The sequence below is a fragment of the Coregonus lavaretus genome (genome assembly GCF_964263955.1).
Source record: "Coregonus lavaretus genome assembly, chromosome: 3".
In the NCBI taxonomy this organism is placed as follows: domain Eukaryota; kingdom Metazoa; phylum Chordata; class Actinopteri; order Salmoniformes; family Salmonidae; genus Coregonus; species Coregonus lavaretus.
Window position 1 is genome coordinate 29,549,175 of NC_139990.1, and position 144,179 is coordinate 29,693,353.

The 144,179-nt window shown below is 43.5% G+C and overlaps 1 protein-coding gene across 1 annotated transcript; it reads left to right on the forward strand.

Moving 5' to 3' along the window:
• Window positions 1-29,591: 29,591 nt before the first annotated feature.
• angpt1 (angiopoietin 1) lies at window positions 29,592-116,019 on the forward strand (the record flags this gene model as incomplete). Its single annotated transcript, XM_084151604.1, has 9 exons — window positions 29,592-30,008; window positions 68,237-68,392; window positions 69,697-69,818; window positions 71,098-71,330; window positions 79,039-79,166; window positions 80,173-80,274; window positions 82,470-82,636; window positions 102,913-103,043; window positions 115,856-116,019. 9 exons carry the CDS (start codon window positions 29,592-29,594, stop codon window positions 116,017-116,019), a joined length of 1,620 nt encoding a protein of 539 aa, XP_084007730.1.
• Between the last annotated feature and the right edge of the window lie 28,160 nt (window positions 116,020-144,179).

A 144,179-nucleotide genomic window follows, 5' to 3' on the forward strand; every position in this document is an offset into this window, starting at 1 on the left:
AAGAAAATGCACATCAGTCTGACCTCATTTTTACCAGCATTTTTACCAGTATTCCAGCAGCACTCCTAGTGGACAGTGATTTTAATGCAGGGAAACTGAAATCTGTCTGACCTCATTTTTACCAGAATGTCACCTGTGCAACTAGAGGTGAAAAAACTCTACATCACCTTTACTCCACACACATAAACACATACAAAGCTCTGCCTTGCCCTCCATTTGACAAATCTGATAACTCCTGAGTCCTTACAAGCAAAAACTCCAACAGGAAGTACCAGTGATGCGCTCAATTTAGAAGTGGTCCAGTGAAGCGGATGCTAACCTACAGGACTGTTTCGCTAGCACAGAGTGGAAAATGTTCTGGGATTCATCCGATAACATTGAGGAGTTTAACACATCAGTTATCAGCTTCACTGATAAGTGCATCGACGACGTCGTCCCCACGGTGACCTTATGTACATATCCCAGCCAGAAGCCATGGATTACAGGCAACATCCGCACTGAGCTAAAGTCTATAGCTGCCGCTTTCAACGAGTGGGACACTAGTCCGGTCGCTTATAAGAAATCCCCCTATGACCTCCGACGAGCCATCAAACAATCAAAACATCAATACAGGACTAAGATCGAATCCTACTATGTCGGCGCCAATGCTCGCCGGATGTGGCAGGGCTTGCAAACTATCATGGATTACAAAGGCAAACCTAGCCACGAGCTGCCTGGTGACGCGAGCCTACCAGATGAGCTAAATACCTTCTATGCTCACTTCGAGGCAAGCAACAACGAACCATGCAGGAGAGCACCAGCTGTTCCGGATGACTGTGTAATCTCGCTCTCTGTAGCCGATGTGAGTAAGACCTTTAAACAGGTTAACATCCATAAGGCTGCAGGGCCAGATGGATTACCAGGACGTGTACTCAGAGCATGCGCTGACCAGCTGGCAAGTGTCTTCACTGACATGTTCAAACTCTACCTGACCCAGTCTGTAATACCTATATTTTTCAAGCAGACCACCATAATCCCTGTGCCAAAGAACGCCAAGGTAACCTGTCCAAATGACTATCGCCCCGTAGCACTCGCATCTGTAGCCATAAAATGCTTTGAAAGGCTGGTCATGTCTCACAACAACATCATCCCAGACACCCTGGACCCACTCCAATTACAAAGTTTTTTCTGTGTCCACGTTTTCCAAACACTAAATATCTGCTCAGAATTAAGATACAATGATGTCTGCAGAAAGAATGGGGTGTCAGCTATGATATGACACATTGACTTTGAAAACATCTATTTTAGTTATCGAACTGCAGTAAGTGAAGTGGATTTACACACGGTAACGGAATTTCATCATGGCTCCCCGATCTTTACTACACAGAAATGCATAATTATGGATATGAATGTCATTCTCTTCATGGTGATGTATCCTAAATAGGTATACAAAGGTATAAATATGCATTATGCTCCTTTGCATATTTAGGTATTATTCTACACACTGGCTATTATTGTCATGAGCTCTGCCTCCAAACGACCAAATTTGGTTGGTCCGGACCTGACCAAATCTGAACCAATCATAGACGTCTATGTTTCACAAGTTTGGACATCAAAGTACAGCACAGTACAGCTCAGAAGAGCACAGCAGAGCACAGAACAGTAGAGTACAGTATAATATAGTTCATTACAGTAGAATTCAGTACAGTACAGCAGAGTACAGTACAATACAGTACATTATAGTGTACTCAACTCTAGTGTGCTCACCTCGGATATCATGAAGAGTTTTCGTGAGGCTGGTCATGGCCCACATCAAGGCCAGCATGTCAGGCACACTGGACCCACTCCAATTTACCTACCGCTCCAACAGATCCACAGAAGATGTCATTTCCATCACTATTCACACGGCCGTAACACATCTGGACAAGAGGAACGCCTATGTGATAAAGCTGTTCATTGATTACAGTTCAGCGTTCAACACTATTGTTCACTATTGTTCCCTCCAAGCTCGACACCAAGCTCAGAGTCCTAGCGGAGCATGAGGTCTGATACAAACAGGCTCAGAGACAGTTTTTATCTACAAGCCATCAGACTGCTGAACACTTGTACTGGACTGCTCACTTGCTCTGATTCGCCGTACCTTAGCACACATCACAACTGCTGCTACCAGATTCTTATTATACTGCTCAATTTATACACTTTACTGTACTCTACTTTTCTTTACTCTACTGTGCTGTATGTATTGTGCTGTCAAAACTTGTGAACCCAACTGTGGTTTGTGACTACTATTATTTCCATTGTAGCCAATTCAATTGCAGAAATTCAGTTACAAATTTTGGGGAAATTTGGTAACTGAATTTTGAATTTTAATCACTTAATAATTCATAAACAAAATTGATATCAGTAAAAACACTAACTACAGTAATTGATAGGTCTACCTTTACTTGTTACTTCTGTGAACTTTCATTATCCTCCCTCATGAGAGAGAGAAATGATAAAATATCTTAAAGATACACGACATGGTCAAAAGTATGTGGACACCCCTTCAAATTAGCCCTGACCTCAACCCCATGAATTGGAACGCCGACTGCGAGCCAGGCCTAATCGGCCAACATCAGTGCCCGACCTCACTAATACTCTTGTGTCTGAATGGAAGCAAGTCCCTGCAGCAAGATTCCAACATCTAGTGGAAAGCAAAGGGGGGACCAACTCCATATTAATGCCCATGATTTTGGAATGAGATGTTCGACGAGCAGGTGTCCACATATTCTTGGCCATGTAGTGTATGTGGTTTTTTTTTGTAACGGAATATCAAGGCACAAGGCAATGTTTCTTAAACTTACAGAAGGCAGAAACATTTTTCCAAAACTAAATACAAGAGTTTATATTAGTTGGTAGGTGTCTTTACTTCAAAACTATTGTGTTTTGATGCATTTTTAATACCTTTTAAGACTTTTTCTGGTAGATGTGTTCTAAGACCCCTTTTCCATCTGTTTGACCAGAAATCAAAGCCTTTGCTTATTCTTAATTTTTAGGATGGAAAATGGTTGGAAAGTGTATATTTCAACAAAATATAGACTCATAGCTTTCATTTGACACCCAATTTGACATGCTCCTATGAACTTCACATGCTTATGGGTCTTTTTGCATGGAAATGACCTGAACTTAAAATATCTAACCGCAAAATATGATTATTCAAAGTCCTCGTCCTTAAATCTGAATCTCCTGACGTACATTTTAGAACTGCCCTCAAACCTAGTTTAATGTCAAGCTTGAGTATCAAGCTCTCTAACAACTCAAATATGACCATCCCATTTGTTGTTCTACAAATCAAATCCACAGCAATCATCCATTTTCGGGGATACACCTAACATCACAACACAGAGACATTGAATCGAGGAGATAAAATTCAAAATTAAAAACACATAGAGAGGAATGTATTCTGGGTGTATGTTGTCAGAGCAGAGACCAGAGAGGCATTCCTTCACATACAGTAGGTTTTAACGACAAAACAAACAGAGAGTCTTCTACAGTCAACCATCCTTTATCAGGCGCTCTCCGCGACATTCTTTATGTGTTGCCGCATAAATGGAACCCTACAGGTTTCTAGTGGTGGCCGAGCCCCTGCAAGATGAACCGGTGAACCCCACTATCTGCCTGCACATTCCTTTCAATTGGCTGAGTGGGAGCTAAGTCCTTAGTTTAGCATGGCCATAAAGGGCTGGTGTGGCTGATATAGGTCTCCCCTCAACTAGCATGCGCTAGTGAAAGGCTTAATCAGAGAGGATGGTGATTACTGCAGCTATGAGGCGATGGGAGAATGGGAGAGAGCCTAGTCATGAGGCTGTACAGCTGAGCTAATGGTGTTACTTTATGGATAACGTGCTACTGATGGCTGTGTGTACATTCACACAAACAAACCTACTTATATGGATTAGTCATATACACAAATACTAACGTGTACACATAAACACACATACAACCAGTACATATTTCTGCCCTCAAGGCACAGCTGGCCTCAGAGCAAGGTTGATCAAGGAAAAGTCCAATCTGCATATTGTATATAAAGCCCACTGGGTCCAAGCACTCACACATGTTTTTACAACAATTACTGTAAATAGCTACTCTGCACACATACCAAACACAGGAATAAATTACCAAGGAGAAAATGGACCCCGATTTCTCCTAATAATTCTGTCTGAATCTGAGCTGAAAGGGGGACCATCCATAACCCAATGATAGTGTTTGGTAATACATTCCAGGGCTCTTTCAATAGTGCGTGTGTGCTCACTGTTGAGAGGGCCAAATATGAGTACAGAGGTGAAAATGGATGAGATTGTTGCTGCCTCAGTTCAACTGCCAATGCTGAGAGAAAGGTTACAGAAGTTTATTCCTCGCTGAAAGCTGAATTCAGAGTGTAAATTAAGAAAATGACTGATGAGGCTTCATTCAGGCATATTCATTCACTCACCGTAGACGTGGAATCTCAAAGGCTGTTTATAAATCACTTAAAAGGAAAGGAAACCTTTAGTTTCCTCACCAAATTATCATCAATTTCCAAGTCTAACCAAAACACTGTTGTGTCATTTGGAACTCTTTTCAACACTGGCAGGCTGAGCTATTTTTCAAAAAGATGTCCAAACTACCAAACATCCATAAAATATCCCCCCTTAAAATCACACATGTTCACAAATCACCTTTTCTTTTCTTTTTTCGGCACAAGTCTGGAACCCATTTCTGCCAGTTTTCAGATAACAACATGAGTAGCACTTCAATGACACTCCACAGAGCACAGGTTAGCGGTGCACACACAATGACTCCATTCATTAACTGGGCCTGAAATACAATTTCACCGCAGATGCCATCTTTCTACCCGCACACTAGACATTGAGGAGAGACACGGCAATAATATGCCTGAATTTTTTTGGGCAGCTTTCATCCATAAATGTCTCAGGTATGTGTGTTTAAGACGGGACAAAAAATACAATAGTGAAATGAAGCAGCAGTTGGTCTGAACTACGAAATTGAGGTCAGATATATTAAGTCGCTCGAGGGACCTTGTGTCGGTTTTTAGATGAATCGTGTTCTTCATACCGGATTACAGTATATACAGACACACTCCATCCTGGCAATGCTACGGCAAACCATCGCAATTAGAAAGAAAACCTTTCATAGAACTCCTTTTCATCGATCACGCCTAGTCAATAGCGCTAATGGCTAGTTTTCAGGAATTCTCATATTAGAGATGTCAAAAAGACAGTTGTGTGCAGAGTGACGACAACCCAAACACACCATTACCCAGGTGGACCCATGGCACTGTCCGATGGCCTCGGCTAGGAGCGTGTCCAACGAATTGACTATAATACACTGCAGCTGCGAAAGCGATTACATAATTACAAATAAATGAAGACATCATATATCCTGGATTTCCACAATGATACCCTGAGGAAGAGGTCTGTTAGCATAAAGTCCCAGATTAATTGGTATAAATTGGTAATTTACTTTGTGTTTGGAAAAGGGAGGATGCCCATCTTACTCAGTAGTTACTCAGTACGGTATCGGCTGTGAGTTCTGCAATAACCAATGAGCGATGTGAACAATCCCATGGGCGTCATCCAAACTGATGAGGAACTTGAGAAGGAACGTCACGGGTGATATAAGGCATTAAACCCAGACTATCATTATTTGAGAATAATTTAACATGCGAGTCGGGATTACATTGGATGGGCCTTGCATCCGATTGTTCCAACTTCCACCCTGTTTGGAAAAGGTTCCATGTGCAGATCTACTACTCTATGCAGCTGTCAAGGGGGTAAAAATAGAGGGTGTAAGAGAAAGGGCCCCTGCCAAAATGAAAAAGGACCTAGCCACAGGCCTCTCATCCAACACCTTTCAGCAGATATGCCACACTCACAATTAATCGAGCGGTTCGTCCATAAAGGAATTAACTTTTGAGAGGCAAGGCGTGGTGTGTGTCTAATTTCACCACACCTCTGTGACACCAGGCTTCAAAGTGGGACTTTTCAACAATATGGGTGAGCCATCTCTGGTCTATCCCCTCTTCATTCGATTTATCTTATCCAACACACACACTTGCGCATGAACATCTAAACACACCCACTCTCACACACATACATACGTGCACGAAGGCACACACACACACATGCACACACACACTTAGCCTATCTACAGTAAGGCATGTACACACCCGCACACATTCAATCTAGTGGCTGCTGAATGAGCTTATACAGAACAGTACATTGTTCTGCAGATACTGTTCTTTGACATAAACATTTTCTCTATAAACCTCACTTTGTGGTAAAACTGGATGATACTGTACCACAGCCACTAAAGTTGTATATACTTACCACACCAAAGATCGCCAAATAGTTGTCAGGGGCATCGCTGGATCACAGTTCAGTGTTTCCAGTCAGAAGTTGGATTTCATTGGGGTGTTTATCTAGTTGTAGAGGGTGACAGGAAATCTGTGGTGATATCACAAGAGGGTGTTATCCACAATGCTAATGCAGTCTTAGAAAGCCTTCCATGTGATCCTCTGGCAAAAACATTGCCGTCAACACCTCAACACAGATACAGTATGATTGGTACCATAACAATAAATCAATTACTATAGTATTTCAACATGTAATTTAGGGTATATATTAAATGTACTAAGATCTCTTCTTCTAGCCATGGTAGCAAAAATTATTGGCAACTGGAAATGTTTATACATCAGGAACCATACCTGTGAGGAAGCACCTTCTTTCAATATATAGTGTTTCCTTTATTTTTGCAGTTACCTGTATGTCAACGTAAATAGCTAATGTCTTCAGCATCATCAATTCCTCTATTTAAAGAGTGAGGAGGAGAGAGAGTGTTTGTGTAGTAGAACGCAGCTTGGTCTTCAGTGCTCATCCTCACGTCTTTCAGTCATCCTCCGGCCCCGTTGCCAATTAAAATAAGGCTAATTTATTAAGGCTCATTTGGCCCCCTCCTCAACACATATATACGCACAAACGCAGCGCACACACACACACACACACACACACACACACACACACACACACACATTACAACCCCCAAGCTCTACTACTGAGAATAAACTCCTATGAGTTTAGTCTCTTTGTCTCCTTAACCTGCTGGGGTTTACAGAAACAAACACACTACTGGTTTATAGGAAAATCTTGTTTGCGTTCTCTCAACCAGACACATAAACAGACATACTCTGCCAATGTAACAAACTCCTGAGCAGCAATACTGTTCGTTTGTTAACGATGGGGGTTTTGACGTCAGAAGAAAGGGACCCACAGTACCATGACCATTTATAGTAGAGAAATGGCACATATACAGGATTATTTTTGTAATGAACAATTGAACTTAATTAAATGAAAATTATGCATGGAATAATATTTTTGTCATATATATATTTTTTGAATATAGCTTTCTCTTCCTACTTCTTGGAGAACCACCTGGTGAACACGCTTCCTTTCTTTCCCTTGCTTTCCATCTCAACACTGGACAGCATGATGGAGGCCTCAGGGGCAGAGTTACTGTCTTTACTGGTTTTTGTCTTTCTCCTGCACTTTATCACCACTGCCCACCTCTCCCCTCAGCCTCTTTTCCTCCATCTCTCCATTCCTCCTATTCTCCTCCCTCACTCTTTCCTCCATCTTCCTCCTCTCCATCCCTCTCCCTCTCCTCTGGCATGCTATTCTCTTCATCCTCACGCCGTTCCTGCCCTCCAGGTCAAAACATGTCATGTCTGTCTCACTTTTGTCCAGGTTCATATCTCTTCTCAGTTCTGCCCTCACTCGAATCCCCCTCTCTTTCGCCTTCCTCATCTCCTCCCTCTCTCTCCGTACTGCCTCAGTGAGCTTCGCTTCCATACTCAGCCCCAGCCTCTCTCCCTCTCTTAACATCTTCTCCTCCATCGTCCTTTTCTCTAGCTCCATCTTTTCTTTCTTCAGACTGCCATGCATTTCTTTCTCCATCTTCTTCCGGAGCACCTTTACCTGTCTCTCTATTTCTCTCTGCATTTCCTCCTCCCTCTTTCTGTTCTCTCTCTCCATCGTCTTATCGAGGTTCTCCAGTTTGTTCCTCCTCTCTTCCTCAATGGATTTCTCTCTATCCTCCAGACACTTCCTGTGTGTGTCCAGCTCTTTTACGAGTTCTGCCACCTCCCTCTTTTCTGCTTCCAATGTTCCTTCTTTCTTGCTCACTTTGCTTTCTCTCTCCTCCATCCTTGTCTGATTTCCTGAAAACTCCTTTCTCAACTCCTCTCTCATCTGTCGCTTCCACACCTCCTCCTCTCGCATTCTCTCCGCTCCAGACAGCCACATCTTCTCCTTGTCTTTCATCACATCTGTCCGTCCTCCCCGTTCAGACCCACTTCTTCTCTTCTCCTGCTGTGTCCAATCCAGTTGGAAGTCTTTGATTTTGATCTCAACATCTTTTCTGTTGGAGTGCTGAATGACATCTAGCCTCTCGTTTAACCAGTTCCTCTCCTCCATCTGAAACATCCTCATCCTTTCATCCACATACATCCTCCACTCCTTCATCTTATCCAAATCCCACATCTCGACTCTGGCCTACAAGATAGAGAGATAATTTACCATTACTTAATTACAGTACCAAATACTTATAGGTCTCTAATCCTGTAATAATTGCCACTATACTTACTATCAGTCACTCTTATCTCCTTAGATGTATTTGCATCTGGGGAATCACCCAAGTGCAGCAAGAAAATGCATTCTACCTCTGTGAAAGAAATCCAATGGATTTGAATCACAACCATAGAATTAGAATTCAGAATTAATTATTATATTATATATTATATTTTATATATATATATATATATAATATATAGATTTAGTATTCTATTTCTATTTATATACAAATAGAGTCTCTCCATTGCTCAGCCTGACCTACTCTTGGTGTACTTGTGGTTATATTTCACACTTGATTAAATTACCAAACACACACACACACACACACACACACACACCTGGCCTGGCTGTTCCCTTTCTCTCTCACACCCTCACAGCTGGTAATCTTGTAGTCAGGGTTATTATTAGGGCTGTGGCCCTTGGCTAGCCTTTTATATATTGGTGCTGCTTTCATCAGCCCCATCCTCCCTATTGCTCTTTATCCGTTTGCCCTTAACCTTTTCTCCCATGGGTCCGTTGGCCAATTTTACGCTACTGGAGTATAAAGAAAGGGAATTAAAGCTTTCATCTACGGTCTCATAGTGCAGTATTATGCCATGATTAGCACATTGGTGCCCTAGATCTATAGCTGCTATTTTACAGATCTATTAGATGTACCTTAACCCCCCTATAGTCGATTGCCGCACCAGTGTAGTAATATAATAAAAAAAATCCCCAACAAAATCCGTCAGTTCATGCTAGAGATATCTGTTGCATTGGATGCGTCTCAACCCACTGCATCTGCCTATGTCGCACTTCCGTATCTGCGGTGAAAGGTGGCAGAGCAAGAGCGGTATTTGTCAGACCATGAGACAGCCCAAAAATCGGTCATCTAAGAAAACGTCTGTAGTGTCCGAATGGTTTGACCTACAAACTATTATGACCCCTTTATGGAAAGGGAAGACAAGTGTCACAGGACTCATCTGAAGGTAAGCTGTACCGGTTTTAAAAAGTATGAAGGTAGTTGTGTACCTTCCCCCAAAAAATATATACAGTATATATTTCCTGAGCTTTCTTATATCTCCTAGATATAGGACAGACACTTCAAAACCTTGTTTCTTATTATATATATTTTTTACTGTCTTTTTTGCCATTTATGAATGTGTTATTCAATGCGTTTCATTGGGTGGTAAAGGTCAAATTCTATATTTTATCAAATAATTGTTGTATATATTTTGATACCTAAAGGAATACTACAATTCGAAATCAAATAGCTAAATGATCCATAATATGACCATCTTAAAACAATTCCATAAGTCAGCTTAGAACCCCCTGCCCCCGGCTTAGACTTTTAAAAATTAACCTGAAAGGTTGAGCGCAGACATCAATGACTCAACATTGTTCTTCTGCATGTGGCAATCAGTAGTTATGTGTGGCATGAAGAGTTATTCTCTATGAAGTCCCTCAGGAAATGCCAGTGAGCACAGCATGGAAGACGTGATAATACATCCATAAGGTTAAACTGGGTTAATGGTTGGACCTGGTGCCCAAACATAACCAACTGTAAGAAATACAAATAACCACTGGAGAGAGATATAAATACTGTACATGTTCAATGAAAGCTGAAAAATAACATCAAAATATGATTTTAAACAGTTTTGCACAATTCTTAGCTTTTCACCTCTTTCTGTCAGCTGGATGCTTAACCTTCCACTTGTATTCTTAAGTCATTTGTACAGCTAGATGTTCAACTTGCACAATACTAACCAAGCATGCCAATTTCACACTAATGAATGTGGATTCATAATGCAAGACCTGGAATCTGAGATGTGGAAGGCTTTCCTTTTGTTTGCCACATATTTCAGTTTTGGCGCTTTCCAAACACTTATCATGATCATGTTCTCAATACAAAGGTCAAAAGCCATTTTGGTGATCAGCCAACAAAGTAGAATCCAATGTACTGTATGTCTCAGAGTCAGATCCCACCTGACCAACTGAGCTAATTGATCAGTTCAGTGATTGACTAAATTCAACACGCCTGGTATTCCAGGTCGGTTCAATCAAAAACATGAAGTGCCTGCGGTACTCCAGGACCAGTGTTGCCTACCCCTGACGTAGAGATTAAGTCGGCCATTGAGACCCTTTTAGATACCACTGACAGTTTATTCTGACCTGGATTTATAGCTATTTAGTGTTGTAATCCCCTCAAGAGCACTTTATTACCGTAATCAAAAACATATCGCTTTGGCGGGAAGGACAGTGGTAAAAGGACGGCAGATTTATCATCTGCTGTGATGTCCCCTATGTTGCATTGCCAAGGAGAGGGTCAGCTTACTCTCTGAGTCTGTTGATCTGCCTACCCGTCTCGCCGCAGTTCATGTCTTACAGAGACCTCGATGGAGCCACTCTGTCATACAGGCAGGTGGCAGGTGGCTATCATCCTCCTCTTCAGTGCTAACGGGAGAAGGTGCATCACCCTACAAAGTGGCAGTGACAGACAAACCCGGACCCTGGTCCAGAGGAGCTCATCGCTCCAGGCTATTCTCCATGTGTTAAGAGCTTTCTTGGCAACGGGTGCACAGCATATGAAGGTGCTTAGCACAAGACCTCTCCCACTCTCCCTCACCGTGGCAGGACAGGAAGAAAAAAGAGCTAGCATGTTAAAGGCAGCAGGAGTTGGATGTAGTGTTGAAAGGCTGGCGAGTGTCCAACAGAGTATGACATGCTCAATATGGTGTGATGTGAGAGACAAGCTATAGATGATATACAAGTTTTCATTTTGCGCACATCCGCTGTTCATTATCAGTTTGGAGGGTCCGGATGCATACATATTCAATTTGGGCAATAGTATCTCTGGCACAAAATAGTATCTCTGGCACGAAATAGTATCTCTGGAACGATTGCATCATTAGAAAGAAGTATGATAAGTGTTGCGTTGTGTGGTTGGATAAATAATTATTTTAATATTATATGGACCTTGATCAGTAAACTACAGGTTTCTGCACAATGTTTCATCAAATATCATCGTTTCAACAGCTTGTGATGGGTTCACAAAATAGTCTTGGTTCATATAGTTGGTAACAATGTGTGCAGGTATGTTGTTTTAACAGACAAGACCAACAAACTTGGCACAGAGTGAGCTTCGACATTACCTTCAACCTTCTCAATACTGTCACCTTGCTTCACGAACCATGGACATTCAGTAGCATTTTTTACATTCCAGGAGAAGTGTTGCCTTCACATCAAAGACAACTTTTTGGTTTTAAACCCAACTCAAACTTGGAAGTGATACACAGATAAACTCAGTAGTGACGACCTTTCAACCCTTTTATAATCATTGTATTTTGGGAGACATTACATGTGGCCCGACAGGCCAAAACTCAGTTTCAGCACAACAATTTCCATTACTATTTAAAAACAAACAAGGAAGTTGGAGGTTTGAGATTATCTCTTGTTGTAGTTAACGTATCAACTGTTCCTTTTTTTCATAACGTTGACATCCTTAGTCCTCCATTTCAGCATCTACATTATCTAACTATCTCTGACATGCCTCAATCCTCTTCCCAAAAACATGACCCCATTCTGTTGATAGTGAAAACAAAATGTCTGCCATGTTCCATTACGGTGAGTCATATTCCATGGCAACAATGTCTTTGAGTAAAAGTTGTTTCAGTTTACCATTTAATTTTCCTTTAAGGGCACCACAACACCACCTTTACACACAGGAGAAGACTGTTTCCGAACATGGAGACATATGTTTGTAATGGTAACACACACGGCCAGATTCTGTTTTTGGCTGAATTTATGAAATCCTCTGTGTTAGTTTTATTTATCATAATACTGCTAATGCTATATATTTTTTGCCTTTCCACAACCTGAGGTTTAGCATGCCAAAGCCTTCAGCAGGAAAAAAATGACAAAACATTGTCCACAAAACCACACCCAGTCTATGGCTGCATTTCTAATATAGTATTTTCCTCTCAATCATCTTATTTCCCTCTGAAACTGATTGACATGTTTTCCATCAAGTTTTCTGGTTTCTAACCATATCCTTGAAAAGGAAGTCTGACAAAGTCAAGAGAAAGTATACGGTGAATGGAAATGATCTGTTTTGAATTTTTTGAATAACTTTACTTATTACTACAACTCACCTGCATCATCAATATTCACAAATCCACACAACCATATGTTGCCTACTGCTATATTACTTCAACTAAAAAGGATCTTGAAATTGACTTCACATGGGAATAGAATGCCAGTTGTAAAGTGTCACTGAATATATTATTAATGGATAGCTGTCTTCATTTTCAACAAAGGAGGGATACGATCATTATGACAGACTTATTACAACAACCCAGGATAATTACACATAAAGAACATATTAGAGTTGGAATCCACACTTCTAGCTTTGTCAGCTGTTTTCCTTGTTAACTACACATGGGCTTCACTCTGTACAGAGCGTCGGGTGGCTGTCACTGAGACACGGATGAACAAGCAGAGAATGTGCGCTAGCCGTGCTCGCTGTCTGCCCATCTGTGAAAACGGGGAAACGACACTGCATAACCAGTCCCCAGTTCTGTAAACTGTTAGAATATTAGGATCAACAAACAGAACCAGTGCGGTCGGCAAGCTGGTCAAACCCTGGGGCAGAAAGGTCGTACACCATGTGCTGGTGCTTTCGCTCCCCTTCATGGAAATCAGTTCTCATTTATTTGTACGAGCTAATAGTGAATTCAGTGCGTGACAAGTACATAGACATACACTCAAAGAACTGCTGAAGCCTTACTCGCCTATCCTGAGGCACAGAGCGAGAGGGAGCTCCATTGATTGTGTTTATTGTTGGCCTCCTGACCCATACAACAAAGTGACGTGATGTAAACCATTGGAGTACTTCCGGTTTTATTTGATGTGACAGTCTCACGGTAAACATATACATAGCGTGACCAAGCATATTATTTTCCTTCACCTTCCACCCTAATGACTTGACATGAAATTGATTAGGGCGAATTAGCAGCCATGAAAACAGAAATTACATAGATTAAAGGCAACCATGAATATACTTTGATGGTGAAATTGGTGTATAAATCTTTAGTCAGTATGTGAAGAATCTAAAACCATAAAATTTCCTTTTTCCATTTACTACAGTTACTTCACATCGTAAAGCAAAGTGTGGAGGAGGATAGCAAGGTCTGGTTTGTACCACGGTGAGTGTTCCTGAAAGGTGATCGCTGTTACTTATCCCCTCAAATCACACAGAGAATAACTTGCTGTTGGCTGAAGACACGTCGAGCTGACTGTTTTATTATTTGCCTTTTTAATATTCAGCTAATGGCCCTACTTCTGCGAGGTGTTTAAGGTCCTCGCTAAACTCTGTCACTCACATCCCTGACCTCACTGTGTTGCAGATCAGTGAGGCAATCGCCGCCAACCATGACGCAATGATCCTTTACAGACCCTTTCCATATTCAGGGAATAAGAGAAAGCAGCTCTGACTTTCCTATGTGGAAATACTGTACTTATGGTACACCTGGGCTTAATGTCCGCCATCTTCTTCTCATCATTTTAGTTGTGTTCCATAAATTCCTTCCATAATCCAAAAAGTATTGTCAACCTGCTGCTGTCATCATTGTGTTACAGTATTTATTTATATCGCTTTGACATTACAGAACGCATACAATCTTAAAGAAGCCTAAACTTAACCTCGCAACAAGAGACAAAAATAATTACTTTGGCTTCTTGTCAAAGAGCTTTACGAGTACACGTAGGGATGTGGTCATCCTGTATCTAGGCTTTTTTCATGGAGGTCTTATCATAAGAATAAGCTCATGCCATATCTCTCCTAAATGCATTTGAAAACATTACAGTTTGGCATAGTCCCAAGCATGGCAGAGTTTCTCAGACCACCAGTGTTGTACTATCAGAGCTTCAATGGGTGGTCACCTCTTCACATGCGCACAAGAAGATAATTCGGTGCAAGAGAGCTTAATTTGAATTTTGCTGTACGCAATTTATCTGAGCAATTTAATGTTCCTGTCTTGGGTTGCTTTAAGACTCTTTGTGTGTTTTTCTAAGAAGTAAATGTCGTTTTTGAGGCAGATCAGCTTTTGCTTGTACATATCCAGTGTGCTTCGAGCAGCTTGAGGGTCAGAGCGAGGGTTGTATCCATTGTTATACTGTAGCTTCAGATTTCAGAACAGTCTTTCTGCAGTTCCTCTTCAATATGGCTGTGTTCCAGGTTCAATACAAAACCTGTGGCCCTCAAGACACTATAGTTCGAAGCTATCACTTACCTACTCAACATGGTCAAAAGGTTAGGCATTGAAATACATTGGCTGAACCTGAGCTTTCCACACATCTCTCCAAGGGCCCAACACAGAGAGAGACAAATCAATTGCTTATTTGGCAAAAACACTAGAGCTAAAATGATTTCATTTGGCGAAACATGGGCAGGTCTATTACAGAAAGGGTCATCGATCTGGTGAACGGAGAGAGAAAACACAAGTAAAACAATTGAATCACTCCGAGTTACTACAAGAATGCACAATAGAATTGAAGAGATGTGGAGGAGATGTCAAAACAGCATGAGGGAGTGTCAATGATAGCTCACATTGACCGGTTCATGTTTGTCGGGTTACACTTGGAGATTGGTTCAATGTTACATCGACCACAAACACAGCCAATGCAAGGAAACTTTCGGAGATAAAAATTCTACACCCGTAAATAAAAACATTGTAACTCACTAAGTGGTAAACTCAGCCCTTAATGAACCTGGGATGATAACAGTAGTTCTTGCACACAGACACACACACACATGCATGCACGCACACACACACACACACACACACACACACACACCCACACCCACACTCAGGTGTAGGTTGAGTGTCCTGACATCACAGTGTGACACTAATCATCAGTGGTAGTGTACTTAAGTACTTTACATTACTATTTATATTTTTGCCAACTTTTACTTTTACTTCACTACATTCCTAAAGAAAATAATGTACTTTTTACTCCATACATTTTCCCTGACACCCAAAAGTAGTCATTACATGTTGACAGGAAAATGGTCCAATTCACACACTTATCAAGAGAACATCCCTGGTCATCCCTACTGCCGCTGATCTGGCGGACTCACTAAACATAAATGCTTAGTTTGTAAATTATGGCTGAGTGTTGGAGTGTTCCCCTGGCTATCCGTCAATAAAAACAAAACAAGTAAATTGTGCCGTCTGGTGTGCTTAATATAAGGAATTTGAAATGGTTTATACTTTTACTTTTGATAGTTAAGTACATTTGAGCACTTTCATTTACTTTTGATACTTAAGTATATTTAAAACCAAATACTTTTAGATTTTTACTCATGTAGTATTTTACTGGGTGACTTTCACTTTTACTTGAGTCATTTTCTATTAAGGTATCTTTACTTTTACTCAAGTATGACAACTTAGTACTTTTTCCACCACTGCTAATCATTGCCTACAAGGCATCAAGAAAGGCATGCCATTGAAACGATCTGACGTGTCAGCCAGTCAACCTCATAGTGCCTACTCCACCTGTCCCCCTGTACATGGCTATCTAACTGGGTATTCTTTTTTTTTACCAGTAACTAGCTCTACTATCACACAGGAATTCACAGGTCTGGTGACAGTGAATGGCTAAGGTCAGGCCAGGGGGAATAGGAGATTGCAAGGCCACAGTGTCTGCATGTGCTTCTATGGATTTTGATCTAGATACGGGAAGAGAAACACCAAAATAGACTATTGTGGTGATGACATCTTGGTAGTTACATGTATATAATGTGTTGCACATGTTCTCAACTCATCCATAAATCTTATGAATAAGTAATTTGTGCATCTCATAACCAAAAGTATAGTAATAGAGCCAAGGGATTCTTTATTGTGGCTGTGTGACAGTGAGCAGATGTGAGCACAAGCCCAATATGTTTCCCCCCTTTAGTGAAGCCAATTTTAAATAGTTATTGTGGAAGTTATAGCAACTACTTATTATATTATAACAATGGGTTCCACTTTAAAATAAGTGTTCCTAATACCTATGTATTAATTTGCATGGTAAATTCATAGGCAGGTACAGTGTAATTAGAGCCTAATTTCTCTTTTGGCTTGTTTTACCTGATGCCTGCATTATCTCAGCCAATCATGGCTAGCGGGAGGGTTCCTGTCTTTTTTCCGTGGCTAAACCAACTAGGCTCGTAATTTAACAATTGTATTCGTATTTATGGATGGAATAAAAGTTTGTTATTAAGGCACATGAAAGTTCACGTTCCTGAAGGCATTTCTGCCAAATAACGCATTTTGATAAAATAAAGTATGTTTACGTTCAAATGTCGCTCCTGTGAAGTAGTGACGTGCGACATATGCCTAGTTTCCTGAAACGAGTCACATATGTGCCTGTATTTCCCTCTAATTTCCAACAAAAACGTTAAACAACTACTTACATTTCCCTCAAAACCAGCCTATTACTTCACTTTTTCAATTTTTCTACAGTGAGCCATTCAAAAGGAGGTGGGGTGTCTCAATACTACGGAGGCCTTATACAGTAAGCCAACTGTAAATGGATACAAAATTCACAAATGTTTCATCATCCCACTGTTTGTGTCTGAAAACATGAAAGACAGGCTGGCTTGGCTGCCATACATGTGCGGTTGCCATTTTTTCCAGAGAGCAAATATGTACATTTTCAGCACATACAACATGACATAAAACAGTAGGTTGTGGTCAGCATTTATCTAGATGGATTACAAGTCTCTCCACAGGTGTTTGTGTTTCAAATGGCCTTTCATAAGGGATTTTTTGTTCATTAGTGAAAATGGTTTGTTTTATGAAATTTTTCTCAAGTGTTTATGTAAAATTGTCTAAATGGCCCTCATTTCTTCTTTTTCTTATTTTTTACATGTAATTGTGTTAAACAATACACGAGACATGTACACAGATGTGAGCTATGTTTTCAGAAATGAGGGGCTTTGTAAATGAATTATTTTTCTGGAAGCCTTAACTCGCGGCTTTTCAAATACACGTTTATTGATGAACAACATAAATACTCCAGAAGATGGATAGGATGGATATCATAGCCCTTTAGAAACTTTTAATCACATGACAAGAACAAGGCTGGAACATCTTGCATATTAACTTTATAACTTCTTTGGCCTTGCTACAAGAAGTACATTATCAAAGTAGCAGATATGTTTTCATCAGATCCAAACAGATCTACAGCAACATAACCTGTATAGTTGTTACATCAACCACAGTAAGTAAGATTAATCTGTTGTACATGAGTCCTCATATTATACGTTTCCTGACAAGCTAAATACATTGTGAACAATTCTGGACTCCCATTCCCTCCATTAAACGATTACAATGGTGACAGAACCGAGAAAAACCCATGCTCTGTCTGGTGTTGGCTGCATCATACCTCATGATATCTGCAAACAGCCACCAATAGGTGATGGCTGGAGCAGACAGAGAAACAGACAGACTCTGCCTTGCTCAAGGCCTTATCAGATTTTCTACCGCCATCATTCATGTGTTGGGAGCCAGAGAACGGGAGTGTTCTGTAAGTAAACCTGAGATTTACCCATCCCTATCCCCATTCATCTCAGGGGGTTGATAGACCACCATGTATCATCCTGCTTCTCTGAGTGTGTTACGAAAACACAGGCATGCACTGCCAAGAAAACCAAGGCGAGGGAGAACTAGAAGAGGATGAACACGCACGTGAACTCTATCTCTGGCTAATTGTGTGTGACTTCCATGTTTCAGCACCACTTCAGTGCTTTTATATCCCAGTAAGTGAATCTGATAGGGAACTACATTTGAGTCAGGAATGGATGGATACTGATTGAATAGACAAAAGGCAAAATGCCATAGGTGGACACATTTATTGCTCTCAAGTGGGTGATCTCATCCACACTCACACACACACTCTTTGACTTGATATGTGTTGTTGATTCCATAGGCAGTGTGAGTCCAGAAAATTACCACGCGATGATGTCATGCTCTTTTCCCATGTTAGAACGACCAGTCCCATTACTGCAGAAGAAAATACAACATGACAAATGGCAGCATGCTGGCTGCATTAGAGATTAAGAGTGCAAACAGAGCTTGCCAATGGGGAAATTAGGAGAGTAAGTAGAAAGATAGCTGGGCTTGCTACGTTCATCTGATGAACACGTTGGTCAATGCATCAGATGGCCAATGCATCAGAGGCTGACGATGGCAAAAAGCTTCTCGACAGTGACTTTGGGGCACATACATCATGCCTTGTGTCAAACAGTGGTCCAAGTAGCCAGCTAAATGAGTTGGGGCTAATTACGGCTGCATTGCTATTTATTCCCCATAGTGGATCAGGTTGCAGGGTTGATAATGTTGTGGAAGGCTGACAAACACCAGGGACAAAGAGTAGTAGGCTATATAGACAATCACACAGAAGAATATCAGTGTATTGATGGATGATGTATTTATTCAGAGAAAATAATTTATGTTGAAGGGGCACTGAATGAAATACTAAAATTAAGGGGCTAGAATTAAGATTTCTTTGTTAGAACATGTCAACATGTATCAGATTTCAGCAGGTGGCAGTTGCACTTTGTGCATGCAGTCCATTGCTATAATCTTGGAGATGTCTTACCCAAAATGTCACTTAAATGGGACGTTAACTCAATGCAGAGGTATGGGGTGGGGTCCTCTTGAAGCAGACCTAGACTATTGGAGTGTATGAGATAGGTCTGCATTGGTTTAGGCCTTGCCCACTGGGCACAGACGTCAGTTCAACGTCTAGTTTTGATTTACATTTGGTTGAGTTGTCAACTAACGTGAATCCCCCCCAGAAATCCCCCTGTCAAAAAGTTGGGTGAAAAAAAGCCGACGTTCCCTTACGTTGATGACTTTTTGCAAATCCAATCAGTTTTCCACGTTGATTCAACGTCATCACATTGAATTTTGGGGATAAAATGACGTGGAAACAACGTTGATTTAACCAGTTTTTGCCCAGTGGGTGGAACTGGAAGTAAACTTTAGGGGGACATTAGTTGCCTTGTTTGGGAGAATGGAGGAGTATGATCTTCTGTAAACACCTCTGAAGGGTCCCTCCACCCTTTGCCGAGATAACAGCATAGCAGCACCGGCCACTTGTTTAAGTACAAGTCAGATCAAGCAGATTACAGAAGCTAACGGCCTATGGGGGATCTAAACAAGTTTGCTCTGGAAAGCCAATTACCCTGGAAATGCAGTGATTGTCCACACTTCAGTGAACCACCTGGAACCCTAACCTGCAGACACACATTGTTTATTGTTGACTCTGCTTTTCAAATTATGGAGCAAAGGAAAGAGTAGCTGTATGACATGGCAGATATCTCTAAGTAGCGCCAAATTCCGCTTGCCTCGCAACAAGCAGCGAAGATCATATTCTTTGTTTACGCGTTTGTTTGCGCACAGGGTCAGTCAACCTGTTGATTACAAATTAAAAGCCAGGCTCGTGTTACATAATGTAAACTGCTATGTGACAAACCTGATCAAATTGATTTGTAAAGAGTCCTATGAATGCTGCAGAAGTCTAAGTATTCAGAGATAGGCTTTAGTGTGCTACAGTATGTACAGTACTTGCTCTGTATTGTGAGGGTACAGAGCACATTACAGAGTGTTGAAGGTGTTGTGTACAGGTGCTGTAACAAGCAATTGGCAGAATTATAGTTGAATTATAGTTGTTAGCATTAGCATGCAAAATACTGTAGGCTTTTGTAACTTGCTGTAGGGGCAAGTACCCAGGAGGTCTAAACCACAAAAGCTTTTAGAGGCCACACAATTATATATGTGTCAAACAGACTTGTCTTTTTCGCTGTCTGATCACTCTCTTGCTCTTTAATTGTGTCAGTTTCCTGGTTTATGAATGTTTTGTTTTCTATTTTGAAACACTACAATGTCGCTAAGCCGCAGCTAATCGAGCTACGGGTGGGTTTCCCCGTCAACTGTTATTCTCTCATACCTTACATTCCTCCTGTGACACTGCCACGTCTGGGTACCGCCAATGACGACGAGAGGAACTAAGGTCTCAATCAAGAATTACAATAAAAGAGTGCTTCGTGAAAATTGACAGGCAGGGACTTTTTTACCTTTCCGTAAACTTGACCTGAACTTTGCCATCAGTGGAGGATAGGGGAGAACCGGCTGCTTTGACAGCGGACAGAGCCCAGTGCCGGTGTTGAGTTCGGCCTCAGGAGTGGAGGGGATAACTAGGAATGGCAGCCCGCTCGAGTTAATGGCTTGGGGAAGTCACTCTTCGAGTCGTCTCACCCTGATGACATCATCCCTCCAGGCAAGTGCCACGTTGGGCTGTTTAAAGAATCAATCAAGTCATCTACTGCAGCAGGAATTAGTCCAAGGTGCTAGGAGGCAGACTAAACATGTCTGTCTGTCTGTCTGTCTGTCACTCTCATCCGGGGACATGTTATCCATGGTGTAGGCCAACCTGTGACAAGACACCCGCTTTGTCTCTCGGATGTTATTTTCTTTCTGGTGTGTTGAGTAAACGATTTCTATCCTTAAGTCGTTTATATGCATTCCCTTGCAAGTAAATCCATGAGAGATTTAGTCGCTTAATTTGTTGCCTCGAGGATTTTGGTAAGTGAGCTTACATTGTGAGCTCATTGTAATGTAGGCCTTGTTGAAGTACACTTATGGATGTAGTTGTAGTTGAACAGCTCTCCTCTCTCAGCATACCACCCTGCATCCCACTGCTGGCTTGCCTCTGAAGCTAAGTCCCTGGATGGGAGACCGGATGCTGCTGGAAGTGGTGTTGGAGGGCATTCTTCCCTCTGGTCTTAAGATTGAATCCCAATGCCCCAGGACAGTGAAGGGGACATTGCCCTGCACAGGGTGGCATCTTTAAGATGTGACGTTAAACTGGTGTCCTGACTCTCTGTCATTAAAAATCTCATGGCACTTATCACAAGAGTATAGGGGTGTTAACCCCGTTGTCCTGGTTAAATTCTCAACCTGGACCCATTTCCATTATGGACACTTAATAATAATAATAATAATTATTATTATTATTATTATTATTATTATTATTATTATTATTATTGTTGTTATTATTATTATTATTATTATTATTATTATTATTATTATTATTATTATTATTATTATATACTCAAACATATAGCTACTCACATTCACACCAAGTCACACACACACACACACATATTCATTCCCTAATTCTCACCTCTCAACTGTCAAGTGTGAAAAGTGTAGTCTTCACGCTGAGTCATGTTAACACAGCCATTGTGTGTATGCTTTACGGCCTCCTGAGACCACGGTGGGACTCGACTGTGGGTCTTTCAGTAGGAGGTCAGAATATGTAGAGCTCACAGGTCTGCCCTGGACTCAGAACTCCAAACAGGAGAATAATACACTGTTATGACCCGCATTAGCACTTGCAATGAATGGTATGGAGGCTGGCGCAGGTTCAGCATTGCCATGACAAACCTGAGGATTAGGGGCTAAAGCCTCTTCTATGTCCTCATAGTGTCAGCACCACAGTGAATGGATTGCACAACTATGTAATTAATTCAAATGTGCCTCGTTAAAGGAGCAAGTAAGTACGAAGGGTCTTAAGCTATTGAAGTGGGTCTGAATGAGTTGCTTGAGTCTCTATTGGGCGATAACTCTGGGTTAAGTTAAAATCTTTCTTCTGTAATATGAAAAGAAAACAATGTGCTATTCATGTAGGAGGCAAATGTGATTTACAGTTGTCATCTGGAGACAATGTAATAATTTTATGACAATTGAAACTTGTCTTTCATGTATAACCATACTTTTTTTATGATATTTTATATTTTTAAATCTGAATATTTATAGACAATTCAGTAGTCTCCATTTGAATTGTCTTGCATTTATATGTGTCTTGTATATGTACACATACATTGATAAAAGCAACTGACAACCAAATAAATGTTGCTCATTTCTTTTTCAAAAGCACAACATGAGCCAGATACTGATTTAGAACAGCTGTATTCGGCCTTGAAAAACTGACACAATCCATGCCGTGCTTGATTGTCACAAGTTAGCCATTTTGTCAAAGTTAAAAAAATGACGGTAGTCCCGTAGCTTTGAAACTGTGTTTGTTTTCTCAATAATGTTCAGTGTTTACATTCCTATGAGAATTAAGATCTGAGATTACACAATTCAATTATGATGATGTAAATATGAACAGCTTGTGTGTAATGAAAAGGCAGACTATGCCAATACAAGCTGGAATAAAAGGAAGTTGTTTCTGATATGACAATTTCTGCATCGTAATTTTATAGAGTACACATGTATTGGCACGTAGGCCCATGACTGTGTGGCCGTGCACGACTCCAACACCATCACTAAAGGTGTTACACAGGACTTTTGAGCATTTTTGCGCATTGTAATTTCAGAAAATGTCCATAATATATCTGCAGTAATAGTGGAATGATATTGTTTCACAGTATTACAGTATTACTACTTATTCACCTACTGATTTCTCCTGCCGGAGTGGGATCTGTTGTCAAAATGGGAAAGCTGTTCTGACTTTGTGGCTGTGTTATCTAGTGGAAATTGCTGTGTAATTTCCTGGTTGCACAAATTCTACACGGTTTGCTCAATTTCAGTTTATGTGACAAAACAATATTGTAGGGAATCATTGTACCATCTAAATCGCTGTGAAATATATTTTCAATAACAAAACATTTTGTTTTTACAGCTGTTTGAAGCTGGTGGACCAAAACCGCTGTTTGAAACTGGTGGACCAAAACAAAGTCAGAACAGCTTTCCCATTTTGACAACAGATGACTCTCCGGCAGGAAAAACCATTAGGCGAATATCACACCCAATCCCAAAACTGTAATACTATGAAACACTATCATTCCACTATTAGCGCCAGATATATTATGGACATTTTCTGAAATTACAATGCAAAATGTCCCCAAAATTCTATGTGTAGCACCTTTAAGTTTGCTGATGACACAATGGTGGTTGGCCAGATCACCAACGACGATGAGACAGCCTATAGGGAAGAGGTCAGTGACCTGGCAGTGTGGCACACTCCCATCCATATTGACAGGGCTGTAGTGGAGAGTGTCGAGAGCTTCAAGTTCCTCGGTGTACACATCATTAAGGAATTATCATGGTCCCCACACACCATCACGACAACGCCTCTTCCCCATCAGAAGGCTGAAAAGATTCAGCATGGGCCCTCAGATCCTCAAAAAGTGCTACAACTGCAACATTGAGAGCATCTTAACTGGCTACATCACTGCTTGGTATGGCAATTGCTTGGCATCTGGACCCAAGGCACTACAGAGGGTAGTGCGTACGGCCCAGTACATCACTGGGGCCGAACTCCCTGCCATCCAGGACCTATATACCAGGCGGTGTCAGAGGATGGCCCTAAAACTTGCCACCCAAGTCATAGACTGTTCACTCTGCTACCGCACAGCAAGCATTACTCATGCACCAAGTCTGGAAGCAACAGGACCCTGAATAGTTTCTACTCCCAAGCCATAAGACTGCTAAATAGTTAGTTAAATAGTTAAACCAAATAGCTACCCAGACTATTTGACCCTTTTTGCACTGTCTTTTGACTCATCATGTACGCTGCTGCTACTGTTTATTATCTATCCTGTTGCCTAGTCACTTTATCCCTACCTACTGTATATGTACATACAGTGGGGAGAACAAGTATTTGATACACTGACGATTTTGCAGGTTTTCCTACTTACAAAGCATGTAGAGGTCTGTAATTTTTATCATAGGTACACTTCAACTGTGAGAGACGGAATCTAAAACAAAAATCCAGAAAATCACATTGTATGATTTTTAAGTAATTAATTTGCATTTTATTGCATGACATAAGTATTTGATCACCTACCAACCAGTAAGAATTCCGGCTCTCACAGACCTGTTAGTTTTTCTTTAAGAAGCCCTCCTGTTCTCCCCTCATTACCTGTATTAACTGCACCTGTTTGAACTCGTTACCTGTATAAAAGACACCTGTCCACACACTCAATCAAACAGACTCCAACCTCTCCAGACCAGAGAGCTGTGTAAGGACATCAGGGATAAAATTGTAGACCTGCACAAGGCTGGGATGGGCTACAGGACAATAGGCAAGCAGCTTGGTGAGAAGGCAACAACTGTTGGCGCAATTATTAGAAAATGGAAGAAGTTCAAGATGACGGTCAATCATCCTCGGTCTGGGGCTCCATGCAAGATCTCACCTCGTGGGGCATCAATGATCATGAGGAAGGTGAGGGATCAGCCCAGAACTACACTGCAGGACCTGGTCAATGACCTGAAGAGCGCTGGGACCACAGTCTCAAAGAAAACATTAGTAACACACTACGCCGTCATGGATTAAAATCCTGCAGCGCACGCAAGGTCCCCCTGCTCAAGCCAGCGCATGTCCAGGCCCATCTGAAGTTTGCCAATGACCATCTGGATGATCCAGAGGAGGAATGGGAGAAGGTCATGTGGTCTGATGAGACAAAAATAGAGCTTTTTGGTCTAAACTCCACTCGCCGTGTTTGGAGGAAGAAGAAGGATGAGTACAACCCCAAGAACACCATCCCAACTGTGAAGCATGGAGGTGGAAACATCATTCTTTGGGGATGCTTTTCTGCAAAGGGGACAGGACGACTGCACCGTATTGAGGGGAGGATGGATGGGGCCATGTATCGCGAGATCTTGGCCAACAACCTCCTTCCCTCAGTAAAAGCATTGAAGATGGGTCGTGGCTGGGTCTACCAGCATGACAACGACCCGAAACACACAGCCAGGGCAACTAAGGAGTGGCTCCGTAAGAAGCATCTCAAGGTCCTGGAGTGGCCTAGCCAGTCTCCAGACCTGAACCCAATAGAAAATCTTTGGAGGGAGCTGAAAGTCCGTATTGCCCAGCGACAGCCACGAAACCTGAAGGATCTGGAGAAGGTCTGTATAGAGGAGTGGGCCAAAATCCCTGCTGCAGTGTGTGCAAACCTGGTCAAGACCTACAGGAAACATATGATCTCTGTAATTGCAAACAAAGGTTTCTGTACCAAATATTAAGTTCTGCTTTTCTGATGTATCAAATACTTATGTCATGCAATAAAATGCAAATGAATTACTTAAAAATCATACAATGTGATTTTCTGGATTTTTGTCTCTCACAGTTGAAGTGTACCTATGATAAAATTTACAGACCTCTACATGCTTTGTAAGTAGGAAAACCTGCAAAATCGGCAGTGTATCAAATACTTGTTCTCCCCACTGTATCTACCTCAATTACCTCGTACCCCTGCACATCAACTCGGTGCTGGTACCGTGTATATAGCCAATTATCGTTACTCATTGTGTATTTATACCTCATGTTATTCTTTTTCTATTATTTCAATTTTTCTCTCTGTATTGTTGGGAAGAGCCCGTAAGTAAGCATTTCACTGTTAGTCTACACCTGTTGTTTATGAAACTTGACAAATACATATGATTTGAGATTTATGCCTAGATATGTACAGTGGGGAAAAAAAGTATTTAGTCAGCCACCAATTGTGCAAGTTCTCCCACTTAAAAAGAAGAGAGAGGCCTGTAATTTTCATCATAGGTACACGTCAACTATGACAGACAAAATGAGATTTTTTTTCTCCAAAAATCACATTGTAGGATTTTTTATGAATTTATTTGCAAATTATGGTGGAAAATAAGTATCTGGTCAATAACAAAAGTTTCTCAATACTTTGTTATATACCCTTTGTTGGCAATGACACAGGTCAAACGTTTTCTGTAAGTCTTCACAAGGTTTTCACACACTGTTGCTGGTATTTTGGCCCATTCCTCCATGCAGATCTCCTCTAGAGCAGTGATGTTTTGGGGCTGTCGCTGGGCAACATGGACTTTCAACTCCCTCCAAATATTTTCTATGGGGTTGAGATCTGGAGACTGGCTAGGCCACTCCAGGACCTTGAAATGCTTCTTACTCCTTCGTTGCCCGGGCGGTGTGCTTGGGATCATTGTCATGCTGAAAGACCCAGCCACGTTTCATCTTCAATGCCCTTGCTAATGGAAGGAGGTTTTCACTCAAAATCTCACGATACATGGCCCCATTCATTCTTTCCTTTACACGGATCAGTCGTCCTGGTCCCTTTGCAGAAAAACAGCCCCAAAGCATGATGTTTCCACCCCCATGCTTCACAGTAGGTATGGTGTTCTTTGGATGCAACTCAGCATTCTTTGTCCTCCAAACACGACGAGTTGAGTTTTTACCAAAAAGTTATATTTTGGTTTCATCTGACCGTATGACATTCTCCCAATCCTCTTCTGGATCATCCAAATGCACTCTAGCAAACTTCAGACGGGCCTGGACATGTACTGGCTTAAGCAGGGGGACAGGTCTGGCACTGCAGGATTTGAGTCCCTGGCGGCGTAGTGTGTTACTGATGGTAGGCTTTGTTACTTTGGTCCCAGCTCTCTGCAGGTCATTCACTAGGTCCCCCCGTGTGGTTCTGGGATTTTTGCTCACCGTTCTTGTGATCATTTTGACCCCACGGGGTGAGATCTTGCGTGGAGCCCCAGATCGAGGGAGATTATCAGTGGACTTGTATGTCTTCCATTTCCTAATAATTGCTCCCACAGTTGATTTCTTCAAACCAAGCTGCTTACCTATTGCAGATTCAGTCTTCCCAGCCTGGTGCAGGTCTACAATTTTGTTTCTGGTGTCCTTTGACAGCTCTTTGGTCTTGGCCATAGTGAAGTTTGGAGTGTGACTGTTTGAGGTTGTGGACAGGTGTCTTTTATACTGATAACAAGTTCAAACAGGTGCCATTAATACAGGTAACGAGTGGAGGACAGAGGAGCCTCTTAAAGAAGTTGTTACAGGTCTGTGAGAGCCAGAAATCTTGCTTGTTTGTAGGTGACCAAATACTTATTTTCTAATTTGCAAATAAATTCATTAAAAATCCTACATTGTGATTTTCTGGGATTCTTTTTCTCAATTTGTCTGTCATAGTTGACGTGTACCTATGATGAAAATTACAGGCCTCTCTCTTCTTTTTAAGTGGGAGAACTTGCACAATTGGTGGCTGACTAAATACTTTTTTTCCCCACTGTATTGTATCAGGGTTGGGCTCAATTCAAATTGAAGTCAGTCAATTCAGGAAGTGATTTGAAGTGAAAATTCAAAAAATGCAGCAAATTTAGCAGGCGCTCTTATCCAGAGCAACTTACAGTTAGTGAGTGCATACATTTTCATACTGGCCCCCCCGTGGGAAACAAACCCACAACCCTGGCGTTGGAAGCACCATGCTCTACCAATTGAGCTACAGGGGACTGTTTGATAGTATATCTTATTTGACAGCATGGCATTTAAGCTAATGTTTATGGCAGTGCAAGTAGATTTGATTTAATACACTCAAGGACTCTCTGGTTCATTTGGACTTCCTAACAGGCGCCCATATTTTAGGACACCAGCGAAGTACGTCAACTGTACCCAGTTTTCCCAGATATGTTTGCACATGCTTTGTGTCTTGGGTAGCTTGGGTTTGTTATCTTGGTTCTCCTACATGTATTAATTCACACACCCCTCCTCTCCCACACTGTCAGCCCGACATCATGTTGTCCCCGCTATCACAGAATACACACACTTTATCACACGCACATCGGGGTGGTTTGGACCACAGTGAAGTGATGAGGGTCTTCTCTATCTGTTGATAGCCTGCCCTGAATCATAGGGATGTCAGGGCACTGTCCATTATAGGGACTTGACCTTTGACCCTGGGCCTTTCACCACAGTATTCCCTTGGCTTCCCTCGCTGGCTGCCGATGAAGACATTCCTCTACCTACTCTTGGATTTCGGTTTTGTTCTACTTAAAACACGGAGAGCTCTCCCAGATTGGTATTTTGACAGCTTTCGCAGAGTTTCGCACCATGTTGTGGCTATTTTTGGTGAGAAAAATAACATTAGATATGATATCACTTCACTCAATATGATAAAGTATGTAAACATTGAATTCTTTTACCACATAAATGGGATAAAACTAGATTTACTAAAAACCAGGGAAATACAACCTTCTACATGTGTGAGTAGAATTGTGAACCCCTGTGTTATATAGTTGAGTGTTGGACAGTGAGAATCCTGTAGTGTCTGCTGTGTACTGTAGTGCAGGGGAGACGGGAACAGACTGAATGTGTACAGGGGCAGGGCTACCACACAAGCCTCAGGTCAGAGAGCGTGTAAACCAATCCTCGCAGTCTGAGCACATCCTCTGTGCTGGGGTCCCTCTCTGCCTTACACATACACACACAGAGAGAGACAGAGAAAGAGTGAGAGCGAGAGAGAGAGAGAGAGAGAGACTCGTCCATACACACATTCCTCTGCAGTCTCTGTGAGGGGCAGGCTCAGAGTGTGTTGGAAGCCTGGTGCTGTTCTCCAGTGAGCCTCGCTCCAGTCGTTTAGTCACACAGAAACCAGAGCAGAGACGGAGGAGGAAGAGCAGAGCAGGGACACAAGAGGAGGTCTGAGGACACTATCCGTATGCACTGACCCTTGTATTTAACACATGTAGACATACATGCACACGCGCATGCTGCGTTGATAGAGTTTAAAGAAGGACCATCTATATAAACATACAAGCTGTCACGGTGCAACACGTGTATGCAGCGAGCCCTGGACGACTGGACTTCTGTCTGACTTCTGACCGGACACATAGCACTCCAGCAGCCCATTACACGAGTGTGTGTGTAAGTGTGTGTGATCACACCGGAGATGCCCTCCAGACGTTCTCCCAGTAGGAGGTCCAGCATGGGGATGGATGACACATGTTCTACATCGACTGTGATCCTTACAGCATTCTGATCCACCAAAGGAAATACTGGCCCAAGACTGACCGCTAAACAGAAGAAAAGTCGTCCCGAAGCCAACGATAAAAGGACTTTACTTTTCAACCTTTCCCCCAGGCTGGTATGATGTTGTGGAACAAGTTTGCCTACCACTTGCTTTCGTTGGCAGCCCTACTGGTGGCAGTGGGCTGCAGCGGGGGGGAGCAGAGAAAAGGGGCAGATAGCAGTGCCAGCAGCGCAGGACAGGGCAGTACAGGTGGCAGCACGGGTAGCAGTAGCAGCAGTAGTAGTAGTGAAAGTAGTAGTAGCAGTAATCTGAGGTACCACAGAGTCCAGCATGGACAGTGCACCTACACCTTTATCCTACCTGAGGGCGATGGCAGCGGAGGGAATTCATGCCGACAAGGGAAAACAGCGACCCAGTTTAACAGCGCCAATGCGCTGCAGAGAGACGCTCCACCACTGGAACAGGACTTCGCTTCCCAGAAGATCCAACACCTGGAGCATGTCATGGAAAACTACACTCAGTGGCTGCAGAAGGTAAGGGAGAAGTGGTCAAACTGTCGTAAGCAATGCAATGCGGTGACTGGAGTCATAGTTGAAAGCTTGTGCAGGTGTTCTTTTATGTTTACTTTCTGAGTATGCATTGAAGCTGTTTGTGTTTATGTAAGGGCTACGTTGTTGTGTCTGGCTCTTGTGTTTTTTTTTTTGAATGATGTTCTCTGGCTTTCAATTTGAGGTTGTCTTAATCAAAGTCCTTACAGTATTGTCACGGATACATTTGTGTGCTCTATGGCTGGAGCTGTGGTCTACAACTCTTTTATTAATGGTTTAAGATCTTGGCGAGGATCTTGAATTGATGAATGATTATTATGACAAATGTACGGCTGTCACATACCCACAAATAACCAACATCCATATATAATTTACATCCACAAAGCTGTTTCATTACGTAACTGTATATATTAACCATTGATCTATTTGTGTAAGTACCTATCCAAAAAACTCTGTGCTCCCTGAGCAAATTCCACCGATGTCAAGTTACGTTCAACACTGCAGAGGTAGTAATATGTCAGTCATCCAGAGTTCTCCAGTGTGCTGTCTTTTTAATGACAGGAAGTCTATAAGGACCCCTGTGAGAGTGCGAGGGAAAAATGCTCCCTCTATGTACTGCTACTCAGAACTTGCCATTAGTCCAGATTAGCTTTAGAATATAAAGAAAGCAAGTTAATAGAATCATCAGATATTTTCGAAGTACAGGATTTACTAACATGAAAGGCATTTAAAAAAAAAACTTTTAGAAAACATACTCATTGTTGGGAATAGACTTGTTATAGGGAATGCATCTTCAATTTTCTGTTCTGTATCTATTGCCGTGCATAGTTGTGTATAAATCTTTATTTCAAAGCTCTGTATATTTTTTAAGGGTAACCTTCAAATTAGATTTTCAACAGGCAAGGGCAGTTAAAGTTTTAATACTTAATATGACTTTACAATTGGGTAATGTACAGTATTGCGGGAAACATAAATAATAATTTTGTAATGCAGTGCTCAGTGAATTCAACTGGGAAAACAATCAACCAACAAATATACTTCTCGTTAGGCTTGCCAAGAATTGTAGACAAGGGAACTAAGCAAATTTACTCTCTGTTAGGGGTTTAAGAGACGGATGCTTGTGGTGCATAAGACTCCGTCACATCCTTTTCCTGCAACAAATGAGGACCTGTTTTGTATTAGATATGGCGAATAATGAGTATTTTCATGGTGAGGTGTCAAGTTCCTTTGCCTCAGTATGAATAATAATTTGTTTGTAAAGCCAGTCAGGTGTTTAGGACCAAGAATATGGTTTCACTGTGACATTAATTAATTGTGAGGTCATCACTGATACAACTGAATTGCTTATCTTAGCTTTGAGACTCCTTGTCGCTGAAAAGAGAGACTATCTCTCTGAAATGAATGCTTTAATAAAATAAACAAACTCTAAATTTGGAAAAGAAGCTCTGCTGTACTTTTCACAATATTGTAACTTTACGATGAGATTAGGAGGGCCAATCTATGATGAATTGCTTAAACACACAATAGTTTATTTTTGTCTGTAAAATGTTGACGCAAAGCAAACAAATAATTGCACAGAATGCACAATGGATTTGATAGTTTACTCTGGAATTGTGGGATTAATTTAACTGAACATCATTAATACCTGTTAGCATGCTATGCTCTCTGCTCACTAGTAATTAGAGCACCTTCTTAAAAGCTATTGGGGCAAGTTTCTCAACAGTATTATTGCTTTTCATCTACCTTCGAAATGTTATCTTTTCACTCCTCAGGTTGTGAGAAATGGTCGTTCTTTATAAATGACCCAACATTTCATTCCAATGAACTGTTGATTGAGTTTGTAGTTAGGAAAGTAGTATAGATGTTATTCCTTCTTACTGTATGTTGTATCTCACACTAGTAAAGCACAAACATACAGGTATGTACATATCAATTCCCAAATAAATGTTTGGCTTTTGCTCAGAAACCACACATATCACTATACATCACTCGGTTTATCTTGTGTCTTGGAAGAGGAATTTCAATGGTAAAAACTGCTTTAAAACTTGAGATAAGCTGTGGGCTGTAAATGGTTGTGTGAATGATGACCTATATAAATGAAGAAAAACTATTGGAATGCAAAAGATTGTTCAGTGGAGAAAATTACATCACATAATGAGGACCATGACTGTACATTGAAAAAAAAAAGAAAAAAAAAAGATGTTGATTCAACGTACAATTGTAAAGCAGCTGCAATAAGATTGTGAGTTTGCTCAACAAAATAGGATTGAAGTTAATTCAACGAACAATTATAAGTCAGCCAGCTGCATTAGGATTGTGAGTTTGCTCAACATTTGGGCACATTTGGGCATATAGCTGAACCAACTTTGACCAGAGTTTGTTGAGTAAACACACTTTAACACATACAGTTGAAGTTGGAAGTTTACATACACTTAGGTTGGAGTCATTAAAACTTGTTTTTTAACCACTCCACAAATGTATTGTTAACAAACTATAGTTTTGGCAAGTCGTTTAGGACATCTACTTTGTGCATGACACAAGTAATTTTTCCAACAATTGTTTACAGACAGATTATTTCACTTATAATTCACTGTATCACAATTCCAGTGGGTCAGAAGTTTACATACACTAAGTTGACTGTGGCTTTAAACAGCTTGGAAAATTCCAGAAAATTATGTCATGGCTTTAGAAGCTTCTAAAAGGCTAATTGACATAATTTGAGTGAATTGGTGGTGTACCTGTGGATGTATTTCAAGGCCTACCTTCAAACTCAGTGCCTCTTTGCTTGACATCATGGGAAAATGGCTTGCAAGCCGAAGAACACCATCCCAACCGTGAAGCACGGGGTGGCGGCATCATGCTGTGGGGGTGCTTTGCAGCAGGAGGGACTGGTGCACTTCACAAAATAGATGGCAAGGAAGGAATATGTGGATATATTGAAGCAGCATCTCAAGACATCAGTCAGGAAGTTAAAGCTTGGTCGCAAATGGGTCTTCCAAATGGACAATGACCCCAAGCATACTTCCATAGTTGTGGCAAAATGGCTTAAGGACAACAAAGTCAAGGTATTGGAGTGGACATCACAAAGCCCTGACCTCAATCCTATAGAAAATGTGTGGGCGAGCAAGGAGGCCTACAAACCTGACTCAGTTACACCAGCTCTGTCAGGAGGAATGGGCCAAAATTAACTCAACTTATTGTGGGAAGCTTGTGGAAGAATACCCGAAATGTTTGACCCATGTTAAACAATTTAAAGGCAATGCTACCAAATACTAATTGAGTGTGTGTAAACTTCTGACCCACTGGGAATGTGAAATAAAAGCTGAAATAAATCATTCTCTCTACTATTATTCTGACATTTCACATTCTTAAAATAAATTGGTGATCCTAACTGACCAAAGACAGGGAATGTTTACCAGGATTAAATGTCAGGAATTGTGAAAAACTGAGTTTAAATGTATTTGGCTAAGGTGTATGTAAACTTCCGACTTCAACTGTAGCTCAAATTCTTGTCCTTTTGAAGTACAATCAACTCACAGAATAATGCTGATTTTCCCCTTGCCTGGAAAACACTCCTTTAGTAAAACTCGGTGGCAATCACAGAGGTCAGACTAGGGGCGGGGCACGCGTAGACAAGATGGCGTATTGAATAGAAAGCGGTACAAAACACCTCAAGATAAAAACATAATATTCAAAATCAGTAAGTTAGACTAAATATTAGCATTTCATATATTTGTAGTTAATATAATTCAATCTGGATAATAACACAAAACAGATTATAAGGCTAGAGAAATATATCGACAAATATTACAACAACACGCAACACCCAAACATGGCTGAAGATAAGCGTGGAGAGCCGATCCCCAAAAGGAAACGCGACTCATCGACTGATACAGATGATATATGCTTTTCACCACTGGGTATGGTAAGTGTGGAAAGCGACCTGTTGAAGTCGATAAATGACAAATTGGGCATACTAGAATTGGTCAGTAAAGACGTAAAAGAGTTGAAAACGAGTCTTCAAATGAGTGACGAAAAAGCTTTGGTAATGGAGAAAGAAACCAAAAACTTAAAAGTGACAGTCTCTAAAATGGAAACGGACGTTAGGGAACTAAAAAAGGAGAACAACCTTCTGAGAGAAGCCTTACTAGACATCCAAACTAGATCGATGAGAGAAAATCTAGTACTTACGGGTATTCAGGAAAAGGAGGGAGAAATAACAGAGAATATTATGAAGGACTTCCTGCATACAGCGCTACAAATCCCACTCGAGGCTGTCGATAAAATCCAACTCGAACGTGTACACCGTTTCGGAAAAAGAGGACAGAAATATGAGCGCCCAATCGTTGCCAAATTTGCTTTTTTTAAAGATAAAGCTATGGTGAAAAGCCTAGGAAAAAGACTTGCTGGCACGAAAATAGGCATGAATGATCAGTTCCCGAGGGAGATTGTAGAAAGGCGCAAAGTTCTGTATCCAATCTTCAAGGAAAACAGATTAAAAGGGAAACGTGTTGCACTCGTGGTGGATAAACTATATATTGACAACCAAATGTTCAGAGACACAAAGACTACTCCATGGCTATTCTAAAAGTTGTAATAGAGGAGTCGAATATTGGAGCACCCGATACTAGCAATGATAGGGATTGTAATATTAAATAACATTTATAGTAAGTATAGTATTTTATAAAAGGATAAAATGACATAACAAGCAGAATAATACATCTTTAAATACAAATAATTAGAACATGGCTTTTTTGGCGGGAGGTTGTTGTTTTGGCGGATGGTTGTTGTGGTTGGTCCTGTGTTCTCTCTGGCGTCCTTTCCCCCTTGCGGCAGATGTGGATGCGGGTGCGTTTGCACGCTCGGCCCATTTCTTCCGCAGTCAACCATGTGTTGTGCATTTTTGTGTTTGAAAAGGTGCGGCGTTAAGTGAGTGAGAGGGGAAATGGTTGCATATCCCAGAGCCGACCGGGGGTCTATGAGCAGGGGTAGTGAGAGAGAGCTTTCAATTTTGTGTAGATGAGGGATATACATTTTTAAATATAGTATACATCTAATCTAATTTTTCATTGTCCTATCATGATGGGAAGATCCCTAACCCTATAACCTGGACACCCACCTGAGCGACCCATACACCAAAGAGAAGTTCCCATCTCTTTTATGGACCTGCTGTGAGTATGCAGCCTAAACAGAGAAATAAATGCGGTCAGAGACCTACTTGAGCAGCACCGCCCCCTCAAGATTCTGAGCCTGCCTGGCAGGGTTGGTCCTACAAAGCCAGAGCCCCCTGATGGGAGAGCATAATATACAAGGAAATTCTCAAAGCTGCTAATGAGAACCTTGACGACCTTTTACCTAGCCGGTGGGGATTCCGGTGGGGTACGCCCACCCAGGTAGTGGCAGTGCTGGCAACACTGGCTGCAGTAACCCATGGGGAGGGGGTCACACTCGGACGATCAGAGAGGGGGTTTATCATTGTGGCCCAGGTGGCACAAAATAATCAAAGGTCTGACCGCACGGAAATGCTTGGGAAAATGGTTACAACAGGGGATCAGAGTGTTTGTGTCTCAGGTGAAGAGGGTGGATCTGATCTCCATCACCCAGGACTTGACATAGATTAAGTAGATTAATCAAATCTCACATTGTTATCAATTTCTGCTCAATCTGCATGCTTTCTCAATCAGCTTTAACTGTATGTGCACTCGTAAATCAGGTTATTTCTCGAGTTGGGCTCTGGGATATAACAGCCGTTGAGTATCTGATTTTATGGTGGATTGTGGAGGAGGGGGGTTGAGTGTGTTGGAATATGTGATATGTGCGTGTGTGCTTGTCTGGCATCTGTTGTGGGGGGGTGGGGATATTGGGGGGGAGGGGGGGTATGGGATGGACCACGGGAATTATTTGCTAGGATAATAATTGCTTGTCAATGAATGAAATGTAATACAATGGCAATCCGGGTTATATGTTAGAATCCTACGCGTGAACTGCCAACATTATTACGCATATTAATTGATAATGATGGAAAATAGGATATGCATAATTTTTTTAAAATAGTTATATAGATATATATATAGAGAGGTGAAAGCATTGGAAATGCTTTTGGCGGTTAATCTGCTTCTGTTTTGTGGGTGGCACTGTGTGCTGTTTTCGATGGATGGGTCCTGGCCTCTCGGGGCCTTAGGGATCCGGAGGGATGTGGGTGGGATGCTGATCACTGGGATGACGGCTCAACTTGGGATGGGGATGGGCTTTAGCGGGGGAATTAGTGGAGAACAATTGAAGGGTTACTCCGTAGCAATGCAAACATCACGGTACAGCTATATGGACACTCAATTATTATGGTATTTTTTATTGGTAAATTTACAAAAATATATATAATGATAAATAGACTTGAAACTTGTATCTCATTATGGTGTATGGTGAAATAAGTATAGCCAGTTATAATTGTAATGGCTTAGCTGATAATAACAAAAGAAGAACAATATTTACATGGCTCAAAGAGAAGGAATATAATATATATTGTATACAGGAAACTCATTCAACAATTCGAGATGAAGTAGCGTGGAAAAAAGAATGGGGGGGGGGGGGGGGGGAAATATACTTCTCCCATGGGAAAATAAATTCAAAAGGGGTGATGATATTAATTAATAGTAATTTCGATCCGAATGTGCAAATTGTCCAAATAGATACGCAAGGTAGATGGATTATTTTAAATATGTTATTGGACCATAAACAGATATGGCTCATTAACCTTTACGGACCAAATAATGATGATCCACAATTCTTTGACAATATATATAATAAATTATCAACCCTGCAAGCAATTCAAGACAATATTATTATGGTGGGGGATTATAATACTGTTTTAAATAGCTCAATGGACCGTAAAGGAAATCACACCACAAACAATCACCCACATGCTCTTAAGGAAATTGTGAATGTCATGGATACATTAGAACTAGTAGATATACAGTGAGGGAAAAAAGTATTTGATCCCCTGCTGATTTTGTACGTTTGCCCACTGACAAAGAAATGATCAGTCTATAATTTTAATGGTAGATTTATTTGAACAGTGAGAGACAAAATAACAACAAAAAAATCCAGAAAAACGCATGTCAAAAATTATATAAATTGATTTGCATTTTAATGAGGGAAATAAGTATTTGACCCCCTCTCAATCAGAAAGATTTCTGGCTCCCAGGTGTCTTTTATACAGGTAACGAGCTGAGATTAGGAGCACACTCTTAAAGGGAGTGCTCCTAATCTCAGTTTGTTACCTGTATAAAAGACACCTGTCCACAGAAGCAATCAATCAATCAGATTCCAAACTCTCCACCATGGCCAAGACCAAAGAGCTCTCCAAGGATGTCAGGGGCAAGATTGTAGACCTACACCAGGCTGGAATGGGCTACAAGACCATCGCCAAGCAGCTTGGTGAGAAGGTGACAACAGTTGGTGCGATTATTCGCAAATGGAAGAAACACAAAAGAACTGTCAATCTCCCTCAGCCTGGGGCAAGATCTCACCTCGTGGAGTTGCAATGATAATGAGAACGGTGAAGAATCAGCCCAGAACTACACGGGAGGATCTTGTCAATGATCTCAAAGCAACTGGGACCATAGTCACCAAGAAAACAATTGGTAACACACTACGCCGTGAAGGATTGAAATTCTGCAGCGCCTGCAAGGTCCCCCTGCTCAAGAAAGCACATATACAGGGCCGTCTGAAGTTTGCCAATGAACATCTGAATGATTCAGAGGAGAACTGGGTGAAAGTGTTGTGGTCAGATGAGACCAAAATGGAGCTCTTTGGCATCAACTCAACTCGCCATGTTTGGAGGAGGAGGAATGCTGTCTATGACCTCAAGAACACCATCCCCACCGTCAAACATGGAGGTGGAAACATTAAGCTTTGGGGGTGTTTTTCTGCTAAGGGGACAGGACAACTTTATCATCAAAGGGACGATGGACGGGGCCATGTACCGTCAAATCTTGGGTGAGAACCTCCTTCCCTCAGCCAGGGCATTGAAAATGGGTCGTGGATGGGTATTCCAGCATGACAATGACCCAAAACACACGGCCAAGGCAACAAAGGAGTGGCTCAAGAAGAAGCACATTAAGGTCCTGGAGTGGCCTAGCCAGTCTCCAGACCTTAATCCCATAGAAAATCTGTGGAGGGAGCTGAAGGTTTGAGTTGCCAGACGTCAGCCTCGAAACCTTAATGACTTGGAGAAGATCTGCAAAGAGGAGTGGAACAAAATCCCTCCTGAGATGTGTGAAAACCTGGTGACCAACTACAAGAAACGTCTGACCTCTGTGATTGCCAACAAGGGTTTTGCCACCAAGTACTAAGTCATGTTTTGCAGAGGGGTCAAATACTCATTTCCCTCATTAAAATGCAAATCAATTTATAAAATTTTTGACATGCATTTTTCTGGATTTTTTTGTTGTTATTCTGTCTCTCACTGTTCAAATAAACCTACCATTAAAATTATAGACTGATCATGTCTTTGTCAGTGGGCAAACTTACAAAATCAGCAGGGGATCAAATACTTTTTTCACTCACTGTATGGAGGCTTAAATATACTGATCTAGTGAGATATACATGGCGGAGACTGAATCAAGCTAGTCGTCTTGACTTCTTTCTTATCTCATTCTCGTTGGCACCAAAAGTTAAAAAAAAGTGTTAATAGGGGACAGAATGCGGTCGGACCATCATATAATAGGCATATACATTACTCTTACTGAATTTCCATGTGGGCGAGGATATTGGAAATGTAATCAAAGCCTATTGGATGATAATTTATTCATAATTAGAACAAAGGAATTTATAACTGACTTTTTCCAACATAACATAGGTACAGCGAATCCCCTTATTGTATGTGCCTTTAGAGGCCATGCAATTCAGTACTCATCTCGAAAACAAAAGCAATTTAGGTCAAAAGAGTTTATACTAAGAAAGGAAATAGAAAGTCTAACAGAACAGATAGATGACAATAAAAACTGTAACATAGAGGCTCAGAATAAATTAGAGGAAAAACAAAAAGAAATGGAGAAACTTATTCAAGAAAGATCAAGTGTAATATATTATAAAAATAAAGCAAACTGGATGGAAAATGGGGAAAAATGCACAAAATTATTTTTTAATCTTCAACATAGAAATGCTACCAAAAATAACTTAATGAAACTGGTTACAATTGACGGAGTCACCCATAATTCACCAAATTATATTTTGAAGGAAGAAACAAAGTACTTTAAGCATATGTTTTCTTTTCAGTCGCCTCCATCTCCTCTAACTGAAGCTAATTGTAGAGATTTGTTTTCTATTGATAATGTCAAATTAACAGCCACACAGAAAGACTCATGTGAAGGTGAAATTACAGAGGAGGGACTTCTGGATGCAATTAAAGACTAAGTCTGGGAAAACTCCAGGGTTGGATGGCATACCAGTCGAGGTATACCAAACCTTTTTTGATATACTAAGAGGACCGTTATTAGCATGTTTTAACCACTCCTATGTAAATGGTAGATTATCTGACACTCAAGAAGAAGATCTCATTATTACTGAAACAGGATACAAGTGGAAAATATAAAGATCCAGTCCATTTACAAAATTGGAGGCCCCTTACACTTCAATGTTGTGATGCTAAAATTCTAGCAAAATGTGTAGCGCATAGAATTAAAAAGGTATTGTCGGATATTATTAATTCTAATCAGACAGGTTTTTTACATGGAAGATACATTGGAGATAATATAAAGCAAGTATTGGAAACAATAGAACACTATGGAAAATATGGGAAACCAGGCCTGCTATTCATAGCAGACTTCGAAAAGGCATTTGATAAAGTTCGACTGGGGTTTATATATAAATGCCTGGAGCATTTCAATTTTGGAGAATCTCTTATAAAATGGGTCAAAATCATGTATAGTAACCCTAGGTGTAAAATAGTAAATAATGGCTATTTCTCAGAAAGTTTTAAACTGTCAAGAGGAGTGAAACAAGGTTGTCCACTATCGGCATATCTATTTATTGTGGCCAAAATCAGATCCAATAATAATATCAGAGGATTAGAAATCCAGGGCTTAAAAACAAAGGTGTCATTGTACGCTGATGATTCATGTTTTCTTTTAAATCCACAACTAGAATCCCTCCACAGCCTCATAGAGGATCTAGATACATTTTCTAACCCCTCTGGATTACAACCAAATTATGAGAAATGTACTATATTACGTATTGGATCACTAAAAAATAAAAAAATTACATTACCATGTAGTTTACAAATAAAATGGTCTGATGGTGATGTGGATATACTCAGAATACATATCCCAAAGGAAATAAATGATCTCACTTCAATAAATTTTAATAGAAAGTTAGCAAAAATAGATAAGATCTTACTACCATGGAAAGGAAAATACCTGTCAATTTGTGGAAAAATCACCCTGATTAACTATTTAGTATTATCCCAGTTTACCTATTTGCTTATGGTCTTGCCTACGCCTAGCGAACAGTTTTTTAAATTATATGAGAAAAAAATATTCTATTTTATTTGGAACGGCAAGCCAGACAAAATTAAAAGGGCATATTTATATAATGAATATGAATTCGGAGGACAGACATTATTAAATATTAAAGCATTAGACCTATCACTAAAAGCTTCAGTCATACAAAAGTTATACTTAAATCCGAACTGGTTCTCAAGCAAATTAGTAAGATTGTCTCACCCAATGTTCAAGAAAGGCCTTTTTCCCTTTATTCAGATTACAACAACTCATTTGCAGTTATTTGAAAAGGAAATAATCTCCCAAATATCACTATTTCTAAAACAAGCCATAGAAAGTTGGTTGCAATTTCAATTTAATCCTCCAGAAATGACAGAACAAATAATGCAACAAATATTGTGGTTAAATTCAAATATACTAATTGACAAAAAACCTTTATTTTTTGACAGAATGTTTAAAAAAGGTATAATCTTCGTAAATGATATCATCGGTAGGACTGGTGGAGTTATGTCGCACATGCAGCTAACAAAAACATATGGAAATGTCTGCTCTACCCAAAATTACAACCAAATAATTGCAGCCTTACCGCAAAAGTGGAAGAGGAAAGTGGAAGGGGGAGAAAGTAAGGAACTTGTCTGTCGGCCTTGCATTAAAGAACATAATTGGTTAAGGAAAACTGTGATAAATAAAAAAGTATATCAGTTTCACTTAAGGACCAAAGGATTGACAGCCGTCCCATATAGATTGCAAAATAGTTGGGAAGAGATTTTTGACGTACCAATCCCATGGCATAGTGTTTATGAACTGACACGCAAAACGACACCGGATTCAAAAATTTGAATCTTTCAATTTAAATTATTATATAAAATTCTTGCTACCAATAGAATGTTATTTATATGGGCGATACAATCTTCCCAGCTCTGCAGATTTTGCTGTGAAGAGACAGAATCATTAGATCATTTGTTTTGGTTCTGTCCATTTGTAGCTTGTTTTTGGACACAGGTCCAGGAATGGCTAAAGGATTGCAATATTTACCTGGAGCTAACCTTGCAGATAGCATTACTGGGTGATCTGAAAAGTCATAGTCAATCGATCAATAATATAATAATACTTTTAGCACAATCTGTAGAAGCAATGAGAATAGAAAGGTTCAGAACTTTTGTTAAAACATCACAGTACGGTTGAAATATATATGGCAAATAGAAATCCTATATGGATGGTGTTAAGAGATAGATGGGAGGTATTGAATAGAGTTGAAGGATGGGACTAATAACAAATAACAACAAATAATAACAAAGATAGCTAATAATGTAAGCATACTGTGTCCATAATAAGTATATAGGTTGTATGTTGGGAGCTTTTGGGAAAGAGCACAGTTAGAAAGATATGGCATATAGAAGCAAACCGGATGGACATCATGAAAATGATCGGAGAGGTTGAGAGTAGAAGAAGTTCAGGAGCAAAAAAATAAATATATATATATATATAATATAATTATTGTAAAATTAACTGTGTCCATAAGGTGTAGATAGTAAGTATAGACCGGAAGTAGAGGCCTGGGCATTGTTGTTCACTAATTTACTCCAAGTAGGGAAAGGATGACGGGGTTGAAAAGTAATAAAGGGGAGTATAAATATAAAAAACATGGGGGATTGGAAGTGATGCAGACAATTACATTGATAGAAGATACAATCTATCTGCAATATTAAGCTGATCCATCCCCCCAATAAAAAATAAATAAAATAAAATGCTGATTAAGCAATTGGTTAAATAGGCTTTTTTTTTCTTTCTTTTTTTACAGTGTAGGCCTACTGTAAGGCCACCCTGTGTAAAAAGGAGTCTGAGATGAAATCACACTGACATTGAATCTCACTGGTTTTGTCTTTGTTCAGTAGACTTCAACAGTCCATGATGATACTATATAAACAGTACAGCAGCAATTGTAGACTGAATTCTAGAATAATGAGACCGTTGGAATCACTTTTCCTTAAACGTAAAAATGGGATTGTGCGAAAGCATCTGCCATCACCACTAATACCATCATGTTTCTTCCCTGACACGTTTGTATTCTCGGCAGTCCTCCGACATTTTTTATCTCAAGCGAGAAAGACGAGGAAAAAACAAAGGAAAAAAATCCTGCATCCAGCATGTCTTCAATATTCTGAAAGAACAATAAATCAATGAAGTTGATTTATAATAGAAGTTACAGTAACCAGTTGACACCAATATAATAAGAATTAGAGGAGATGTTTTAAGAGGCAGCACACAGTGATAATTCAGCCCAATTATGGAGGTACAGGAGCATCAGGATGCAGTTAACATATTTCATAGGGCAGAAGATTAAGTGTCCCAGCCAGTCTATCTATCTTAATCACGTAAACCTTGACTGCTTGTCGAGAGGAGAGCTGGCCCTAATGCTACTCCAGCCACCCCTGATGAAAGAATACACAAAGGATACCACACACACACCCATGCATGGGCGCTTAACTGTTGGGGGTAGTTGCAGCAAGCAGCTGTTTGGAAGAATTAGGCCGTCCCGATCATCCCCCTCCGTGGAATTCTGGTCAGCCCAGGGCAGGCACTGATAACATTCCTGCCCAGTCAAAGGTGGCTTCTGTTTGTCCAAGGATTATTTCCCCAGCAGGCCTGTAAAGAAGGGGGAATTGGACCAAATTGCCTGTGATCTTTGGGTATTTGTTGCAGGAAACTAGCCACTTAATGCATCCCCACTCCAGGCCATCACTGCAGGGCTTGGGAAAGTGTGCATGGTCAGTTGTAGAAGAGAGATCATTAAGTTTGCCTTAAAAGAATAACATTAAATCAAAGTTAAAATAACTTGGGCTGAGATGTTTCGTATCACTCACCTGATCACTTCCAGATGCATTCAACGTTTGAATGATATAAATCACCTACAGGAGTGATACACTCAAGATCCCTTTCCAATGCCTCAATATTTCAAGGACAACTCAAGTCATTGAAATTTGAACCAAGGTCAATTTCAAGGAGCCAAAAAAACATGTCTGCTCTTAGGGATTGAAAGTGATAGGTCTTCACACTTTCACTTTAGTGCAGAGCGTAGAAAGGGTTTCAAACCAATGTTTCTTCAGAGGGAGGCATTGCCAGAATAAGCTGTTGAAGTAAAAAGAGGAGAGACGATATCAGTGTTCACAGTGCTATCCCTGTGAAATTCCCATTGCTCTGCCTTTAAACTGAACATGGCCATGCTGGTTAGTGTAATCAGGATGCACAACATGGGTAGTTCCTAGTTTCCCTTCACCCCTTCGGGTTAATACAGCAAAAGGGTGAATATGTCTTAATGCTATCAGAAGGCCACACAGCATGCCTAAAGAGCCAAGGAAAGACTAAGCTATTTTAGGGGTGACTTCCTCTGTATCAAAGTTTATTTTTGCTAATAATGCAGGCCAAAACTAACAAATCGGACGATGCAGCGAGCTAGTGGACGCACAACAGACTGAGAAGCGCTTCCTTCCTGTCCCTCACAGAACTTGTAAGACCACAAAAATAGCAGAAGGGGCTGTTCTATTCTGCTACTGCTTCCATAAATTAATAATTGCCTCACTTGCACTAGCAGAGAAGGTGAATAGAAAACAGAGCTTTCTTCACAGCATGTCAAGGGAATATATAAGGAAGTCCATTACGGCAATACCACAGTATTTCCACATGGATGTGAACACTGAGGTTGACATGGTTATTGTTCTTTTCAGGAAATTGGCATTTAGTATGTTTGTCACAGTCAATATGGCAGCTCACTTAGTTTCAAACAATTTTTCCAGAAATCGTATTTCATTGTGGTCGTTAGCCTCGAACCTGTTAGAACTTTTGATATTGGGCAGAAAGGTCTTCTTAACTCTACGCCATGGTTATGCACCCAAAATTAATAGGGGAGTTAATTTCTCTGTAATGTTGCCCACGGTCTTGAGAGTCTCTCCAGTTTCTCTTGAGTCTCTCTGAGGCATCATGTGTACATGTGGTTAAACTTTCTGCATTCATTTTAATGAATGACCCTCCTGTGGGCACTTTGTACAGGATTTATCTAGCTTTAATTGCAATATTATTTTCGTATTTGCTTAGGTGCGCCAGTCATTTGTTATATACCGCTCAGAGACATTTTACTTACTGCTCTGCACTCACCAGTATATGTGTGGAATAAATTGAGAATGTCCTGTATTATGTTTGGGTTTCCTTGTGCCCCGAGTATATTCATTTCTTCAATGGAACACATTTTTCTTCCTGGGATTACCACAGGTATTATAAATAAGAGTGAGTGTGCTGCAGCATGTCACTCAGGTGATATGGATAGCTTTACCATAGGCCTACACTGTATATCAGGGGAACTGATATTTGGATACTTCAGTTCTCAATGACATTTGACCTTGTTTTGAATAATGGTTAAGTATGACATGCCTGTATAAGGAATTAACATACCTGGGGTGGCAGGTAGCCTTGTGGTTAAGAACGTAGTGCCAGTAATTGTAAGGTCGCTAGTTCGAATCCCTGAGCCGACTAGGTAAAACATTTGCTGATGTGCCCTTGAGCAAGGCAATTAACCCTAATTGCTCCTGGAAGTCCCTCTGGATAAAAGTGTCAGTCGTTATGCTTGTGTTTATAAGTTGTAGCTCACAAGCATTGCCAAATGTACAGCATACAGTGCAATGCCTGTATGGGTGAGTGATTCTGACCCAAATATAAGATAGTAGCCATTGTGGAATATTATACAACACTATAAAAACTGATTATTCGGTCAGTGGTCCAATAAATGCTGCTATCACAACATATCATTGAAATCCAGCTGTGATAAGAAAGAACCCAATGGTGTATCACTGCTTTCTATTATTTATATATGACATAGACTATAATTCATGTCATAATTTTTCTGGCTTGTTATGTTTCTGTCATACTTCTCTGAACTGTCCATCTGGGAGCCTGTTTGGGTTCATTTCAGCCCTGTAAAATTCCACGAGGCCCTACAAGACTCTGCCTTTATATAAATGTGTACCTTCAAATTTTACAGCTGTTTTTCTTCGAGGGACAGTGATCACAGGAAAAACATGTAGGCCTATGATTTCTATTTCTGTTTTCTGGCATGCGGTGAAATAGAAAGGAATGTAATGTTAAGTCGTTGTTTCTTTGTATCTCTTTTCGGGTTCAGCCAATCTTCAAGTTCACTGTAGCGTTTCATCCTCGACAAATTCCATCGGAATCCTCTTCCATCTGACAATTATTAATCTGAGAGATAAGGCTGACTGCGTGGAGTTGGGGAAAATTCCTGAAGCATCCCAAACACTGCCATTGAGCCCTACTCCCCTTAGAGGTTGTGTCCTATAGATGTTGCGTTGTGAGTGGTTGCCTTTGTCTGTCAGCACTGGGGCCGCTTGCCAAAGTTCCAAAGGACACCATTTCACCTTATCTGAGAGTTCAGCTTCTTAAACTTTTCCATGATTACAAATCAAAACATCACAATTGGAGATGAAAGAGAGCAATGGAATAGTTTCAGTCAAAGCGGAGAAGCTTTGAATAAACGAACAGAACAGCAGATAAATAACATGTAATAAAAGCACCCGCCGTGTGGGAAAACAAATGAAGAGAAGCAAGTGAAGGTGGAGAAAGAGGGAAAGAGTGTGCGAGATATTGTGTAACAGATAAGCAGTTCCACTCCCTCACAGCCAGAGTTGGATCTGTAAATGAAGAATAGCCGAGTTTTCCTTCTCTTACTCTGTTCTTGTATCGTTGTTGTGAAATGGGCCAATCGCATGTCAGGCTTCCATGTCACACTTTGCAATGACCTCAGTAATGTATTTGTTTTATGTCTTTGGTGTGGGTGAGGCTTAGGGAAAAGTTGCTTGATGAAGATGTTTTTGTGGTCCATATCTTAGGATATATTAACATACGGTTTGGAACTGCACAATATGGTAGGCCAGTCACAATTCCTTCCAGTGCGGTGGGTGGTTTTGTCTTGTGTGTGGGACGTGTTTGGGTCCTGGGTTAACGGTTTAGAGCTGTGATCGGCGTGACACCTCATCCACACCCCTCACACACACACACACAAACACACACACACACACACACACACACACACAATATTGGAACAGTTCTGGAGAACGTCTTAACCCTGTCCAGCACTGTGTTTGCCTTGTCTGGGACCCAAGCCAGGTTTCTCACATTCCACACAATACCAGGGCTGTGGCTGGCAGAGCCAACTGGAGGTAATTGGTGAATATGTAGATAGTGTGCTTACCCCCCTCCCTCTTTTCTTCCCTGTCACATAATATTAGACCTCTGCTTAGAATAGGAGTCAAAGGTCAATCCACCTTACACCCTGACCTTTTAGAGAATAACTGTACTAAATTTAGTCTCAATTATCCTTATGATAGAGCCCTAGCAGGCTTTGTTGGGTCAGGATAAGACTGACCTCTTGTACTATGATACTGTAAGTGTTTGTTTCTAGTAAATTGCAGGGATAAAGGGATAGTTTCAACAAGAGGTGTAACTGTAGTCAAGGGTAGAAATTCAGACACTACCAGACTGATGCAGACCACGACCAGAGAATCACTCAACGAGACAGCCCCAGAACACATGCCTGTAGCTGGAAAACGAATGGAGCTCTACGCCTGTTTAGTCATAAATGGGTGCAGATGTTTGTTTGAGTGGACATATCTGCCAGGGGGAGCTGCAGGCTGGGGTTGCGGGGGTTAATCCTCAGCAGGTCTGGAGGGGCTGTGTTTGGATGGACTGGAGGAGCAGGGGATGGGATTCAGTCTGATTAATGGTGGTCCAGAGATGGTCAGGTGGGATCTGCCTCTGTAGGCCCCCAGAACTCATTCATCGAGCTTGAAACATTATGCATTAAGTTCTCAAACTTCTTAATGTATAGTTTTGTATGTCATAGTGTCAATCTGCATAATAATATAGTGTTTTCTTTTACTTTACTTTACCTTATTTTATTTGTTTTACTATTCAGGACATTTCAGTAATGTTATGTTGCAGGTGACTACTGCAAGTCACATTTTTCCAATTTAAGAGGAATCTAAAGCATTCAAAAATTGGACTCTCAAATATTACATAATGATTTTGGAGTATTGTATTCTATAGCATACTATAATATGGTAACCATAGTCTAGCAGAATGGATCCCTAAGCATCCCTTATACTTCATCTCAGCCTGGGGATAATGGTCATACATTACTTGTCTATGGGGTGCGCTGGTTTCGATCATTTGATCTCTCCCCTGCTTGTCACTGTGTGTATACACACTTCTTTTGCACTTCAGTCTGAGAAAGCAAAAATAAACAGAGGTCCAGCCAGATGAAAGCCTAGGGATATGGCGACATTGTACTGCGTATGCTCTGGTCGTCTGCTGCTCCGCTCTGGGCCCTCTGAGGAGTCAGAGCTAAGTGACTGGAGAGGACCACGATGATGTTACAGGGTTCAAACATAGCTCCACTGAGCAGGTCTTGTCTGGTCTGCCTGGGGATATTCCAAATGATATGACTTTGAGCTTCCACAGCTCTAAGGGTTGGGTTTTGCTTGAAGTAACTGCTTTCTCTCCAAGTTGACATGTGGATTGTAGATTAGTAATAATAAAAACAAAGTGATTAATTAGTCAAAGTATTAGTATTTTACACAACATGACCTCTGGGTTGTTGGTTAGGATTTGAAACTAGCTGTTGGTTAGGATTTGAAATTGCAGGAACATTGGCATATCTTCTTATGATTTGTGACTTTAATTGTGTAAATACTGAAGTTATAGACATTTCAATCTATGAAAGTGACACACTGCCTCAGCAACCATTAGCATCCATTTTCCCTTCGTTACACTGGTATGAGCTGAGGTCAGACCAAAGCAGTTCCATCTGGTGAGGGCTACTGTACCTCTTCCTGCTGATTTGTTTTGATTCCACTGTTGTTCAGCATGCACCGTAACTGAGGAAAAAAGGGTCTGTTTCCAGCGACTGCCTCTGCGGCCTCCACGCCATTGACCCCCCATGCTGCCCCCTTCCGCCCCATACTGCCCCGGGGCATGATGACTACCGCTGTCAGCACAGACGTAGGACATCAAAGCTCCCTGTCCAGAGTCCAGAGTCCAGACCCACACAGCTGCAGATGATACATGGTTCAGTCTCATTGTGAGATGGGAAGTTGAGGCAAAGAAGAAGTGTCTCATAATTTAGACCTGATGTAACAGTGTGGCTCGTTGTGTGATGTATCCATAGCAAAGGAAGGAAGGGGGGCCCTGGTTTGACTTGGGAGTTTATATAGGAGGCTTTTCTGTTTGTGAGGGTAACCCTGGATGATAGAGAGTTTATAAACTATCGGCCTCTTTACTTAGTGGGATGTTAGGCGGAAAGATAAACATGGACATGACGCTGAATCTAACAATCACTGGTATTAAATGGCCATTCATTTTGAATAGAAGAGGCATCAGCTCTGATAGATGTTTAGCTGGCACTGGTAGTGAGGGAATGTAGTGGTTATTATTATATCATGAGAAAGGCCTACCATATTCACAAACTTTGAGATTGCACAAATAACAACTTTATTATGGCTTTCTTGAGGCAAACCAATTCCATCTATTTCTGAAATGTGCTGGCAGAGAGAGAGATACCCCAAATGTTTGTATGTAATCACCCACCTCCCGTGGTTAGAGATACCCCAAATGTTTGTATGTAATCACCCACCTCCCGTGGTTGGTATTCCTGTGTGTTCTAGGGCTAGAAAGATTGAAACGGCAGTGCCTAAGGGATTACTTAGATGAAACCCAGTGGAAACGTTCCGATGTTTGAGTGAATGACTAGTTCAATTCCTCTGAAAACTGTCCTGGTACTGGGGGTCAAACTCCTCCAAGCAGATTTGAATTTGTTTTGTTGTTTGGTTTGTGTCTGCATTCCCATGTCTTGGATGAATGCATATGTTTCCTCTCCCATACGTCCAGATACACATAATTAATTGGGGTAATTTGAGGGCCTGCTTTGACATAAGAGAGCTCCTTGTAACTCAAGGATTTGTGAAAATATACATCCATACACAATCACGGCTAGAAAATATTTATTTTCACTTTCGATGAATTCACATGAATTATGTTAAGTGCCTGAGCGCAACAGAAGGAAGCAAAACAGTAAAATATGGTTATTACTATGATAGCCTATAATTCAATTATATTATGAGTTATTAATAGACTATTACTGTTCTTTATCTAGTTTTTCGGACTGGGTGAAAACACGAATTTATTACCATACATGGGGCAAATATACAAAACTCAGTAGTAAAGGATTTTGGAGATTTATCAGAGTGTGTTGCCACTGGAATATGGTCATATAAGATAGCCAAATAATCCTTGTCTAGACCAACTCTAAAAAATCATTTTCAGAATCTTGATTGTAATAACAAGCAAACCTTCCACATCACAGCACCCGAATCAGAAAGAGAAAAGTCAACATTTCTGTTGGACGAGATCCCTGCGGCCGTTCAGAGAGGAGAGCTGAAATTTAAAGCAAACACTTTCTCCGTCCCTCTTCATGTTTCGAGTAAGTTCATGTTTATAAGGCAGGATATCAAAAATTAATTGCTTCTTGGTTATGTTAACTTATTTTGGGCTTTCTTGTGAAATTGGCTCCTATCTTAAACGTTTTACCCATCTGTCATTGTCTGTGAATTGGTAGTAGCTTGTTGCCTTGGTTGCCCAGGATGTGTTTCATTTAGTACATTATACCAACTGTTGAAGCCCTTGAATTGATGTGTGAGATTTCTCTGACTTTGGTTAATAATACACGTATACTAGATGGATAGGCAAAGTATTCAAACCGGATAAATGATTCCAATCACATAATAATTAATGTATCTAATGGAAGAAGTAAGATCAAATTTCCCTAAAGGAACAGAAAAATGTTGGCGGTCATGTTCAGATATAGTTTTACTTTTCTCAGGCTTTTTTCCATTTATAAATGTTTGACCTTTGTCTTTCTAAACTTTTGAATCTTTAATCTGATTCAAGTTATGCTAAATGTTACTGTTCAAGTAAATGATCTATATTTTGCAATATTTAAAACATACATATATATTTTATGTTACTAAAACATAAATAAATGTCCCACCAAGAAATATGCTAAATGTATCAAGTCTGGATTCAATCCTTCAGTCCAAAGAGAAATTCAAGTGTTGTTTAATTGATATTTTGATAAAAAAAAGTGCTATCTGTACTTTTCTCATGATCATTTTGTTTACATAATTGTACTAATGGATTTTATGTAGGATATCTCCAGGTATTGAAACATGCACTGGCTGCTCTGTGCTTGTCCTTCACAGAAATGTATATGAGCTGTTACACAACAGTAATAAGTGCCAACCTACACTCTAACTCCGTTACACTACAGTAGGCCACCTTATCATCCCCAGGTCCAAGCTCCCCCCCACCCCCCCCCCCCCCCCCGGGAAATGGGGAAGAGATTTAGTGTCTTAAATCGAATTGAGAAAATTCTGAAAGTGAATTTTCCACATTAGTTCCTGAAAATGCCATTTGTTTTTGATCATTTCAAATATTTATTTATTTATTTATTTATTTATTTATTTATTTATTGAGAGAGAGAGAGAGAGAGAGAGAGAGAGAGAGAGAGAGAGAGAGAGAGAGAGAGAGAGAGAGAGAGAGAGAGAGAGAGAGAGAGAGAGAGAGAGAGAGAGAGAGAGAGAGAGAGAGAGAGAGAGAGAGAGAGAGAGAGAGAGAGAGAGAGAGAGAGAGAGAGAGAGAGAGAGAGAGAGAGAGAGAGAGAGAGAGAGAGAGAGACAGAGAATTCGTACAGTCTCATTTGGATTGGAAATAATTATATTAGATAAGTAAATTAAATTGTAAATCAGCATTTGCCCAAAAGCATAAAAATAGGAGCCAATTGGTATTTGGAAGTCCTTATTTTCCTTACTGCACAAGACTCTAAATCAGATAGATTTTAGGGAGTTTTGGAAACAAAAGAAAACGCCAAGTCTTTAGAAGTTTTCACCAGTGGGCACGCTTCTCACTTCTGTCAATTTGTTGAGCCTAGGAGCCTTTGATGGACAGAAAGTGGTGTATTGGCTCTACTTGCCAAATTATTTTGGGCACTGGTTTTATATGCAATGATTTGGGTTGGAGATGGTTGGTTTGGTTTCAGGTTGTGTACACAAGACTAACTATATCCTTGGAAAAGGATAACGAAATGAAATCAACACAACAGCATCCTGACAGAAAGAGAGAGAAACAGAGAGGAGAGCTTTGGGTCCTGGCAGTGCACTGGTTGGCTAGAGTGTCACTCCCATGGGACTCTGGTCAAAAGTAGTGCACTTTATAGGGAATAGGGTACCATTTAGTTTTGGTACATGGCAGTCACACTCTCTCCATGGATGAGTTAAGCCCTGGAATCAGCATCCAGCAGGGCTTCAGTGATGAGTCAAAGCACTGGACCTCCATTCCAGCCGACCAGGGGCCTATTGATCGATCCCCATTCTGTCACGTTAAGGCAGAGGACGAGAGGTTTCAGAGAGCATATTAAATCCCCCATTCACCATCGTTTGGTGATAAGAAGGCATTAGCACATTTGCTGGCATCAGTCTCAAGGTGCCCTGTGCTATAGAGTGAGGTGCTCATCGACATTAATACCTCCTTTACAGTATCCATTAGAGGCTTCTCAGATTGTTGGGTCCCATCAGTGTGAAAGGCAACCCAGACCCCCACAGAGCCAGAGATAAGCTAGGCTACAACAGAGCACTACCAGTAAGTATTAGAACAGTCCAGGACAGGCCTACTGTCTGTCTCGTAGCTCTGCCTGCAGTGGCTCCCAGCACCACGGCTGTTTAGTTAACAAGCTCTAAAGTCTAACTATGTCCATCTCTCCTCTTGGCTGGAAAGCCCACAAATGGAAACTGTCAGGAAACCGGTAAACATTTTAGTGATCAGTTACAAGGGGCAGCTTGGCAGCCTCTGTTACCATATCAAGAACTTGGTCACGTATAGCCATTGATTGTCTTATGACAACATAACCAGTACAGAGGATAATTTTCTAAATGTTTGCCCTTATTCAATGATAAACTGTCCCTCTGGTCTGAGCCTCACGTTCCTTGCTGTTGTGCCGTCTTAATTTAGGTCCACACAGCTGAAAACAGATTGTTTTATCATTAACTGGGAGCCGTAATACACTTCCCACAGCTCATAAAGCTGCTAAAAGACCAAGGCAGGCTTGTACACACAGCTACAGTGGCGTTTGCAGCCCACTTAGTTCCCGCCAAGGAGCCCTGGACGCCGTGGCGAGGGGTCAACGTGTCAGGCAGTGTCGTTAGTGAAGCTACGGGTGGTCTAGATGTACCCAAAGCCGTCCAGACCAGAACTCCTTAACCTTTTACTGCAGTGGGCTAAATCCGGGTCACAGAGTGTTTCTTGGTAGTCTTAAACAAATCTACAGTGGCTTGCGAAAGTATTCACCCCCCTTGGCATTTTTCCTATTTTGTTGCCTTACAACCTGGAATTAAAATAGATTTTTGGGGGGTTTGTATCATTTGATTTACACAACATGCCTATCACTTTGAAGATGCAAAATATTTTTTCTGTGTGAAACAAACAAGAAATAAGACAAAAAAACTGAAACCTTGAGCGTGCATAACTATTCACCCCACCCCAAAGCCACCCTTTGCAGCAATTACACAGCTGCAAGTCTCTTGGGGTATGTCTCTATAAGCTTGGCACATCTAGCCACTGGGATTTTTGCCCATTCTTCAAGGCAAAACTGCTCCAGCTCCTTCAAGTTGGATGGGTTCCGCTGGTGTACAGCAATCTTTAAGTCATACCACAGATTCTCAATTGGATTGAAGTCTGGGCGTTGACTAGGCCATTCCAAGACATTTAAATGTTTCCCCTTAAACCATTCGAGTGTTGTTTTAGCAGTATGCTTAGGGTCATTGTCCTGCTGGAAGGTGAACCTCCGTCCCAGTCTCAAATCTCTGGAAGACTGAAACAGGTTTCCCTCAAGAATTTCCCTGTATTTAGCACCATCCATCATTCCTTCAATTCTGACCAGTTTCCCAGTCCCTGCCGATGAAAAACATCCCCACAGCATGATGCTGCCACCACCATGCTTCACTGTGGGGATGGTGTTCTCGGGGTGATGAGAGGTGTTGGGTTTGCGCCAGACATTTTCCTTGATGTCTCTTTGTTGCTTCTCTGATTAATGCCCTCCTTGCCTGGTCCGTGAGTTTTGGTGGGCGAACCTCTCTTGGCAGGTTTGTTGTGGTGCCATATTCTTTCCATTTTTTAATAATGGATTTAATGGTGCTCCATGGGATGTTCAAAGTTTCTGAGATTTTTTTATAACCCAACCCTGATCTGTACTTCTCCACAACTTTGTCCCTGACCTGTTTGGAGAGCTCCTTGGTATTCAGGGTGCTGCTTGCTTCGTGGTGCCCCTTGCTTAGTGATGTTGCAGACTCTGGGGCCTTTCAGAACAGATGTATATATACTGAGATCATGTGACAGATCATGTGACACTTAGATTGCACACAGGTGGACTTTATTTAACCAATTATGTGACTTCTGGAGGTAATTGGTTGCACCAGATCTTATTTAGGGGCTTCATAGCAAAGGGGGTGAATACATATGTACGCACTACTTTTCCGTTATTTATTTTTTAGAATTTTTTTGAAACAAGTTCTTTTTTTCATTTCACTTCACCAATTTGGGCTATTTTGTTGCATTACAGGTTGTAATGCAACAAAATAGGAAAAACGCCAAGGGGGATGAATACTTTGGCAAGGCACTGTACTTTGAAACAAAAGTACACACCTTACACACATGGCTATGGGCTTTTAAAAAAAGGAGCCTGTACCATGTCAGATATGGAGTTGAAATGTTTTCAATTTTGAGTTTGCATCCCAATATTACACTTTATATACATCACAGAAGACTGAACTATAACAACACCGTTTGACATAGTAACACAGTTTTAAAAAAAAGAATGTTTATTAACTATAAAAAATATTTATAACATTACACCCATGAGGTCACTAGAGGGCGATTTGGTCATTTGACTGCAGGAAAGGGTTTTAACCTTCATGCCTTTTTGCAAAGTAGCAGTCTGTTCATGTGGCTCTCACTTAGCTAACAGTGATTACGTAAAAAGAGGGCAAGATTTAGTTGTTCTCAAAGAAGGCTATTGTTATTGCACCTTGTGGAATGTCCCAAAGAATAAATCCTACTTTGTCAACTCGAAAAAAGCGAGGGGAAAAAGAGAAGGCGCTAATATACAGTGGGGAGAACAAGTATTTGATACACTGCCGATTTTGCAGGTTTTCCTACTTACAAAGCATGTAGAGGTCTGTAATTTTTATCATAGGTACACTTCAACTGTGAGAGACGGAATCTAAAACAAAAATCCAGAAAATCACATTGTATGATTTTTAAGTAATTAATTTGCATTTTATTGCATGACATAAGTATTTGATACATCAGAAAAGCAGAACTTAATATTTGGTACAGAAACCTTTGTTTGCAATTACAGAGATCATACGTTTCCTGTAGGTCTTGACCAGGTTTGCACACACTGCAGCAGGGATTTTGGCCCACTCCTCCATACAGACCTTTTCCAGATCCTTCAGGTTTCGGGGCTGTCGCTGGGCAATACAGACTTTCAGCTCCCTCCAAAGATTTTCTATTGGGTTCAGGTCTGGAGACTGGCTAGGCCACTCCAGGACCTTGAGATGCTTCTTACGGAGCCACTCCTTAGTTGCCCTGGCTGTGTCTTTCGGGTCGTTGTCATGCTGGAAGACCCAGCCACGACCCATCTTCAATGCTCTTACTGAGGGAAGGAGGTTGTTGGCCAAGATCTCGTGATACATGGCCCCATCCATCCTCCCCTCAATACGGTGCAGTTGTCCTGTCCCCTTTGCAGAAAAGCATCCCCAAAGAATGATGTTTCCACCTCCATGCTTCACGGTTGGGATGATGTTCTTGGGGTTGTACTCATCCTTCTTCTTCCTCCAAACACGGCGATTGGAGTTTAGACCAAATAGCTCTATTTTTGTCTCATCAGACCACATGACCTTTTCCCATTCCTCCTCTGGATCATCCAGATGGTCATTGGCAAACTTCAGACGGGCCTGGACATGCGCTAGCTTGAGCAGGGGGACCTTGCGTGCGCTGCAGGATTTTAATCCAGGACGGCGTAGTGTGTTACTAATGGTTTTCTTTGAGACTGTGGTCCCAGCTCTCTTCAGGTCATTGACCAGGTCCTGCCGTGTAGTTCTGGGCTGATCCCTCACCTTCCTCATGATCATTGATGCCCCACGAGGTGAGATCTTGCATGGAGCCCCAGACGAGGGTGATTGACCGTCATCTTGAACTTCTTCCATTTTCTAATAATTGCACCAACAGTTGTTGCCTTCTCACCAAGCTGCTTGCCTATTGTCCTGTAGCCCATCCCAGCCTTGTGCAGGTCTACAATTTTATCCCTGATGTCCTTACACAGCTCTCTGGTCTTGGCCATTGTGGAGAGGTTGGAGTCTGTTTGATTGAGTGTGTGGACAGGTGTCTTTTATACAGGTAACGAGTTCAAACAGGTGCAGTTAATACAGGTAATGAGTGGAGAACAGGAGGGCTTCTTAAAGAAAAACTAACAGGTCTGTGAGAGCCGGAATTCTTACTGGTTGGTAGGTGATCTAATACTTATGTCATGCAATAAAATGAAAATTAATTACTTAAAAATCATACAATGTGATTTTCTGGATTTTTGTTTTAGATTCCGTCTCTCACAGTTGAAGTGTACCTATGATAAAAATTACAGACCTCTACATGCTTTGTAAGTAGGAAAACCTGCAAAATCGGCAGTGTATCAAATACTTGTTCTCCCCACTGTATATGGTGTATTTTTTATTTATTTCGTGGTGTTACATTTGTGGTGTTACATTTTAATTTCGTTCTGGTTTCAAACTGTCAAATGTTTGCGTTTTAATTTTGATTGTGAAATGACAGTGTTCAGGACATAAAGAAATGAAACTTCTAGAAGAAGTTAATGACAGCAAAACGTAGATATGAACTTGACAAAGTTTCAGATTGTCTAGATTCGGACACAATGATGAATGGGTTTTTGATAACCCTAATGAGGAAAGACCTTGTGATGATATATTGCTTAAACTGGTATGTAGGGGGACGAAACATTGCACATAGCAAAATATATAAAACAGTCTGAGTAAATCCGCTCTGTTTTTCCTTATTACATGAACGAACTACTAACATGTATAACATGTTAAAATAATGTAACATGTGTAAGAGATAGCTAATTAATGAGGGGCTATGCGTTCTATGGAAAATAATGAACAACATGGAAGGTGTATTTCACTTCGCGCTAGCGGAGTGGAACTGACCTTCCACGGAGTTGCATTATTTTCCAGAGAAAGTATAGAGCCCCGAGTTGATTACCCCTTTTATACCATGGCAATAATTTAACACATTTGCCACTAGAAATGTGTTCATTTGCAGGTAGAAATGTGTTCAACATCCACTGAAGTAGATAGCAAGTTTACTATAGAGCTACAGCAGTTGCCGTGGTAACCAAACAAACAGACTTGCTAGTTTAGCTAACCAAACTATCAGTCCTAGCTTGCTATTATGAAAATCGAATTCAACAATAACAATTCGACTTTTGCTTTTAAAAGCAGACCAAACAAAACATGAACTATAGCCATTGAATTCTACTGTGAAAATATACTGTGAGTTATAGGGAAATAATGCACGCTCTAGAATGCCCTTCAAGCCAATCAGAAAGGAGTATTCAACAATGCCATGGTATACATGTAAGTAAGCAACAAGCAATGCGTAAATCAATCACACAACCTTTACCACCTTTCTCCTCATGCCTCTGATAATGATCCACAGTCCAGGTAAGAGGTTAAACCTGACACCACAGTTATGGCTGACCTTGACTGATTTGGAGTGACCCTCAGCCGGTGGGCTGCGTGTGGAGTTTAACCAAGTCCTCCAACTGCTGCTAAACCAAGCTGAACTGGTCCCAAACATGGTTCCTCTGATCAGATAATAGCCCAGATTCCTCTCTACCAAATGTGAATTTCGATCAGAGAATCAGAATGATTCATTGGCCTACTGCTATTTGTATTTGTCTGTTGCATTTAGATGGAACATGAATTCAATTTGAAACAAGATAATGTAATTTGAATAGAAACTACAAAGAAATAAAAATATGAGTGGATTTTTAGGATGACTTGTGTTTTTTGTCTGGTCAGATGTCATGAAGAATCAGACTTTGGCATTTTAGCCAACCCTCTTGAGAGTGGAGTGCACCAGCACTGCATGCATATCATGCACTTTTATTTATTTCATCATCGCTTTCCCAATTCCCAGCAAGGGTGTGCCTCTCTACTCACTTTCTACCACTGAAGGACACTATTTACTTTCTCATGCTTTCTAATCCTGTGCTGTTCACTGTCTGGAAAAGCACAGTGGTCAGTTTGCAGTGGGCGTAGAACAGCCAAATAACTTAACACCCACATTGGGCTATTTTGCTTCTTCCCATGTGGTATTTTTACATGATGGGCCGTGTTTTTGTAATCTTGTTTCTCCTTGGTACTTTCCGTTTATGACCCTCGCCAGATTGAGTCGTGAGTCAGGCACATTCCCTGGCAGACCAGCCATATGTCGATGAGCGCTGAGCTTAAGTTTCTGGAGGGCCACCGGTGTCACTTCCACCGTGGTCTTTCAAGGTGACTTATGCAGGGTGCAAGCAAGGCATATCAGACAACATTTACACAGGTTAGTCTTAACGGATTGACAAACTGCTATAAAGAGTACAAGCTGCTTTGAAGCATTGGAGAGGAATACAGTATATCACCATTAAAGACACAGGTCTCCAAAGACAAGTACTTGCCTTCTAAGTCGTGCAATGAGCCTGAGCTTATCGATTCAGACTGTTTCAATCCGTTGTAATATCTGTGTTCCTAACCATGTAGGTTCCAGACTCTTCATGTTCTTTCCAAACTCCTGGACCAGAGTTTGGAGGTTTTGTGGGAAGTGACACTTAAATCAGTCTGCTGTGCTTCACAGCCAAATGAGCTCTATTGTATCTGAAAGTGGGCCTGAAACAATGCTACACTTAGCTTTTATATCAACGCCAAGACAGAGATATTGCACTGAAACACTAATTCCACGTGGCAGACATTTGCTGATGGCTGATGGGTAGAAAGATGTCATAGTTGTAGAATTGAAAGGAGCTGTCTCTGCTCTGTCTGTGTTATTGTATGTTCACTCAATGGTTGATCGAAACGTTGAAATCCATCCTTTATATAGGCAAGCAATATGACAGTTGAGTATTTCCCTATTTATAAGTGCCAATCATTTGAATATATTATACACATTAAAGTGACTTCACTCTCCCAGCTTTAACCCTTTCGACACCAATATTCTAGAATGCTGCTGTAGATTACTGAGAATTTTCATGATAAAGCTAATTTTCTCACATATTTCAAACAAACAGACATAGCTCAAAAACAAAGAACAAATGACAATTACAAGTTAACTTAGTTTTAAAGAGCACATTCTTTAATATGACACCACATTCATGTCAATAGGAATAATACTCATTTTGTCTTCCATTGTGTAAAGACTCTCACTAACAAAAACCTATTAACACTGAACACACAAAAAAATAGAGTATTTAAATTGTAGTAAATTTGACTAAATTACTTACTTAAAATGTACCAAGTATAATATATAATACTTATAAATATTATGTACATATCCAAAATATGACCAGAGGACAATATTCAGAAAGTATTTCAAAACCTTACTTCTGTAACAATGTAAAAATGCAAACAACTATTCAGAGACTATTTAAAAAATCTAGGTAACCTCTCTCAATTAGATATAGTACAGTCCAGGCCTGACACAAAATGTAGAAATAGTAGCCTACTTTGACAACAATTCAGTGATGCAACAAGTATTAGATAGAGACAGATAAAGAGAGAAGATACAAAACACAACAACTGTTCAGAGACAATAAAAGATTTGTAGGACAAATTCATATTTCACACTGTCACTTTAGTGTTTGCATTTAGCCTACAACATGTCATGGAACTTCTGGAAGCACTGCAAAGTGGCACAGAACACGTAGATCACCCAAAGGAGGTTTCTACACATCTCCCACACTTTGCCCTGTGTCCACTCCGGATGCACATCACACACCCTCTCTTGTGCCCTTCAAACTTCACCTGCTTTCAAATGAATTACAACTCAGTCCACATGCCCTGGTGCCACAGTCTTGGCTCCCCTCTTCCTGCCACTGTAGCCATATCACAAAGTGAATGCACAAGCTTCATTTTGAATGCCTTCAGGAACCAGCGCCTGTGGTTTCTGGGAAGGTCCCCCACACAATGTATGCATTTATGATGGCAATGTTGAGCATCCCCCAAAACACATACTTCCACCATTTTCTGCCTGTGCGTCCAACATTGTAATAGCTCCTCAGTTGGTCAAGATGGTCAACTCCGCTCATTTTCTTGTTGTAACCATTATAAGTTATGGAACAGATATAAGTTCCTAACACTTTTAAAAACAACTCAAAAACCCCTGCCACTATCACTTTAGGCCCAGGCTGTGTGGTACAAGGGTGAATGGTGGGACTTAGGGCAGACACACACCATGGAAACATAGGCTCCTCTCTCTGATGTGCTCTCCCTCTTTCCCTCCATCTTCCTCCTCCTCTCCCTCTCCCTCCTCATGTACCTCTCCATCCACTCTTTTCTCCATCCTCTTCACTCTCATCTTCCTCTCTCCCTCCACTCTCCTCTCCTTCACTCTCCCTTCCTCTCTCCCTCCTCTTCCTCTCTCCCTCCAACCTCCTCGCTCCACATCTCTATCCCTCCAATCATCTCTAACTCCTCTTCCTCCCTGACTCTCCACATCACTTCCCTCACTTTCACTGACCTAGAGGAACAGAGTAACAGAGGGAGGGGAGAGGAGAGGAGAGGAGCAACAAATAGGATACAATTGTAGTCAGGAACATAATCTCTCTCTCTCCCTCTCACACTGTCTCTCTCTTCCTCCCTCTCTTTCTTTTTCTCAACCATACACATACTCTCTTCCTAATGAGGGGTTTACATGATAAATTGTGTGATACAGTTACACGCCTCCCATTTCCACACACACACACACACTCTCTCTCTCCTCCAATCAACTCTTGCTTTCTTGCCTGACAGACTAACTACAGAGTTGGCCAATGTTAGCTGATTAGTTACGAAGCTGGGACAGTTTCCAAATGAATTGCATTGGTAGAAACAGGATAGAACTAGCAACTTGTTAGCTGGCTATGTAAATAATTATAAACTGGGTAGTTCAAGCCCTGAATGCTGATTGGCTGACAGCAGTGACATATCAGATATTTATTTTTAATTACATTGGTAACCAGTTTATAATAGCAATAAGGCACCTTGGGGGTTTGTGGTATATGGCCAATATACCACGGCTAAGGGCTGTGTCCAGGCACTCCGCTATGCGTTGTGCGTAAGAACAGCCCTTAGTCGTGGTAATTTGGCCATATACCTGTCACGCCCTGACTCAGGGGACTCGTATATGTTGAGTCAGGGTGTGTATATTCCTTGTTGTGCTTTTTCTATGTTGTCGATCTAGTATGTGTGGATCTATGTTGGCCGGTGTGGTTCCCAATCAGAGGCAGCTGTCGCTCGTTGTCTCTGATTGGGGATCATACTTAGGCAGCCTATTGGCACTGTCTAGTTTTGGGATCTTGTTCCTTGTAAGGTATGTTGTGTGTTCTACCTTGGACTTCACATTTTGTTTTGTTTCCTTTGTTGTTTTGTCGTGTGTTTATAGATCAATAAACATGTACGCATATCACGCTGCGCCTTGGTCTGACCCGTCATTCAACGAACGTGACAATACCACACCCGCTCGTGCCTTATTGCTTAAATATCCAACTCATCATATGAGCTCCACCTCGCGGGCATCTACTACCCTAACACAACAGCTAAGCTGTCAAATAATAGGAAAACAAGGCAATGTATAGCCTATAAATATCTGCACCTAGAAAACATGACAACCCATAACCTAACACAGATTACGCTAGCCTTCATTTCGGTGGCTAGTAAGCAGGTTGTCTGTATGGCTAGCTAGTGAAAGTGACAGCTGAGGTTGACGCTTCGTGAGCGCTGTCCAAATTTACCACTACACACAACTTTTCTTGCCTGACAGGCTAACTAGTTAGCTAGCTAGCTATAGCAAGCAGCTTGGGCCATTTCCATATGAATTAAATCTGTAGAAACAAGACAAAACAACCAACTAGTTAGCTGACTATGTACAGCTAAACACTGCAACTATTTCCATGAGACAGTGCGTAATCATTCGAGCTCCACCGCTGATGTGCTCGCCTGTACCAACCAAATTATCATGACATGACAGGACTTGCTAATCTGTGAGCTATTCCTCAAGTTTCACAGCATTAAACATCGACAACACCAAACATATATCATCAGATGAGGATTAACGGCGGTTGGCATCCAATAAATGTTGCATTACCGCCACCTATTAGACTGGAGTATAACTCCCTTATACTTTGCTTAAAAAAATAAAAATACAATAAATAAATCAACAAATACTCTACCATCTAACCCTACACTCACAATCTATTTAGCCCTACCTCAAGCCAACAGCCTGAAAGGATGGGACACCACCCCTTAACACACCCTGTAACTCTTCTGACGTCAAGCCTCGTACACCCAAATACCTCTCTGCAGCTGCCACCAAAACCTCAATTTTCTGCGACTTACGTTCCATCCCTGCAGTACAGTTGATAACCATTGCTATAAATGCTAAAAATCCAATCTTACTGAAACATATATCACTTGTTGGCCTATCCCTCTGTACTGATACAGCTCTATTACTCACACCACTCCTCTCAGGATGCCCCCCCTTGACCGACCTCTACTTTCTTCACTGCCTCAGCATACGACAACTTCTGCACTACTCTTACCCTGGAAACCTCAACCTGCCTCTCTCGCACCAGACATTTCTGATCCCCAGCCCCATGGGCAGCCCTACAATTCACACATACCACTACTTTCCCCATGCTCCACATTCCTTTGTTTCATGCCCTTCTGCACACTTCTCACACCTAGGAACCTCCCTCCTACACATTGCTGCCACATGCCCATAAGCTTAACACCTGTAACACCATAATGTATCCGACACAAAAGCTCATACGGGATAACTTATATATCCTAACATCACTTTGTCAGGTAAAGACTCAACATCAAAACTCAGAAGGACAGACAACGACTCTTCTGTTTCACCACTCACGCCACCCTGTCTACGTCGCACCAAACGACGAGCGTCACAAACACCGGGAATCTTCCCCTTCAGTTTGTCAACTTTCACATTTACCCCTACTCCAGTAATCACTCCTCTCAATGGCGCCCTTTCCTTGAGAGCAAAACAATTCACCTCTCTTGTCCCCATTCGTTTAACTCAGAGCACCTGCTCCCTCTGACCAGCAGAAACACAAACAATTATCACAAGACCACTTCTGGTTACCTTCACCGATTCCACAGCACCCAACTCTGTTTTCACCCACCCTGAAACCACAAATGGATCAGCCAAAAGGCAAGGGTCCACTTTTTCAAAAAATTTCACTCCTACTGTCACAGACTCATCTTTATCCTGACCCTCGGTGCAAGCCACAGGCTCCGATAACTTTCTACCATTCTTCTTTAACAAATCATCTCCCTTTTTTCCGCCATTTTTAACCAACTCAAGCTCACCATCTTCCTCCCAATCTCTCTTCGACCTCCTCTGCCTCTCTTTTTCCCTCCATTCCTCCTCAGTATTCCAAGTATAGTCTCCTTATGATAAACCTGCGCTTCTCCTGACATACATCTTGTTCTTGTCTTGTCAAGGGACGCCATTTAACTGGCCGTTGGGATGTAGCACTCAACATTGCAAAAGTCATGTCTGCTTCGGCGCTGTCATTTTGAGTAATGAAGTTTAAAAAACTTTGAAAAGTCAGATGAGAGCATACCCTGTTTCCGGTTTCTGGTTGATGACAACAGCCACACGAAAATATGACAACGGGTTGTTAGCAAGAACATTTTGCGATGTTGACACAGATATTATTGTTAGAAAAACAAGGCCATTCGTGGCCGCTATAGTAATTATTTAAAAGGCAGTCGACAGCCGCTGTGGGTTCTAAATTAATGACCTTGGTTTTCTCACTCTACTGATGCAGATTCAGCCGAATATACAGTGGGGGAAAAAAGTATTTAGTCAGCCACCAATTGTGCAAGTTCTCCCACTTAAAAAGATGAGAGAGGCCTGTAGTTTTCATCATAGGTACACGTCAACTATGACAGACAAATTGAGAATTATTTTTCCAGAAAATCACATTGTAGGATTTTTAATGAATTTATTTGCAAATTATGGTGGAAAATAAGTATTTGGTCACCTACAAACAAGCAAGATTTCTGGCTCTCACAGACCTGTAACTTCTTCTTTAAGAGGCTCCTCTGTCCTCCACTCGTTACCTGTATTAATGGCACCTGTTTGAACTTGTTATCAGTATAAAAGACACCTGACTACAACCTCAAACAGTCACACTCCAAACTCCACTATGGCCAAGACCAAAGAGCTGTCAAAGGACACCAGAAACAAAATTGTAGACCTGCACCAGGCTGGGAAGACTGAATCTGCAATAGGTAAGCAGCTTGGTTTGAAGAAATCAACTGTGGGAGCAATTATTAGAAAATGGAAGACATACAAGACCACTGATAATCTCCCTCGATCTGGGGCTCCACGCAAGATCTCACCCCGTGGGGTCAAAATGATCACAAGAACGATGAGCAAAAATCCTAGAACCACACGGGGGGACCTAGTGAATGACCTGCAGAGAGCTGGGACCAAAGTAACAAAGCCTACCATCAGTAACATACTACGCCGCCAGGGACTCAAATCCTGCAGTGCCAGACGTGTCCCCCTGCTTAAGCCAGTACATGTCCAGGCCCGTCTGAAGTTTGCTAGAGTGCATTTGGATGATCCAGAAGAGGATTGGGAGAATGTCATATGGTCAGATGAAACCAAAATATAACCTTTTGGTAAAAACTAAACTCGTCGTGTTTGGAGGATAAAGAATGCTGAGTTGCATCCAAAGAACACCATACCTACTGTGAAGCATGGGGGTGGAAACATCATGCTTTGGGGCTGTTTTTCTGCAAAGGGACCAGGATGACTGATCCGTGTAAAGGAAAGAATGAATGGGGCCATGTATCGTGAGATTTTGAGTGAAAACCTCCTTCCATCAGCAAGGGCATTGAAGATGAAACGTGGCTGGGTCTTTCAGCATGACAATGATCCCAAACACACCGCCCGGGCAACGAAGGAGTGGCTTCGTAAGATGCATTTCAAGGTCCTGGAGTGGCCTAGCCAGTCTCCAGATCTCAACCCCATAGAAAATCTTTGGAGGGAGTTGAAAGTCCGTGTTGCCCAGCGACAGCCCCAAAACATCACTGCTCTAGAGGAGATCTGCATCGAAGAATGGGCCAAAATACCAGCAACAGTGTGTGAAAACCTTGTGAAGACTTACAGAAAACGTTTGACCTGTGTCATTGCCAACAAAGGGTATATAACAAAGTATTGAGAAACTTTTGTTATTGACCAAATACTTATTTTCCACCATAATTTGCAAATAAATTCATTAAAAATAATTTTGTCTGTCATAGTTGACGTGTACCTATGATGAAAATTACAGGCCTCTCTCATCTTTTTAAGTGGGAGAACTTGCACAATTGGTGGCTGACTAAATACTTTTTTCCCCCACTGTACTTATGTTCTTTAGCTAAATACATATTTTCCATTTTGTCTATTTTGTAATAAACATGATAAATGAAATATAAAAAATATGAAGTAATATCATACAATGATATAATTGTTTAATTTATTGTGATACATTGTACAGATTTACATGTTTTTTCCATGATAATTTAGTTGGAAACATCATTACTACTGTGGGAATACAAATGTGTCAGTTTTGTACACATTACCTTAAAAACTGTAATTGAAGACACACGTAATAAACTTTTAATACCTTACAGTCTTTAAAGTTTAAACTTCTACAGTCTATAGCCCGTTACAATCGTACCTGTATACGGGTTGAAAATGGCAGATTTGGTCACTGATAGGAGCCTGTACAGTAATACGCTATAAATGACGTCAGCACTCAGGCTCTGAGCTTTAAAGTGCTTTATGGTCTTTGACTGACAGCCATTCTGAACTTGAGCACCGCATGAGACAAGAATTCGTCCCCATCCCTCCCGCTAATTGGGCGATCTTGGCACATTTTATGTTGTCTGAGCGAGGGAAATGCTGTCAATTAAGAGGACTCAATGTATTTTGAAAGATGAGATGTTGAGGATTATAATAAATACCGCTTTGATGTCATAAAAGCAAGCCAGTCTAAATGTGCACTTCACATTTCCATATCATAAAACTCACGTCATATACAGTGTCAAGATTTATGATCACTATGTTTGATGTACAGTTACAAGATGACATGGGTTGTTCTGAACAGAATGAGCCTATGTTTGTCTATTGTCAAGATTTGCCGCAGAACACTCACCTGAATGCACGCATGACTCCTTTCTATGCGTACCAAAATTACGATCTCTTTCTCTGAATTGCCCTGTGAATGCCTAACACTGTAAGATTGTATTTTATAACTTAGCTAGTCATTTTGGCAATAGAACAATCACTCAGATGATGCCCACTTGACCCAGATTGCGATTTATAATGGACCATGTTTAGATTGCGTGAAAACAACAGTAATTGTGTAATGGCGGGGATACAGGGTTGTGTTCCAAAAAAAACAACTACAAGTGTGCTTGCACTAGTTCCTCATTGACACAGCTAGGAGAGCTAAAAAAAAAAAAAAGCAGCTTATAGTTGAAGACTCTTCTTTGAGTCATAAAGGTGCATTGAAAATACTTAGGAACTGTGCACACTTTGGAGAGGTGTGTGGCCACTTTGAGACACCAGTTAGTCCTCTCACTCAAACCTGTGTAATGTTTTTGTCTTATGTTGCACCTACCTCAAATTTTCCAGGAATATTCTTATCATGTTACTGACTGTATCGAGAGTATTTTCAGATTTTTCGTTATCAACAAATGCGGCACAAACTACAGTAAATGTAAAATGCACATAAAATCAACAGTGTAATGTTTGGATTCAGTCTTGTACCAGGTGAACTGTTGTGTCCTCAACTTTGGTCTAATAATTTTCCCACAATCTCCAAATTGCTCCCTTTCAATTGCTACCATGCATATGCATATGCATTTCATATTTCTTCTTCATGAAACATTTCAATTTAACCCTATCCATAAAGGCCAATTCCCACAAGTGTAAAGGGTTAAAGATTAAACTTCAACGGTCTTTAAAGTTTCAACTACCACTCATACACAAGCTATAATGGGCATGATAAACAACAACTGCATCATTCTTCCACTGAAATCTAACATAAAGTCTGAGCATGAAAGTCTAGACTATCCCAGTGCCTGTGTTATCTAGAATAGGACTAAGGACCTTTTAACGTGAGTCACTCAGTCATAGTGCAAGTCAGGTCCCTGGAGGCCACACATGTAAGGTTCCTTTAACCATGTTGGCATAGGGTATCACCGGACATCATGGCTAATGTGACAATAGGAACAATCTGTATTTTCAGAGGGATGGAAAAATAAAGTGAGAGACTTTGATGTCACAAATGCTTTCTTTAAGAGTCTCACAGAAAAAAAATCATTCACCATCGAGTGAGTAGTGGAGTTGGGCTGGTGACGTCTCCATGTGTGCTGTACTCTTCGTTCAACAAAGTGTATATGTGCCAGGAACAGTTGCTGAGTAAGGGCATCAGCGCATGCGACACTATAATGTTTGTAACTGGCTGGTGCATTTCTGAAAATACCCTATTAGAGAGTGAGCTCAGAAGGGCCACTGTCAGATTGACCAAATCAAACAGGCCATCCAGATTATTCATGAATGTTTTGAAAAGTGTCAGTGCAGATGGTGAAACATGTAACAGGCCGAACATCACCGCACGTGCATGAACTGATGCTGATTCAAACCCTGTCTCGGCCTTGTATCCGTTCACTTTTGGGGAATGAAAGAGTGCTTTCAAGATAAGCACCAGTGAGTATCTGGCCATCTCTGTCTCTTCCTTCCTTAGCTAATTACCTACATATGGATCCACCTATATTCTGAAGCTCATTCTTCACTTGGTGGTTCCCCAATGAAGAGGTTTTGTGTTAGAATAATGTGGTGGAAAGACAGAATCAACTCTGTTGATCTATGACATGGAGATACTGATAAGAAGGCCTTTGAAATGTCCACTTAAGGGAATATTACAATGATTACAGAATGTATGAGATTTTAATCTTGATCAATGTGGATGGTATCCATTTGTCAGGCATGTTCTTTCTTTCAACTAAAGTGATTGAATGCTTTCTCTCAACTGTCACTGTTTTCAAACGTATCTCTATTTTGTTGTGTCTGTGTGATTTATAGCGTCTGTTTATCCTCTGCTACCTTTGTTTTTCAACATACCCCATTTTTGCTGCTTCTGCATTATGGGCCATCTGTTTTAGTCTGTTTCATGCTCTGTGTCTCATCCATCCTCTCATAATCTTTCTTCAGATTGAAAACGACATAAAGGAGAGCATGAAGACAGAGATGGCCCAGCTGCAGCAGAGTGCCGTTCACAAACACACGGCCGCCATGTTGGAGATGGGCACCAACCTCCTGTCCCAGACGGCCGAGCAGACGCGCAAGCTAACGGATGTGGAGACGCAGGTACTATATCCCCCCAAACTCCTCGCACTCCCACCGGGATCCATCTCACGCACCATTGACTCAGCTATTCCACATTAAACCACCCCAAAAAAGCAAAGGGGGAACTGGCCAAAGAAAATATGGATGCCATATAAATACCTACGCTCTCTTTATGTGATGTGCATATCAGTGGAGGCTCTTCAGAGGAGGAAGGCGAGGACCATCCTCCTCAGTGAATTTCATAAAATAAAACATTTAAAACATTAAAAAAGTTATCCTTTTTAGATAAAACTATACTAAATACAATCATGTCACCAAATAATTGATTAAAACGCCCTATTTTGCAAAGAAGGTCTACAGTAGCCTCAACAGCACTATGTAGGGTAGCACCATGGTGTAGCCGGAGGACAGCTAGCTTCAGTTCTCCTCTGGGTACATTGACTTCAATACAAAACTTAGGAGGCTCATGGTTCTCACCCCCTTCCATAGACACACAGTAATTATGACAACTTCCGGAGGATGTCCTCCAACCTATCAGAGCTCTTGCAGCATGAACTGACATGTTGTCCAACCACTCAAAGGATCAGAGAATTAATCTAGTACTGAAAGCATAAACTACAGCTAGCTAGCACTGCAATGCAAAAACGTTTGTTAAACGGAAGCAAACAGAACAAAACAGGGATAAACATACTTGAATTTGTCCAATGGAAACTCTCGTTTGCAACAGTTAGACTAATGATAACATGCTTTATCAGCTAGATGCAGGCAATAGTGTGCAAGGCAGTATTGAATGTCGACCTGTGTGCACCTACCTTGTAAACTTGTATTCATAGGCTAGGTTGTAGCAACCTCATGATGGGTATAGGGAAAATTAGAGTATCATGTAGTAGTAGCCTAAACCTGTCGTTGTTACATTGAACTGGGTGAATGGAATATGAATCACAGTCATCCAATATGCTGTAATAGAAATAAGGCCATGCTCATGAAAAAATTTAACAGCACTGACCGCCACTTGTGCATATGTATGTTTAGGTTTCAACTTCGCTTGATACTTGGGGAGCTTTAGAAGGAATGGGACAAAAGTAGTACTTGTGGGGGTAGATTTTTGCTGATGTGCCCCAAAAAAAGGTTGCTAAGCAAAATCACTGAGTATTGCCATGTGAGTACTACCATGTGTCAGAAGAACAACCTCACTTTATGCAAAACCTATACTTTATTACCTCTTCCTAAAGAGGAGCTGATCATTTACATCTTACCTACATTTTGTTTTGCTGGAACACCTCTACAAGGCAGGATACCACTAACCTATTTCTGTCTTGGGACAGGTTCTGAATCAAACCTCCAGACTAGAGATTCAGCTGCTTGAGAACTCCCTGTCCACCAACAAGCTGGAGAAGCAGCTCATGGTGCAGACCAACGAGATCAGAAAGCTCCACGACAAGAACGGGTAAACTCACAGGCCGCTAACACAATGTGAAACTTCATTTAAAGACATCAGGCCTTTTGTCCAGAGACTCCAGACACAAACTCCGTCATAGACAGATCAACTCAATGTGCAATAAGACACCCAATCCCCTGATGTATAACAGTATGAAGTGCATGAGGCCATATTTTCCAAGATGAGCTCGTCTTTGAAAGCTGCACTTTAATGATGTTGCAATGGGAGCAATCGAATGTGGCTTTTGGATGGCTTTTCAGAGTCCAGTTTGTTGATTGGTCCAGTGGGACTGTCTCTCATCGTCCACTTAAAAGCTCCCTCCCATCCCTAGTGCTCACTGTAAATACAGGAACACAACTGTACTGAATTCTTCCATTCATATGTCTTCTGAACAAAAAATATATATATATATACTGATTCCTATATTTGAGACCTGCACTCAAGGTTTATAGACATGGGTTCCACAGGAGGTTGGTGGCACCTTAATTGGGGAGGACGGGCTCGTGGTAATGGCTGGAGCGGAATGAGTGAAATGGTATCAAATACATCAAACACATGGTTTCCATGTGTTTGATGCCATTCCATTTGCGCTGTTCCAGCCATTATTATGAGCCGTCCTCCCCTCAGCAGCCTCCACAGAGGATTCCTTTACTGAGAGCAATTTTCAAAGATTGTGCAATTATGAAATCCCCTCCTATTTAAACGTTTTATTTTATTTATCAATTTAATGCAAGCGGAGTAGTTCTGAATTTGTTAATCAATATGACGTCAGACTATATCATCTTTCAGACATTATTTATAAAATGGAAGACCATAGGATACAGTTAGGGCTTACGTTAATCTGCAAAGTGAATGATGAAATGTATTTATATATGTTTATTGTCTGTGTGCAACTCATGGTGACTGAATCCACTGACATAAACATTTGTATTTCTACTAAGTCTGGGCGTAATGTATATAGTTGGGTTTCCATACCACATGTTGCCATGGATACAGTTCAGAACATGTTTTGGGGTCGGGAGAAGGGGATATGCCGGAGCGGATTTGGTATGATAATTCACTTGCTTGATCTATCAAAAGGATGCATGTAGAAAATAACTTAGAAAGTGATGGAATTCGACTGTTTTTGACAATTATGTAACTACCATACAACTACGTAAGCACCAAATCACGAATAGAGGACTAAACTGATAGAGAAAAGTTGGTTATAGCTTTAGTTTACAGTCATCTATAAACTAAAGCCATAGGCCTAACAAACCTTCCTATGTCGGGTCTTCCGACTCCCAAGGTTCCTGGAGCAGAAGATGCAGGAGATGGAGTCTCGTCATCGGGAGGAGCTGGGGACGCTGCGGGAGCAGAAGGGCAGCCTGCAGGTTCTGGTGGGGAAACAGAGTGGGGTGATCCGTGAGCTGGAGACCCAGCTGACCAGGGCCACGGGCAACAGCACCGCCATGCAGAGGCAGCAGCAGGAAATGATGGACACAGTGCACAACCTCATCAGCCTCTGCAACAAGGACGGAGGTATAGTAGCTAAGGGTCTCGTGTTGACAGACATAACACTGTATTCTCTTTCAAGAAGATGCCTAGTTGGGAGCTACACCCTGAAGAGAAAAGTAAAAACACATGCATGTGTGTTATTACAGGTGCAAGAAGAAAAGAAGGTGCTTGGAAACTGGGCTACCAAATATGACATTTGATTGCGATAGAAAAAAACATGTTTTGTCCAGACTGTGCAGTCATATCATATACTCTGGCTTCCTCTGAGAGAGAGCAAGAGCTGTCATGATGCCAATACCATAAACATGGTTCCATACAGGGAGGCATAGTGAAGCCCTGTCCCTTGAACTCTGCTTGAGGGAGAAACCAAAGTGGTCGTTCTTTTCCGGGAAGCACTCGTGACTCTAGCTGCTCAGTGTGGTGCTCTCTTTACGGTAATGGCTTATCACGCTTTACTGTGACAGCCTAGGCTGTGGTTACTGCTTGAGTGAAATGTCAGCCACCATTTTGAGTAATCAACTATTTTTCTTCCTTCGTGTCTCCCCGTGGTGATAATTAGGGACCTGGGATTTCCCTTTGGTCCATATCTTGACCCCGACAGCAACATGACCCTCACTTTTAGTCAATGCAGTGAACTCATTACACCCCCTCCATCTCAACACAACAGCACAATCCCAAACCCACTTGATCCCAAGTCTTCCCTCGATCACATTCAGTCATAGGAGATTTCAAGTAAATGTGTGTGCTGGGATTAGTGGAGTGGTCTAGCGAGAAACCTTGCAGCCTGTTCATGTTCCCTACTTCCTGCTTCCGGCCCAAGACCCCACACTTCTTCCTGTGGCTGTTCACCCGTCTAACAGGAAATGAGCAGGCATGAATGGATATCTGAGACATGGAGAGTGGATATGTGCATGACATGATTAACACGTGCTACTCCATAGCTTTAATGTTCTATGCAAAAAGAGTCCCCAGCGGCCTCTTTTCATAGCTCTGACAGTAGGAACACTTTATGGCAGGAGATCCTTTGAGTGTCGTTAAAGCTCTCGACTCATTGGCTCATATTAACTAATCCCTGTGCCGTGCCATATTGTGACCCACATATGTTATTAGGGTTTATTAAGTCGCTAAACCAAGTCACCAAATGAAAAACAAGTCATTAACTGACCTGGCAAGTAGCCTACCATGTTCCATTAGTTGCCAGGAATCCATTTAGTGAACACCTCTGCAACTTTGTCACCTAGTCAGCCATGTTATCTCTCTGTCAGCTCTGGGTGTTTCTGGGGTCACTGGGGCATCCAGCCTCCCGCCTTGATTGGTGGCTGCTTTAACGAGAGGAGAGTGAAATTAAACATGAACGTCCTGGCTCCGGGGTTGGTCCCGTCCTCCTCCACGGTGGCAATGAGGGCCAACCGGGCGCTGGGGTCACCCTCTTCACCCCTGCCAAATAATTCAACCTATAATGGCTCCTAGGGGAGGTCGCAACACTTCCGTTCCCCACGGTGTCTAAATCTAGATGTGATGATGCTCCGTTACAGGGGAGGATTTTCAGGGGAGGATTTGTTTGTTTACCAATCAGATTTGTGTTTTCATTCGGGGACGGTTAGCTTTTCGTGCCATTGGATGGCGTCTAATCGAGTTAGGCTCTGTTTTGAAAACTGACCCCTAGCATTTCCTTTAATGCTCGGATTCAAATCATCACTGACAGTTACTATGGGGAAAAGTTTAAAAAGGGAGATTATATTCTAAAATGTCACTGAAGTTTGTCTAGAAACATACTTCTCATTTACAGTGGCTTGCAAAAGTATTCACCCCCCTTGGCATTTTTCCTATTTTGTTGCCTTACAACCTGGAATTAAAATTGATTTTTTGAGGGTTTGTATCATTTGATTTACACAACATGCCTACCACTTTGAAAATGCAAAATATTTTTTATTGTGAAACAAACAAGAAATAAGACAAAAAAACAGAAACCTTGAGCATGCATAACCAAACCACTCAAGTGTTGCTTTAGCAGTATGCTTAGGGTCATTGTCCTGCTGGAAAGTGAACCTCCGTCCCAGTCTCAAATCTCTGGAAGACTGAAACAGGTTTCCCTCAAGAATTTCCCTGTATTTAGCGCCATCCATCATTCCTTCAATTCTGACCAGTTTCCCAGTCCCTGCCGATGAAAAACATCCCCACAGCATGATGCTGCCACCACCATGCTTCACTTTGGGATGGTGTTTTCGGGGTGATGAGAGGTGTTGGGTTTGCGCCAGACATCGCAACAGTACCTTCTTCCATATGTTTGGGGAGTCTCCCACATGCCTTTTGGCGAACACCAAAGTTTGGGGAGTCTCCCACATGCCTTTTGGCGAACACCAAACGTGTTTGCTTATTTTTTTCTTTAAGCAATGGCTTTTTTTCTGGCCACTCTTCCATAAAGCCCAGCTCTGTGGAGTGTACGGCTTAAAGTGGTCCTATGGACAGATACTCCAATCTCTGCTGTGGAGCTTTGCAGCTCCTTCAGGGTTATCTTTGGTCTCTTTGTTGCCTCTCTGATTAATGCCCTCCTTGCCTGGTCCGTAAGTATTGGTGGGCGGACCTCTCTTGGCATGTTTGTTGTGGTGCCATATTCTTTCCATTTTTTAATAATGAATTTAATGGTGCTCCGTGGGATGTTAAAAGTTTCTGATATTTTTTTATAACCCAACCCTGATCTGTACTTCTCCACAACTTTGTCCCTGACCTGTTTGGAGAGCTCCTTGGTCTTCATGGTGCCGCTTTCTTGGTGGTGCCCCTTGCTTAGTGATGTTGCAGACTCTGAGGCCTTTCAGAACAGGTGTATATATACTGAGATCATGTGACACTTAGATTGCACACAGGTGGACTTTATTTAACTAATTATGTGACTTCTGAAGGTAATTGGTTGCACCAGATCTTATTTAGGGGCTTCATAGCAAAGGGGGTGAATACATATGCACGCACCACTTTTCCGTTATTTATTTTTTAGTTCTTTTTTAAATTTCACTTCACCAATTTTGGCTATTTTTTGTATGTCCATTACATAAAAATCAATTTAAATTACAGGTTGTAATGCAACAAAATAGGAAAAACGCCAAGGGGGATGAATACTTTTGCAAGGCACTGTATTTATGCTTATTTATACTGAACAAAAATATAAAAGTAACATGCAACAATTTCAAAGATTTTACTAAGTTACAGTTCAGTCAATTGAAATAAATTCATTAAGTCCTAATCTATGGATTTCACATGACTGGGCAGGGGTGTAGCCATGGCGATCCCGCAGGTGAAGAAGCCGGATGTGGAGGTCCTGGGCTGGCGTGGTTACACGTGGTCTGCAGTTGTGAGGCCAGTTGGACGACGTTGGAGGCAGCTTATGGTAGAGAAATTAACAAATTCTCTGGCAACAGCTCGTGTGGACAATCCCAGCAATCAGCATGCCAATTGCACGCTCCCTCAAAACTTGAGACATTTGTGGTATTGTGTTGTGTGACAAACTGCAGATTTTAAAGTGGCCTTTTATTGTCCCCAGCAGAAGGTAATGATCATGCTGTTGTATAATTATCATGCTGTTTAATCAGCTTCTTGATATGCCACAGCAGTCAGGTGTTTGGATTATATTGGCAAAGGAGAAATGCTAATTAATAGGGATGAAAACTAATTTGTGCACAAAATTTGAGAGAAATAAACGTTTTGTGCGTATGGAACATTTCTGGGATTTTTTATTTCAGCTCATGAAACATGGGACCAACACTTTAAATGTTGCATTTATATTTTTGTTCAGTGTACATTTTCAATGCCTTTTCCACTGTTGTACGGCATTCTGAACTCTAATCCAACCATCTCATACAGCCAGATGCCACTGAGCTCACATTTGGGTCATCATTATAACCTCAATCTTTTGAAAGCTCAAAGAGCCAAATACCGTTAGTAGTGGTAATTGAGCTCAGTGTTGGAACGCTCTTCAAAATCTCTGGCCACTAAATGTGATTTTCTTTCACAGTATTCTATCATCCCACCTAATGAAAGCCATCAATCATTTTTACAGCCGGGATAGCCATGTCTGGAGGGAATATGATCTTATTTTAATTAGCCGCATTTAGCTCAGAGTTCTATGCAAAATGGTACATAGTGTACAGTAAATCATCAGATGGCTTCTATTAAGGCTTTTTATGATTTAACTATGCTCATGTTTAAGCATACTCATTTGTCTTGAAGTGACACCTGACACTGCAAAGATATTCTGGAGCAAGTAGAGAGAATATCCATGAGGTGTGTAATGGCACCATCTATCATGGACTTATTCCAGACTTCTATTGACCCTATTTGGGTTTGCTTGTCTTTCCCTCAGATCTTTGTTTGTGGGTTTGAGTCAATTTTATTTGGTTTTTAACATCCTTTCAAATTTAATTGAGTCTGCTAGATCTGTCACAGTCCATTTTGGTTCCTTTGTGTCCACGTGTGTCCATTTGACTCCATGAGGTGTCTTCTGGGTCCACACTCCACAGTGGGATGTATAAGGGACCTTTTTAATCCCCAAGGGTCTTTGAGGGGCCTCCCGGGTCTGCTTGGGTCCATGTAGGTTCATGAGAGTCCTTTTAGCTCTGCGTCACGTCCTCTCTGGGTCCATTTGGGCTCATTTGGCAAGGGTACTGATTTATGCAAACACCCCAGCCCTGCTGTCCTTTTCACATGAACCCCCTACTGAATACAAGTCCCCACTGAACCACAAAGTATTTGTCTGTAAATAAATATTGGGAAATAAATAATATTTTCAGAGCCATGCTGCAAGCTCTTCAAGGGTGCCACTCCTATAGCAGGGAGTCCCCAGTCTCTGGTAGACTTAGACTGCGCCATTGATTGTGAAATGTGTCCTTACTGTGACAGACTGTGAGTCAGAAAGTTCCCCTTTGACACCGATCTCTCCCGCCTCTCTAATGCGTCCTGCCATCTCCCAGCATGAGGTAAATTGCGGCACGACAGGGCCGGCCTTTAGTTGTGTTAGACTCCACAGTGCAAGGTCCCACTCTGTCAACCTGTCACGGCGGGATATTCTTGTCGCTGCCACTCAATACTTCATAAAAATGGCCAAAATAATACGCCTAACCTGCAGCCTGTGTCTCCACTGACTGTTCAGCTGAGGAAGGGGGATCAAAGGGGAGTCGAAGGATCACTGACACATTTCGCTTTCCAGTGACATCCCCTTTGCGTAAACAATCCCAATAGGAAAAACAATGGTGTGAAAACTGAGATGCGCCCCCTCATTTTGGAATTGGAATTTCCATCGATATAACAAGGGCTTGGAGGGTAAATATAAACCACTTGTTATAACAGGAACTTGAAATGTATAGCTTGTAGTATTTTGTCCTCAGCCCCTTGCTTGGTTTCAAAATATTGCCGCCATAATTATCTACAGATGGAAATAGACACAGCTGCCTCTTTGAACAGGCCTGTCAAAGTTAGACGCACTCTCTCCCTGGGCGAGAGATCATCCACTTGACAAACTGCTTTTCTCTTGCTAATAAGCCAGCCAGTCACCCTCTGATTTTATCATGAGCTATATGGATATCCACACGGAGACCTTGTAGTTCGGCTTCTGTGTCACTTTTCTTACATGTTCATTTTCTGGAATGTAAAGATGGTAATCATGATAAATGGACAAGGTCGGTTTTGATATTACAAAAACCCCACTGCTTGATGGCTCATATGTGACATGAAACTAAAGGTAGTTCATTATTTATTTAAATACTGTGATCAAAAATGACATACTGGTCTATGCACTGAACAAAAATATAAACGCAATATGTAAAGTACTGGTCCCATGTTTCATGAGCTGAAATAAAAGATCACAGAAATGTTCCATAAGCACAAAAAGCTTATTTCTCTCAAATGTTGTGCACAAATTTGTTTACATCCCTGTTAGTGAGCATTTTATCATTTTTCAAGATAATCCATCCACCTGACAGGTATGGCATATCAATAAACTGATTAAACAGCATGATCATTACACAGGTGCACCTTGTGCTGGGGACAATAAAAGGCCACTGTAAAATGTGCAGTTTTGTCACACAACACAATGATACAGATGTCTCAAGTTTTGAGGGAGGGGAGGGGGGATACTGAGGAGTATTCCTGTCTGTAATAAAGCCCTTTTGTGGGGTAAAACTCATTCTGATTGGGTTGGCCTGGCTCCCCAGTGGGTGGGCCTATGCCCACCCATGGCTGTGCCACTTCCAAGTTATGTGAAATCCACAGATTAGCGCCTAGATGTCCTTATATTAACTGTAATTAAGCAAAATCGTTGAAATTGTTGCATGTTGCGTTTATACTGGACAAAAATATAAACTTAACATACAAACATTTCAAAGATTTTACTGAGTTACAGTTCATATAAGGAAATCAGTCAATTGAAAGAATTCATTAGGCCCTGACACAGCCAAGTCCAGCCAATCCAGCCAATCAGAATGAGTTTTCCCCCACAAAAGGGCTTTATTACAGACAGAAATCCTCCTCAGCACGTGGTTACACGTGGTCTGCGGTTGTGAGGCCGGTTGGACGTACTGCCAAATTCTCTAAAACTACGTTGGAGGCAGCTTATGGTAGAGAAATGAACATTCAATTCTCTGGCAACAGCTCTGGTGGACATTCCTGCAGTCAGCATGCCAATTGCACGCTCCCTCAAAACTTGAGACATCTATGGTATTGTGTTGTGTGACAAAACTGTACATTTTAGAGTGGCCTTTTATTGTCCCCAGCACAAGGTGCACCTGTATAACGATCATGCTGTTTAATCAGCTTCTTGATATGCTACACCTGTAAGGTGGATGGATTATCTTGGTAAAGGAGAAATGGTCACTAACAGGGATGTAAACAAATTTGTGCACAACATTTGAGAGAAATAAGCTTTTTGTCCATATGAAAAATGTCAGGGATTTTTATTTGTTGCTCATGGAACATGGGACCAACACTTTACATGTTGCGTTTATATTTTTATTCAATGTATATTTTTGTTCAGTATATTAAGCTAATAGAAAAACCTCCCTTGGGTCAGTCACCGGGTATAGATTTTTAAGCCTTGAGACAATTGAGACATGGATGTTGTATGTATGCCATTCAGAGGGTGAATGGGCAAGACAAAATATTTAAGTGCCGTTGAACGGGGTGTGGTAGTAGGTGCCAGGGGTACCGGTTCAAGAACTGCAACGTTGCTGGGTCTTTCATGCTCAACAGTTTCCCGTTTGTATCAAGACTGATCCATCACCCAAAGGACATGCTGCCAACTTGACACAACTATGGGAAGCATTGGAGTCAGAATGGGCCAGCATCCCTGTGGAACGCTTTCGACACCTTGTAGAGTCCATGCCCCGACGAATTGAGACTGTTCTGAGGGCAAGGTGTTCCTAATTTTTGGTATACTCAGTGTATTTTGGTAATGGATAGAAAACAGCGTCCAAGTGCTGAGCACAGGGCTTTTAAAGACCTAATTGACACCTGTCAGTCAAATATGACATTTGAAAATAATGACATATGGAAGTTGCTTGTTGACAGATTGTTTGACAGTCTTTGAAAGTAATTTAACTTTGACAGTTTAACATTGAAACACTACATCTGAGCGACTACATCTGAGCGACTGTTTTTTTAGCTTAGAAGTACTAAGTCTTTCTAGTATCAGCCTGAATTTCCACAGCCTGAAGTTGTGATACCAAATATGTATCCCATGTTTCCTCAGTAGTCCCAAACAGCACGAAGCGGGTGGACGAAGAGAAGAAGTTTCGGGACTGTGCCGATCTGTACCAAGCTGGTTTCTACAAGAATGGGGTCTACACCATACATATTAATGTCCAGGAGACCAAAAAGGTGGGCAGCCAGTCAGAGCTTTATATAGGGATTGCCATGTGAAAATATCTACCATTTCATCACTTTAGGCAGCTCTTTGATGGGTGTTTAATGGAGTTTAGTGTCTTTCTGTTACTAGAGTCAGCTTCAACTCTGTCCAAGAAAGCCAAAGACATTGACCCACTGGAGAGCAGCCAGTGAAATGGGACTATGATAGTTATTGGCTGCTTCAGTGCTTCATGAATAATCGAAGGCTCAAAATATACACTTGGCAGCCTGATGAGGACAAGGGTTTACAAGAGGGTGGCAGGGGAGGGGGAGGGGGTGAAACATGTCTTCACCACCTCAACAGGGTGCTGCCAGACCTCAGACGGATGGCAGGGAGGTACGAGGGGGAAGGTTGGCGGAGGAGTGAGGGATGAGGGGGAGAGAAAGGAGAAAGCCTCGTGTCTGGTTTCTGAGAATAATTCTGTCAGGGGGTATACCTCCTTAATTATACCCAGACTGGGCACTGTGTGTTCAGCTGGGGTCTTGGCCGAGGTGAGAGACCTCCTCCAGACCTTCTCCACTCCTCAAACAAAGAGCACCACAGCAGATAGATACCCCTGTTATCAGCTTACACAGGACAGAGGCCAAGGGTTAAGGGTCATGTTCCACCCAGGTGTCCACTGGTATGTGTCCAGCTCCACTCCACTGGCCCCCTCCACTTTTATCTGAACCAGGCCTGGGATTGGGATCACCTCCTGGGAGTTGTTGGAGGATCAGGAGACGTTGATTATGTTTGAGGAGGACTCACAATACTTCAAATTTGCCCTGATGATTCATGAGAAGGACTGTGTCCTGGAACCGATGATTAATAGAAAGGAATCACTAGTTAGGCCCGCAGTATTTTAGAATGATGGTTCACAACAGCAAGTTTAACCTATCATGTCTATATTTGTGCTCTAAAATGTAAGATAAGAGCATGTAGATTGTGTTTGTAGGCAGTCTAAGAACTTAATGATTGTCCGTTTATGTGTGTTTACAGGTATATTGTAACATGGAGACCGCTGGCGGTGGATGGACGATCATCCAGCAAAGAGAGGATGGCAGCGTGGACTTCCAGAAAACATGGAAGGAGTACAAGATGGTAAGACAAGAATAATAACAAACAACCCAACTCTACAGCACCATACGCACAAGATAAAGCCATGCATGGATGAGGAGTCTGTTTCCAACACACATCCTCTGTTACAGTAAATGATGACAAATGGGTGTACTCTTGCCCCTCTCTCTCTCTTTGATTTAACATGTTGAAAAGCGTGAGGTAGGATTCTCTTGTATTCTCAAGAGTGGACAGGCCCATGTGTAACACTCCTACAAAATGTTGTCCTACCCGGCAACACCAGCTGTATCTCTGGAACATCTGTACACTGGGAGGGATTCCCCAGCCCTCAGACTAGAGACGCTAGCTTGGGTGTTCTTCATTTCAAACAGGACAGCATTAGTCCGAAAACGATACATTTGTTTAGTCTTATATAACTGTGGCAGGTGTTGTGATCATCATCGTCTGTTGGATACGGGAATATTGTAGATATCGACTGGTGTACTAAAAGAGGCTAAGCTCTGTTTGCTTTTAGGTGCGATGAGCTACCCCATTGCCGTTCCAATTAGCTGTAGCGTATACTAACATAACGTAGTTAGCATAGCAGCCGGAGACCAGATTCAAAATGGAGGGTATTTTAATTACCAATCTGAGCAGATGGGAATAGATGATTTGCAGAGGGTAAATATAGATTTGACAAGGGTGAAGAGGGTTGGGCTCATTTGGAGGGTAAAGAGGTACGGACAGAGAGTCCAGCTGGTTAGAAGCAGTGAGGGAGTCATGGCACCCCTCCAGCCAAGCATGGAGAGCATGGGATACATGTGGCAATGGAATCAGGACGGACCCTGGCACCGCCACCGAATACTGGCACAACATCGGTGTGGTCTTTTGCCTCCCTCAGAGTCCCTCCCTTGAAGAGCCTGAAGGTGATTGATATTGTTTTATTGTGTTGGTCTCTGTGGGCTTGTGCACGTAAATTCAATACACTTGAAGGATTCATAAACCTTTCAGGCAAACTTCAATGGGCTATTCCCATTTTGTGGGAGGATGGAGAGCACTCTGGCAGTGACCCCTACTATTAGTCTTCAAGTATGTGAGCTTATGACTGTAATGTTTATAATTACATTAGCAGTACTAGATAGAGTATGTGTAGCAGGATAATAAATGGTGCATGTGTTCTTTAACCGGTATGAGACACAAATCAATTTGACAATTTGCAATACCTTATTAAATAAGTATTTGTCTAAAATAATATTTATCAGAATGTATGGCAAACTTTATGATAGAGCACTTTCTATCAATCTTTATCATTTTAGGAAAATATTTACATCTCTACCCAACAATACTTCAAACCTCCTCTCTGAAATTCCCAGTAGATGCATTCAGCCAGGTTTGCGTGTGAATGAACACTCTGGTGTGGAACAATAGGGGGGAAGCACTAGTGTTTGAGTCCAACTATCCCAACCTTCAGCCAGGTTTCCAGAGGTGAAACAGAATCACAGCGCTAAAAGGCAGATCGGTTGGAAGTCAGATTGAGTTAGGGCCGTGGCCCAGCCACTTTCTCCTTCCACCCACACAGCAGGACGTGTCTCAGGCTGGAGGAATGCCCCATATTTACTTTCCCCCTTCCATTCTCCTAATCATCACACGCTCTCGGCACATCTCCCCCTTCAACCCACCCTCAACCCTTCCCGACAATCATTAATGGAACAGTCCAGAGCTCCAGACCAGTCTCTTTGAGTCATCATGTCATCCTAGTTTCTAATGCTCCCCATTGCAAGTTAGTTACTGCTGCTGCTGTCAAAAGCACTTTGTCTACAATGGGAGTCATTGTGATCACATATAAACATTGTAATTGTTGAGAAGGCACGCATGGCGTTGTGTGCGTCTGTTGTCATTCTTATGGACTGTGTAATAAAGTGGGTTTATTACGCGTTTGGTTTGGGTGGGGAGAGGAAGGGTGGAAAAGGTGCTTTGTGTGCCTTTTTCAGCTGGTCCCAATTTTACGCTATCATAAACAGGTAGGGCTATTCATGTGCGGTTTCATGCTTTGTGTTGCATTTGCTTAGGCGTCAATTCTGAATTGACGCCTAAGTTATCAATAAATTCCATGGTGGAGAGATTGCATATTTTCCAGGAAGACCTCGGAAGGGATCGGGAATGACTTATATTACAGTAAGATTCCCTATGGGCCTCATTCAAGACTCTGGCCTCCTCTTCCTCTTCTTTCTCTGTTGCAGGGCTTTGGGATGGTTTCTGCAGAGCACTGGCTGGGGAATGAGTTTGTATACCTGCTGACCAGCCAGAGGCAGTACGCCCTCCGTGTGGAGCTCACTGACTGGGACGGACACCAGGCCTTCTCCCTGTATGACCGCTTTCACATCGACAGTGAGAAACGCAACTACAGGTACTATTAAAGAGCTGTATCTATGTATTTTGATAAGCCTTGAATTCATGTTGCCACTACTGACTGATATCTGAAATGGAGACATTGCTGACATTCTCCAGTCCAAATTCCCATTTAATGGTATCATGCCATAACAGATATTTACATAAAGCAACTGATACTTGGTCCTTGAATAAGAATAAGGGGTTAAACTTTTTGCTTCTTCAAGAGCGTTAAATATGCTTCAAACTGTGGCAGATGCTTGGATTCGTTAGATGTGGAAAACTACTGGAACACTACCGAGCAATCAAAGGTCTCTGAGAGGAGATGGTCTGACAATTCCAATTGAGGTGATTGGTCGGATTTGTAGTCCCTTCTGATAAGAAGCTACTTCAGTTTCTAAATGTCCTCTTTTCAACTTTAGATGGATTTCTGTTTGTTTTCCGAAGACATTACAGCCATTTATGCTGCCGGGAAGGGAGACACTTCAATGGTGTTTCGCAACGTTCAGATTTTTGGAGAAAGTGGTGGTGTCGGGTTGAGAGTGAGGCGATTGTCATATCTAATTTGTGGAAATGTATTGGATTATGTGACGACAGGATTTACTTTAAGAAGTCTTCCTCTTAAAGTGTTAGGACCTGGTGCACACACTCTCCGGGTTTTCTCTGTGGGCTACTGAAATTGATTTTACGGCAACGCTATAGGGAGATGTCAACCGATTTGTTTTGTTATGCGCTGAGACTAAATTCGGGTTTATATGTCCCATTGTGAGGATTGGATAACTGCATCCCTTTTTACCTCTCAGAGTTTAATACTGACCGCACAGGCACTGACTTCTTTCTCCCTATGGCACGGTCAGTATTTGTCAAGGGGAGATTTGTTAAGTGCAGAGAAGGACCGTCTAGGATACGGTTCAAGGGGTGATAATTCAGGTATGTTTATCTACACTATATGTAAAAGGACACTTGAACAGGGATAGTGATTTATTTGCACTCAAAGTAGATTATTTTTGACATAACGATGTGGTCTCCCTCCCTCCCTCTCTCTCTCTCTGTTTTTCTCTCTCCCTCTCTCTCTCTCTCCCTCACACACACAAATAAGCAAAGTGCCGCACACATACTGTAACCTCTTGCTATTTTGATGGGGGAAACTGTGGTTGTTTGTTTCTTCAGGTCAAATCAAATCAAATCAAATTTTATTTGTCACATGCGCCGAATACAACAGGTGCAGACATTACAGTGAAATGCTTACTTACAGCCCTTAACCAACAGTGCATTTATTTTAAACAAAAAAAGTAAAAATAAAACAACAAAAAAAGTGTTGAGAAAAAAAAGAGCAGAAGTAAAATAAAGTGACAGTAGGGAGGCTATATATACAGGGGGGTACCGTTGCAGAGTCAATGTGCGGGGGCACCGGCTAGTTGAGGTAGTTGAGGTAATATGTACATGTGGGTAGAGTTAAAGTGACTATGCATAAATACTTAACAGAGTAGCAGGAGCGTAAAAAGGATGGGGTGGGGGAGCAGTGCAAATAGTCCGGGTAGCCATGATTAGCTGTTCAGGAGTCTTATGGCTTGGGGGTAGAAGCTGTTGAGAAGTCTTTTGGACCTAGACTTGGCACTCCGGTACCGCTTGCCGTGCGGTAGCAGAGAGAACAGTCTATGACTAGGGTGGCTGGAGTCTTTGACAATTTTGAGGGCCTTCCTCTGACACCGCCTGGTATAGAGGTCCTGGATGGCAGGAAGCTTTGCCCCAGTGATGTACTGGGCCGTACGCACTACCCTCTGTAGTGCCTTGCGGTCGGAGGCCAAGCAGTTGCCATACCAGGCGGTGATGCAACCAGTCAGGATGCTCTCGATGGTGCAGCTGTAGAATTTTTTGAGGATCTGAGGACCCATGCCAAATCTTTTTAGTCTCCTGAGGGGGAATAGGCTTTGTCATGCCCTCTTCACGACTGTCTTGGTGTGTTTGGACCAGGTCAGGGCAGCAAGAGGCGTCTTTGGGCCTACAGTGGGCTTTAGTTTAGGGAAGGAAGGTTCGACGGCGCTCGGACTGCTAGATTTCTGAGTGGAGAAATCTAATCGGCCTGCTGTTCACTATAAATCAATTTGTTCTCACAAATAATTGTGGTATGATTGCTTCTCCAGGCCACAAACAAACTGGTTGGAGAGGGCTGCCGTCTATGTTCTGTTCTCCTCTGCTCTGGTTCTTCCACTTCGGAATCCCAAACAATCTGGGACAAGTTCTTCAATTTGCATTTGTTGTACTAAGAAGCACGAGATTGTAGCGAAAGATAGCATGACATTTTGTTTTGTTTTTGGATTATTTTGGGCATCGGTGGTGGGGTCTTTACTGGAATGGTATAATCTACACTGATGCAGACAGACACATTTGTTAAGACATGTAAACGAAAATAGCACGGTCATGCACACACACACACACACACACACACACACACACACACACACACACACACACAGGCCCACAAACCTACACGCACTCATTGGATATCGCAGATGGTAATTTAAAACTGTAGTCCACCGATGCACAAGTGTGCGCATTTATCATAAACAATGTGAAGCTTTGCCAGGAAATGTTTGCTTTACTGCCAGCTCCTTGGTTGTGCCAGACGGAAATGACTTGGTTAGAAAGAAGTGCAATTATTGCCCAGAGAAATATAGGATTCTAATCCTTAATCTAAATCATATACAGCAAGGACTAACTGTCACATTTATTACTGTTCTCCCTATTTAAATGATTTCCAAAGTACAGAGGCTGAGTAAGACTCCCCAACGCTGTTTGATTTAGTATCCAGCCAGCATAATAAATACAATATAATAAAGCTATTCAATCAATACATCGTAATGTAGATCTTGGTTATTCAAAACATATTTGTGAGTAAGTAGTTGGATAAGTAAGTAAGTTGGCCTGGTTCTCTTCTCATGGTGTAACTAATGCCACGTTCAAGTGCTAGTTAGAACTAGGAAACTCTGAAATTTCCCGACCTGTTAACTGGTTGTAGTTATACACGTGACACTTTCAACGAATCAGCAAGTTGGACATTTCAGAGTTTCCTAGTTCCGACTAGCATCTGAATGTGGCAATAGTCATTTCCAGATGACACAGTATTATGGGATTGATGCAGAAGTCTTGGAGAGTCTGTGCTACACTTCCCTTTTTATTGTGTTGAAGCCTTGCTTAATGATGTTTGTACTGGCAATAGCTTGCATCCTTATAAACATGAAACAGCATCTTAGTGTCAATATTACAGCAAGGGAATACAGTGTTTGTGAAAATATTATCACTTGTTCTGTCTTTTAAATATGAGTCAGTGTGTGCAGCTAACTTTCTTCTTCTAATTTTACCCCAAAAGGACAATGCCTACCATGCCCATATATTACAATATACTGTAAGCTGGAGTCAACAATGCTGCTTAACCTATACTGTACAAATACTGTTGACATTGCTGAAAGAGTATTTACAGGCTGACCTTGTAGCTCATAACTACACAGCTCCCACTGAACCATGACCACACAGGCTTGTGAAATTAGCTTTTTGGTTTTCGCTCCATTGTGAATCAAGTTACCATAATTGCTATAACCTATGTTTCTCTGTAAACAATACAAAGGATCAGTCTTTATAATGGACTGAAATTGTTAGCTTGGCGAAATAGTGGGTTGAAATTGTTAGCTTGGCGAAATAGTGGGTTGCAACTGAAATAGTGGGTTGTACAGTAATTTAGTCGTTTGATAACACTAATTTATCAACATTTACAGTATGGGCCTCAAAATGAGGCCTTAGAACCTGTTAGGTGTCTTATTAGAGAAAGATGGAGGGAGGAAAGAGCAGGAAAGGAAATACAGACTGATAGAAAGAGAGAGAGAGAGAGAGAGAGAGAGAGAGAGAGAGAGAGAGAGAGAGAGAGAGAGAGAGAGAGAGAGAGAGAGAGAGAGAGAGAGAGAGAGAGAGAGAGAGAGAGAGAGAGAGAGAGAGAGAGAGAGAGAGAGAGAGAGAGAGAGAGAGAGAGAGAGAGAGAGAGAGAGAGAGAGAGAGAGAGAGAGAGAGAGAGAGAGAGAGAGAGAGAGAGAGAGAGAGAGAGAGAGAGAGAGAGAACAGAAAGATGGGAATAAATACATTCTTACTGCAGAGGGGCAGGGAGGGGAAGTATAGATGTCCATAACACAGCCGGAAATTGTGGAACGACCATTCAAATTACATAATAAGTGAATTTAGTCTATAATTCCTAGGAATGTAACAATCAGCTCAATGGATTTGGGTTCAAATTGTAATTTAGCTAAGAGGATCAATACTGTCGTATTGTCAGGTTGGCAGCCCTCTTGCAACATGACTTACTGTTGTTGGATTGAACAACCATTCACACTGCCAATCTGTGGACAGATCTTATTCATAATAGATTTGTGTCTAATCTTGTTTAATAAGATAGTTTTGAAGGATCGAAGAGGGCGAGGGAAACGATAGTTGTGTATAATCACTTTCTAAGAAAATGATGGTTGTAAGTTGTTTAGAAGGTTTGCTGTGAACCGAAATATTAGTGTTGTTGCAAAGTTTGACTAACAACTGGATAGGACCTCACATGAAGGTTTTTAGTTTCCAGGACTGGTGTGTGCATGTGTGTGTGTGTGTGTGTGTGTGTGTGTGGTGGACTGGGTGGTCAGGGAGAGTATTTCCGGGGGTCGGCCGGGCATGAGATAGCGCCAGATACATGTTATTTCTCATGGGACGGGTCAGGGGTCAGAGCAATCAGTCAGGGGTCAGAGTTGATAACATGACACAGGCTACAGAAGGGCTCTGACCAATGGCTTACATCCTTTTCAACATGGGTCTGAGTAGTGGCGCTGCACCACAGTGGTCCAGGGGGAACATTTTACATATTAACAATGCATATTGAAGTATTGAATTATGTAACTGTTTAGGCTACTTGTTAATCCTTTATAAGCTATTTAGAGTTTCCTTGAAAGTTAAATGCCCTTAGGTATACTAACTACAGTATGAGTTATGATTATTATTTTTTCTACATTATAAATAGAATCTTTGCAAGGATTCAAATGTCATGTTAGTTTCTGCTTGCATGCATGTACCATACTGTATTTGGGTCAGTAAATGTGTCTGAGTATATTTCATTGCAGTTGTGCTTTAATGTTGTATGTGAGGATTTAAGACAGCACCCTAGGCATTGAATAAAACCATCATCTCCGGAACATTTTGAAATAGAACTATGTTAAAAAGCTGTGTAGGGGTTGCTGAACATATGCACGGACACAAGTGAGGTTTACAGCTAAACGCTCTCCTTCTCTGCATGTATGCCGAAATTCTCTCCCTATTATGTTTACTCTTCAACTGACTGTTACATCTTTATTCAATATCCTTCCTCTTCAACCAGCCAAGTTCCCTAAATCCTGGGATTTCTCCATATGGTAATGGTAAGATCCCGGGTGGAATCAGACAATCCCCTCAGATGTATTTGATGTGGGGATTTGGAGGAGGACTTGGCAAAGGAGGGATTGTCTAGCTCGACTGTGACCCCTCTGTCCTAGCCTCACACTGAGATGGGATCCCTGATACCCCTAACTCCTAGAGCTCAGTTTACTCATCCAACACTCATTCGGACTGCATTCTGACTGATAACCACAGTACAATGGGGAGGCAGCAACACTGAATACTGTCTGTATGTAAATCAAATGCTAAGGTAGCTGTGTGAATCTAAAATCTAAAGATGAATTAGGTGAGAGGCGGTAGTATTATTCTGATATTTTATGAACCTTTTGTTGGGTTGCAGTTTAAGGTTTTAGTTTAAAGAAATTAACAGGGATGCATACAGTATGATCTACCTCAGTGATTGTAGTCGGTGACAACTTGGAAAGTAAAAAATGGTGAGTGTGTGTGCACATACGTGTGTGTGTCCATATATTCGTCTGTCTCCATGGTGTTAAATGACAGCCAGCGGCAGGCGAGCGAATGGGCTACAGCCAGACACCTCTGGGTAGGAAGTGATCCATTGGGCATGGTGATTAACCTCTGCTATGAGCCAATCAGGCTGCGGTTCAGCAGGCTAATGACTGCCAGGTATGCGACAGCATGCACTGCCTGGACCTCAGAAGGTTTGGTCGTCTCCAACCTCCTTCTCAGACTGAGATAAAAGGAAGGAAGCCAGCATGCTAGGTTGAACTGTGTCAGTCAAGAGATGAAAGACGTCAATTTGAAAGACTGCCACAATTAGTGCTATGTTACACACATACAAAATGTTGTACAGGCAGACATACTGTATATAATAAAAGTACACCTGTAGGTTACATGTTACGATGTGCTTCAAACATCTCTGGGGGAATCCCTTCAGAATGTCAGTACATACAATCAAGTACAACAGCATACCCCTTTTGGGATAACATGGGGCCTTTCGAAATGGGACATGGCAAGCAGATAATAGACGGGCTGTGGAAGTGTCAGTGGGTCCCTTGCCTATCCACAGTGTGTTTAGCCGCAGTCTGACACGTCTCACTGGTGCGGAGGAGAAAGACATATTTATGATTTTCTTTATTTTGCAGTGTTTGGGGAGGAATGCCGCCTTCACTGAGAGCCCCTGATGTATGGACCCCTATGGCACGCATGACTTATAGTACTTTGGGGAGTGGAAGTCTCTGTTAACTTTAACTGTCGCTGGCTGAGCCTGGGTGGTTTGATGCAGCCTTACAGATACAGGAACTCAATTACTGCTGGCTTCATTGCAGGCAGAAGGCTGAATTAAATGTAAACTGTACTGCGAAATAAACAGCAATGTTCTTATGCTGCATAAATGCAGGTTTCAGGTAGGCCTAATGCAAGTGGTTGAAACAAAAGAGAAGTGAGATTGATTGCAACAATTCTATGTTGATGCATCATGATGTAATTCAGCCTAGAATGAGCAAACTCTACATACTTTGTATGCCCAATATAGCCTAGTAGCCTAGCCGTAAAGTGTTATTGTCAGTGGAGGTTCCTCAGAGGAGGAAGGGGTTATCCTTTTTAGATAAAACTATACTAAAAATATTCACGTCACCATATAGCTGATTAAAACACACTGTTTTGCAATGAAGGTCGACGTTTTCCGTCCTCCTCTGGGTACATTGACTTCAATACAAAACCTAAGAGGCTCATGATTCTCACCCCCTTCCATACTTACACTGTAATTATTATGACTTCCGGAGGACGTCCTCCAACCTATCAGAGCTCTTGCAGCATGAACTGACATGTTGTCCACCCAATCAAAGGATCAGAGAATTACTCTAGTACTGAAAGCATAAGCTACAGCTAGCTAACACTGCAGTGCATAAAATGTGGTGAATAGTTGACTCAAAGAGAGAAAAAGACAATAGTTGAACAGTTTTGAACAAATTAATGTATTCAAAAATTAAGGACAAGCTGCAGAAAGAGAGAGAAAGAGCTAGTTATATTTCGTTGTATTTTTTTTTCACTTTTACTTTTACTTACTTAGCTAGCTAATGCAGCTAGCTAATTTAGCCTACTCAAACACCCAGCTCAAACAGAGAGGAATGCTATTTATGTTAGCTAGCTGGCTAAAGCTATCCAACACTGGCACTCTTCCAAGTCAAGGTAAGCTTTCGGTTTTATGAATTTATTGCCACCGGGGCCCGCCGGTGTATCTGCTAAACTGCTTACTGTACACTGTACTATGTGATTGTAGCGGGTTTACTAACGTGTTACTTCTAGTAGCTATGTTGACTATGACGTTAGCTAATTGGTGACAACGATGTAGGCTGTGTGTCTTGACCTCTGAATGCTCGGCTATGAAAAGCCAACTGACATTTTCTCCTGAGGTACTGACCTGTTGCACCCTCTACAACCACTGTGATTATTATTTGAGCCTGCTGGTCATCTATGAACGTTTGAACATCTTGAGGAACAATCTGGCCTTAATGGCCATGTACTTTTATAATCGCCACCCAGCACAGCCAGAAGAGGACTGGCCACCCCTCAGAGCCTGGTTCCTCTCTAGGTTTCTTCCTGGGTTCCTGCCTTTCTAGGGAGTATTTCCTAGCCACCGTGCTTCTACATCTGCATTGCTTGCTGTTTGGGGTTTTAGGCAGGGTTTCTGTATAAGCACTTTGTGACATCTGCTGATGTAAAAAGGGCTTTATAAATAAAGTTGATTGATTGATTGATTGATTAATAGAAATAAGGCCATGCTAAAAGAAATCATACAAAAATTCCTCCCTAATCTTAAACAGCACCGACCGCCACTTTGTCTCTCATCATGGTGTTGTAGGTTTGCAGACTTTGCACTAATGATAGTGATGCCCTCGTGCATTCCCTCATGCATGTTGGAGTGGGCTTTAAAAACATTGTTAAAGACTACAGTGGAGTAGTCGATGCATACCGTGTAATTTAGCAAAATAGAATCCTCTATTTGAAAATATATGTAATGTAATTGGTTCGCCAAGGATATATTTTGGGAAAGCTTGGTTATTGTTGTCCCTTCAAGTTTCCAATGATCTTGTATTATCATAAAACAATGATCCTCAACTGAGTCCATTCCTTATTGCGATTAAAATCAAATCTGCAACAAAGCGGTAATAATGATGTGTAGTATTAATACTATTACCATTTGTATAACATTTTTATATATCTTAATATCCAACATCCGGCGAAGAAAGAACACTAACAAACCAGCATCCCCTTTGGATATTAGCTGAATTAAATGGCAGGATACCAACACTTCTTCCCTCGGGGTGTCATTGAGAAAGCTCAAATCAATCCCCCACAATCCAACATTGTGTTTATTAATGAGCCTTGGCCAATCTAATTTGCTCGTTATTCCAACAAAAGCCAATCAGAACGGCACAGTTGGCCTTCAAAGGCTGTAAGGGCCCGCATCGGTTGCGCAGATGTTTGACCCTGGAGATTAAATACAGCCTGTGACATGACACGCTAAACGTTTCTGCCGAGAAATAGACACGGCAGAACAACTGTACTCACACAGGAAAACCGTCTCTTCCTCTTGAGTGACTGTTACTGCTGCCTCAGATCGCCCTACTTATCACTTGAGTACTTAATTTTTTATTTAATTTTATTTCACCTTTATTTAACCAGGTAAGCCAGTTGAGAACAAGTTCTCATTTACAACTGCGACCTTGGCCAAGATAAAGCAAAGCAGTGCGGAAAAAACAACAACAACACAGAGTTACATATGGAATAAACAAAACGTACAGTCAATAACACAATAGAAAATCGATATACAGTGTGTGCAAATGTAGTAAGTTATGGAGGTAAGGCAATAAATAGGCGATAGTGCAAAATAATTACAATTATAATTTAGTATTAACACTGGAGGGATAGATGTGCAGAAGATGATGTGCAAATAGAGATACTGGGGTGCAAATGAGCAAAATAAATAACAATGCAAATAACAATATGGGGATGAGGTAGTTGGGTGGGCTAATTACATATGGGCTGTGTACAGGTGCAGTGATCAGTAAGCTGCTCTGACAACTGATGCTTAAAGATAGTGAGGGAGATAAGTGTCTCCAGCTTCAGAGATTTTTGCAGTTCGTTCCAGTCATTTGCAGCAGAGAACTGGAAGGAATGGCGACCCAAGGAGGTGTTGGCTTTGGGGATGACCAGTGAGATATACCTGCTGGAACGCATACTACGGGTGGGGGTTGCTATGGTGACCAATGAGCTAAGATAAGGCGGGGATTTGCCTAGAAGGGATTTATAGATGACCTGGAGCTATTGGGTTTGGCGACGAATATGTAGTGAGGGCCAGCCAACGAGAGCATACAGGTCACAATGGTGGGTAGTATATGGGGCTTTGGTGACAAAACGGATGGCACTTGAGTACTTAATGGACTCGACATGACAGGATGCAGATGTCAATTGAGGTGGATTATCCGGTAAATTGTCTGGTAAATACACAACAAACCCAGTAAATACAGACAAAAACTATTTGACGTGTCTTGGCAATGTTTCTGTGTGCGGTCAAAAGGCTGTGTAAATGTCTTCTAAATACACAGCCTGTGTCTGTTCTTTATCAGAGCAATAGCAGGCTACATCCTGGATTGTGTGGGTCAGGAATTAACAGAAGTTAAACTGCCAGGAACTCGAGCTGTGTTTTGTGATATGAGTGGTATAGGCCTACAGTAGACTATCTGCGAGGACTTCTGTAGTCTTAAAGGGTCAGAGTCGTGCTTCAGCACATGTCACAGATGAAGACTCACTACCCCCACCCCTCCACTACCCATACCCCTTCACTACCCACACACCCACCCACACACACACAGCTGTGTTTTCGTGAAATTTCAGGTATTTTTGGAGTGTACATTTTTTTCACCATTAAAAGTCCTATTTTCCCTAACCCCTAACCCTAACCCTTAACCTAACCCTAAAAACCCTAACCCTAAACCTAACCCCAAAACCCTAACCCTTAAGTTTAAAATAGCATTTGAACAAATTCAGGACAAAAAAGTTATTGTTTTCCTATCTTTTCAGGACATTACGGTGAAATGTTACAACATTTGGGTCCTGATAATGTAGGAAAACAAGTGCACACACACACACACACACCAACACACACACTCAACACCCTACACTATTTCATCACCCCACTACCTAGTTTCAACATGTTTTATTCATCCAACCTTTCTTTGATTCAGATAAAACCACTGATTAGAGCTATGACTCTCCACTACATAATACAGTATTGGTTTAGTGGCTAAGTTGAATTCCCAACAGTGACATAGTCACTTCTTTCCTCTCTCGCTCTGTACAAATCATCCATTTACACAGCTGTGTATATACAGGAGTCATGTTCATGTTAAAAGACTTGCTCCAAGAATAAACACCAGTGACCAGTGTCTCCACTTCATGAATCTAACCTGAAACCACACAGCTACAAGCAGATGTGTCAGTCATTGACAGTTCGAGAGGCATCAGAATGTAATATCTTTGCATTAATTAGTTGTACACATATTTTGTAGGCTACATTTCACCCCCCCTCATTTTCATTGGGCATGATGTCTCTGGCTACAAACATTTCTTATCCACACACTGCCACCAGTTGGTGAATATACAGTGGGCTCCAGAATTACTGGCATACCTGTCTGGCAATGCACAAACAATACTTAAAAAAATATAATCAATATAATTATAGAGATAATCTGAAAATACCAACATGTGAGAAATACTGTACTATATTAATGTTCCAATGGAACCCACCAAAATCATTTATTGATTTAATTAAAAATCAATGTCCTCCAAATCAAGGTTTCACAATTAATGGCACCCTTAAAGATTATTGTAAATAACATCTACCAAAGTTAAACCAGGAATTAAATTCCACTTATTTCAGTTTATCTAAGTCTTAAGGAACTATATTGTGCCATTACATCACTTCCTGTTTCACTAGGGTATAAAAATGAGGTAACACGCATACAATATCCCTTTGTCATCCAACACCATGAAGAAAACAAAAGAACTGGCAGTTGAAAAGAGACAGATGGTCGTAGACCTTTATAAATCTGGTAATGGCTACACGAAGATCCACAAACGATTGAATATACCACTGAGCACTGTCAGGGCAATTATTAAAAAATATTTAAAAAAAAGATATGGAACAGTTGAAAACCTCACAGGTAGAGGACGCAAATGCATTTTGCCTCCCAGGATAGGGAGGAGGATGGTGAGAGAAGCAACAAAATCCCCAAGAATCACTGTGAAAGAATTGCAGGCCTTGGTGGCGTCTTGGGGTCACCAGGTTTAAAAAAGCACCATCAGATGCCACCTCCACAACCACAGGCACTTTGGATGGGTTGCCAGAAGAAAGCCCTTTCTGACCCCAAGACACAGACGCAAGCGCTTAGAGTTTGCCAAACGTAATTTAAATTATGACTGGAAGAAGGTGCTCTGGTCAGATGAGACCAAAATTGAACATTTTGGTCAGATACAGCATCGGCATGTTTGGCGTCGAAACAGAGATGCATATAAGGAGAGGCACCTCATGCCCACGGTGAAATATGGTGGTGGGTCAGTGATGATTTGGGGCTGTTTTCATTCCAGAGGTCCAGGGGCACTGGTTAAGATTGATGGCATAATGAATTCCACCAAGTATCAGGCAATTTTGGCTGACAATCTGGTTTTCTCTGCCAGAAGGCTGGGACTTCGCCGTAGGTGGACTTTCCAACAAGACAATGACCCAAAACATACCTCAAGATCCACACAGAAATGGTTCTGTGACAACAAAATCAATGTTCTGCCATGGCCATCTCAGTCGCAGGACCTCAATCCAATCAAATCTGTGGGCTGAGTTGAAGAGGGCAGTTGATAAGCGCAAACCCAAGAATGTGAAGGATCTTGAAAGGATCTGCATAGAGGAATGGTCCAAAAATATCTCCAAATGTGTTCCTTAACCTTGTCAAACATTACAGGAAAAGACTCCATGCTGTTATCCTTGCCAGAGGTGGTTGCACTAAGTACTAAATGAGGAGTGCCAATAATTATGAAATCTTGATTTTGGTGAAATTTATTTTGTATTAAATAATTGTATGATTTTGGTTGGTTCCATTGAAACATTAATAAAGTACAGTATTTCTCACATGCTGGTATTTTGAGTTTCTCTCTATAATTATATTGTTTATATTTTTTAAAGTATTGTTTGTGCATTGCCAGTCAGAGGTGCCAGTAATTTTGGAGCCCACTGTGTATATATATATACAGTTGAAGTCGGAGGTTTACAAACACCTTAGCCAAATACATTTAAACTCAGTTTTTCACAATTCCTGACATTTAATCCTAGTAAAAATTCCCTGTCTTAGGTCAGTTAGGATCACCACTTTATTTTAAGAATGTGAAATGTCAAAATAATTGTAGAGAGAATGATTTATTTCAGCTTTTATTTATTTAATCACATTCCCAGTGGGTCAGAAGTTTACATACACTCAATTAGTATTTGGTAGCATTGCCTTTAAATTGTTTAACTTGGGTCAAACGTTTCAGGTAGCCTTCCACAAGCTTCCCACAATAAGTTGGGTGAATTTTGGCCCATTCCTCCTGACATAGCTGGTGTAACTGAGTCATGTTTGTAGGCCTCCTTGCTCGCACACGCTTTTTCAGTTCTGCCCACACATTTTCTATAGGATTGAGGTCAGGGCTTTGTGATGGCCACTCCAATACCTTGACTTTGTTGTCCTTACGCCATTTTGCCACAACTTTGGAAGTATGCTTGGTGTCATTGTCCATTTGGAAGACCCATTTGCGACCAAGCTTTAACTTCCTGACTGATGTCTTGAGATGTTGCTTCAATATATCCACATAATTTTCCTTCCTCATGATGCCATCTATTTTGTGAAGTGCACCAGTCCCTCCTGCAGCAAAGCACCCCCACAGCATGATGCTGCCACCCCTGTGCTTCACGGTTGGGATGGTGTCCTTTGGCTTGCAAGACCCCCCTTTTTCCTCCAAACATAAAGATGGTCATTATGGCCAAACAGTTCTATTTTTGTTTCATCAGACCAGAGGACATTTCTCCAAAAAGTATGATCTTTGTCCCCATGTGCAGTTGCAAACCGTAGTCTGACTTTTCTATGGCGGTTTTGGAGCAGTAGCTTCTTCCTTGCTGAGCGGCCTTTCAGGTTATGTCGATATAGGACTCGTTTTACTGTGGATATAGATACTTTTGTACCCATTTCCTACAGCATCTTCACAAGGTCCTTTGCTGTTGTTCTGGGATTGATTTGCACTTTTCGCACCAAAGTACGTTCATCTGTAGGAGACAGAACGCATCTCCTTCCTGAGCGGTATGACGGCTGTGTCACGGATACAGCCGAGGCTGCCCCTCCTCCTTGCTCGGGCAGGCTTCGGCGTTCGTCGTCAACGGAGTACTAGCTGCCACCGATCGATGTTTCTGTGTCACACTAGTCCTGTCTTTATTATTCACACCTGTTACTCATTAGGTTTATTGGTTTCCCTATATTACCTCTGTTTTCCCTCCTGGGTTTGTGCGTAATTGTTCTTTGTTACGTCGTCTGTTGAGCTGTTGTTTTGCTCTTCCCTGCATGGAGGGTTTGTTATGGTTTACTTTGTGTTTAGTAAAGCCATACTTTTCTCAGTTCTGTGTCCTGCGCCTGATTCCGTTTCACCACTTCACCCAGACGCTGACAGAATCACGCACCATTATGGAGTCAGCAGGCACGTCCGGTCCCAGCGACTCGGTGGAGGAACACATCCAACAGCACTCGACCATGCTGCAGAGACTAGGTTCGGCTATGGATCGAGTAATCAACACCATGGATCGATGGGAGAGAGTTGGGTTTTCTACACCTCCTCCTCCTCCGAGTTCTCCTCCATCAAGACCATCAAACCCTGGGTCCAGTGGTATTCGGCTCTCGCTCCCAAGGGAATATGATGGGGTCAGCTGCCGGGTGTAAGGGTTTCCTGCTCCAGGTGGAGCTCTATCTGGCAACCATCCACCCGGCTCCCTCAGGATACGAGAGCGTGTCCGCCCTCATCTCCTGTCTGTCGGGCAGAGCGCTGGAATGGGCCAACGCAGAGTGGGGTGGAATAGACGCTGAGTCCGTTCGTTATGAGGATTTTACCCGCCGTTTCCGGGCAGTATTCGATCATCCGCCAGAGGAGAGAGCGGCTGGGGAGCGTCTGTTTCACCTCCGACAGGGGAGGAGGAGCGCACAGGACTTTGCCCTGGATTTCAGGACACTGGCAGCCAGCGCGGGATGGAATGAGAGGGCCCTGATTGACCACTACCGATGCAGTCTACGGGAGGACATTCGTAGGGAGCTGGCCTGCAGGGACACTAATCTGAACCTGGACCAGTTGGTAGATTTATCGATCCGGCTGGATAACCTGTTGGCCACCCGCGGACGTCCAGATCTGGGTCCGTCCAGTCCATCCCCCAGGCCTTCCGACTCCACACCTATGGAGCTTGGAGGTGCTGATGTGGAGAGAACGAGCAAGGGGGTGGTCCCTCATGGAACCGAGGCAGCAGGCAGGGTGCTGATGGACCATCCCAGGTGTGTAGGCACCCAACTCACCCAGATCTCCCTGTTGCTCACATGAAGGTAAATGTTATTTTCCCTGAGTTTTCCCCACATTCCCAGCATAGGGCGCTCGTAGATTCCGTGCAGCTGGGAATTTCATGGATAGGCTGGTTGCGCATAGATTAGGGATTCCTATATTGCCTTTAGATGTGCCCTTCCCCATACGTGCCCTAGATAGTCACCCTTTAGGGTCGGGTATGGTTACGTAGGTCACTGTTCCACTCCGGATGGAGACGCAGGGGGGTCATGAGGAGAGAATTAGTCTCTTCCTTATTGATTCTCCTGCGTTTCCCGTGGTGCTGGGGCTTCCCTGGCTAACCACCCATGACCCCAGTATTTCGTGGCAACAGAGGGCTCTTAAGGGATGGTCACCTCAGTGCTCGGGAAGGTGTGTAGGGGTTTCCGTAGGGGCAACCACGGTGGAGAGTCCAAACCATGTCTCCACAATGCACATTCCCTCAGAAAATGCCGATTTGGCTCTCGCCTTCTGTAAAAGGAAGGCAACTCAATTACCACCCCATCGACGAGGGGATTGTGCGATAGATCTCCGTGAGGGCGCTGCACTTCCCAGGAGTCATGTGTATCCTCTGTCACAGGAGGAGACGGTGGCTATGGAGACATATGTCACCGAATCTCTGGAACAGGGATACATTCGGCCCTCCACTTCCCCTGCCTCCTCAAGTTAATTTTTTGTGAAGAAGAAGGATGGAGGTTTACGCCCATGCATTGACTATCGAGGTCTAAATCAGATAATCGTAAAATACAGCTATCCTCTTCCTCTCATAGCTAGTATGACGGAGTCATTGCACGGGGCGCGCTTCTTCACAAAAGGAGCGTGTACAATCTGATCCGTATCCGGGAGGGGGACGAGTGGAAGACGGCATTTAGTACCACCTCTGGTCACTATGAGTACCTCGTCATGCCGTACGGTTTGATGAATGCTCCCTCAGTCTTTTAATCCTTTGTCGATGAGATTTTCAGGGATCTGCATGGACATGGTGTAGTGGTGTGTATATAGATTATATTCTCATCTACTCCGCTACACGCGACGAGCATGTGTCCCTGGTGCGCAAGGTGCTTGGTAGACTGTTGGAGCATGACCTGTACGTTAAGGCTGAGAAATGTCTGTTCTTCAAACAGTCCGTCTCTTTCTTAGGATACCGCTTGTCAGAGTCAGGGGTCGAGATGGAGTGTGACCGCATTTCAGCCGTGCATAATTGGCCGACTCCTACCACGGTAAAAGAGGTGCAGCGATTTTGGGGTTTTGCCAACTACTACCGGAGATTTATCCGGAGCTTTGGCCAGGTAGCAGCTCCCATCACCTATTTGCTAAAGGGCAGACCGGTGCGCTTGCAGTGGTCAGCTGAGGCGAACAGGGCTTTTGGTCAGCTGAAGGCGCTGTTCACCTCGGCTCCCGTGCTGGCTCATATGGATCCTTCCTTGCAATTCACAGTCGAGGTGGACGCATCTGAGGCTGGGATAGGAGCTGTACTGTCTCAGCACTCGGGTACACCTTCCAAACTCCGCCCCTGTGCTTTCTTTTCGAAGAAGCTCAGCCCGGCGGAGCAAAACTATGACGTGGGGGATCGGGAGCTGTCAGCTATTGTGAAAGCTCTTAAGGTGTGGAGACATTGGCTTGAGGGGGCTAAACACCCTTTTGTCATTTTGACTGACCACCGCAATCTGGAGTACTTACGGGCAGCGAGGAGACTGAATCCTCGTCAGGCAAGGTGGGCCATGTTTTTCACGCGTTTTGAGTTCACCCTATCATATAGACCAGGTTCCCAGAATGCTAAGGCAGACGCTCTGTCCCGGCTGTATGACTCAGAGGAGCGGACCAGGGAGCCCACTCCCATACTTCCGGCTTCTTGTCTGGTGGCCCCGGTGGTATGGGAGGTTAACGCGGACATCGAGCGGGCATTACGCACAGAGCCCACTCCCCCCCCCCAGTGTCCAGTGGGTCGTGTGTACGTTCCGTCTGAGGTTCGCGATCGTTTGATCTATTGGGCTCACACGTCACCCTCTTCTGGCCATCCTGGCATCGGTCGGACAGTGCGCTGTCTTAGCTCAGGACGTGAGGGTTTATGTTTCTTCCTGTTCGGTGTGCGCCCAGTGCAAGGCACCTAGACACCTGCCCAGAGGTAAATTACAACCTCTCCCCGTGCCACAATGGCCGTGGTCACACCTATTGGTGGACTTTGTTACGGATCTTCCTTCGTCACAAGGTAACACCACAATCCTGGTCGTTGTGGATTGGTTTTCTAAGTCCTGTCGTCTCATTCCTTTGCCCGGTCTCCCTACTGCCCTACAGACCGCAGAGGCCCTGTTTACACACATCTTCCAGGACTACGGGGTACCTGAGGATATAGTGTCTGATCGGGGTCCCCAGTTTACATCGAGGGTATGGAGGGCGTTTATGGACCATCTGGGGGTCTCAGTCAGCCTAACCTCAGGGTTTCACCCCGAGAGTAATGGGCAGGTGAAGAGAGTAAACCAGAATGTGGGTAGGTTTCTGAGGTCGTATTACCAGGACTGGCAGGGGGATTGGTCAGTTTACATCCCCTGGGCAGAGATGGCACAAAATTCCCTCCGCCACTCCTCCACTGACCTGTCTCCCTTTCAGTGTGTACTAGGTTACCAGCCGGTCCTGGCACCGTGGTATCAGAGCCAGATCGAGGCACCTGCGGTGGATGAATGGTTTCGGCGCTCAGAGGAGACATGGAACGCTGCCCATGTACGCCTGCAAAGGGCTATTAGGAGACAGAAGGCGAGTGCCAACCGCCACCGCAGTGAGGCTCCTGTGTATGCACCGGGGGACCGGTTCTGGCTCTCGACCCGAAATCTGCCCCTTCGCCTGCCCTGCCGGAAGCTGGGTCTGCGTTTTGTGGGGCCCTTTAAAGTCCTGAGGAGGTTGAACGATGTTTGTTATAGGTTACAGCTCCCCCCTGATTACCGTATTAACCCCTCGTTCCATGTGTCTCTCCTCAGGCCGGTGGTAGCTGGTCCACTCCAGGAGTCTGAGGTGCGGGAGGTTCCTCCGCCCCCATTGGACATTGAGGGGGCACCGGCGTACTCGGTCCGTTCCATCCTGGATTCGAGGCGTCGGGTTGGAGGCCTGCAGTATCTCGTGGAGTGGGAGGGGTACGGTCCGGAGGAACGGAGCTGGGTTCCCAGGAGGGACATCCTCGATCCCTCCTTGTTAAGGGAGTTCCATTGTCATCATCCGACTCGCCCTGCTCCGTGTCCTCCTGGCTGTCCCCGAGGCCGGTGTCGGCGCACGGCTGGAGCCGCACATCGGGGGGGGGGGGGGGTACTGTCACAGATACAACCGAGGCTGCCCCTGCTACTTGCTCGGGCAGGCTTCGGCGTTCGTCGTGACCGGAGTACTAGCTGCCACCGATCGATGTTTCTGTGTCACACTAGTCCTGTCTTTATTATTCACACCTGTTACTCATTAGGCTTATTGGTTTCCCTATATTACCTCTGTTTTCCCTCCTGGGTTTGTGCGTGATTGTTCGTTGTTACGTCGTCTGTTGAGCTGTTGTTTTGCTCTTCCCTGCGTGGAGGGTTTGTTATGGTTTACTTTGTGTTTAGTGAAGCCATAATTTTCTCCGTTCTGTGTCCTGCGCCTGATTCCGTTTTACCACCACCCAGACGCTGACAGGCTGCGTGGTCCCATGGTGTTTATACTTGCGTACTATTGTTTGTACAGATGAATGTGGTACCTTCAGGCGTTTCGAAATTGCTCCCAAGGATGAACCAGACTTGTGGAGGTCTAAAAATCAATTTCTGAGGTCTTGGCTGATTTCCTTAGATTTTCCCATGATGTCAAGCAAAGAGTCACTGAGTTTGAAGGTAGGCCTTGAAATACATCCACAGGTACACCTCTAATTGACTCAAATGATGTAAATTATTCTATCAGAAGCTTCTAAAGCCATGAAATCATTTTCTGAAATGTTCCAAGCTGTTTAAAGGCACAGTCAACTTAGTGTATGTAAACTTCTGACCCACTGGAATTGTGATACAGTGAATTATAAGTGAAATAATCTGTCTGTAAACAATTGTTGGAAAAATGACTTGTGTCATGCACAAAGTAGATGTTCAAACCGACTTGCCAAAACGATAGTTTGTTAACAAGAAATGTGTGGAGTGGTTGAAATACGAGTTTTAATGACTCCAACCTAAGTGTATGTAACCTTCCGACTTCAACTGTATATATATATATACATTGACTCTATTTGATCATTGAATAAATATTCAACAAGCTTCCAACATTAGTTGATGTCAAGTATCCTAATGACATCATAGCACAAATCTCAATTTGAGATTTGAATTGTAAGATTGCGCTTGTCAATCACCTCATCAATAGACAATGTCTTGTGGCCTTGCAATGCCAGTCATTCAACTTAAAAATAGAACACCACAAAACACACTATTCTAGCGAGATGGCTGATGTCCATGGATCAGCATGAGACAACATTACGTTACCCCTCCACCCAACCAACCTTCCAGAGACATCCATCTCAACCCACCCCAGCCACGGTGCCCCCAGACAGGGGCTCCATGATGCTGGTCCCCCCTCCCCTTCCTGTATGTGCCCGCTGGTTCACTACATCTTTCACCAGTACAGCTGAGGCCCTGGTTGATTTACAGGTTCCACATGTGCAGGTTAGACTGAGCCGCCCTGCAGGCAGCAGGCCTGCCATACTGTAACATACAATGTATTTGGGTTAATATGCTTTATCTCCACAAAAAGGCCTGCCATAGTAAGCGCAGCAGGCCTATGATCATTCTGACAGAGAAGAATGTATCATACTGTACTGTATGATCACAGGAGGGAAGACAGTGGGCATAGTGCATACACACAAGGAGGGACATTGTGTATCTGAGACATACAGGACTAGGACCAGTGGCCTACTTGATGGTGCCTCGTTGCGCTGTACCTGGGTCAGCCCTTAATGACCTGGTCTTTGGTCTCTCTGCTCCTGTTATACTGTAAATAGCTGCTCTGAGGCTTGCAGGTGAAAAACGTGCTTCCCAGACAACTTTGTCTACACTTCTCTCACTCTTCTCTCTCTTTATTTCATTCATGTTGATCCAGGTGGAGAGACTGTCTGCTGAAAATATAACTTTCTCGGGAGGTCTCTTACAGTGTGTTATGTCTTCTTCTCTCCCTCTAAATCCCCTCTTCAATTCTGTCCTCCTTTTCTTGTCTTCCTCTTCCTCCTCCTTTCAGACTGTTCCTGAAGAGTCACAGTGGGACAGCGGGCAGGCAGAGCAGTCTGGTGATCCACGGAGCAGACTTCAGCACCAAGGACATGGACAACGACAATTGCATGTGCAAGTGTGCCCTCATGCTCACAGGGGGTAAGTACCAGGGTGTCCCCATAATGCACCACACTGCAGTGTTGAAAATATACACTGCTCAAAAAAATTAAGGGAACACTAAAATAACACATCCTAGATCTGAATGAATGAAATAATCTTATTAAATACTTTTTTCTTTACATAGTTGAATGTGCTGACAACAAAATCACACAAAAATGATCAATGGAAATCAAATGTATCAACCCATGGAGGTCTGGATTTGGAGTCACCCTCAAAATTAAAGTGGAAAACCACACTACAGGCTGATCCAACTTTGATGTAATGTCCTTAAAACAAGTCAAAATGAGGCTCAGTAGTGTGTGTGGCCTCCACGTGCCTGTATGACCTCCCTACAGCGCCTGGGCATGCTCCTGATGAGGTGGCGGATGGTCTCCTGAGGGATCTCCTCCCAGACCTGGACTAAAGCATCCGCCAACTCCTGGACAGTCTGTGGTGCAACGTGGCGTTGGTGGATGGAGCGAGACATGATGTCCCAGATGTGCTCAATTGGATTCAGGTCCGGGGAACGGGCGGGCCAGTCCATAGCATCAATGCCTTCCTCTTGCAGGAACTGCTGACACACTCCAGCCACATGAGGTCTAGCATTGTCTTGCATTAGGAGGAACCCAGGGCCAACCGCACCAGCATATGGTCTCACAAGGGGTCTGAGGATCTCATCTCGGTACCTAATGGCAGTCAGGCTACCTCTGGCGAGCACATGGAGGGCTGTGCGGCCCCCCAAAGAAATGCCACCCCACACCATGACTGACCCACCGCCAAACTGGTCATGCTGGGGGATGTTGCAGGCAGCAGAACGTTCTCCACGGCGTCTCCAGACTCTGTCACGTCTGTCACATGTGCTCAGTGTGAACCTGCTTTCATCTATGAAGAGCACAGGGCGCCAGTGGCGAATTTGCCAATCTTGGTGTTCTCTGGCAAATGCCAAACGTCCTGCACGGTGTTGAGCTGTAAGCACAACCCCCACCTGTGGACATCGGGCCCTCATACCACCCTCATGGAGTCTGTTTCTGACCGTTTGAGCAGACACATGCACATTTGTGGCCTGCTGGAGGTCATTTTGCAGGGCTCTGGCAGTGCTCCTCCTGCTCCTCCTTGCACAAAGGCGGAGGTAACAGTCCTGCTGCTGGGTTGTTGCCCTCCTACGGCCTCCTCCACGTCTCCTGATGTACTGGCCTGTCTCCTGGTAGCGCCTCCATGCTCTGGACACTACGCTGACAGACACAGCAAACCTTTTTGCCACAGCTCGCATTGATGTGCCATCCTGGATGAGCTTTACTACCTGAGCCACTTGTGTGGGTTGTAGACTCCGTCTCATGCTACCACTAGAGTGAAAGCACCGCCAGCATTCAAAAGTGACCAAAACATCAGCCAGGAAGCATAGGAACGGAGAAGTGGTCTGTGGTCACTACCTGCAAAACCAGTCCTTTATTGGGGGTGTCTTGCTAATTGCCTATAATTTCCACCTGTTGTCTATTCCATTTGCACAACAGCATGTGAAATTTATTGTCAATCAGTGTTGCTTCCTAAGTGGACAGTTTGATTTCACAGAAGTGTGATTGACTTGGAGTTACATTGTGTTGTTTAAGTGTTCCCTTTATTTTTTTGAGCAGTGTAGTTTACCTAGCTACCAATTACTTCACAATGGAAGAAGTTAAGCTACACTGAAGCTACCCTTAAAGTTACATTGAAAAAGTAGTTCACTACATCCAAAATACTTAGTGATAAATTATCATATCTAAATCTGAATGTCATAGACTACAAATTGCAAGAACATATCACTCTGGGGTCATATCTTAACAGAAAGTGTAATTTAGCCAATTAAACACAAAAACTATGTTTGAATTGAGAATTAGGCAGGTCTGATGCCGAAAAAGAAAGGAAATTCTTGCCTACTTTACCCATATTTTATTTTGGCAAACAAAAAGTGTGTAGTTCCAGTAGTTAGCTATTCCGCTACATGGCAAAAAAAAGTAATTCACTACTGAAAACACTACCTAGATTTAAATTGAGTTCAACTACCATCAAGCTACTGCATGAAGTTAAATGTAGTTAAATTACTAGTTGAACTATACTGAACAAAAATATAAATGCAACATGATACAATTTCCACGATTTTACTGAGTTACGGTTCATATAAGGAAATCAGTCAATTGAAATAAATTCATTAGGGCCTAATCTATGGATTTCAAATGACAGGGCAGGGGTGCAGCCATGGGTGGGCCTGGGAGAGCATAGGCCCACCTACTTGGGAGCCAGGCCCACCCACTAGGGAGCCAGACCCAGCCAATCAGAATGAGTTTTTCCCCACAAAATACAGACAGAAATACTCCTCAGTTCCATCAGCTGTCCGAGTGGCTGGTCTCAGATGATCCCACAGGTGAAGAAGCCAGATCTGGAGGTCTGGGATGGCGTGGTTACACGTGGTCTGTGGTTGTGAGGCCGGTTGGATGTATGCCAAATTCTCTAAAACGATGTTGGAGGCGGCTTATGGTAGAGAAATTAGCATTCTATTCTCTGGCAACAGCTCTGGTGGACATTCCTGCAGTCAGCATGCCAATTGCACACTCCCTCAAAACTTGAGACATCTGTGGCATTGTGTTGTGTGACAAAACGGTATATTTTAGAGTGACCGTTTATTATCCCCAGCACAAGGTGCACCTGTGTAATGATCATGCTGTTTAATCAGCTTCTTGATATGCCAAACTTGTCAGGTGTTTGGATTATTTTGGCAAAGGAGAATTGCTCACTAAAAGGGATGTAAACAAATTTGTGCACAACACTTGAGATAAATAATTTCTGGGATATTTTATTTCAGCTCATGAAACATGGGACCAACACTTTCCATTTTGCGTTATTATTTTTGTTCAGTATACATTTAGTTCACTCCTCCCCAACACTGCCACACTGTGACATGGTACAAAGAGAACCCCATAATGTACTATTTAGTGATCTGGCAGGTGTCAGGAGCTGATGTGGATGTGGTGTAGGAGTCAGGCGCAGGACACAGAGGCTTAGTCCAACAGACTTTACTTGTCATAAAGTGACAAAATACAAAATACGGGCCTCGAACAAACAGAGGCGAGCGATTACGCAAACTGTGCGTAAAAACACCAAAACAAATAAACAGAGCAGAAACTCGCAGCTCCTACGGACAGGCGGACAATAACACACAACACAAGACTAACCAAACAAGAAACTTATAGGAGACATAATCAACCAAACAGGAAACAGGTGTACACAATCAGACAAAACCAAACAGACATCGAAAACATCAAACGGTGATAGCTAGTACTCCGGGGACGACGACCGCCGAAGCCTGCCCGAACAAAGAGGAGGAGCAGCCTCGGCCGAAACCATGACAGTACCCCCACCTTGACGCGCGGCTCCAGCCGTGCGCCGACCCCGGCCTCGGGGACGACCAGGAGGACGCGGAGCAGGGCGCGTAGGGTGTCCACGGTGGAACTCCGTCAGGAGAGACGGGTCTAGGATGTCTCTCCTCGGCACCCAGCACCGTTCCTCCGGACCGTACCCCTCCCACTCCACGAGATATTGGAGACCCCCCATCCGACGTCTCGAATCGAAGATGGACCGAACTGTGTACGCCGGAGCCCCCTCGATGTCCAGTGGGGGCGGAGGAGTCTCTCTTATCTCATCGTCCTGGAGTGGACCAGCTACCACCGGCCTGAGAAGAGACACATGGAACGAGGGGTTAATATTCTTATAATCAATAGGCAGTTGTAACCTGTAACACACCTCGTTCAATCTTCTCAGGACTTTAAAAGACCCCACAAACCGCCGACCCAGTTTCCGGCAGGGCAGGCGGAGGGGTAGGTTTCTGGTAGAGAGCCAGACTCGATCACCAGGTGCGTACACCGGCCCCTCACTGCGGTGGAGATCGGCGCTCGCTTTCTGACGATGGATGGCCCGCTGCAAGTGGACGTGTGCAGCGTTCCACGTCTCCTCCGAGCGCCGCACCCACTCATCCACCGCAGGAGCCTCGATCTGGCTCTGCTGCCACGGTGCCAGAACCGGCTAGTAACCTAACACACATTGGAAAGGGGTTAGATTGGTTGAGGAGTGGCGGAGAGAGTTCTGGGCCATCTCTGCCCAGGGGACATACCTCGCCCACTCCTCCGGCCGGCCCTGGCAATACGATCTAAGAAACCTACCCACATCCTGGTTCACACGTTCCACCTGCCCATTACTCTCCAGGTGGTAACCCGAGGTCAGGCTCACCGAGACCCCCAAACGCTCCATAAACGCCCTCCAGACTCTGGAGGTAAACTGGGGACCTCGATCAGACACTATATCCTCGGGTACCCCGTAGTGCCGGAACACGTGGGTGAATAGTGCTTCGGCGGTCTGTAGGGCAGTAGGAAGACCCGGCATTGGGAGCAGACGACAGGCCTTAGAGAACCGATCCACAACGACCAGTATAGTAGTACTCCCCTGTGAGGGGGGAAGGTCTGTGACGAAATCCACCGAGAGGTGAGACCATGGTCGTTGTGGAACGGGCAGGGGTTGTAACTTTCCCCTGGGCAGGTGTCTAGGCGCCTTACACTGGGCGCACACCGAGCAGGAGGAGACATAAACCCTCACATCCCTGGCTAACGTTGGCCACCAGTACTTAGCGCTAAGGCAGTGCACAGTCCGGCCAATACCAGGATGTCCAGAGGAGGGTGACGTGTGAGCCCAATATATCAGTCGATCCCGAACCTCGAGCGGAACGTACGTCCGACCCACCGGGCACTGTGGAGGACTAGGGTCGGTACGCAACGCCCGCTCGATTTCAGCATCGACCTCCCACACTACCGGTGCCACCAGACAAGACTCCGGCAGTATGGGAGTGGGCTCAACGGACCTCTCCTCCGTGTCATACCGCCGAGACAGTGCGTCTGCCTTACCGTTCTGGGACCCAGGGATGTACGTGATCTTAAATACGAACCGGGCTAAAAACATGTTCCACCGCGCCTGGCGAGGGTTCAATCTCCTAGCTGCCCGGATGTACTCCAGGTTACGGTGGTCAGTCAAAATGAGAAAAGGGTGTTGAGCCCCCTCAAGCCAATGCCTCCACACCTTTAGGGCCTGTACCACGGCTAACAGCTCCCTGTCCCCTACGTCATAATTTTGCTCCGCCGGGCTGAGCTTTTTGGAGTAAAAAGCACAGGGGCGGAGTTTAGGTGGCGTGCCGGACCGTTGCGAAAGTACGCCCCCAATACCGGCCTCTGACGCGTCAACCTCTACCTGAAATGGTAAAGCGGGATCCGGATGCGCCAGCACCGGAGCCGAAGTAAACAGGTCCTTCAGTCTCCCAAAAGCCCTGTCTGCCTCGGCTGACCACTGCAAACGCACCGGACCCCCCTTCAACAGAGACGTTATGGGAGCTGCCACCTGTCCAAAACCCCGGATAAACCTCCGGTAGTAATTTGCAAACCCCAAAAACCGCTGCACCTCTTTAACAGTGGTTGCAGTTTGCAAATTACGCATGGCTGACACTCGGTCAACCTCCATCTTCACCCCTGACGCAGACAACTGATAACCCAAAAAGGAGATTGACTCCTGGAAAAACAGACATTTCTCTGCCTTGACATACAGGTCATGCTCCAACAGCCTCCTCAACACTCGGCGCACCAGGGCTACATGCTTGGCTTGGGTAGAAGAGTACACAAGAATGTCATCAATGTACACGACCACACCCTGCCCCTGCATGTCCCTGAAGATCTCATCTACGAAGGATTGGAAGACTGAAGGAGCGTTCATCAACCCGTATGGCATGACGAGATACTCGTAATGACCTGAGGTGGTACTAAATGCTGTCTTCCATTCATCGCCCCCTCTAATGCGCACCAACTTGTATGCGCTCCTGAGATCTAATTTTGTGAAGAAACGCGCCCCGTGCAATGACTCCGTCATAGTCGCAATCAGCGGGAGTGGATAACTGTATTTCACCGTGATCTGATTGAGACTACGGTAAACAATGCACGGGCGCAAACCTCCATCCTTCTTCTTCACAAAAGAGAAGCTCGAGGACGCAGGGGAAGTGGATGGCCGTATGTATCCTTGTCTCAGAGATTCGGCTATGTAAGTCTCCATAGCTCTCTTCTCCTCTTGAGACAGAGGATACACATGGCTCCGTGGAAGGGCTGCTCCTGCCTGGAGGTCTATCGCACAATCTCCCTGCCTATGAGGAGGCAACTGCGTCGCCCTCGATTTACTGAACACGATTGCCAAATCCTCATACTCAGGGGGAATGTGCAGTGCGGGCACCTGGTTTGGACTCTCCACCGAGGTCGCCCCCACGGAAACACCTAGACATCGCCCCACACACTGGGCAGACCACTCCTTAAGAGCCCTCTGTTGCCACGAAATAGAAGGATTATGGGTAATCAACCAGGGAAGCCCCAACACCACCGGATACGCAGGAGAGTCAATCAGATATAGCTGAATAGTTTCCTCATGACCCCCCTGCGTCCTCATCCTAAGTGGCGCTGTGACCTCCCTAATCAACCCCGATCCCAAGGGACGGCTGTCTAAAGCATGGACAGGAAATGGGGCGTCGACTGGAAGAAGGGGAATTCCTAGTTTTAAACAAAAATGTTGATCAACAAAATTCCCAGCTGCGCCTGAATCTACTAGCGCCTTATGCTGGGAATGAGGTGCAACCTGTGGAAAATGTACAGGTAAACAGACGTGCACAACAGAGAGCTCTGGGTAAGTGGGACGCCGATTCACCTGGAATGACTCCCCAGTGCGTGGCCTGTCGTCCTCTCCCCTAGGAGACCCTCCCCAGCACCTGGCCGCAGTGTGCCCTCCACGGCCACAGTTGGTGCAGGGGACAGCCCCCCTCGGGCTCCTCCTCCTCCTCTCTCTAGCGCCAGCACCTCCGAGCTCCATAGGGCTCGGCTCGGAGGTGCTGGAGGGTGGAATGGACGACCCCCACTCGGAACGTCCGCGGGTTGCCAGCAGGGTGTCAAGCCGGATGGACATGTCCACCAGCTGGTCGAAGGTGAGGTGGGCATCCCTGCAGGCCAACTGTCGACGGACGTCCTCCCGTAGACTACATCGGTAGTGGTCGATGAGGGCCCGCTCATTCCACCCTGCATCCGCCGCTAAAGTCCGGAACTCCAGGGCGAACTCCTGTGCACTCCTCCTCCCCTGTCGGAGGTGGAACAGACGCTCCCCCGCCGCCTTCCCCTCAGGTGGATGGTCGAACACTGCCCTGAAGCGGCGGGAGAACTCTGCGTAGGTGATGGTGGCGGCGTCTATTCCCCTCCATTCGGCGTTGGCCCACTCCAACGCCTTGCCGGTGAGACAGGAGATGAGGGCGGAGACGCTCTCGTATCCCGAGGGCGCCGGGTGTATGGTGGCCAGGTAGAGTTCCACCTGCAGGAGGAACCCCTGACACCCGGCTGCGGTACCATCATATGCCCTCGGGAGCGAGAGCCGAATACCACTGGGTTCCGGTGCTGGAAGAGGAGGACTGGCCGATGGTGATGGTAAGGTGTGCGGAGGTGTGGGCACCTCTCCGGTGACCAAACGGCGCAGAGTGTTAGACACCTCATTCATGGCGGCCCCAAGTTGCCGGACCATGGTGTCCTGATCGCTGATCCGTTCCTCCAGCGACTTGGGTGCCGCCGCTGCTCCTGCTGACTCCATGGGGGTGTGTTATTCTGTCAGGAGCTGATGTGGATGTGGTGTAGGAGTCAGGCGCAAGACTGAGGAGCAGCCTCGGCCGAAACCGTGACAGCAGGGGAGACCCCATAATGCACCACACTGAGAGATGGCACAAGAAGAGTCCCCACAAACCACTACATCATGGCAGAAAGGAAGATTCATCTCAGTAATGCATCCTTGTCAATTGTCTAGAGAACTTGGTTCCACTACAAGACTAGCCTGACTCCTCCTAGCTCAAACCCTGAGACTGGGTTGTGTCATTTTAACACGGACCTGTGCAGGTGGCATTGTACCACAGTACAGAGTAATGAGGCGTGTGTGGAGCTTACTCCATCCCCTAACTTCTGCATTCCCACTACAGCACATTTGGGGTTTCAAATGAGCACCATAAATGTCCATTTGCCGAGTACCAAGTGTCAGGGAGATTCAAAATGACTCTAATTCTCTGGCTGTGTAAGTGGAGCGAGGTGGCCCTACTCACTGTATGACAGTTCCCCAGTGGAGGACTGGGCTTGTAGACAGTCTATGGTCGATGGCAGGAGAAGCAAGACAACATCAGGGATCAGGGAATTCTGTCCACCCCGATCTAAGGACTGCATATTTCCCCTATTCAACAAGCCAGTCTCACAATCCATCAGTGTGGTTAGCAGGGCACTGACTTAGATTTGTTTGACCATATTCACTGAAATAACATTGACATATGATCAGTGCAGTAGACACAGTAAGAAAAACATTAGTAACCAAAGAGGAGAAAAAGATTAGTAACCAAAGAGGAGAAAAACAAACAGTGCCTTCAGAAAGTATTTACACCCCCTGACTTTTTCCACATTTTGTTGTTTTAAATGGATTACATTGGATTAAATTGAGATTTTGTGTCACTGATTTACACACAATACCCCATTATGTCAAAGTGGAATTATTTGCAAATTCATGAAGAATTCAAAGCTGAAATGTCTTGAGTCAATAAGTATTCAACCCTTTTGTTATGGCAAGCCTAAATAAGTTCAGCAGTACAAATGTGCTTAACAAGTCACATAATAAGTGGCATGGACTAACTCTGTGTGCAATAATGGTGTTTAACGTGATTTCTAAATGACTACCCGATTTCTGTACCCCACACACAATTATCTGTAAGGTCCCTCAGTCGAGCAGTGAATTTCAAGCACAGATTAAACCACGAAGACCAGGGAGGTTTTCCAATGGTTCCCAAAGGGCACCTATTGGTAGATAAAAATAAAATACATTGAATATCTCTTTGAGCATGGTGAAGTTATTAATTATGCTTTTGATGGTGTATCAATACACCCAGTCACTACTAAGATACAGGCACCCTTCCTAACTCAGTTGCCGGAGAGGAAGGAAACCACTCAGGGATTTGACCATGAGGCCAGTGATTTTAAAACAGTTACAGAGTTTAATGGCTGTGATAGGAGATAACTGAGAATGGATCAACGACATTGTAGTTACTCCACAATACTAACATAAATGGCAGAGTGAAAAGAAGGAAGCCTGTACAGAATAAAAAATATTCCAAAGCATGCATCCTGTTTGCAATAAGGCACTAAAGTAATACTGCAAAACATGTGGCAAAGAAATTAACTTTTTGTCCTGAATACAAAGCATTATGTTTGTGGCAAATCCAACACAACGCATCATTGAGCAGTCATCTTTTCAAGCATGGTGGTGGCTGCATCATGTTATGGGTATGCTTGTCAGTTTTCTTTTTTGGATAAAAATAAATGAAATAGAGCTAAGCACAGGCAAAAATCATAGAGGAACAGACACTGGGAGACAAAATTCACCTTTCAGCAGGACAATTACATAAAACATAAGGCCAAATATACACCGGAGTTGCTTACCAAGACAACATTGAATGTTCCTGAGTGGCCTAGTTACAGTTTTGACTTAAATCGGCTTGAAGATCTATGGCAAGAAATGGCTGTCTAGCAATGATCAACAACCAACTTGTCAGAGCTTTAATTATTTTTTAAAGAACAATGGGCAAATATTGTACAATCCATGTGTGCAAAGCTCTTACAGACTTACCCAGAAAGATTCACAGCTGTAATTGCTGCCAAAGGTGATTCTAATATGTATTGACTTAGGGGGTTGAATACTTATCTAATCAAGATATATTAGTGTTTTATTTTCCAGTAATTAAAAAAACAATATTAGACTTGTTATTCTACTTTGACATTAGAGTATTTTTGTGTAGATCATTGACAAAAATGACAATTAAATCCATTTGAATCCCACTTCGTAACACAACAAAATGTGAAAGAAGTCAAGGTGTGTGAATACTTTCTGAAGGCACTGTACACACAAGCTCAGTCATACTGAACAGACCTAACCCAGACCTACTGTATGTTCACTAATGTACTGAGGTGACAATGACAAAAGACTATCCGGTTCTGGAAATAGATCACCAAGTGTTTCTAGCAGGGGCATCTGTTTTTATAAGACAGTAAAAGCTCGGCCCTGGAATAAATGCCCATGGATTTAGTCACAAGGTACCAATGGGAAACCTTTGCCACCGTGACCCCCATGCCAAAGACAAGAACAGCAGTACAAACTGTGGGACTCAGTGGGAGGTCTTCTGTGAAATGTCACAGCTCACACTGGCACTGGCACTGGCATTTAGACCTGAGGGGAAAGGCTGTGCCTCACAATATATCACCCATCGATTGACACATGCCTCACCAGCCACACTGTGCCAACCTGAAAATAAAATATTTGTGTTGCTCATTTTCATGTGCTCTTTGGTGCTAGGGGTAAAGAAAAACATTACCTTTGAGGGAGAAAACAATGTATTTTGTTGAAATTAGTAAGAGGATAAAAAATACATACAAAGGTTAAGCATGAAGAAGAAAGGGGTGCATTGCAACAGCATTATATGCAGTGAATGTCATTATTCTGAATGCCATTCCCAACAGAGCCTATTTGAGCCCATGCACATCTACCCTTTCTCTAAATACCATTGAGAGTAAACAGGTCCTTAACTAACCTCTCAAAGAGCTTCATGATGACAGAAGTGAGTGCTACGGGGCGAAAGTCAATTAGTTCAGTTACCTTTGCTTTCTTGTGTACAGGAACAATGGTGGACATCTTGAAGCAAGTGGGGACAGCAGACTGGGATAGGGAGAGATGTCTGTAAACACTCTAGCCAGCTGGTCTGCGCATGCTCTGAGGACGCGGCTAGGGATGCCGTCTGGGCCGGCAGCCTTACGAGGGTTAACGCTTAAATACCTTTGTAATGATGTCTAAACAACTGCCATAGCTAGTGTTGGAGTTCACTGTGGCATTCTGTCAAGGTTCAACATTGCAGAACCAGAATAGAGAAACTCAATGTGAAGTTTACGGTCTAAGGACCGTTTAGGGGCCATTTAGATTTAAGCAATGGCGTTTCATACACACTTACAGTGGGGAAAAAAAGTATTTAGTCAGCCACCAATTGTGCAAGTTCTCCCACTTAAAAAGATGAGAGAGGACTGTAATTTTCATCATAGGTACATGTCAACTATGACAGACAAATTGATAAATAAAAATCCAGAAAATCACATTGTAGGATTTTTAATGAATTTATTTGCAAATTATGGTGGAAAATAAGTATTTGGTCACCTACAAACAAGCAAGATTTCTGGCTCTCACAGACCTGTAACTTCTTCTTTAAGAGGCTCCTCTGTCCTCCACTCGTTACCTGTATTAATGGCACCAGTTTGAACTTGTTATCAGTATAAAAGACACCTGTCCACATCCTCAACCAGTCACACTCCAAACTCCACTATGGCCAAGACCAAAGAGCTGTCAAAGGACACCAGAAACAAAATTGTAGATCTGCACCAGGCTGGGAAGACTGAATCTGCAATAGGTAAGCAGCTTGGTTTGAAGAAATCAACTGTGGGAGCAATTATTAGGAAATGGAAGACATACAAGACCACTGATAATCTCCCTCGATCTGGGGCTCCACGCAAGATCTCACCCCGTGGGGTCAAAATGATCACAAGAACGGTGAGCAAAAATCCCAGAACCACACGGGGGGACATAGTGAATGACCTGCAGAGAGCTGGGACCAAAGTAACAAAGCCTACCATCAGTAACACACTACGCCGCCAGGGACTCAAATCCTGCAGTGCCAGACGTGTCCCCCTGCTTAAGCCAGTACATGTCCAGGCCCGTCTGAAGTTTGCTAGAGTGCATTTGGATGATCCAGAAGAGGATTGGGAGAATGTCATATGGTCAGATGAAACCAAAATATAACTTTTTGGTAAAAACTCAACTCGTCGTGTTTGGAGGACAAAGAATGCTGAGTTGCATCCAAAGAACACCATACCTACTGTGAAGCATGGGGGTGGAAACATCATGCTTTGGGGCTGTTTTTCTGCAAAGGGACCAGGACGACTGATCCGTGTAAAGGAAAGAATGAATGGGGCCATGTATCGTGAGATTTTGAGTGAAAACCTCCTTCCATCAGCAAGGGCATTGAAGATGAAACGTGGCTGGGTCTTTCAGCATGACAATGATCCCAAACACACCGCCCGGGCAACGAAGGAGTGGCTTCGTAAGAAGCATTTCAAGGTCCTGGAGTGGCCTAGCCAGTCTCCAGATCTCAACCCCATAGAAAATCTTTGGAGGGAGTTGAAAGTCCGTGTTGCCCAGCGACAGCCCCAAAACATCACTGCTCTAGAGGAGATCTGCATGGAGGAATGGGCCAAAATACCAGCAACAGTGTGTGAAAACCTTGTGAAGACTTACAGAAAACGTTTGACCTGTGTCATTGCCAACAAAGGGTATATAACAAAGTATTGAGAAACTTTTGTTGTTGACCAAATACTTATCTTCCACCATAATTTGCAAATAAATTCATTAAAAATCCTACAATGTGATTTTCTGGATTTCTTTCCCTCATTTTGTCTGTCATAGTTGACGTGTACCTATGATGAAAATTACAGGCCTCTCTCATCTTTTTAAGTGGGAGAACTTGCACAATTGGTGGCTGACTAAATACTTTTTTTCCCCACTCCCCACTCTGTGCGTCTGTCTTTGGTTGTTTTAATCTTTTTGTCATAGGGATTTATAAAATTATCTGATTCTCTCCGTCTGTTCTTTGCTCTACCCAGGTTGGTGGTTCGACGCCTGCGGCCCGTCCAACCTCAACGGAATGTACTTTACCAAAGGGCAACACGTCGGGAAGCTAAATGGCATCAAGTGGCACTACTTTAAGGGTCCCAGCTACTCGCTACGAGCAACAACCATGATGATTCGTCCACTGGACTTCTCATAGACATTGAGTGCGTCCGAAATGGCACCCTATTCCCTATATAGTGCAATACTTCAAATTAGTGCACTATATAGGGAATAGGGCGCCATTTCAGATGCAACGTTAGACTTTCTGCCCAGGCTCTCTGTAAGGCCAATGGGACAACTATATTAGGAGGAACGCTTCCTGCTTTACCCTGTTACTATCGTCTCACCATAACGACTTTGGAGTTTGTCCGGGGGTGAACTCTACACCACCTGGCTGTTGCTTGGTAACTTTACTCCAGGAGTCAGCCTGGAAGTGTAGTTGGAGAGAAGAGGGCTTGTGGAATGAGAGAGGGTCTCGTCTTATCACAGAGCTAAACTGCGAAGTTGGAGGACAAACTGCTCTTTTTGATATTTGAGGCATGAAATCAAGTAGAGTTCAGCTCTCACCCCAGGCCTGTGGACTCTCACCTCAGGCCTGTGGACTATTGGGGTAGACTTTTCTCCTTTTTGGGAACTGACTGCAACATGGCAGCTTTGTCTGCATATGTAGACTACATGACAGACTACACAACTACCCATAGACTACATGACAGACTGCATAGACTCCTTCAGACTACATGACTCCCTATGAACTCTGTGCATCTGGAATGTCCTCACAACCATACGGGAGATATAGACGTTGCACAAAGACATTGGGACTTTGAACAATGTTTTGTATTTCATGCTTTTTATTCCTATATAGCCTAATACATTTGGAATGACATTATGTTTTTTGCATAAGTCTCTCTGGATCGTTTCTGGAGAGGAAAAGTCACAAGCTTACAGCTTACAAGGTCAACTTCAGTATAATGTTGGTCTTATATGTACTGCGGACTCCAAAGGCAGTTCTGCGAACAAGCCTGGCTGAGTCGATGGTTTTGCTGCCACTTATATAGTTGTTGTCCTGCCAGAGTGTGCTGATTATTTTTAAAGTTCAAGATGCCACGTTATTATTGGATTTGGCCACTGATGGAGATTTATCTGCATTTGCTATTGGCTGACAACCAATGGCTGCCAAGGCTAAAAATGTTGTGATCTTCTTTCCTCATTTAAAAAGAATATACTGTAATGAATACATGTAAATAATATTAAAGCATTGCCATACAGTAACTGGTAGAACTGTGTATGAGAAGGACAACATTATTTGTTACACCAAACCAATTGAAGGTAGTGCACATTATATCATATTTATCTTTAGATTTTGTATGAATATGGTAAGTTTTCCATCTCAAGTATTGTTATACATCTACCCCGCCTAAAGCGTATAGAAATGGATGGTGTTATTATACATTTTCTGAGAGATTTGGAACCCTTTGAACATCAGATTGTGATTTTTCATTTGAAAACACTATACAGTACAGTGAGGGAAAAAGGTATTTGATCCCCTGCTGATTTTGTACGTTTGCCCACTGACAAAGACATTATCAGTCTATAATATTAATGGTAGGTTTATTTGAACAGTGAGAGACTGAATAACAACAAAAAAATCCAGAAAAACGCATGTCAAACATTTTATAAATTGATTTGCATTTTAATGAGGGAAATAAGTATTTGACCCCTCTGCAAAACATGACTTAGTACTTGGTGTCAAAACCCAAGTTGGCAATCACAGAGGTCAGACGTTTCTTGTAGTTGGCCACCAGGTTTGCACACATCTCAGGAGGGATTTTGTCCCACTCCTCTTTGCAGATCTTCTCCAAGTCATTAAGGTTTCGAGGCTGACGTTTGGCAACTCGAACCTTCAGCTCCCTCCACAGATGTTCTATGGGATTAAGGTCTGGAGACTGGCTAGGCCACTCCAGGACCTTAATGTGCTTCTTCTTAAGCCACTCCTTTGTTGCCTTGGCCATGTGTTTTGGGTCATTGTCATGCTGGAATACCCATCCACGACCCATTTTCAATGCCCTGGCTGAGGGAAGGAGGTTCTCACCCAAGATTTGACGGTACATGGCCCCGTCCATCGTCCCTTTGATGCGGTGAAGTTGTCCTGTCCCCTTAGCAGAAAAACACCCCCAAAGCATAATGTTTCCACCTCCATGTTTGACGGTGGGGATGGTGTTCTTGGGGTCATAGACAGCATTCCTCCTCCTCCAAACACGGCGAGTTGAGACCTTGATTTTGGTCTCATCTGACCACAACACTTTCACACAGTTCTCCTCTGAATCATTCAGATGTTCATTGGCAAACTTCAGACGGGCCTGTATATGTGCTTTCTTGAGCAGGGGGACCTTGCTGGCGCTGCAGGATTTCAGTTCTTCACGGCATAGTGCAGGGTTCTTCAATTCCGGTCCTGGAGGGCCGAAACACTTCTGTTTTTTATTTCTACCTGGTAGTTAATTGCACTCACCTGGTGTCCCAGGTCTGAATTAGCCCCTAATTAGAAGGAGAGGATGAAAAACAGGCGTTTCGGCCCTCCAGGACCGGAATTGAAGAACCCTGGCGTAGTGTGTTACCAATTGTTTTCTTGGTGACTATGGTCCCAGCTGCCTTGAGATCATTGACAAGATCCTCCCGTGTAGTTCTGGGCTGATTCCTCACCGTTCTCATGATCATTGCAACTCCACAAGGTGAGATCTTGCATGGAGCCCCAGGCCGAGTGAGATTGACAGTTATTTTGTGTTTCTTCCATTTGCGAATAATCTCACCAACTGTTGTCACGTTCTCACCAAGCTGCTTGGTGATGGTCTTGTAGCCCATTCCAGCCTTGTGTATGTCTACAATCTTGTCCCTGACATCCTTGGAGAGCTCTTTGGTCTTGGCCATGGGGGAGAGTTTGGAATCTGATTGATTGCTTCTGTGGACAGGTGTTTTTTATACAGGTAACAAACTGAGATTAGGAGCACTCCCTTTAAGAGTGTGCTCCTAATCTCAGCTCGTTACCTGTATAAAAGACACCTGGGAGCCAGAAATCTTTCTGATTGAGAGGGGGTCAAATACGTATTTCCCTCATTAAAATGCAAATCAATTTATAACATTTTTGACATGCATTTTTCTGGATTATTTTGTTGTTATTCTGTCTCTCACTGTTCAAATAAACCTACCATTAAAATTGATGACTGATCATTTCATTGTCAGTGGGCAAACGTACAAAATCAGCAGGGGATCAAATACTTTTTTCCCTCACTGTATATAGTATTGGGCTATAGCAAAGTGTAGATGATTTGGACCATTCCAACCACATAAAAAACCCTACCTAGCCATCGTGTGTGCTTGGATCATAGCTTCATAAATGTTCCCTTCAAATGGTACTCCTCAGTTTGCTTTGCTTTTGCAATCCTATTGTTTTAAAAAGGGGAAGAGGTTATGTTATGAATAATCACCTTTTTATGACCGGAGGTAGCTATAGGGCCTTGACAGAAATATGGTCTGTCCATATTTTGAAACTCTAACCACTGACCAAAAGACAAGTCCCATTTTATTGGAAACACCCCACAATGTCCCTGGAATGTTTCTTTGCTTAGACAGACACCCGCACTGAACCCCAGATCCAGACAAGTCTTTCTCTTTCATCAATGCAGCTTGGAAACTGTTGTTTTAATAACGTTTGGCTGAAGCATAAAATTGGTGATTCATTTAAGTGTACTGTGTGTACTTGTGTTGCATTACTACCAGCATGAAACAACAATAAATAATGTATGGTTTAATATACAGTATTACTAAAGGTAGGCTACATGTTGAGGAAAGACACATGGTATCTGTAACTTATAAAACTATGAAATTACATGTTTATTAACATACTAAAATTGTATAATTTAAGTGTATATGTAAAATAACTTTCCTGAGGAAAGCTACACCATTTTTATTTTTTTCCTCTAAATATAGAAGTAATAATAATAACAGTTGAGAAACGTGCCTTAAAGGTCTCTGCTTTTACCTCATTAAACTGTAGATTTGATATTTTAATTAAACTACATTTTTTGTAACAAGTGGTCGAAATGTCATGTTGTTAGACTAAATAAAGAAGCATGTGATGCACTAATGTATACAATCTGGGTATACATTGGGCGTTTTTTTATGTACGATGTGCTGATTTTGAAACAGACCGCTTTTGGGGTCGCATTTCAATGTATTCATTCACAAGTCTCTCTCACCACAACTTCCTTTCACACATACACACTCAGGTCCCACTGGGCACACGCTGTTTGATTCAACGTTGTTTCAACGTAATTTGTCAGAGTATTGTGATGTGGAAAATACATTGGATTTGAAAAAAGTAATCAACCAGTACTGTTTTCATCTCATTTCAACCAGCGTTGTAAACATTGAAATTAGGGTACAACTTCAACTTAAATACATTGATTTAACCTGACTAACAGGTTGTTACATCAATCTAATTTCAACATAATTGTCAGAATTATGTATAAATTGCTCTGTAAATTCCACAAAGCAAAAAATATATATATACTGTCATCCTATATTCAATTGGGTGGTTGAAATTATGTTGAGTTTTAGATTTGGTTAGACATGTTATTTGACCTTGTTTCAATGTTAATAGTAAAATGGTATGCTTGAATCAACATCTTTGTTTCAAAGTCATGCTATCTACCTAAATAAAGATCTACATTGAAATAAAATGTGAAGCTACAGTCCAAAAACTTCTGCCTGAACAGTGACTCCAACTGGTATATGAGGGGTAATACACTTCGGTGAGAACTAGTCTACAATCCTGATGCCTACTTCTATGTACCCTGCTTAGCTTTGGAAACCAGCTGTGTTTGTTTCAGCTGAGCTATCATGTCAACACATTTAGACATTGATCAGCTTCCATACTCGTTTGTGTAGACCACCTAAATAACATTGAATTGTTGAAAGTAACTCCTCTAACTTTTCTTACACAAGCGTGTCAACTGAATTGTGTTACCCCTCATATACTAGTAGGAGTCAATGTTCAGGCAGGATTGTAGCTTCACATTTTATCTCAACATACAGTACCAGTCAAAAGTTTGGACACACCTACTCATTCCAAGATTTTTATTTATTTTTACTATTTTCTACATTGTAGAATAATAGTGACGACATCAAAACTATGAAATAACACATGGAATCATGTAGTAACCAAAAAAGTGTTAAACAAATCAAAATATATTTTATATTTGAGATTCTTAAAGTTAGCCACCATTTGCCTTGATGACAGCTTTGCACACTCAATGTATTTAAGTTTAAGTTTGACCCTAATTTCAATGTTTACAACGCTGGTTGAAATGAGATGAAAACAGTACTAGTTGATGACTTTTTTCAAACCCAATGTATTTTCCACATTGATTCCACATCACAATGCGCAAATTACGTTGAAACAACGTTGATTCAACCAGTGTGTGCCCGGTGGGGTCCTACATTTCTACCAAACAGAGGCAATTCGCCACTCTCTCTTATGACAATACCTTGTCCTTCACACCAAGTCAAATAGAGGACCACAGAGGAGAGAGACATGAGTGAGTCATCCTACAGGACATTTAGGCAAATGGTCATGAAGACCCATGGGCGCGGGGCAGCTGCCTTTGTCTCCACCTCAACTCGTCCCCTTAATACGCTGCTGCTCTCTGCCATGACAGATTGCAGAGGTGTCAAATGATGCTACTGGGACCTTTGGTGCCTCTTCATAGTTGACATTCCTGGGGCCTAATTAGAGGTTGAACAAATTAAGTTTGCCTGCAAACGGCTGCTTATCCCTCAGCTCCTGCGCTGACCTGACACCCTTACTGGAATGTCCTCCATACAGGGGCTAGGGTGGGGGGATGAGGAAGGGTCCAGACACACAATGAACAGGAGCAACGAGGTCGGCTCTCTCCACTATAGAAGTACAGGATACAGGATGGGCGAGGAAGGATGGGGAATCATTCCACTGTGCAGAAGGCATGGATGTTTTCTTCAAAAATAGGATTTTGATGTCTTCAGAAGTAGACAGAAGTAGAAAGAAGTCCAACTAGGGGCTCACATGTTCAGGATGTTAGGTGAAGTGTAGTCTGACCCTAGGCCCCCCCACTTAACCCTCCCCACCTCCTGCCTCCACAGCCTGTTAGCTGTGCTGAAGACGGATCATTTCCTGTTTTTTAAGGGCGGGCGATGGAGTTGGGGGAACGATGGGGAGGTTGCTGGGGCTGCAGACGGTACTGGGCCCTGACCAGATCAGATAAGAGGAAAGACAGTACCTACAGTGTGAACACAGAGAGGCATCTCAACCCCCTGAGACCACCTACTCACATGGAGAATATGAAAATTAAAGGGAAATGGAAATTGAGCCATCTGTATGAAAACCAGGGGTGAAAGTAAGGCGGTCTGGTACGCCGTCCTGGCAAAATAAATAGTGTGGGTACGCCAAACCGGTACAACATGAGCTTATCACAATAATTAAAACAAAATGTCAAGAAAACTGTAGGCTATTACACCATTATTTACCATTACCGCATGTCAGAGGCATGAAAAATTAGCGAATGGACTTGAAAATGGGTGGTATGTGGTTCGTGTGATGTGGTTCGATGTGAACATTGACATAAATTCTGGCATAATGACGATCGCCAAATGTCATTACACTTTTTGTGTAAAAGATGTCTCTTTCCATTCACCACTGTTTAGAGGCTGGAAATATGTTGCGAGTGGATGAACGTGCCTAGAAAAGGAGCCATTTGAAGTGATTGACAATTACATTTTAGTCTTTTAGCAGACGCTTTTATCCAGAGCGACTTACAGTTAGTGAGTGCATACATTTTTCATACTGGCCCCCCGTGGGAAACGAACCCACAACCCTGGCGTTGCAAGCGCCATGCTCTGCCAACTGAGCTACACGGGGCCCCATGATGAAAACATCATGACTGTTTGAGTTTATGCCACAAAAAGGTAATACATTTAAAAAGTTAAATGACAAATCTTTAGGACTAGGCCCACAGAGATCCTATTGAATTAATAGGGATTCTACAGTCGTGGTCAAAATTTTTGAGAATGACACAAATATTAATTTTCACAAAGTCTGCTGCCTCAGTTTTGATGATGGCAATTTGCATATACTCCAAAATGTTATGAAGAGTGATCAGATGAATTACAATTAATTGCAAAGTCCCTCTTTGTCATGAAAATGAACTTAATCCCAAAAAAACATTTCCACTGCATTTCAGCTCTGCCACAAAAGGACCAGCTGACATCATGTCAGTGATTATCTCGTTAACACAGGTGAGAGTGTTGACGAGGACAAGGCTGGAGATCACTCTGTCATGCTGATTGAGTTAGAATAACAGACTGGAAGCTTTAAAAGGAGGGTGGTGCTTGAAATCATTGTTCTTACTCTGTTAACCATGGTTACCTGCAAGGAAACACGTGCCGTCATCATTGCTTTGCACAAAAAGGGCTTCACAGGCAAGGATATTGCTGCTAGTAAGATTGCACCTAAATCAACCATTTATCGGATCATCAAGAACTTCAAGGAGAGAGGTTCAATTGTTGTGAAGAAGGCTTCAGGGCTCCCAAGAAAGTCCAGCAAGCGCCAGGACCGTCTCCTAAAGTTGATTCAGCTACGGGATCGGGGCACCACCAGTGCAGAGCTTGCTCAGGAATGGCAGCAGGCAGGTGTGAGTGCATCTGCACGCACAGTGAGGCGAATACTTTTGGAGGATGGCCTGGTGTCAAGAAGTGCAGTGAGGAAGCCACTTCTCTCCAGGAAAAACATCAGGGACAGACTGATATTCTGCAAAAGGTACAGGGATTGGACTGCTGAGGACTGGGGTAAAGTCATTTTCTCTGATGAATCCCCTTTCCGATTGTTTGGGGCATCCGGAAAAAAGCTTGTCCGGAGAAGACAAGGTGAGCGCTACCATCAGTCCTGTGTCATGCCAACAGTAAAGCATCCTGAGACCATTCATGTGTGGGGTTGCTTCTCAGCCAAGGGAGTGGGCTCACTCACAATTTTGCCTAAGAACACAGCCATGAATAAAGAATGGTACCAACACATCCTCCGAGAGCAACTTCTCCCAACCATCCAATAACAGTTTGGTGATGAACAATGCCTTTTCCAGCATGATGGAGCACCTTGCCATAAGGCAAAAGTGATAACTAAGTGGCTCGGGGAACAAAACATCAACATTTTGGGTCCATGGCCAGGAAACTCCCCAGACCTTAATCCCATTGAGAACTTGTGGTCAATCCTCAAGAGGCGGGTGGACAAACAAAAACCCACAAATTCTGACAAACTCCAAGCTTTGATTATGCAAGGATGGGCTGCCATCAGTCAGGATGTGGCCCAGAAGTTAATTGACAGCATGCCAGGGCAGATTGCAGAGGTCTTGAAAAAGAAGGGTCAACACTGCAAATATTGACTCCTTGCATAAACTTAATGTAATTGTCAATAAAAGCCTTTGACACTTATGGAATGCTTGTAATTATACTTCAGTATACCATAGTAACATCTGACAAAAATATCTAAAAACACTGAAGAAGCAAACTTTGTGAAGACCAATACTTGTGTCGTTCTCAAAACTTTTGACCACGACTGTATATGTAATTCTATGATTAGGCCCGCAAGCGCGTGCACACATAGGAGGTCCCGTACCGGGAATAAATTAAATCCACTTTCACCCCTGATGAAAACAGAATGTGTCTTTTGACCCCTCATTAACTTTTTAGAAGTCAAAATTCCTGCTAACTTGCGACTTAGATTTAGAACATTATTAGAACGGATATGTCCTTGAAGGGAAAAAACTGAATAGTTATGATGTTCAGAATACTAAGATCCACTGGTATTAAAAGTCAGAACTACTGGGTTTTGAAAAAAAAGCTCATTTATTTATTAGATAGCTACAGAAGTTTAGAGGACTTTGCTGTCATAAGTGACAAAACGAATGTAGCCGCTGGCTGATACATGCTTACCAATAGCCTAGGCCTATATGATGTGTTCACCAGTTACGTTCTACGGTTGTCCCTGGAGAAGAACCCTTTTTGGTTCCAGGTAAAAACCCTTTTTGGTTTCAGTACTTTAAGGGTTCCAAATAGGGTATAGCCAGTTGGATACAACAGTTGGGTGCCTTCATGTATGATGGGTGTGAATAAAAATTATGTGTTTACTTTCTTGGGGGAAATCTATACTGAACAAAAATATAAATGCAACATGCAACAATTTCAAAGATTTTGCTGAGGTACAGTTCACATAAGGAAATTGAAATAAATAAATTAGGCCCTAATCTATGGATTTCACATGACTGGACAGGGGCTCAGCCATGGGCAGGCCTGGGAAAGCATAGGCCCACCCACTGGGGAGCCAGGCCCAGCCAATCAGAATGAGAAATATTCCTCAGTACCCCCCCACACACACAAATTTGTGTACAACATTTTAGAGAAATAAGCCTTTTGTGCGAATGGAACATTTCTGGGATCTTTTATTTCAGCTCATGAAACATGGGACCAACACTTGACATGTTGCGTTTATATTTTTGTTCAGTGTCATTTAGCTTTAAACAATGAATGGGGGCCTCGTCTTTCCATGCTAATGCGCAGAGGCAGTTGCATCGTTGCGGTGTTGTCTGATTTACCGAAGGAGGCTAATTTGGTTACATCAGTAGATTACATTTACTTAACCAATGGCAGCTGTTTACCACGGAGGGAAATGGTCATCTGTCAAATATTAGTCCACATTATTTGTAGACAATGAAAAGCAGCTTGTTCAGCGCCGTGTGCGTCTAGAAATTCAGATTCAATAACAACTACTGCATAACAATGTCTAGGATCATCCCTTGGGGTCTTTAAATTAGGGAAACTTTTAACAAATAGCATTACTAGATTTGTTTGAGATTGTGGCATCTGTCTGCAAAGCCTTCCAATGCTAGGAGTCTATGTAACAAGATGCGCATGATGCTGATCCTGCACTCTAACTCCTGAATGACTGACTTGATGTCTGTAGCTGCACTGAGGTACAGTAACATATTACAGTACAAGACACAACAGAGTCAATGAAGAGGCCTCTGATAGCCCTCTAGCACAGATACAGTGTAAGTTGGTTGGATAATGGTTGGATTCAGACTATACAGCTGATACAGTTTAACCGACCATCAAAACGTATTTAATCCTCTTTGTTCCTATGTGGGACACAAGGCTTACACGAGAGAGTGCCACTGCTGCCGATCATCAGTCTTTTTGGGGACAGTTTTCCATGACAAGCCACAGTCCTTCATCTCCTTCTCCAAGGTTCTTCGACAGGACTATCAAAACAGATGTCCCAGAATTAATCAGTTACAGGTTTGACAAGGGTTAACCGAGCACTGGAAGCTAACTTTGCTCATAAAATGAATAACATGGAAGTCTACTGAAAATCGTTACATCAAGTATTGACATCACACACACAATAAGTCATTCCCTTGTTCATTGCAGCAGACTCTAAAATCCAAAACCTTCCTGGAAGTCTCTGTAGAATTGTAAAGATTAGGTGTTAGGTCATGCATTTTTGGTTAATGGCTCTTAGAAAATGAAAGAATCATTGTTTTCCTCCAGAGACCTGATTCATATGAAGTTGATGTACTTCAGAGATTTGTTACACTTGTGTTGGACCTGTACCATGTGTAAAATAAATCTGCACCTCTCATGAAATAAACAATGTTCTTTAAAAAATCCATGATCCTATTGCGACACCGATGACTGCCTGTAAACTGCTTTGAAAACATCAAAAGGTCACCGATCCTCAATCTTACATTCTTGACTTTTGCTAATAAAGTGGTTGCTATTGGCACACCCTATTGTTTTTTAGAGTAATAGATATTCCTGTCTGGCTATTGGGAGAAAACGCACAAGAATGTTGTGCTAGAGCAATGTTCGGTTGCATCGGCTTTGAGTAAAAACTCCTGTTTGGTTTAAGCAAAATAAATAGAAAGGAACAAGAGTATAAACACGAGGTGAGGTTACGGAACCCCCTCTCCATCTTGAAGAACTCAATAGGTGTTCAGCATGACGGATGGTTTGTGGTAGTGGAAATGACAGTTGGTTTAGAATGGTGCATGAGCGAGGTGAGGCAAGGTGGTGGCTGCTCTTTCCAATGTTAGAGAAGGCTAAATCAGACCCTGGGTAGCCCCTCTATAATGACCTTGAATCATGTTTTAGGGCTCTGCTGTGACACATTGCTGGGTTTTTAGCTGGGAATGGCCTTTCTTTCTTTGTTTAATTACATGATTACATTTCTACCTTTTTTTATGTCCAAGACATTCTTTACATTGCAAAGCATAAATTAACAGGTTTGTAACCTGGTTTAAAAAAACTGACAAAGCAACACCTCACGGCACAACGCCTCTCCCTTATTTGACCTAGATAGTTTGTGTGTATGTATTGGTATGTGCCTTTAAAAAAAAATGTTTTATGTAGTTCTGTCCTTGAGCTGTTCTTGTCTATTAATGTTCTGTATTATGTCATGTTTCATGTTTTGTGTGGACCCCAGGAAGAGTAGCTGCTGCTTTTGCAACAGCTAATGGGGATCCTAATAAAATAGCAATTACCAAACTGGTATGGGGGGGAAATGTTACAACTGTTTTCTTTGGTTTTCACTGAATATGATGGATGAAACGTGAAACAATGAAAATGTCAATGTTGTTAGGTGAAAACGTTCACGTTTTCTGTAGATTTCAAAATCTATTACACATTGATGTTGATACAAAAATATTGGATTGTGTTTTGTATTATATGGCTCCCTCCAACTCAATAAAAGTAATATATGTGCTGCACGTGTGGACATGAAGGATGAAAAGCATGCGGCTGATTATGAAATGCTCTGGACCTGACATAGACCCTGGCGTGGCAGCAGATAATGAGGTGTGATGGTTGACAAAGAGTCACACAACCAGAGCAACACCTCTTTACAAGACCCCATATTACAAAGGAGAAGCCCCTCATCCAAAGACAACCTCATGCCCCAATTAAAAACGGATTAGGCTGTTGAGCACATAACACTACCACAGGAACACACTCACAGAGGACAACCAACAAGACCCGGGACTGAAGCACTAAAGTAGTGAGGCAGCCAAGGCCTTACAACCACATTCAAACCATTCCTTTCTCACCTCTGGACAAACAAATGACTAAAACAGAGCCTTTTTCTGTTAACCATTACTTTCCAATGATATCTATCCTTAGAACTTGGGGGACGACAACCGCTTGAGTGTAGCCGTAGTGAAGAGAACCTGCACAGCAGGGGTTACTTACTTAATCCTCTTCGTGCCTTGAGGCACATAAGGTCCTCAAGAGAGCGCCACAGTATCTGGTATGCTGCTTTCTTGGTGAGGGTTCCCAGGTCAGGCCTCACTCCATCTCCTTCTCGATGTCTCTTTCTGGCATCCTAGCTTTCTCTTCCCATCAGGTGTCCAGCTTAAGGCAATTGCAGTGTGTGTTTCTGGTGGTAGTCTGGCAGAGAAAAGGGGCTGCTTAATAACATAGCAGACATCAGGTGTCAAAATTGAACTCACTGGAAAACTGAAGATCTTACAGTACCCATACACTGAAGCATTACATTGGAAAAGTTAAAGTTCACTTGACCAAATTGCCGCATATGAAAAAACAATTGCCGCATATGAAACAAACAATGATTTCTGATTATATAGGCCATATTTTAATCAGTGATCTAGAGAACTGTAGTTTTCATAACAGCCCTAATTTTCTCATTGATATATGTTTTATCTCAGGTGTGACATTAGCATAGAACAAAAATAGCACAGTGCACAATTCACCCAGTAAATTACAGTCTACAGTGTTAAAAGAGGATGTGGTGTGTGTGATGAAAGGAGTCAGGCGCAGGAGGGTAATCACCGAATACAGAGTTTATTCCTTCGTTGACACATAAATGCGCTCCAATAGCGATCAACAAAACAGGCACAGGGGAAACAAACATCCCTGGCAATTACACTGTAACGGAATCCAATAATACATAGGCACAGGGGGAAAATCTACCCTGGCAACACAATGTTATGAGTAGCTCCACCGAGCTACATACTCTCACAATTAACAATCACCCACAAGGACAAGGGGGCAGAGGGAACACTTATACACAGACTAATTAGGGGATAGGAACCAGGTGTGTGTGATTGACAAGACGAGACAATTGTGATGATGATTGGGGCGGCAGTGGTTAGTAAGCCGGTGACGACGAACGCCGAAGCATGCCCGAACAAGGAGGGGAGGCAGCCTCGGTGGAAGTCGTGACAGTACCCCCCCCCCCCCCCTTGACGCGCAGCTCCAGCATCACGCCGACCCCGGCCTCGGGGACGGCCAGGAGAACGCAGAGCAGGGCGAGCCGGTGGAAATCCCGCAACAGGGAGGGATTGAGGATATCCCTCACCGGGACCCCAGCACCGTTCCTCCGGACTGTACCCCTCCCACTCCACGAGGTACTGAAGGCCCCCCACCCGACGCCTCGAATCCAGAATGGAGCGGACAGAGTACGCCGGGGCCCCCTCGATGTCCAGAGGAGGTGGAGGAACCTCCCGCACCTCAGACTCCTGCAGCGGACCAACCACCACTGGCCTGAGGAGAGACACATGAAACGAGGGGTTAATACGGTAATCAGGGGGGAGTAACAACCTATACGTAACCTTGTTGATTCTCCTCAGCTTCCGGCATGGCAGGCGGAGGGGCAGATTCCGGGTCGAGAGCCAGACCCGATCCCCCGGTACGAAGACCGGGGCCTCACTGCGGTGACGGTCAGCGTTGGCCTTCTGACGATGCACAGCGCGATGGAGGTGAACGTGGGCAGCATCCCACGTCTCCTCCCCGCGCCGAAACCAGTCATCCACCGCAGGCACCTCGGTCTGACTCTGGTGCCACGGTGCCAGAACCAGTTGGTAACCTAAAACACATTGAAATGGTGTTAGGTTAGTAGAGGAGTGGCGGAGAGAGTTCTGGGCATATTCTGCCCATGGCAAGAACACTGCCGGTCCTGGCAGTAGGACCGCAGGAACCTACCCACATCCTGATTTACCCGTTCCACCTGCCCATTTGACTCGGGGTGGAACCCAGAGGTCAGGCTGACCGAGACCCCCAGACGTTCCATGAACGCCTTCCAAACCTTGGATGTGAACTGGGGACCTCGGTCGGACACTATATCCTCTGGCACCCCGTAGTGCCGGAAGACGTGAGTGAACAGGGCCTCTGCAGTCTGCAGGGCCGTGGGGAGACCGGACAGAGGAAGGAGGCGGCAGGACTTGGAGAAGCGGTCCACAACGACCAGGATGGTGGTGTTACCTTGGGAGAGGGGAAGATCAGTTAGAAAATCAATGCTAAGGTGAGACCATGGGCGTTGTGGAACTGGTAACGGTTGTAGCTTACCCGCTGGGAGGTGCCTAGGTGCCTTACTCTTGGCGCACACCGAGCAGGAGGAAATGTACACCCTCACGTCCTTAGCCAAGGTAGGCCACCAGTACGTTCCACTCAAGCAGCACACTGTACGACCGATACCTGGGTGACCAGAGGAGGGTGACGTGTGTGCCCAGAAGATCAGACGATCACAGATAAGAGCAGGCACGTACCGCAGCCCAGCTGGACACTGCTGTGGAGATGGATCTGTGCGTAATGCCCGCTCTATATCCGCGTCCATCGCCCATACTACCGGCGCCACAATGCAGGAGGCCGGGAGTATGGGGGTGTTGTCTCTGGGCCTCTCCTCTGTGTCATACAGCCAGGATAGTGTGTCTGCCTTCACGTTCTTCGTACCCGGAATGTATGATAGTGTAAAATCAAACCGGGTGAAGAATACGGCCCATCTGGCCTGGCGAGGATTCAGCCTCCTCGCTGCCTGGATGTACTCCAGGTTACGGTGGTCCATCCAGACGAGGAAAGGGTGTTTCGCCCCTTCAAGCCAATGCCTCCACACGTTCAAAGCTCGGACAACAGCCAAAAGCTCCCGATCACCAACGTCGTAGTTCTGCTCCGCCGGGCTGAGCTTCTTCGAGAAGAAGGCACAGGGGCGGAGCTTGGGTGGCGTGCTTGAGCGTTGGGACAGGACAGCGCCTATCCCTACCTCAGATGCATCCATCTCCACTACGAACGGTAGTGATGGATCGGGGTAGGCCAGTACTGGAGCTGAGGTAAACAGACTCCACAGTCTCCTGAAGGCCAGATCCGCCTCAGCAGACCAGCGGAGCCGGGACGGCCCACCCTTCAACAGGGATGTGTTAGGAGCTGCAACCTTGCCAAAGCCCCGGATAAACCTTCGGTAGTAGTTGGCAAAGCCAAGGAATCGCTGCACCTCCTTAACCGTGGTTGGAGTCTGCCAATTACGCACAGCTGAAATGCGATCTCCCTCCAACTCCACACCTGAGGTGGTAACGCGGTATCCGAGGAAGGAGACGGACTGCTGGAAAAACATACACTTCTCTGCCTTGGCATAAAGGTCATTTTCCAACAGTCTGGCCAGCACTTTGCGAACCAGGGACACATGCTCGGCGCGAGTAGCGGAATACACCAGGATGTCATCGATGTAGACCACTACACCGCGACCAAGCATGTCCCGAAACACCTCGATCACAAAGGACTGGAAGACGGATGGAGCATTCATCAAACCGAAGGGCATCCCCAGGTATTCAAAATGCCCCGTGGTTGTGCTGAATGCCGTCTTCCACTCATCCCCCTCCCGAACACGCACCAGGTTGTATGCACTCCTGAGATCTAGCTTTGTGAAGAAGCGCGCCCCATGCATTGACTCGATCACTGAAGGAATGAGGGGGAGAGGATAACTAATTATAATCGTCTCCTTGTTCAGTGATCGATAATCAATGCACAGGCGCAGAACGCTGTCTTTCTTCTTCATAAAGAAGAAACTCGAGGAGGCGGGTGAAGTGGAGGGACGTTTGTACCCCTGGCCCAGGGACTCGGAGACGTATGTTTCCATAGCCTCCGTTTCAGCCTGCGACAGGGGGTACACATGACTCCTGGGAGGTACAGCTGTCACACCCTGGCTCTGGGACTCTATATGTTGAGCCAGGGTGTGTTCATTCTATGTGTTCTGTTTCTTTGTTTGGGTGTTCTAGGTTGGTTATTTCTATGTTTGACTGGATGACTCCCAATCAGAGGCAACGAGTGTCAGCTGTGTGCTGGTTGTCTCTGATTGGGAGCCATATTTAACTGTCTGGGTTTCACTTTGTGTTCCGTTTTGGTTTGTTGCCGTGTCGGTTGTGTTATACCGAGGACGTCACGTTTTCGTTTTGTTGTTTTGTTCGTGCATTCATTAAATAAAGAAAGTATGTTTGCAACTAACGCTGCGCATTGGTCTACTCCATACGACGATCGTGACAGAAAAACCCACCATAAAAGGACCAAGCAGCGTGTCCAGGAGCAGGCAGACTGGACATGGGAGGAAGCGCCAGGAAAGGAGATGGAGAGGCTGGCGATGGCCCAGGTGGGCAAATCGTGGTCCTGGGAGGACATGCTCGGGGGCAAGGGACCTTGGGGTAGGATTAAGGCCCTGGCGAGAGAGGAGCAGCAGCGTCAGCAGTGCCATCGTCGGACGGACGAGAGGCACCCCCAATAATTTTTTAGGGGGGGGCACACGGCATGGGCGACTGGGCAGCAGGAGGCTGCCACAGGGCGAAATAGGAGACGAGGAGAGAAGGCCACCGGGTTACGGGAGCCATTGGCGAGAGGAGGGAAGGAAGTTGTAGAGGCACGGCGAGAGGTACTGAGGTGTATTGCCAGTCCGGTCCGGCCCGTTCCTGATCCTCGTTTAAGGCCAGTGGTGTGTGTTCCCAGTACGGTCCGGCCCGTTCCTGCTCCACGCACCAAGCCTACGGTGTGCTTCGACAGCCCAGCCCGGCCTGTCCCTGCTCCACGCACCAAGCCTACGGTGTGCGTCGCCAGCCCAGTCCGGCCTGTCCCTGCTCCACGCACCAAGCCTACGGTGTGCGTCGACAGCCCAGCCCGGCCTGTCCCTGCTCCACGCACTAAACCTACGGTGTGCGTCGCCAGCCCAGCCCGGCCTGTTCCTGCTCCACGCACCAAGCCTACGGTGTGCGTCGCCAGCCCTGCCCGGCCTGTTCCTGCTCCACGCACCAAGCCTACGGTGTGCGTCGCCAGACCTGTCCGGCCTGTCCCTGCTCCACGCACCAAGCCTACGGTGTGCGTCGTCAGCCCAGCCCGGCCTGTTCCTGCTCCACGCATCAAGCCTACGGTGTGCGTCGCCAGCCCAGTCCGGCCTGTCCCTGCTCCACGCACCAAGCCTACGGTGTGCGTCGCCAGCCCTGTCCGGCCTGTCCCTGCTCCACGCACCAAGCCTACGGTGTGCGTCGCCAGCCCAGCCCGGCCTGTTCCTGCTCCACGCACCAAGCCTACGGTGTGCGTCGACAGCCCAGCCCGGCCCGTTCCTGCCACTCGCACCAAGCCAGGGGTGCGAGTCGTCAGCCTGGTTCAGCCCGTTCCTGCTACTCGCACCAAGCCCGGGGTACGAGTCGTCAGCCTGGTAAGGCCCGTCGCTGCTCCACGCACCAAGCCTAGGGTGCGAGTCGTCAGTCCGGCACAACCCGTGCCTGGGTCATCGGTGCCAATTCAAGTACCGCTCAACTGCTCCACTAAGGAGCTGAAGCCTACCGCCCCTGCTACGTCCAGTCCAGCTCCAGCCAGCGGGGCCAGACCGGACCAGGGGCGCTATGGGGGGTTTGTTGGAGGGTGGTGGGCAAGGCCGGAGCCAGAACCGCCGCCGAGGAGGTATGCCCACCCAGCCCTTCCCTGTTTTGCTCGTATTTAGGCGCGGTCGCAGTCAGCGCCTTTAGGGGGGGGTACTGTCACACCCTGGCTCTGGGACTCTATATGTTGAGCCAGGGTGTGTTCATTCTATGTGTTCTGTTTCTTTGTTTGGGTGTTCTAGGTTGGTTATTTCTATGTTTGACTGGATGACTCCCAATCAGAGGCAACGAGTGTCAGCTGTGTGCTGGTTGTCTCTGATTGGGAGCCATATTTAACTGTCTGGGTTTCACTTTGTGTTCCGTTTTGGTTTGTTGCCGTGTCGGTTGTGTTATACCGAGGACGTCACGATTTCGTTTTGTTGTTTTGTTCGTGCATTCATTAAATAAAGAAAGTATGTTTGCAACTAACGCTGCGCATTGGTCTACTCCATACAACGATCGTGACAACAGCGTCTACCCGAAGGTCTATCGCGCAATCCCCCGCCCGATGAGGTGGTAATTTAGTAGCATGCGTCTTGGAAAACGCGTGCACCAAATCGAGGTATTCGGGGGGAACGGTGGACGTACCATTTGGACTTTCCACCGTGGTTGCACCAACGGAAACATCTAGACACCTACCCTGACATTCACGCGACCACCCTGTGAGAGCCCTCTGCGGCCATGAGAAGGTGGGGTTGTGGAGTGCTAGCCAAGGGATACCTAATACCACAGGGAAAGCAGGAGATTCAATAATCGAAAAAATGACTTGCTCACAATGAGTCTCCTGGGTGATCATGGTGACCGGTATAATGACTTCCGTAACAAACCCGGACCCTAATGGTCGACTATTGAGTGCTCTGATGGGGAGTGGAAAGGAGAGGGGAACCAATGAAATGCCTTGACGGCATGCGAATGCCCTGTCCATAAAGTTCCCAGCTGCGCCTGAAGCGACTAGCGCCTTACACTTGGGAACTACCATGTGATCGGGAAAGTGGATAGGTAGGGTACAGTGTACAACAGAGGGCTCTAAACAAGTGTGGGTGTTCGATACCTGGGGTGATGCGTGAGTGCCCTGCCTGCCGCCTCCCGGCCCAAAACAACGTTGACTACGACGTGTGGTGTACTGTCCCTTCGTGCCACCAGAGTGACGCTGTCCTCCTCCGCTCTCTCGGCCGGCGGCTCCACCCAGCTCCATCGGCTCAGGATCCGAGTCGTCCGGGGTGAAAACGGGCAGACCCCTACCAGGACGTCCTCTGGCTGCCAGCAGGTTGTCCAAACGAATGGCCATGTCCACCAGTTTATCAAAGGACAACATGGTGTCCCGGCAGGCTAGCTCCCGTCGGACGTCCTCCCGCAGATGGCACCGGAAGTGGTCGATCAGGGCTCCCCGTTCCACCCGCGAAGTCCTCGTCCCCTGTCTCAGGTGGACCAGCCGCTCGCCCGCCTCTTGACCCTCGGGCGGGTGATCGAAGACCGCCCGAAAGAGGTGAGTGAACTCCCTGTAGTCCTCCAACATGGCTCCTCCCTCGTTCCACACCGCGTTGGCCCACTCCAGGGCTTTCCCACAGAGGCAGGAAACGAGGACGGACACCTTCTCCCACTCCGATGGCGCCGGTCTGATGCTGGCGAAGTAAAGTTCCAATTGGTGGAGGAATCCCTGGCACAGCACCACCGTCCCATCAAACACCGTGGTCAGGATATCTGGATCCTTCCGGGTGCTGGGGTGTAGATGGCTGGATCCGGTTGGCCAGCTGGTCTCGACAGATCGGGTCTTCTCCTCTCCAGGCATTGGACGAGCTGAAGAACCCGATCCATTGCTTCCCCCAAGCTGGCCAGCATCGTGGAATGCTCCTGGACCCGTGCCACGACTCCAGGCATGCGCTCTTCTCCCGCTGACTCCATAGCGGGTGGGTGATTGTGTGGTGAGTGTGGTGAAAGGAGTCAGGCGCAGGAGGGTAATCACCGAATACAGAGTGTATTCCTTTGTTGACACACATATGCGCTCCAATAGCGATCAACGAAACAGGCACAGGGGAAACAAACATCCCTGGCAATTACACTGTAACGGAATCCAATAATACATAGGCACAGGGGGAAAATCTACCCTGGCAACACAATGTTATGAGTAGCTCCACCGAGCTACATACTCTCACAATTAACAATCACCCACAAGGACAGGGGGGCAGAGGGAACACTTATACACAGACTAATTAGGGGATAGGAACCAGGTGTGTGTGATTGACAAGATGAGACAATTGTGATGATGATTGGGGCGGCAGTGGTTAGTAAGCCGGTAACGACGAACGCCGAAGCCTGCCCGAACAAGGAGGGGAGGCAGCCTCGGCCGAAGTCGTGACAGAGGATAAAGACAATAGTCGTGTAGTAGGTGTAACTGAGTTAGAAATGCATCCCTGGTTTATTGTGAGTTTACCAAAATTAAGACACCATGTCAGAGACGGTATAGAAAATGTTACGGTATAGAAAATCCCACCATTATCTCCGCTTCACGGCTCTGGCTGGTTGCCTTTGGCAAAGATGCATTGCTTTGCAAATGGTGGATTGCAAGCACTCATGCTTGATTTAGAATGTACTTTTTAGAATGTTAAATAATATTAGTTATGAAAGTATTTTGAGGTCAAAACCAATGCTGATTGATCAAAACCAAGTCTTAAAGGGATAGTTCACCCAAATTACAAACTGACTGTCACGATTGTTGAGAGACAGGTCAGACCAAGGTGCAGCGTGGTATGCGTACATATTTATTAATGAAGATAAAACACTTGACAAAACAACAAAAGCAACGTAACGTGAAGTCCTATGGGCTATACTCACAACAAGCCTAACAGGAACACAAACAAGATCCCACAACTAAGGTAGGCAACCAGGCTACTTAAGTATGATGCCCAATCAGAGACAACGAGCGACAGCTGCCTCTGATTGGGAATCACACCCGGCCAAACATAGAAATACAAATACTAGACTCCAACATAGCAATACAATAACGTAGATCTCAAACTGAACTCACACCCTGACCCAACCAACAAGAGTTCTCTAGGTCAGGACGTGACAGTACCCCCCCCCCCCCCCAAAGGTGCGTACTCCGGCCGCACCAACCTGATTCATTAGGGGAGGGTCCAGGTGGGCATTCAGCCTCGGAGGCGGCTCCGGACGTGACGACCTCTCCCTCTCTGCCTCCCCGTTGCGCCCCTGGTCTGGACCTCGGCGCGATGCTTCCCCTCTCCTTCCTCCCATGATGCACCAAGCCCTGTCTGGACCCTGGTGTGGGAGACCCCGAACCTGGAGAGGGGCTGACGTCTGGGCCTGGATCGGCAATCCTCCCGCGATGCACCAAGCCCTGTCTGGACCCTGGTGTGGGAGGCCCCGACCCTGGAGAGGGGCTGACGTCTGGGCCTGGAGTAGAGCCGCTGCCCGGAGCTGAACTGGACCCCGGTGGAGCGGACTGCTCTGGCTCCGGAGTGGATCCACTGACCGGAGCTGAACTGAACACCGGTGGAGCGGACTGCTCTGACTCCGGAGTGGAACCGCTGACCGGAGCTGGACTGGGAACACGCACCACTGGTCTGGTGCGAGGAGCAGGCACGGGCCGTGCCGGACTGGAGACACGCACCACTGGTTTGGTGCGGGGAGCAGGTACGGGCCGTACTGGATTGGATATGCGCACCACTGGTTTGGTGCGGGGAGCAGGTACGGGGCGTACCGGGCTGGCGACACGCACCACTGGTTTGGTGCGGGGAGCAGGTACGGGCCGTACTGGACTGGATACACGCACCACTGGTTTGGTGCGGGGAGCAGGTACTGGGCGTACCGGGCTGGTCGACATGCACCACTGGTTTGGTGCGGGGAGCAGGTATGGGTCGACATGCACCACTGGTTTGGTGCGAGGAGTTGGCACAGGCCGTACCGGGCTGTGGAGGCGCACTGGAGGTCTGGAGCGTAGAGCTGGCACAACCCATCCTGGCTGGATGCCCACTTCCGCACGGTACGTGCGTGGCGTTAGCACAGGATGCACTGGACTGTGCAGGCGCACTGGCGACACAGTGCATATCTCCGCACAACATGGAGCCTGCACGGTCACACGCTTCTTAGCGCGAATACAGGGAGTTGGCTCTGCTCTGAACCCTGGCTCCGCCAACCACCCCGGGGCTGCTTCTCGGGCTTTCTTCGTGACCGAGTCCTTTTGAGTCGCCATTTCTCCTCCCTTGCTGCCTCTGTCTGCTCCCAAGGAAGGCGATCCATCCCAGCCTGGATCTCTTCCCATGTCCATGATCCCTTACCATTTAATATATCCTCTCAAGTCCATGATTTCTGCTCCTCCTGGGTACGCTGCTTGGTCCTTGTTTGGTGGGATCTTCTGTCACGATCGTTGAGAGACGGGTCAGACCAAGGTGCAGCGTGGTATGCGTACATATTTATTAATGAAGATAAAACACTTGACAAAACAACTAACGTAACGTGAAGTCCTATGGGCTATACTCACAACAAGCCTAACAGGAACACAAACAAGATCCCACAACTAAGGTAGGCAACCAGGCTACTTAAGTATGATCCCCAATCAGAGACAACGAGCGACAGCTGCCTCTGATTGGGAATCACACCCGGCCAAACATAGAAATACAAATACTAGACTCCAACATAGAAATACAATAACATAGATCTCAAACTGAACTCACACCCTGACCCAACCAACAAGAGTTTTCTAGGTCAGGGCATGACACTGACATATTGGTGTTCTTACCCTGCAATCCATGCTTTGGTTTTGTTTCCCCAGGCATGGTAGCATTTATGGCACAAATCCCATCGCGCATCACATCCAAATCATCTATGTGATTTTGTTGAGCTACACAATCAATTTTAGATACTTTAGGACAGGGTTTCCCAAACTTGGGGTCGCGAAACCATTTGGGGTTGCCTGATATGAAAATGGGGTTGCGACAGAAAAACTTGTGCTTGGTTCATAGAACCAGGGTTAGGTCAGTAACCTCCGGTAGCAGCTAGATGCTGTTGTAATAAACAGTGGTTTGGTTGCTTCTGTGGGAGTCTGTTAGATGACTGAATGTGATGTAGATGTTGAGCGGCTTCACTACAAGTAGATTCTATGTTTTAATATTCAATAAAAATAAAAATAGAAAGAGTGGTTTCTGTTTTCTTCATACAAATGTGGCTCTATCTTGTTTAAGCTACAAAATAGTATTACCCCATCACTGAAAGACAAGACTTATGAATACATACAGTGGGGAAAAAAGTATTTAGTCAGCCACCAATTGTGCAAGTTCTCCCACTTAAAAAGATGAGAGAGGCCTGTAATTTTCATCATAGGTACACATCAACTATGACAGACAAAATGAGAAAAATCCAGAAAAATCCAGAAAATCACATTGTAGGATTTTTAATGAATTTATTTGCAAATTATGGTGGAAAATAAGTATTTGGTCAATAACAAAAGTTTCTCAATACTTTGTTATATACCCTTTGTTGGCAATGACACAGGTCAAACAGTTTCTGTAAGTCTTCACAAGGTTTTCACACACTGTTGCTGGTATTTTGGCCCATTCCTCCATGCAGATCTCCTCTAGAGCAGTGATGTTTTGGGGCTGTCGCTGGGCAACACGGACTTTCAACTCCCTCCAAAGATGTTCTATGGGGTTGAGATCTGGAGACTGGCTAGGCCACTCCAGGACCTTGAAATGCTTCTTACGAAGCCACTCCTTCGTTGCCCGGGCGGTGTGTTTGGGATCATTGTCATGCTGAAAGACCCAGCCACGTTTCATCTTCAATGCCCTTGCTGATGGAAGGAGGTTTTCACTCAAAATCTCACGATACATGGCCCCATTCATTCTTTCCTTTACGCGGATCAGTCGTCCTGGTCCCTTTGCAGAAAAACAGCCCCAAAGCATGATGTTTCCACCCCCATGCTTCACAGTAGGTATGGTGTTCTTTGGATGCAACTCAGCATTCTTTGTCCTCCAAACACAACGAGTTTTTACCAAAAAGTTATATTTTGGTTTCATCTGACCATATGACATTCTCCCAATCCTCTTCTGGATCATCCAAATACACTCTAGCAAACTTCAGACGGGCCTGGACATGTACTGGCTTAAGCAGGGGGACACGTCTGGCACTGCAGGATTTGAGTCCCTGGCGGCGTAGTATGTTACTGATGGTAGGCTTTGTTATTTGGTCCCAGCTCTCTGCAGGTCATTCACTAGGTCCCCCCGTGTGGTTCTGGGATTTTTGCTCACCGTTCTTGTGATCATTTTGACCCCACGGGGTGAGATCTTGCGTGGAGCCCCAGATCGAGGGAGATTATCAGTGGTCTTGTATGTCTTCCATTTCCTAATAATTGCTCCCACAGTTGATTTCTTCAAACCAAGCTGCTTACCTATTGCAGATTCAGTCTTCCCAGCCTGGTGCAGGTCTACAATTTTGTTTCTGGTGTCCTTTGACAGCTCTTTGGTCTTGGCCATAGTGGAGTTTGGAGTGTGACTGTTTGAGGTTGTGGACAGGTGTCTTTTATACTGATAACAAGTTCAAACAGGTGCCATTAATACAGGTAACGAGTGGAGGACAGAGGAGCCTCTTAAAGAAGAAGTTACAGGTCTGTGAGAGCCAGAAATCTTGCTTGTTTGTAGGTGACCAAATACTTATTTTCCACCATAATTTGCAAATACATTTTCATTTTTCATTTTCTCAATTTGTCTGTCATAGTTGACGTGTACCTATGATGAAAATTACAGGCCTCTCTCATCTTTTTAAGTGGGAGAACTTGCACAATTGGTGGCTGACTAAATACTTTTTTTCCCCACTGTATGTACGTACTGTTTCCCTCAACTATACCCACAAGCCATTAGAACCGAGTGGACAAGACCAAGCACTAAATAAGACTGGTGATGATGTTCTGCTTCCCTGCTTTAGGATGATTTGGACATGAAATAGTGCCAGAGAAACAAAACCAAAGCATGGATTGCTGTTATACCTTGTCCATAGACTGCTTATGTAGCACATGGAGATGTGTGAAACTTTCTCCTCAGCCCGAAGTGTCCCTACTTGCACCACTGAATAGCTAGTTTTTCATGTAGTGCAACTGGTAAGGCACTTTGGAAGGTCGGTCACATGTGCTAGCAAGGGGGAGGTCCTGGGTTTGAGCCTTGGTGTGAGCCGAAGCGGGACTCCCTAAGCCTATTCCCCCTCAGGAGACTGAAAAGATTTGGCATGGGTCCTCAGATCCTCAAAAAATTATACAGCTGCACCATCGAGAGCATCCTGACTGGTTGCATCACCGCCTGGTATGGCAACTGGCAAGCTTCCTGCCATCCAGGACCTCTATACCAGGCGGTGTCAGAGGAAGGCCCTCAAAATTGTCAAAGACTCCAGCCACCCTAGTCATAGACTGTTCTCTCTGCTACCGCACGGCAAGCGGTACCGGAGTGCCAAGTCTAGGTCCAAAAGACTTCTCAACAGCTTCTACCCCCAAGCCATAAGACTCATGAACAGCTAATCATGGCTACCCGGACTATTTGCACTGCCCCCCCCACCCCATCCTTTTACGCTGCTGCTACTCTGTTAATTATTTATGCATAGTCACTTTAACTCTACCCACATGTACATATTACTTCAACTACCTCAACTAGCCGGTGCCCCCGCACATTGACTCTGCACCGGTACCCCCCTGTATATATAGCCTCCCTACTGTTATTTTATTTTACTTCTGCTCTTTTTTTCTCAACACTTTTTTTGTTGTTGTTTTATTAAGGGCTGTGGTTAAGGGCTGTAAGTAAGCATTTCACTGTAATGTCTGCACCTGTTGAATTCGGCGCATGTGGCCAATAACATTTGATTTGATTTGATTTGATCAGCTTGACATCTGTTACAGAGGGTGCAAGTGACTCGAATATACAGTTGTGCTCAGCTCATCGCTGTTGAGTAAGTTTTGGGGGTGAATATAGCACATGGGGATGTGTGAAACGCTTGTCCATGCCCAGGGCGCTGTTGGAGAGACGCGGCGCTCCGTCAAAGCAATCTAACATAAATCACGTAGCGGCTACATTTGGGGATATCTTAGGTATACAGTGCCTTCAGAAAGTATTCTTACCCCTTGACTTATATCCACATTTTGTTGTGTTACAGCCTGAATTCAAATGGATAAAAACAAATATTAGTGTTTTCAAATTTATTGAAAATGAAATATGTAAATGAGTCAAAGTCAATACTTTGTAGAAGCACCTTAGTCGTCTTAGGTATGTCTGTATCAGCTTTGCACATCTGGATTTGGGGATTTTCTCCCATTCTTCCTTCTCTAGCTCTGTTAAGTTAAGTTAAATGGGAAGTGGCGGTGAACAGCAATCTTTCCACAGATTTACAATGGGATTCAAGTCTGGGCTTTTGAAGGGCCACACTAGGACTTTCACATTCTTGTTCTGAAGCCATTCCAGCATTGCTTTTGCTGTATGCCTGGGGTCATTGTCCTGTTGGAACATAAATCTTTGCCCCAGTCTAAGGTCGTTGGCACTTTGAAGCAGGTTCTCATCAAGGACTTGCCTGTATTTGGCTCCATTCATTGTTCTCTCTATCCTTAACAGTCTCCCAGTCCCGCTGAAAAACATACCCATAGTGTGATTTTGCCACCAGCATGCTTCACGGTAGGGATGGTGTTAAACGGGTGATGATCTTTGCCTGGTTTTCTCCAGACATAGCACTTTGCATTCAGGCCACAAAGTTCAATTTCTGTCTCATCAGACAGAGGAATCTTTTGCCTTATGATCTCAGAGTCTTTCCCGTGACTTTTTGCTAATTCCAGGCGTGCTGTCATTTGCCTTTTTTTCTAGGAGTGGCTAGCCACTCTCCTATAAAGCCCAGATTGGTGAAGTGCTGTAGAGACTGTTCTCCCATCTCAGCCAAGGAACAATGACAATGTTTACATGTGCACAGTATTCCGGTTAGTAGCTCATATCTCGCTTAAACCTAGAGTCGAAATTGCATAATAAAAAAATCCCCATAAAAATATGTTCGTTTTTTTTTTGCATTGGATGTGTCTCAATTCACCGCATCCGCCGATATAGCACTTCCGCATTTGCAGTGAAAGGTGACAGAGCTAGAGCGGTGTTTGTCAGACCATGATATCCCTAAAATCGGTCTTCACAAAATCGTCTGCCTCTATGGCAGGAACTCTGTATTATGACCACTCTATGGAAAGATGAGACTCTCACGAACATGATGGTTTTCTCCGTTTTGCTCTACTGCCCCACAAATGTCTTGGGACTTGTCTGAAGTCGGTACAGATGATCTGCCAACTTCTGTAGCACATGGTTTATGAACTGGTACAAAAAACAACACTTGATTCAACACTTCGAGTTTTTCCCATTTAAAATTATTACATACAATTCTTGCCACTAACAGAATGCTATATATATGGGGCATACAACAATCTCAGCTCTGTAGATTTTGCTGAAAAGAGACAGAATCACTAGATAATGTATTCTGGAATTGCCCCTATGTAGCTTGTTTCTGGTCACAGGTACAGGAATGGTTAAAAAAAAATCACAACATTCACTTAAAATTAACCTTACAAATAGCAGTGTTGGGCGATAGCCATAGTCAGTCAATAAATCATATAATACTCGTAGGAAAGTTTTATCTTTAGCTCACAATCTGTGGATACTATACGATTAGAAAGGTTCAAAATGTAAGGAAAACATCACAGCACAATTGAAAAATATATAGCATATGGAAACCAAACGAGGGTGGTCTATGGTGATAGGTGGGATGGGCTGAGAGTGGCTGAGGGGAGGGATTAAAGAGCTTATGTTTGGTTTCTAATGCTCGTGGCTTAATTGCCCATCATCACTAATGCTCTTATGGCGGAATGAAAGCATGTGAAGTGGTAGGCCACACAAGCTCACAGAACAGGACCGCTGAGTGCTGTAGCACGTAGCGCGTAAAAATCATCTGCCCTGACCTCAACCCCATCAAACAACTTTGGGATGAATTGGAAAGCCGACTGCGAGCCAGGCCTAATTGCCCAACATCAGTGCCAGACCTCACTAATGCTCTTGTGGCTGAATGAAAGCAAGTCCCCGCAGCAATGTTCCAACATCTAGTGGAAAGCCTTCCCAGAAGAGTGGAGGCTGTTATAGCAGCAAAGGGGGGACCAACTCCATATTAATGTCCACATGCCTTTGCTCATGTAGTGTATTATGAAGGCTACAACCTTCTGTCTGAAAGTAACGAATATTGCAGTTACACAAGCAGGACATAGTACCTACACATTGCATTTGAGCAAAAACCATCTTCATTTTGTGTGATGATGTAGGCTAATCTTTATAGTTGCTGTCATATCGAAACCACTACCCAGAGTTGCTGAAAGAGAACACTACTACTTTGACTGCCTGTCTGCCTCCTGCTATAGCCAATGTTTGCAATGATGTCTGTATTGCTTGTGTTTGATACGCTGCCTAGATAGCTGAATGTAACTCCCAACGTGAGTTTTGCATTGGGGGGGTGGGAACAGCTGCGTTTTAACCACATACAGGCTCTTTAA